This window comes from Jaculus jaculus, chromosome 17 (genome assembly GCF_020740685.1).
Source record: "Jaculus jaculus isolate mJacJac1 chromosome 17, mJacJac1.mat.Y.cur, whole genome shotgun sequence".
Taxonomy (NCBI): domain Eukaryota; kingdom Metazoa; phylum Chordata; class Mammalia; order Rodentia; family Dipodidae; genus Jaculus; species Jaculus jaculus.
The window spans coordinates 20,143,462-20,279,982 of NC_059118.1; the positions used below are offsets into that span (position 1 = coordinate 20,143,462).

Sequence of the window (136,521 nt, forward strand, 5' to 3'; positions counted from 1 at the left end):
GGCTTTTGTTTGTTTGTTTTTTCGAGGTAGGGGCTCATCCTAGCCCAGGCTGACCTGGAATTCACTATGTAGTCTCAGGCTGGCCTTGAGCTCACAAGTGATCCTTTTACCTCTGCCTCCCGAGTGCTGGGATTAAACGCATGTGCCACCACACCTGACAAGAACTCCTTGTGCTGGAGAGATGGTTTAGCCAAAGGACCCAAGTTTGATTCCCAGTACCCACATAAGCCAGATGCACAATGTGGCACATGCATCTGGAGTTTGTTTTGCAGTGGCGGGAGGCCCTGGCATGCCCATTCTTTCTCTCTTTCCATCCCTCTTCTCTTTCTCTAAAATAAATAAAAAGTAAAATAAAATATGCATTTTTAGCTGGGCGTGGGGGCGCACACCTTTAATCCCAGCACTCGGGAGGCAGAGGTAGGAGGATCACCGTGAGTTCGAGGCCACCGTGAGACTACAGAGTGAATTCCAGGTCAGCCTGAGCTAGAGTGAGACCCTACCTCGAAAAACCAAAAAATAAAAAATAAACAAAAATAAATAAATAAATCCTATTTCTTAATTTAAATTAAAAAAAAAAAATAAGTGACTTCTTTTGAAACACCTTGCAGGACCAGAACTGAAACAATGGCCAAGGAGACCATACCTGGATCAGGACTGCTTAGTTATGCATACCTCTTGCCTCTTTTCCTCTATTTAAACCTAAAGGCCATTGCAGTATCCCAAAGATAGACTTAGCGCCCCCACACTCCCTTTATTTGTTCATCTTCCCACTGTGGCCACATTAAGTAAATCTCTCTGGTTTTAGCCGCCGCTTATCTCTTTAATTGAATATTGTGAACGGGTGGCCAAGCTCAGCTCCTTAAAGTTGAGAGCCCCGGGCTTTTGCTCTAAACACTCCGGTTACATCACGAGTTTGCTTCACATCCAGTGGACTGAGAAAGGGCATCCGCGGCCCACAGCCAGAACTGGAGCAGTGGGGAGCAGTCACACGCATTTCCCGTCAGCTCAGGCTGCGGGGCGGGGCTCGACTGCCAATCAGCACAGGCCCCTCAAGGGGCAGGAGCCTGAGCTCGGTAGCCACGTGAAGGGTCCCTATCTGGGCCGGGAGAGAGACCAATAGCAACCACGGAAGACTAGTCCTGTACAGGGAGGATCCTATTTGTTATAGACACATGAAAACCAGGAGAGTCAGAGGGCTGGAGAGATGGCTCAGTAGTTAAGGTGCTTGCCTACAAAGCCTGAGGACCCATGTTCGACTCCCCAGATCCCACATAAGGTGGACACACAAGGTGACACGTGTTGGGAGTTAATTACAGTGGCTGGAGTGCTAATTCCCTCTCTCTCTCTCTCTCTCTCTTTTGCATAAGAAAAGGCCAGTCTGTTCTGCTTGCCTCAAAAAAAAAAAAAAAAATATATATATATATATATATATATATATAGGAGTGAGAAATGTGGGAAGGGGGGCTGGGGAGATGGCTCCGGGTTAAAGGCACTTAATTGCAAAACCTGTTGGCTGGGGCTGGAAAGATAGCTCAGCAGTTCAAGGTGCTTTCCTGCAAAGCCTGAAGACCCAGGTTCAATTTCCTAGAACCTATATAAAACCAGATGTACAAGGTGGTGCGTGCAACTGGAGTTCATTTGCAATGGCAGAAGGCCCTGGCACACGCGTTCTCTCTCTCTCTCTCTCTCTCTCTCACACACACACACACACACACACACACACACACACACAAATGAATAAATATATTTTTTGACATCTTGGGCATCCAAGGTGCTGTCTAGAAGGCCACTGACTTAACTGGGCCAGACTGGGCTCCATGGTTGTGAAATTAGAATACACCTACAAAGAGCTCTCTTGTCCCTCTTTGAGTTTTCTTTTTCTTTTTTGGATTTTTGAGGTAGGGTCTCTAGTCCAGGCTGATCCGGAATAGTCTCAGAGTGGCCTCCAACTCATGGTGATCCTCCTACCTCTGCCTCCCAAGTGCTGGGATTAAAGGTGTGTGCCACGACACCCAGCTCAAATAAATATTTCTAAACTTCGTTATTTGTTTACTTTATTTGGCATAGAGAGATAGAGAAACGGAGGTAGATAGAGAGAATGGGCACACCAGGGCATTTAGCCGCTGCAAAATTACTCCAGATGCATGTGCCACCTTGTGCATCCAGTTTATGTGGGTCCTGGGGAATAGAATCTGGGTCCTTTGGCTTTGCAGGCAAGCGCCTTAACCACCAAGCCATCTCTCCAGCCCAAATAAATATTTGGCCTGAGTTCTAGTCCCCAGTACCCACATTATAGCCAGACTCAAGATGGCACATGCATCTGTAATCACGGCACAACCAATGACAATGGGACGTAGAGCCAGGAAAACCGGATAAAGCTCTCAGGCTAGAAAACAGAAAGGCCGGATGTGGTGGCGCACACCTTTAATCCCAGCATTCAGGAGGCAGATACACAATAGCCTTGAGTTCAAGGCCAGCCGGAGAGTACAGAATGAATTCCAGGTCAGCCTGGGCTAGAGCGAGACCCTACCTTGAAAACCCACAAAGAAAAGAAAGAAAGGGGGCTGGAGAGATGGCTTAGTGGTTAATCACTTGCCTGTGAAGCCTAAGGACCCCGGTTCAAGGCTCGGTTCTCCAGGTCCCACGTTAGCCAGATGCACAAGGGGGCGCACGCGTCTGGAGTTCGTTTGCAGAGGCTGGAAGCCCTGGCGCGCCCATTCTCTCTCTCCCTCTATCTGTCTTTCTCTCTGTGTCTGTCACACTCAAATAAAAAAAAGAAAGAGAGAGAGAGGGAAAGAAAGAAAGAAAAAGATAGTCGAGCACAGGTGCCTCAGGGCTAAATCTCTGACCTCCACACGTGCACCTGTACACACAGATACATACATAAACATATGCAAGGAAATAAATTTTAAAAAATTAAAGGGATATAGAAAGTACTATGGAAACCGCTCAGTGGAAGTGTGGCAAGAAGTGCATGAGCGTGAACTCTGAGTTCGGGTTGGGATTGAAGGTCTCATACGAACTCCGATTCCAACGTAGATAAATATGGAAACAAACCCCTGAAACTGTGTTGCTAGTACATGTACGCAAGCATGTTCCCCAGCCCTGTCCACTGAAAGGGCCCTGACTCCTTGGCTCCCTCCAGTTGGTCAGAATTTGTTGCTTGTTTTCATGGCTGTCAGTATTTAAGTCTATCTCACTTTGTTGCTGATGAGAGTTGTTTTTTTTTTTTTTTAAGCTTTCTATTGAAGTATAATTGATAAAATATATGTTTAAGGTACACAGCTTGATTTTTTTTTTTTTTTCTGAGTTGTTGTTGTTCTTGCTTTTTTCAAAGTAGGGTCTCACTCCAGCCCATGTTGACCTGGAATGCATTCTGTAGTCCCAGGCTGGCCTTGAACTCACAATTATCCTCCTACCTCCATTCTTCCGCATGCTGGGATTAAGGCATGTGCCACCACACCTGACAACCTGACGTTTTAAAGATGCTAAACTTGGGAGCCGGAGAGATTGCTCAGTGGTTAAGGTGCTTGTCTGCAAAGCCTAATGACCCATGTTTGATTCCCCATTCCCCATGTAAAGCCAGATGCACAAAGTGGCAAATGTATCTGGAATGTGTTTGCAATGGTTGGAGGTCCTGGCATGCCTATGTGTCTGTTTCACTTCTTTCTGTCTCTCTGTGCTTACAAATAAATAAATAAGAGTATTTTTTAAGTTCTGGACATGGTGATTCACGCCTTTAATCGCAGCACTTGGGAGGCAGAAGTAGGAGGATCGCCTTGAGTTCAAGTCTACCCTGAGACGACACAGTGAATTCCAGGTCAGCCTGGGCCAGAGTGAGACCCTATTGTGGGTCCCTGGATCCTCGGGCCGTGGTTCTGTGTAGGTAACCGTGGAGAGCAGGGTCTTGAGCGGCCATGAGCTCGACGAAAGAACCACTTTCCGGAGGCAGTCTCAGTGAACAGCTGGTATATTTGTCAGGGAAATGGATCTATAAGCAGCTGAGAGCGGGAAGAGGCTCCTAGGGGGATTGGTGGCTTCAAAGGTTGCTAGCTAATGCCTAGGGACGTTCATTCCAGCACGTAGGGAGAGAGTCGGGTGATCTACATAGTGGCGGGAAGAGGGCCACGGGGGGGGGGGGGGGGGGGGGGCGGAGGGTGTGTGAAGGCTGCTGGCTGATGAGTTTCCTAGGCAACTGGCCAAAGGCCACAGGGCTATGGGTAAAGCCTAAGTTCAGGTGTGCAGGGCTTGGAGAGGGAGTGGCCTCCTGTAGCCCAGGGATCCTTAGCCGTGCCCAGGTCCATCTCCTGAAGGCTCTAGCCTGTGCCTGGTAGTGCCCGACACTCTACCTCGAAAAACCAAAAGAAAACTTTTTTTAAGATACTAAGCCAGGCATGGTGGCGCACGCCTTTAATCCCAGCACTTGGGAGGCAGAGGTAGAAGGATCGCTGTGAGTTCGAGGCCACCCTGAGACTACATAGAGAATTCCAGGTCAGCCTGAGCTAAAGTGAGACCCTACCTCATAAAACCAAAATAAATAAATAAATAAAGATACTAAAGGGCTGGAGAGATGGTCTAGTGGTTAAGACACTTGCCTACAAAGCCTAAGGACCCAGGTTTCATTTCCCAGTACACACATAAGCCAGCAGCACATGGTGGCAAATGCACCTGGAGTTCATTTGCAGTGGCCAGAGACCCTGGCATGCTCATTTTCTCTCTCTCTCTCTCTCTCTCATAAATAAATAAATATATATTTTAAAAGACACTAAAGGAGCTGGGGAAATGGCTTAGCAGTTAAAGCGCTTGCCTGGGAAGCCTAAGGACCCTGGTTCAATTCCCTAGGCCCCACATAAGCCAGATGCACAAGGTGGCACACGCCCCTGGAGTTCATCTGCAGTGGCTAGAGGCCCTGGTGTGCCCATTCTCTCTTTCTCTCTATCTGCCCCCCACCCTCTTAAATAAATAAATAAATAAAAGATGCTAAAGTTTTATGGTGCCCGATATTCAACCTTCAAATGTGGGAATCATAAGCTCTGCTTCCAAGCTCAGGAAACTGGGGCTCCAAAAGGGGAATTGCCAAGGATGTGACCCCAGGTTCTCCGGTCTTTGCCCTGAGACACTGAACACAAGGCCTAGAACAAGGAGGGAGACAGAAGTCCTTCAGAGTGGGAGGGAGACACCCAGGCTCCGAGACAGGCACCAGGGCAAGGACGAGGAGGGACGAAGAGAAACCACAGAGCTAATGCCTCTCCTGTATGTGAGACAGGGAGCTGGATCCCAAGGCCCTCGGGCAGCATCTCAAAGCCTCTGTGATCAGGGCAGGCAGTCGGCTGGGCATAGCAGACAGAGGGCTCGGAACTTGCAACTTGTGAGAGAAGGACTGAGACCTCAGGGCGTCACCCTTTCTGTAGGGACCTATTCAAACAGGGCCACTTATTGGCCATTTACCGCTACCTGACCCCAGTGTCAGTGGCAGGGGGCGGGAGGCAACGTGGCAGGAAGGGACTTTCAGAGAACCTACCTCTGCCCTTGAATATACAAAGGCTAGACATCCACAGCTCCTCGGTCTGACCCCCACCAGAGAGATGAGAGCTGACAACAGAATGCTGGAAAACCTTCCCATACTGGCCAGGTCTGAAGGAAAATGAGCTTGGCTTCCATTTGAGACTCAAGGGAGAAGTGAATAAGGTCTTGGCTTGGGCTCTCTAACAGCTTCCTGGTTGCAGGGGAAGGAGTGAAGGATTGCTGTGAGTTTGAAGCAACCTACAAAGTGAATTCCAGTTCAACTTGGGCTAAAGTGAGACCCTGCCTCAAAAAAAAAAAAACACGCTGGCTGTGGTGGTACACGCCTTTAATCCCAGCACTTGGGAGGCAGAGGTAGGAGGATTGCTGTGAATGAGTTAAAGGCCACCCTGAGACTACCTAGTGAATTCCAAGTCAGCCTAGGCTAGAGAAAGACCATACCTCAAAAAAAAGGGGGGGCGATGGAGAGATGGCTTAGCAGTTAAGCGCTTGCCTGTGAAGCCTAAGGACCCCTGTTAGAGGCTCGATTCCCCAGGACCCACGTTAGCCAGATGTACAAGGGGGTGCACATATCTGGAGTTCATTTGCAGTGGCTGGAGGCCCTGACGCACCCATTCTCTCTCTTTCTCTCACTCTTGCTCTCTTTCCCTCCCTCCCTCCCTCTTTCTCTCTCTGTCACTATTAAATAAATAAATAGAAATAAAACAAAAAAAAAATAGAAAAAGAGACAGGATCACGGGCTTACCAATTCCTCAGAGCTGGTGTACAAGATGCCAAGTATCTTCCTCCATCTTCCCTGCCCTGCCTGAGCCTATTAAACAAGAGACTGTGCAGATCATTGCTTTATTGGGAGGGGAATACACTCCGACACATAGCAAGGGCGTGAGCCTTGCAAGATCTCCAGCTCAAGATGTAGCTGGCCGGATGTGGCTTGGTATTGTCCCTTGATGAGGCCCTGCGAAACACAGGTGTGGCACCTCCAGTGGGCCTGGATCACTCGGACAGCGCTGAGCACCCGGCAGTAGCACCTGCGGACTCGCCACATGCGGACCCAGGACTGCAGCTTGACCGCCGCCCACTCCTCCTGTTGAAAGACGTCCAGCAGACCCTGCCTCCTCTTCTCGGCTGCCCTGGCCAGCATCAGCCGCCACCAGCCCTGGATGACCCAAGCGCTCAGAGCCGCGTGCAGCAGCGACCGGCGGACCAGCGTACCGCGCCACCACGCCTGGATCTTTACCACTGCGGTGTCCTTGTCGAAGAGCTTCGGGTTTTCTTGGGACTTGCGAGGAAAAGGGGGGGGGGGGGAAGGAGAGGTGAGGGGGGAATTCAGAGAATGTTGCCTACTAGGTGCCAGGAAAGGTCCTGTCCTGAAATTCACAACTCTGGGCTCTTGGCTGAAACCAGATCAGGCCTGTGTCCTAACCACTGCCACCTTCTGGTGAATGGCCACAGGCCGATCCTTGAGTCTCAGCATCTCCACCTGGAAAATGGGGGTCCAACTTCCCCTGGCATTCCAGCTTTCCCGTACATCACACGGTGAGCATGCTTAGAGCCAAACCTGGGGATCTATACACGGGTCAAAGGATCTCCATATCCTGGCTAGACCCATCCACCAGCCTCCCCTTCAGAGCCTCCCACCTGCCAGTGCCTCCCATCTCTCCTGTGATGCCTGACTCCTGACTCCACCTTAATCTATAACCTACTTTCTCTCTCACTGGAGTCCTCATTTTAAGAGTTTATCTGGCCAGATGTGGTGGCGCACACCTTTAATCCCAGCAGTCAGGAGGCAGAAGTAGGAGGATCGCCATGAGTTCTAGGCCACCCTGAGATGCCATAGTGAATTCCAGGTCAGCCTGGGCTAGAATGAAACCCTACCTTGAAAAACCAAAAAAAAAAAAAAAAAAATTAAAGGCTGGAGAGATGGCTAAGCAGTTGAGGCACTTGCCTGCAAAGCCTAAGGAGCCAGGTTTGATTCCCCAGAACCCATGCAAATCAGAGGCACAAGGTGGCACATGTCTGGAGTTCTTTTGCAGTAGCTAGAGGCTCTGAGCGCCCTTTCTCCCTCAATCTCTTTCTAAATAAATATTTTTTTGTTGTTGCTTTTTTTGAGGTAGGGTCTCACTCTAGCTCAAGCTGACCTGGGATTTACTATGTCAGGGTGGCCTCGAACTCATGGTGATTCTTCTACCTCAGTCTCCCGAATGCTGGGATTAAAAGAGTGCGCCACCACACCCAGCTACTAAAATTTTTTTTAACTTTAATAAAAGTTAATCCAGGCTGGAGAAATGGGTTAGAGGTTAAGGCACTTGCCTGCAAAGCCAAAGGACCGAGGTTCAACTCGCCAGGACCCGTGTAAGCCAGATACACAAGGGGACTCACACATCTGGAGTTCATTTGCAGTGGCTAGAGGCCCTGGTGCACCCCATTCTCTCTCTCTCTCTCGCTGTCTATTTACGTCTCTCTCTCTTAACTTAATAAATAAGAATAAAACATGAAAAAATGTTAATCCCGCTGGGCATGGTGGCACACAACTTTAATACCAGCACTGGGCGGGGAAAGGTAGAAGGACCTCTGTGAGTTCAAGGCCAGCCTAGGGCTATAGAGTGAGTTCCAGGTCAGACTGGGCTAGAGACCCTGCCTCAGAAACAAAGTTTATTCCAGTCTCTCTCTCTCTCTCAGACAGGCTCTTACTATGTAGTCCCGGCTGGCCTCAAACTTGTATTTCTCCTGCCTTGACTTTCCACATGCTGGAATTACAGGCATATAACCACACCAAGTTAATCTTCATTTCTCTTGACTCGCACTTTTGTATGCGCTTATGTGTGTACGGTGTGCATGTTTGTATGCCTGTGGGAATACTTGTGAGTGAGTGTGTGTGCATATACGTGCACACATGAGTGGAAGCTAGAAGTCGACATCGGGTGTTTTCCTCTATGGCTCGCTACTCATATTTATGAAGACAGGGTCTCTCACTTGAGCCCACAGGTTGCTGATTCAGCTTGCCCTGGGGAACTCCTGTCTCCATCTCCTGAGTGCTAGCATTATTTTATTTGCAAGCAGAGAGACAGAGAGAAGACAGAGAAGGGGGTAATGGGTACACCAGAGCCTTTAGCCACTGTAAATGAACACCAGGGGCTTGTGCCACCTTGTGTATCTGGCTTTACATGGGTAGTAAAACATTGAACCCAAGACATTAGGCTTTGCAGGCAAGTGCCTTAACACTGAGAAATCTCTCCAGCCCTCACACTTTTTTCTTTTTTTTTTTTTTAATTTGAGAGAGAGAGAGAATTGGCCCATGAGGACCTCAGTCACTGCAATCGAACTCCAGACACTTGGGCCACCTAGTGGGCATGTGTGACCTTGCACTTGCCTCACCTTTGTGCGTCTGGCTTAAGTGGGATCTGGAGAGACAAACGTGGGTCCTTAGGCTTCTCAGGCAAGTACTTTAACCACTAAACCATCTCTCCAGCCCTCTCACACTTTTAAAAAATTATTTTATTTATTTACTTGCAAGCAGAAAGAGATAGAAGAGAGGCAGACAGAGAGGGTGGGCACACCAGGGCCTCTAGTCACTGCAAATGAAATTCAGGTGCATGCACCACTTTGTGCATCTTGCTTTACATGGGTACTGGGAAATCAAACTTGGGTTGTTAGGCTTTGCAGGCAAGCATCTTAACTGCTGAGCCATCTCTTTAGCCCATAACATTCACATTTTTTAAAGAATTTTCATTGTTGAGTGTGGTTGTCCATACCTTTAATCCCAGCATTCAGAAGGCAGAGGTAGGAGGATCTCTGTGAGTTTGAGGCCAGCCTGAGAATACATAATGAATTCCAGGTCATCCTGAGCTAGAGTGAACCCTACCTCAAAAAAAAAAAGAAAGAAAGTTTTATTGAGAGTCTTAATTTATGAACATGCAGTAAATTGGTCATGTTGCCATTAGGTGATCATCTTTTAGGGAATGGGTGTCATATCCTCTCTCCTGCCCCCATGACACTGAGGGCCCTTCTCAGTGGAGTATCCATAATCACTGTGGGGTCACCTGTGTACACACACACACACACACACACACACACACACACTATTCTAACATAACACAGTATCCTAAGCTGAGTTTCCCATGTCTTGGCTATTCCATCCCACACACAAGGCCCCACAGTACAAGCCCTAATCCCTGTGGTCTGAGAGGTCAGAGTTTGCCCAATTTCACACTACTTTTTTCTTACATGTCTGAACCAGAGTTGTTTTTTTTCAGATTTTTTTTTTTGGCTTATTTCTATTTATTTATTTGTGAGCAACAGAGAAAGAGGCAGAGAGAGAGAGAGAGAGAGAGAGAGAGAGAGAGAGAGAGAGAGAGAGAGAATGGGCGCATCAGGTCCTCCAGCCACTGCAAACAAACTCCAGACCCTTGCGCCCCCTTGTGCATCTATCTGGCTTACGTGGGTCCTGGGGCATCAAACCGGGGTCCTTGGGCTTCGCAGGCAAGCATCTTAACCACTAAGCCATTTCCCCAGCCCTGAACCAGAGTTTTTAAAAGCCTGAAAAGGAACAAGAAAGAGGATAGACAGACTGAGTGTCTTCCTGTTCTTAGTTCAAGACCATGCAAAGGACACTAGTCACAAGCACTAGGACCTAAGGATCTGTGATGCCCAAGCCAATTCTCTTCCTACCTCTGCCTCCTTCCCAGGGGTCGTTGGTGCTGAGGATGGAGTTGTAGGCATTATCCCCTCCTGAGGGCCACTGTCATTGTTCGTGAGTGCACTGACATCTTTAGGCTGCTGCTCCTCCTCCTGCACTCAACAGGTAGGGAAAAGGTAAACAGAAGGCCACTGTCCCCGCTCTTATTAAACAGCCCCCACACACCCAGCTCCCAGCACTCCCCAGAGGGTTGAGATGTCACAGGCTCCTGTTATCCTGAGAAGCCTGTGGGGACAGACCCGCCAAGCCTGGTGCATCAGGCTCTTTCTTACTCACCATTGGTCACACATGGATTGGGTGTAGATGGTTCAAATCCCCTCAGGTCTGTGCCCCAGCCATGGACGGGCAAAGAGCAGAGGAGGGAGGCACATGATGTCACAAGGGTAGCTGTGACTTCAGCACCAGTTGGCTCTTAACAGTTGAGCCTTCTCCAAGGGAGGAAAAAAACACAAAAATGTTGCACTTTTTTGTCCCCCCTTCTAAACAGTCAAAGCCCTGGCTTCAAAACCAAGACACCAGAAATACTGGCCCGTTGACATTAAAGATGTATAACATATAATTGTAACAGTAACATATAATTGAAAACTTTAAGTAGCCATCTGTGGTGGTTTGATTCAGGTGTCTCCACCCCCTCCACCCATAAACTTGTGTTCTGAATGCTTGATCCCCATCTGGTGGCAATTTGGGAATTGGAACGGCCTGGAGGCAGTATATATTGTTGGGAGCGAGTTTATGGGTGTTACAGCCAGCTTTCCCTTGCCAGTGTCTGGCACACTCTCCTGCTGCTATTGTCCGCCTGATGTTGGCCAGGAGGTGATGTCCACCCTCTGCTCATGCCATTATTGTTTCCCCCTGCCATCATGGAGCTTCCCCTTGACTCTGGAAGCCAAAATGACCCTTTCTTTCCACAAGTTGCTCCTGGTCGGGTGTTTTCTGCCAGCAACATGAACCTGACTGCAACACCGTCAATGAAGAATCCATTTAATGATTTGGAGTCTCCTTTATCTTAGAATCCTAATTAATTGGGAGATGGCTCAGAGGTTAAAGGTGCTTGTTCACAACGCCTGCCAGCCTGGGGTTCAATTCACATAAAGCCGGATGGGTGTTCATTTGCAGTGGCACAAACAACCCTGGCCCATGCACACATTCATGCGGGCACACACATGTATATAATTAATTATTTTTAGTTTTTTGAAAAAGGATCTCATTCTAGTCCGTCTAACCTTGAACCCACTCTGTAGCATAATTTTTGGGGTTTGGGGGGCTGAGGTCTCACTCTAGCCCTGGCTGACCTGGAATTCACTGTGTAGTCTCAGAGTGGCCTCAAACTCCCAGTAATCCTCCTACCTCTGCCTCTTGAGTGCTGAGATTAAAGGCACACACCACCATGGCCAACTCAGTAAATTCTTTTTTAAGATTTTATTTTTATTTACTTATTTGAGTGATAGAGGCAGAAAGACAGAAACAGGGAAAGGGCGGGAGAGAGAGAATATATGAATATGGGTGTGCCTGGGCCTCCAGCCACTACAAATGAGCTCCAGATGCATGTGACACCTTGTGCATCTGGTTTACATGGGTCTTAGGGAATTGAACTTGGGTCCTTTGGCTTTGCAGACAAATGCCTTAACCTCTAACTCTCCAGCACTCAGTATTTTTTTTCTTTTTTTAATGTATACTTTTATTATTAATAAATTCTATACTTACAGACAATAAACCATGATAATTTCCTCCCCCACTTTCCCCTTCAGAACTCCACTTTCCATCATATCCCCTCCCTCTCTCCATTGCTCTCTCTTTTATTTTGATGTCATCATTGTTTTCTCCTATTCTGAGGGTCTTATGAAAGTATTGCTAGGCGCTACAAGGTCATAGATATCAAGGCCAATTTCTGTCTGGACAGTTACATTGTAAGGAGTCATACCCTTCCTTTGGCTCTTACATTCTTCCCACCACCTCTTCTGCAATGAACCCTGAGCTGTGGAGGGTGTGATAGAGATGTTTCAGTGCTGGACACTCCTCTGTCACCTTCTTCTCAGCACTATGTTGCCTTTTGGGTCATCCCAGTGGTCACTGCCCTCTGAAAAGAGAAGCTTCTCTAACCAAAAGTGAGAGTAGCATTAATATATGAATATTGAGTGTAGTGCTTACTGGGCAGTTTGGTGAGCATAATATATGCATTTAACCAGACCAGAGCAGGCTTTATACCCCTAAGGCTCATGACCTCCCCTGCCATATGTATTCCCTCCCATAGAGCGGGCCTTCAGTCCAGTTAGAGAGCAGCTGGTTTCCCCTAGAGCAGACACGCCACTGTTGCACTCGTTCAGTCATTTGGCCTGTCTGACCAAACTTGAGGCTTCCAGTGTCCACTGTTTTCACCACTGATGACTTCTGTCTCTCACAGGGCTGTATACAGTGCAGCTTTTTCCAGCTTTCAGTTGGCTGGTCTACAAAGAGAAGGCTTTCAGCTCAGCACCAGCTTGATTTCTCACTGACCTTGCTGCCCAGACATGTGAAGTCTTCAGCAATAGGGTCTTAACCATCTGTGGTTACTCATGGGAAACCAAGGGCCTTGGCAATAGCCTATAATGTTTCGGAGGCAACAGGGACCTCCCTGGCCAACAACTCACTGGAAGGTATACCTACTCTGGCACTGAAAATTTTCTAGTAACAATCTATGGCCTCTGGATGTACCATTCTCCAAAACAGTAGGATTTCATATGTCTTATTCAGAGTATCTTGAATTTTGATTGACCCTCCCCACCTCCTTTTACTCAATCTCTTCCCCTGACCTTGCTTAGACCATTCCACTCCCTGTAATCTATTCTACTTATATATATACAATACCATCACCTAAGTCCTTCCCTCTTCTCCCTCCCTTACAGCCTTTTTCTAGCTTACTGGCCTCTGCCACCAAGTTTTGGTTCCAGCTCACACACAAGTCTACATTTGTAGCTAGCATCTGCATATGAGAGAGAACATGTGATGTTTGGCTTTCTGGGCCTGGACTACCTCACTTAGTAAAATTCTTTCCAGATTTATCCATTTCCCTGCTTCCATTTTTCTTTGCCACTGAACCTCATTGTGTAAATGTATCCACCTTCATTATCCACTCATCAGAAGGACATCTAGGCTGGTTCCATTTCCTAGCTATTGTGAATAAAGCAGCAATAAACATGGTTATGCAAGTATCTCTAAGGTAGTGAGAAGAGTCCTTAGGATATATGCCTAGGAGTGCTATAGCTGGGTCATATGTTGAACCTATTTTTAACTGTCTCAAGAACCTCCACACTGATTTCCACAATGGCTGGACCAGTCTACATTCCCACCAACAGTGTAGAAAAGTTTCCCTTTTTCTGTATCCTTGCTAACATTTATCATTTGTTTTCTTGATGGTAGCTATTTGGACAGGAGTGAGATGGAATCTCAAAGTAATTTTAATTTGCATTTTCCTGATGGCTAAGGATATAAAACAGTTAGATGTTTGTGTGCCATCTGTATTTCTTCTTTTGAAAACTCTTATTTAGATCCATAGCCCGTTTTTTAATTGGGTTGTTTAATTTCTTACTGTTTTGATTTTTGAGTTCTTTGTACATTCTGGATATTAATCCTCTGTCAGATTTATAGCTGGCAATGATTTTCTCCCATTCTGTAGGTCGTCTCTTTGCTCTATTCAGTGTCCTTTGCTGAACAAAAGCTTTATAATTTCATGAGATCCCAGTGGTTGATAGTGGTTTATTTCCTGAGCAATTGGAATTATATTCAGAAAGTCGTTGCCCGTGCCAGTATGTTGAAGGGTTTCCCCTTTTTCCCCTAGCAGTTTCAAAGTTTGTCTGATGTTAAAGTCCCTGACCCATTTGGACTTTATTTGTGTACGTGGAGAAAGATCTATTTTCGTCCTTCTACACATGGATACCCAGTTTTCCCATCACCACTTGTTGAAGAGTCTTTTCTCTAATGAATATTTTTGGCATTTTTATCAAAAATCAGATAGATGGCTATAGCTGCCTGGATTAACATCTGGCTCCTCTATTCTGTTCCACTGATCTACATGTCCATCTTTGTGTCAGTGCCATGCTGTTTTTGTTACTATGGCTTTGTAATATAGCATAAAATCAGGTATGGTGATACCACCAGCCTTATTTTTGTTGCTCAAAATTGTTTGGTTATTTAAGGTTTTGTTTTTTGTTTTTTGTTTTTTTTTTTTGTGCTTCCAAATGAATTATAGCATTTTTTTTATGTCCATGAAGAATGCCATTGGATTTTTTTTTTTTTGAGGTGGGGGGTCTCACTCTAGCCTAGGCTGACCTGGAATTCACTATGTAGTCTCAGGATGACCTTGAACTCATGGTAATCCTCCTACCTCTGCCTCCCGATTGCTGGGATTAAAGGCATACAACACCATGCCCGGCTCACAAATAAATTAATTTTTTTTAAAATGAGACTTTGGCTCAAAAACAAGACCAGGCAGAAAGGTGATAGAGGGGGACACCCCGATGTTCCCCATCACAGGCTAGAGGCAAGCATATGAGGCACATACATGTGTATTCACCATACACACACACACACACACACACACACACACACACAGTCACCTGAAAAGTGACATCAAAGGTTGTCTTATGGCATACATATTTACATACATGCATACATACATATACACACTCACACCTGCATACATGCACACCCATATGTAAAAATGCAGGGATAATATACAAAATGTAACTTTATTTCAATATATCAATGAATTGTTGAGAAATTCTTGATAAAGTAGTATAAAAGTGAAATATGGGCTGGAGAGATGGCTTAGTGGTTAAAAGGCTTGCCTGCAAAGCCTAAGGACCCAGGTTCAATTCCCCACTACCCATGTAAGCCAGATGTGTCTGAATTCGTTTGCAGTGGCTAGAGGACCTGGCACACCCATTCTCTCTCTATCTGCCTCTCTATCTCTCTCTCAAAATAAAATGAGACAATGTGATATAAGAGCAAACAAACGGGGGGGGGGAGGGAATTACCATGGAATTTTTTTTATAATCATGGAAAATGTTAATAAAAATTTAAAAATTGGGCTGGAGAGATGGCTTAGCGGTTAAGCGCTTGCCTGTGAAGCCTAAGGACCCCGGTTCGAGGCTCGGTCCCCCAGGTCCCACGTTAGCCAGATGCACAAGGGGGCGCACGCGTCTGGAGTTCGTTTGCAGAGGCTGAAGCCCTGGCGCGCCCATTCTCTCTCTCCCTCTGTCTTTCTCTCTGTGTCTGTCGCTCTCAAATAAATAATTTTTTAAAAATTTAAAAATTAAAAAAAAAGAAATAAAAGTGGCTCAAACCAAGAAAAAAAAAAGAGCAAACAAACAGATTAATGAAATGGATTAGAGAAGCCAGAAATACTCACATTCACATAGTCTATTGATTTTTTTTTTTTAAGTGTATGAAGACAATTCAGTGCAAGAAAGAAATACAGGGGGGTAGGTATTACCATGGAATATTTTTTATAATTATGGAAAATGTTAATAAAAATTTTGAAAATAAAAAATATATTTTTTTCAAATTTTTATTAACAACTTCCATGATTATAAAAAATATCCCAGGGTAATACCCTCCCTCCCATTTTCCCCTTTGAAACTCCATTCTCCATCATATCTCCTCCCCATCTCAATCAGTGTCTCTTTTGATGTCATGATCTTTTCCTCCTATTATGATGGTCTTGTGTAGGTAGTGTCAGGCACTGTGGCGTCATGGATATCCAGGCCATTTTGTGTCTGGAGGAGCATGTTGTAAGGGGTCCTACCCTTCCTTTGGCTCTTACGTTCTTTCTGCCATCTCTTCCGCATTAGACCCTGAGCCTTAGAAGGTGTGAAGAAATAAATTTTTATCGAAAAACATAATCTTGGGCTAGAGGGATGGCTTAGCGGTTAAGGTGTTTGCCTGCAAAGACAAAGGATGCAGATTTGATTCCCCAGGACCCACATTAGCCAGATGCACAAGGTGGCACATGCAGCTGGAGTTCATTTGCAGTGGCTTGAGGCCCTGGCACACCCATTCTGTCTTTCCCTCTCCCTTTTTCTCTGTCAAATACAGAATTTTTTTTTAAGTTTTAAAAATTCATAATCTTGGTCCCTGTTTAACATAATAGACACCAAGATTGATTGAAGTTGGACCCTATACCTAAGTAAAAACTAAAACTATAGAAGCCTCTAGGATAAATTCTGATAATTATATTGTGCCAAATGACACAAAATGACAAAGATTTATTAGACAAGACACTGGAAGGCCAGGTGTGGTAGAACATGCCTTTAATCCCAACACTTGGAAGGCAGGGGTAGAAGGATTGCTGTGAGTTTGAAGCCAGCCTGGGCTGGAGTAAGGCCCTACCCCAAAAATAACCAAAAGAGGCTGGACATGGAGGCACATGCCTTTAATCCCAGCACTCTGGAGGCAGAGGAAGGAGAATCACTGTGAGTTCAAGGCCATCCTGAGAGTACATAGTGAATTCCATGTTAGCCTGGGCTACAGTGAGACCCTTCCTTGAAAAACAAAAAAAAAGTAATAATAATAATAACCCAAAGATAATAAGATGACACTGGAAATCTGAATTCTAAAATAAAAATGATACAATCTTGTCCAAATTAAAATCTTTTGTTCATCAAACAATAGCACTTAAGTGGATAAGAACAGAATATATTTATAGACCAATCTCCTGTATGAACATAAATACAGTATCTTCAATAAGATACTTGCAAACTGATGGAACACTCAGGAGCCAGATGTTGCTAGAAAATTTTCAGTGCCAGAGATGGAATACCTTCCAGTGAGTTGTTGGCCAGGGAGGTCCCTGATGTCCCCAAAACATTATAGGCCATTGCCGAGGCCCTTGGTTTCCTGCCAGGAATAGATGGTAAGAACCTATTGCTGAAAACTCCACATACTTGGGCTGCAAGGTCACTGAGGAATCTGCTGGAACTGAGCTAAAAACCTCCTCCATGTAGACCAGCTGACAGAAAGCTGGAAGAAGCCATTCTGCATGCAGTTCAGTGGGAGAGAGAGAAATCACCAGTGAAGATACTCAACAGTGGACACTGCAAGCCTTATATTTGGCCAGCCAAGCCAAATGAGCCAGCGGGTCCAACAGTGGTACATCTGTCATGGTGGAAAACAACTGCTCTCTAATTGGACTAAAGTCCCACTCCATGGGAGGAAATACAGCCCTGATACTGAAAACTTAAAACAGGGGTGTCATGAGCTCTAGGGGTATAACATCTTCTGCTGTCTAGCTAAATGTATATACTATGCTTATCAAACTGCCCAGTAAGCACTTCTCCTAATGTTCATACCCTTATATTAATGCTACTCTCACTTTTGGTAGAGAATCTTCTCTTTTTCAGATGACAGTGACCTTGGGATGACTCAGAAGGCATCATGGTGCTCAGCACTGCAATTATCTTTATCACACCTTCCAAGGCTCAGGGTCTATGCGGAAGAGGTAGCAGAAAGAATGTAAGAGCCAAAGGAAGGGTAGGACTCTTTACAACATGCTCCCTCCAGACAGAAAATGGCCTGGATATCCATAACTTCACAGTGCCTGACACTTCCTACATAAGACCATCATAATAGGAGGAAAAGATCACGATATCAGAATAAAAAAGAGACTGACTGAGATGGGGAAGGGATATGATGGAGAGGGGAATTTCAAAGGGGAAAGTGGAGGAGGGAGGGAGGGAATTACCATGGGCTATTGTCTACAATTATGGGAGTTAATAAAAAAAATAGAAAAAAAGAAAAACAGCCCTTAAGGCTGGCCAGATTCTGGACACACACACAAATAAATAAATAAAAATAAATTTGTTTCAATAAATTTAAAAAGTAAAAAAAGGAAAAAATACTTGCAAACTTAATTCAACTACACATCAAAAAGATATTCAAACTGAGCGTGGAGGTGTGTATCTTTAATTCCAGCACTTTGCAGGGAGGGGGGTGGCGGAGGTAAGAAGATCACTGAGTTTGAGGACAACCTGGCATGACAGAGTGAGTTTCAGGTCAGCCTAGGCTAGATGCACAAGGTGGCACATGCATCTGCAGTCTGTGTGCAGCAGCTGAAGGCTCTGACATGCCCATTCATTTCCTCTCTCCTTGCAAATAAATATATATATAAAAGAGCCAGAGGAGAAATGATTTTTCCTTGCAGTTCTAAGGGGATTTCTTCTTGAACTTTAATTCCTTCCTGGGTATGTACTAACAGGATTCTACCAATAACTTCTGGTCCCTACCAAGATTCACAAGGGGTTCAGTGTGAACCTGACTCCTCTGAAGACAAATGCAGGCAGGAGCAGGTCAGTGAGGGGAAGTCTCATGAGGCCAGAGCAGGAACAAACCTGGTGGCTTCCTCTGGGAGGAGGGGGTGCTTCGCCCTTTGAGGGGCTCAGCTACCGAGTCCAAAGGGTTAATGGTTTTTCCTGTTGTCCACTTCTTCCACTGAGGGGTGGGGGGACCTGCGGTATTCTTCGACCTCCTTGGCCTCTCCTCCACTGCTTCACCCCAAAACAGGAGTGAAATCTAACCAATGGGTGGAATCAAGAAAAGCAAGCATCTTTTTGGTACTTTCCCCCAGCAGGATCACTACCTGGCTCGGCTGTTCAGGCCAAGCACAGTGTGTCTCTAAGCCTGCTAGACCATCACGTGGGGCTTCCTGACCCGGCCTGCATGGGGAACCAGGGTCAGGCCGACTTGCAGACCCCACTGTCTTCAGTTTGGTCCTCAGACCCCAGCACCTGCCCTTACACAGGAGAGGAAGCTGTCGTTTCTCGTCTGAGGGGTCAACAGCTTCTGATCCCTGCCAGCCCAGAGTGGTACACGGAGCTCTCCTTCAGGTGGTATAGGACACTCAGGGACGAGAAGCCAGGAGCCAGCTGAAGCTTCCCCCCCACAGGGTCCCCTAAAGAAAAATAAAATACAAACCAGGCATGGTGGCGCATGCTTTTAATCCCAATACTCAGGAGGCAGGGGGAGGAGGATCATGAGCTCAAGGCCACCATGAGATTACACCGTGAATTCCAGGTCAGCCTGAGCTAGAGTGAGACCCTACATTGAAAAGCCAAAATAAAAAACCCAAAGCAAAAAGAACAAGTGGATATTGCCAGAGTGCTGGTGCACACCTTTAATCCCAGCACTCAGGAGGCAGAGGGAGGATCACCATGAGTTTGAGGCCATCCTGAGAATACATAATGAATTCCAGGGCAGCCTGGGTTAGAGTGAGACCCGACCTTGAAAAACCAAAATAAATTAAGTTAAAATAAAATACAAAACCGGGCATAGTGGCACATGCCTTTAATCCCAGCACTCAGGAGGCAGAGGGAGGAGGATTGCCATGAGTTCGAGGCCACCCAGTGAATTCCAGATCAGCCTGGGCTAGAGTGAGAACATGCCTCAAAAAACCAAAAAAAATTAAAATAAAATAAAATACAAATAAAATCCCTCAGGTCAACAGAGAAGAAGAGCTGAGAGCCTGCTGGAGTCCTGTCCCTTCTCAGGCCTCTGCCAATTCCTGCTCTGCCCTCTCCCTCCCAGAAGCCATGAGACGTGGTCCAAAATGGAAGACTTTAATACAAAGATGGGGGCAGGGCCTGGGAAGTACTTAAATAAGGAGGGTGAATGTCAGGAGCCAGCAGCTGGGGGCGCGGGGCTTCTGTGGAGGGGGATGATGCACACTGAGTTCCGGGCCTCTTTGATCCGCCACCACCGGCCAAGCCTGCGGGGGAGGAGAGAACAGCTGAGGCAGCCAAGCCCGCCACTGCCCGCACCCACTCCGGTTCCTGCCAGCTGCCCCGCAGCCTCGCCTCTCGGAGGGCATCACGTACCTGTGCTCCTGCCCTACTCCAGCCACCAAGAAGTCCCCAGCACTGGAGAATTTAAGGCTGTTGACAAAACCTACCTGAGAAGAGAAAAGGACAAAGTTGTAAAACACCCTTCCCCGCCCCCAGCATCACAGTCAAGGGCTTGGGGGAAAATCCTTGCTAATTCCTGTACCTGGTTACCGGGACCAACCCTTACCCTGGCCCTGGCCTCAGTCTCCTTATCTGTCAGATGGGGCAGTGGAGCACCAGCCTGGCAGTGGGCACATCAGGGGTGGCATGGGCCTCACTCCCGTCAGCCCCACACTCTGCACATCACTGACATGCTGCCGCTCTCGCCCAGGGCACCCCAGCGTAGACGGTCAACTCTACAGGCTGGTTCTCAGGCTGGCACGGGCTCTGAAGGACCAGTCCCAGTGCAAGCCTCCACCCTCTGCCCACAGAGTCGTCCCTGGCAGGCTCCGTGCCAGAACAGAAGCGGCCCCGTCGCTAAGGAGGAGGAGCAGGAAGCACGCGTGCAGGGAACCGGAGCAAAACCAGGCTGAACGTGCGGGCCACTCACCAGGGGGATGTCGCAGAGGTGGTCAAGCTGCCGGAAGCCCTCCCCACACTGCCAAAGCCGCACACAGGAGTTGTGGGAGCCTTGGGGGACAAGGAGGCAATGAGCAACCCCCTTTGGCAGCCACCCCGGGACCTCCTCCTCCCCACCTCAGAGCACCCACCTGTGGCCACGAGGTCTGTGTTCAGTAGGGCTGCAACCGACGACACCCAGTAGGGCTGCTCCAGGCCTGGCTCCCCCTGCAGCCCATGGGCGTCACGCTGCAGGGCAAGTGGCCGCTTCCTGGAGAGGCCCCACAAGGCCACCGAGCTGGGGGTGGGGAGGGCTGTTAGTGTGGGGCAGGGGCAGCCCAGAAGGCTCATGGTGGTGAAGACCAAGTGCACAGACACCAACTGAGGTATGTGGACAGAGTCATCAATCTACAATGACCCCAAGTGGGACTCCATGAGGGAGGTTCAGGGCCTGGTAGGCAGCCAGCAAGTACTCAGAGGTGGTGGCAGTAGCCAGAGACATCAAAAGGTCAGCTTTTGAGATGGGATGGCTTAGTGGTTAAGGCACTTGCCTGCAAAGCCAAAAGACCCAGGTTTGATTACCCAGGAACCACATAAGCCAGATGCCCAAGGGGGCACATGCACCTGGAGTTTGTTTGCAGTGGCTGGAGGCCCTGGTGCACCCATTCTCTCTCTCTCTCTCTCTCTCTCTCTCTCTCTCTCTCTCTCTGTCTCAAATAAAAATATTTTTTTTAAAGGTCAGCTCCTGGGGCTGGAGAGTTCGCTCAGTGGTTAAGGCACTTGTCTGTAAAGCCTAAGGACCCAGGTTCAATTCTCCAGATGCCTAAAGTGGCACATCTATCTGGAGTTCATTTGCAGTAGCCAGAGGCCTTGGCATGCCCATTCTCCCCTCCTCACCCCAATCATACAAATATTTTTTAAAAGATGCATTTTAAAATACATATATATATATATATATATGTATGTATGTATGTATGTATGTATATATTTTGGTTTTTTTGTTTTTTGTTTTCGAGGTAGGGTCTCACTCTGGCTCAGGCTGACCTGGAATTCACTATGTAGTCTCAGGGTGGCCTCGAACTCACAGCGATCCTCCTACCTCTGCCTCCCGAGTGCTGGGATTAAAAGCGTGTGCCACCACGCCTGGCTAAAATATATTTTCATTTAGCTGAGCATGGTGGTGCACGCCTTTAATCCGAGTACTCAGGAGACAGAGGTAGGAGGATCACCATGAGTTCCAGGCCACCCTAAGTCTGCACCGACATCAGTCTCTGGCCTCCACATGAACACACATGCACACACATCTGCATACACGTGTGCTCACATGTATGTCAACACACATACACACACATACACATGCAAAAAAAGCTGGAAGCAGATAAACACAGCTGCACACACAGTAATCCTGGCACTTGGGAGCACTTGAGGCAGGAGAACTGTGAATTCAAGGTTAGCCTTGGCTACCTAGGAAAACCTATCTTAAAAACAAATAGGAGGGCCAGGTGTGGTGGCGCACGCCTTTAATCCCAGCACTCGAGAGGTAAAAGGAGGAGGATCACTGTGAATTGAGGCCACCCTGAGACTACAGAGTGAATTCCAAGTTAGCCTGATATGAGTGAGAGCCTACCTCCAAAATCCAAAGTTTATTTATGAGAGCGAGAGAATGGGTGCACTAGGGCCTCCAGCCACTGCAAATGAACTCCAAATGCATGCGCCACCACTTGCATCTGGCTTACGAGGGTCTTGGGGAACTGAACCTGGGTCATCCTTAGGCTTCACAGGCAAGTGCCTTAACAGCTAAGCCATATCTCTAGGCCCCGCCAAAAAAAAAATATTTTTTTAAGTCGGCTCTTGGAACGAGGATGTTGGGACAGTGCTTGCCTAGAATGCACAAAGCCCTGGATTCAATACCCAGGACTGCATAAAGATGCGGGAGCCGTGCCTATAGTCCCAGCACTGGGGAGGTGGGAGCAAGAGGACTGAGTTCAAGAACAGCCTCAGGCACCTAAAGAGCTTGACGGCTTTTCAGGGCTGGGCTACCTTTGTTTTTGAGATTGTCTCCAAACAACAAAAAACACAGTTCTCACCCATCATCTGCGCCTGACACCATGTGCTCCTCGTTGATAAGATGGATACAGTCGATGGAACCCCTGGAGAGAAGGGCTGTGAGGGGTGTGGCCCCGGCCCCCCAGCCCCCCACCTGCCCCCAGCAGGCAGCCTTACTGGTGGCCATAGAAGACGAGCTGAGACTCCTCAGGGATCTTCCACACGCGCACGGTGCCATCCCGGCCCCCAGCAGTCACGCAGCACTCCCGGGACAGGGCGTCCAGGGCGGCCACGGCATCCTGGTGCCCGAACCTGTGGGCAGGGCAGAGAAAGATGAGGGCGGGATGGGTGAGCCCACACCCACCCAGCTTAGCCGCTCCGAGCTCACTCACAGTGTCTCCACATACGAGTTCTCTGCCACGTTCCACACCTTCACGGAGCGGTCGTGGGACGTACTGTAGAGCTGGTGGGTGCCTCTGCGGAACGCCAACCCCTAGAATGCCCAGAGAGAGTTGAAAGGGGTGCCTGAACTATAGCCGGCAATACAGGCAGGGGCTAGGCCCCGGGGCGGGGTGGGGGGGTATTCCAGAAAGCCAGTCACATGGCCCAGCAAGGCTAGAGCACTCTGAGCACCAGGAGTGGAGCCAGGGGCATGTCTGCCTGTCCTCACACAGGAAAATACCCTCAGGCCCTTTCCAGCTACACCTGGTTTCTCTTGACTTCTCCCCATCTCTTGGGCCCACCTGTCTTTTATGCACCACTCACTACCACGAGAGAGCAAGTTCCCCGAGGGCGCAGGCCCAGGGACCTGGCACCAAGCCTGGCCCACTCTGCAGTGCCCGGTAAGTTTCCACCAAGCCTCACCGACACGGCGTCCCGGTGTCCCGTGAAGGTGTACAGGTGCTGGCAACTCTGGGCCTCCCAGATCAGAATGAGCTTGCTACGGTCACCCGAGGCCTGTGCACAAGAGGACAATGGCCACAAGGCACAAGCTACACACCCAGGCCTTCCCACCTACCTGCCAGGGGCCAAGCGCGCCTTACAAGGTACTTGCCATCCGAGGAGATGGCCATGCAGAGGACGTGGCTGCTGTGGCCACGAGGCTGCCCCTCGGCACCCTTCTTGACTCGAGGGATCACGTGCAGCTTCCGCCCGCTCTCCACGCTCCCTGCCAGCAGAAGGAGAAGCTGCTGCGATGACGGGCTGGCGCCCTCCCTCAGCACGGAAAAAAGGCCATGGGAAATGTTCTGGACTTGGGTTAGGGGACTGGATTCAGGGACTGTAAGCCTCTGAGCTGGTTACCTCAATCCCCTCATCTGTCAAATGGAGCAGGAGTCCCATAGGCAGCCATAAACCCCCCAAAAGAGAAAACGGATATGTAATTGTCTTCAGGCTGGGGGTGGTGGCACACGCATTTAATCTCAGCACTCGGGAAACAGTGGCAGGATGGCCACTGTGAGACTACATAGTGAATTCCAGAGAGAAACCCCACCTCGGAAGACCAGGGAGAAAAAAACAACAACAAAAAAAAAAACCCAAGGAGGATGGCTTAGTGGTTAAGGCGCTTACCTACGAAGCCTAATGACCCAGGTTTGATTCCCCAGGACCCACATAAGCCAGATGCACAAGGTGGCGCATGCATCTGAAGTTCATTTGCAGAGGCTGGGGGCCCTAGCGTGCCCATTCTCTATCTCTGTCTCTATCTGCCTTTCTCTCTCTCAAATAAATAAATAAAAATTATCTATGGGACTTGAAATATAATTCAGTGGTAGAGCACTTGCCTAGCATAGACATGGTCCTGAGTTCTACCTACAGCAATCTGCCCCAGAACTCATCCCTTGTGGGACTAATCCTCCTGTTTACAGATGAGGACTGTCCAGATGTCGAGGACTGGAAACTCAGAAGAACCAAGGACGCAACCCCAGGTCTGCGCAGAGCCTCAAACACCTCCTCGTCCCCCTCCGGTTTCCATCCTTGTCAAGTCATCCTGCCCTTGACCCATGGTCAACATTTACACAATGCCAGAGCTCAGAAACCCACTGCGGGACAGACGCTTCCACGCTTACCCAGACAGCTTGGTAGCAAACCTGCCTTCCGAGGCTTCCGCCATGGGGGCTGTTTGCCAAGATCTCTCCCTCTCCCAGATCAGCCCTTCAAAAATCTCCCAGGCTGCACCCTAGACACACACACACACACACACACACACACACACACACACACACCCGAAGCTCTCACTCACATTTAATGATGGTGCAGTCTTTGGCAGCAGAGAAGATGGCCTTGTCATCAGGGGTGATGACCAGACACGTGATAGACAGCTGATGGCCCCGGAGAACTCGAATGTCGGTGGGGGCTGGCGCCTGGATCTGGATAGGAAGGGGCTGGGTCACTGCAACGGGAGTGGGGGGCGGCCTGGAGGCACTCACACCCCACAGCCTGCGCCCCAGATGGGCCATCTGCCCTGTAATCCAGGCTACCGAGTCCCTTGAATCTTATGACAAAATGTCTTGCCCACTCACCTCCTTTGCCACGGACCTCTGCAGCCTGCCCTTCTGCTCGAGCTGCGCGGAGAGGGGAGGAGTGAGGGCCTGACAGTGGGGGCAGGCCCCCCATCACCCACACCTTCCCTCAGCACTCACCACGTCCTCCTTCAGACGCCCTGCCACCTGGTCCTCCTCAAATGCACGGGCCTCAGCCTTTTCCTCCTCTGCATGGGACAGACCAGAGCGTGTAAACCTCCTTCCCCCTACCCGCATCCCATCTGAGGTGCTCTGATTCAGGTGTCCCCCATGAACTCATGTGTTCTGAATGCTAGGTCCCCAGCTGGTGGCAATTTGGGAATTGGAGCCTCCTGGAGGTGGTGTACTGTTGGGGGCGGGCTGATGGGTGTTAGAGCCAGCTTCCCCTTGCCAGTGTCTGGCATACTCTCCTGCTGCTGTTGTCCACGTGTGGCTCATGCCACATTTTGCCCTGCCATCATAGAGCTTCTCTTTGGGTCTGCGAAACAAAATAAACCCTTTCCTCCCACAAGCCGCTCTTGGTCAGGTTTTCTCTGCCAGCAACGTGAAGAGACTGCAACACCATCTGATGGCAACTGCTCCACCCCAAGCTGGGCCAGGTGACTAAATACAGGAAGCTCAGGCTGCCTCAGCAGGCGGGAGGGAAGGATGCATGGACAGCCTCCTGTCTCCGCTTATTAGATTGGGACCTGTAGGTCTGGCCTATCCTGCTGCCTCCCCCATGGGGCAGCCAGTACTAGCAGACACTGGTCACCTGGGCGAGTGACTCAGGAGACGGCCGGGGCTGCAGTAAGGATACTCGGCAGAGGACGTGGCCCTTGTCAGGCTGCCCCACAGCTCACCTTGCTGCCTGAGCTGCTCAAGGTAGAGCTTGGCCAAGCGCAGCTTCTTCTCCTGTGCAGTCTCCTCCAGCTCTTCCTCCTCCTCCTCCTCCTTCCTTGGAGCCACGCTGAAAGCAAGAAGGGAGGCAGGTTTCAAGGGCTCACTCATTTGGCCAACTAGGATCACACCTCACCAATGCTTTCCCATCCAACCCCAGAGATGTGACTTGCCAAGTGGAAAGATCTCACTCAGTGCCTGGCATACGGGTGAGAACAGAACCAAAACCGAAGGCAAGTGCTGTGAAATCTCAAAGCTGAGGGAAAGAAAAGGGTCCACAGGCTTCCAGAAGAAACCAGTTTGTGGGGCTGAGAAGATGGCTTGGCAGTTAAAGGTGCTAGCTTGCAAAGCCTGCCAGATCAGGTTCAATTTTCAAACCACATCTTAAGCCAGATGCAAGAACAGTTAGGACAAACATCTGGTGTTTGCTTACAACAGCAAGAGGCCTTGGCATACCCATACACACACACACACACACACACAGAGAGAGAGAGAGAGAGAGAGAGAGAGAAGGGGGGAGGGAGGGAAATTCATAATTAAAAATAAAAATAGGAACTGGAGAGATGGCTCAGCAGTTAAAGGTATTTGCATGCAAACCCTGATGACCTAGGCATGATTCCCCAGTATCCACATAAATCTAGAAGCACAAAGTGGTACATGCATCTGGAGTTTGTTTGCAATGGCAGGAAGCCCTGGCATGCCCATACCCACTCACCATCTGCCTCTCCAATATAAATAAATAATAAAATCTTAAAAAGAGACAGGTACACAAAGGATCAAAAACTGCAGGGCTGGAGAGATGGCATAGTGGTCTTTGTGGTTAAGGCGCTTGCCTGCAAAGCCTAAGGACCCACGTTGGACTCTCCAGATCCCACCTTAGCCAGATGCATAAAGGTGAGGCAAGCACAAGGTCACATGTGCCCACTAGGTGACGCAAGTGTCTGGCGTTCAATACAGTGGCTGAGGCCCTGGTGTGGCAATTCTCTCTCTCTCCTCTCTCCCTCCCTCCCTATCCCCCCCCCCAAAATAAAAATTAGAAGGGCTGAGGACCAAAGTCAGTAGCAAAGTGCTAACCTAAGCTGCTCAAGTACCTGGGTTCAATACCCAGCAGAGGAAGAAAAGAAGGAGGGAAGAAGTAGAAAGAGATGAGAAGAGAAAGAAAAGGAGGTTTCAGATATCTCAATAGCAACACTATGAAGGCAATGAACTTTCACACACAAGACTGATGGACGTCATTCTCTGGAAAGCCCCGCCCAGTGAAAGCATCAGTGACAAGGGATGGGTATGTCAGGGGTATGCCCTGGTGGCAAAGCATGGGCTTAGCATGTGTAAGGTCTTGGGTTCGATGACCCAGCAATGAAAGAAATCAAAATCAAAAATGGAAACGACACTGGCAAACCAGGAAGAGTAGCGTATGCCTACAGCTTGGGAGGAAAGACTGCCAGTAGTTTGAGGTCACCTAGAGTGAGACCTTGTCTCACTCAAAAACTCAAAGAAAAAAGATATAAATTAAATAAATCTCAAAGAAAAAAAAAAGAGTCATTTTCTTATATGCACGGTAATAAAGAATGGATCTGAGCCAGGTATGGTGGTGCACGCCTTTAATCCCAGCACTTGGGAGGCAGAGGTAGGAGGATCGCTGTGAGTTCAAGGCCACCCTGAGACTCCATAGTGAATTCCAGGTCAGCCTGGACCAGAGTGAAACCCTACCTCCAAAAAAAAAAAGAATGGATCCTTTCTCCTTTTATAGCACTTCCCAGAAAAGAGAATCAACAAAAGGAGAAAGGCACGGGGTATCAAAAACACAGAGTTCAACACAGAAAGCAGAAAGGACAAATGACGTGGAGCAGTCAGTCCCCCATCAGATCCCAGGGCCCAAGGCAGCCATGTTGGCCCTGGTCTAGACTCACAATCCCAGCACCCCCTTGTACCCTGAGGTCAAGGTTCCAGGTAAACCCTAACTGATGTTGGCATGGGCTTGTGCTTGATGTCCCTTCTAAGCCTCCATCCTGAGGACACTCACTTCACTCAGACAGGTCCTTCTTTGACCTATGCCTGGGTGCTAGAGGTAGGTCCCAGGAACTCACAAGGAGAATGCCCAGAACAGCCCATCCACTCTGATCAGGCTCCTGCAGACATCCAGTGGGCCAGGTGCTCCAGTACTCACTCATGCCCTTGTCCACAACTGAAAACCTCTCAGGAAGGCCAAGGCAAGACCATGCTCCACAGTTCTGCCCTTCCCTCAACTAGCCACACACAGGCAGGCAGAACTCTCAAGAAAAGTAAAGGAAGCACGCCTTTAATCCCAGCACTAGGGAGGCAGAGGTAGGAGGATCGCCATGAGTTTGAGTCCACCCTGAGACTACACAGTGAATTCCAGGTCTGCTTGGGCTAGAGCGAGACCTTACCTCAAAAACCAAAAAGAGAAAAAATGAGAAACTATTGCTGGGAGTGCTGGTGCACACCTTTAGTCCCGGCACTCAGGAGGCAGAGGGAAGATCACCATCAGTTTGATGCCAGCCTGAGGATACACAGGACAGCCTGGGCTGGAGTGAGACCCTACCTCAAAAAAAAAAAAAAAAACCACAAAAAAGTGCCGGGTGTGGTGGCGCACACCTTTAATCCCAGCACTCGGGAGGCAGAGATAGGAGGATCGTCGAGAGTTCAAGGCTACTCTGAGATTACAGAGTAAATTCCAGGTCAGCCTGAGCTAGAGTGAGACCCTACCTTAAAAAAACCAAAAAAAAAAGGCTGGAGAGATGGCTTAGTAGCTAAGGCATTTTCCTGCAAGGCCAAAGGGCCCAGATTCGATTCCCCAGGATTCACAAAAGCCAGAGGTACAGGGGGGCACATGCATCTGGAGTTTGTTTGCAGTGGCTGGAGGCCCTGGCGCACCCATTCTCTCTCTGTCTCTCTTCACTCTCTCTCCTTGCTTGTAATGGAAAAAAAAAAAAAAAACAATCTGGGCATGGTGGCACACACCTATAATCCCAGCACTCTAGGAGCTGAGCTAGGAGGATCACCATGAGTTTGGGGACAGCCTCAGACAACAGAGTGAGTTCCAGGTCAGGCTGGTCTTAAAGGAAAAAAAAAGGGTGAATGTTATTTATTTAAGTTGTAACTGAGAATCTTTGTTTTTAGCATTTCAAAGAAATGACAAATTCTGCAAATGACCTAGTTTTTGTTGGTTTGGTGTTTATGTTCACTCGTTTTACAGTTTAAGGATTAAGCATAGATCTCCCACGGGCTAAACACTCTACCACTGAGGTATATCCTAGTAGAGTTTGTTTTGTTTTCTTTTTGTTTGGTTGGCTTCTTTGATTTGGTTTTTTGAGCCAGGATCTGGCTAAATTACTCAGGCTGGCCTTAAGTCTTAAACTCATGGTGTAGCCAAGACAGGTCTTAAACTCACAATGCTGCTTCAGCCTCCTGAGCAGCTGGAATGCCAGGCCTTTGCCACCAAGCCCAGCTGTGGTCTAATTGTTAACTTGAGTGGCAGGTGCCGGGGAGCGCTATTTTATCACTGCCCTCTGCAAACACCATAGGTGTTCTTCATTCTTTTGTAGTGAACACTCTTTGTGATACATTTTAACAACACTGAAAAGGGGGCTGGAGAGATAGATGGCTCAGTAGTTAAGGTGCTAGCCTGCAAAGCCTAACAACCTGAGTTTGATTCCCCAATACTCATGTAAAGCTAGATGCACCCAGTGGCACATGCATCTGGAGTCTGTGTGCAGCAGCTGGAGACACTGGCTCAGTCTGGAGAGGGCTTGCCTCACAAGCATGAGGACCTCAGTTCAGATCCCCAGCACGAGGCATAGCCCAACATCTACCTCTGGCTTTCATATACATATACACTCATCACATACACACTAATACAAAAGGGTGGGGAGTGGTAGCCCACGCCTTTAATCCCAGCACTCAGGAAGCCAAGGTCGAAGGATCACTGAGAATAATCAGTGAATTCCAGGTCCTCCTGGAATTCTCTACCTCAGAAAAAATAAATAAATACAGAAAAGTGCTTAGTTCAGTGTGATTGTGAACACTCACTAAGGCTAATATTTTAAGTCTTTCTGTGGGTGTGGTAATCTCGGCAGCTGGGAGGCAGAGGTAGGAGAATTGCTGTGAGTTCAAAGGCAGCCTGGATTACAGAGTGAATTCCAGGTCAGCCTGGGCTACATTGAGAACCTGCCTTGAAATCAACAACAACAAAAGTCTTTCTATGAGCATTCATACTCACTTTTAATATTTTGATTTATTTGCAAGCAGAGAGAGAAAGACAAGAGAATGGGTGCGCCAAGGCCTCCAGCCACTGTAGATGGACACCAGGCACATGTCCCGTTTTGTGCATCTGACTTTACGTGGGTACTGAGGAATCAAACCTGGGTCGTTAGGCTTTGCAGGCAAGCACCTTAACCGCTGAGCCGTCTTTCCAGCCCCATACTCACTTTTAGAAACACAATCCAACCTGTAAGGAAGGTACCAGGATCCAGCGATTGAGAGCCTCCACCCCCACAGGATAGCACCATGCACAGTCCTTTGAAACCTTGCAGCCACCCATATCACCAACAGACCTGAGGCCAAGTGTTCAAGGCCCTCCACCTCTTGAATGCACCCACCACTCCGTCCGCCCATTCCGACACACACCCCAAACATCTTTTTTTTAAATATTTTATTTTCATTTATTTATTTGAGAGTGACAGAGAGAGAAAGAGGGAGAGTGAGAGAGAGAGAGAGAATGGGCACACCAGGGCCTCCAGCCACTGCAAACGAACTCCAGATGCATGTGCCCCCTTGTGCATCTGGCTAACGTGGGTCCTGGGGAGCCAAGCCTCGAACCGAGGTCCTTAGGCTTCACAGGCAAGCGCTTAACCCCTAAGCCATCTCTCCAGCCCAACATCTCTTTGATCCCTAAATACCTTCCCTACCCTTCCATGAGACTCCTTCTCAACTCTCCAAGCCCTACCGAACTGTGCTTCTTCTGTTCTCAGAACACATTGCCATTAGACACACCTCTCTCTACAGCACATTTTCCCTCCACCTGCCTGCACATCTCTGCGTCCGCAACAGTGAAGCTAGCCCCTAATGTTAGAGTCTAGGGAAGCATCCTGTGGTCCCAGCTACTTGAAAGCCTGAGACAGGAGAATCGCTTGCACCCAGAGGTCCAGGACACCTTGGGCAACATAGCAGAAACCCCATCTCAAAAAAAAAAAAAACAAGGCCGGGCGTGGTAGTATACGCCCTTTTAAGCCCAGCACTCCGGAGGCTAGAGGTAGGAGGATTGCTATGAGTTGGAGGGCAGCTTAGCTTACACAGTGAATTCCAAGTCAGTCTGAGCTATAGCAAGACCCTACCTTAAAAAGAAAAAAAAAAAGAGGAAGGAAGGAAGGAAGGAAAAGAAAACCTGAATGAGAGACCAATATTTTGCGATACTGTAGGAAAACAGCATGAAAGAACATGCACGTCTTGCATCCGTCTCTCTCTGCCCGTCGGTAAAGCCCTGGGCTGAACGCCCCGTCATTAAGCCAAGGTCTCAAGGTCTCAACGGTCCTGCCCAAAGAGGCATCACAAATGACAAGAGACTTCTCCAGCCCACAGGTTGAAAGAGCGAACCTTGGATCCCTGAACTAGATCAGACAGCCCCGGGTCTTCTCCCCTCCTCCTCACCAGGGGCCTCAGTTTCCCCCTTTCCAGCCGACGCTCACCTTTCGCTCTCAGAGTCGCTGGAGATCTCCTCATTCATCTTGCCGCCACCCTTGGGCTTGCCCCTGTCTCCAGCGGAGTCGGCCTGCGAATGGCATACACGATCCCTTCTTTACTGAGTGCCCCTCCGGTCCCTGGAGGGTCCCAGGCCTGGGGAAGGGATGAAGTGGATCCCCTATCCCGGGGTCAAGCGCAAGGCTTTCCAGCATTTGGCCAGCGCAAAGGGATGGAGCTGTCTGGAAGGGCTGAGGCCCGGATTCGGGGCTCGCCCAGGAGCGAGATCGGAAGCAGCCCCGGAAACGCCTCGCTCACCTTTCGCCGCCGCTTGCCCGGCCCTGCGGCGGCCCCGGGCCCCGAGGCCGGCTTTCCCCGCTTACGAGCGGCCGCCGTGGACGACATGCTTGCTCCTCCTAAGCGCCGCGGAGGCTGAATTCACATGGCAGCCGCATGGCAAGACCTCGGGCCCTGATAGGCTAACACCTCCCAGCGAGCCACGCCTCCCGCAGTCCCATTGGGCCCTCTGGAAAGTTCTGCCACGCCTCCCAGGCGCCCATAGGACAGACACTGTTGGCCACGCCCTCCAGAGCTCCTATTGGCTCCGGCGCCAGGCTCCCAGTAGGAAGCGAGTCTCTCCCCGGCATTTCCGGCCTAGGGCTGTAGCGCGTGCGCTCTGCTGCGGCTTGACGTTCAGGGAGGGGTGGGGCCAAGAGGGCATTCTATGCGTTTGCGCCTCCTGGCCGCTAGGGGGCACGAGAGATGCAGAATTCTGAGTTCCAGAGTATATGAGTCCCCTTCCCCCTCTCTGGGGCAGGGGATGAGACTAAATAAACTAGCCTGGCTCTAAAAAACCAACGGGATCCCAGGCAGCTCTGGAGTGATGCAACAAGAACCCAGGGCCAAGGTGCACCCCAAAAACCGCGGCGACGTGCTGCATGCTCCAGGCCAGACGAGCTACATTAAGGACCTGTCAGTCCCTTGGGTTTTGAATGTGTCCGGATTAATGTCGTCCTCATCCTTGGAACAGGCCTCCGACCTCAGCCTGCCCAACCTTTGATTCACCCCACTAGTGGTCAAATGGGATGTCCGGCAATTGAGGGCCACTTATCTGGAACTTTGGCTGGCACCCCAGAACTCTGGAGCGTTAAGGATAGGCCTCTGCACCACTTGGTCCCCAGCTCCGGAGGGATCGAATGGCTCCGAGAGGACTGCCCCTAAAGCCACTGTCCTCCCTCCTCCATAGCTCCGATGACTCAGGCCAGCAACCCTGCCAGGTCCGAGCCCGCGGACAGGAGAAGGAAAAAGTGTTCTGGCCAGGGTGGGGCCAGGAATGGAAGGGCGTTTCTCCTTTCACTTTCCCTACTAAGTCAGGGCACAGGGGACAGCCGAAGTCAGTAAGCAGGGAGCCAGCTTCTCTGTCCAGAGTGGATAGATTGGACAGATCCTGACCTTGCACTTCAGACTTGGAGAAGGGCCATCTCTGAGGTAAGGAGAGCCAATCCTGGTCCTGGGCTGGAAGTAGAGTGGTATAGTGGGAGAGGGGAGGTAGTAAGACACCCCTAAAAGGCGGGCCAAGGGCAGGCCAAGTTGGTGCTGTGAGTCTGGGTGGGTTACAAAGGCCACGGAGGCCTGAGATGCCTCTGTACCCAGGGACGGCCATGGCTCCCAAACGAAAGGCTTCAGGAGGGACTGAGGGTCCCAAGAAGAAGAAAGGGCAGAAGGGGACAGGGGAGGAGGACAGCTTCCGCTCCACGGCTGAGGCTCTCAGGGCTGCACCTACAGATCAACGTAAATTCCATGTGGACGCCACATGTCCCCTCAGCCAAAAACCCGGCACCCAGGTGAGCCACAGCCCTGTTCAATCCACAGCCTCCACCCTCTTGAGTCCTCGGTAATCTGGCCAGATAACTCAAGGTCCCCAGGAAAACTCTAAAGAATGACCATGTCTCCCAAAACCACAAAAGTCAGGGGCCTATACCTATATCAGGTGAAGGTGGGTCATGTCTGCCCACCAGGCCCAAAGTAGGCTTCCCCCACCACAGTCATAGAAGGGCTCATGACTCTATGATTTCCCAGCACTTGTGCAGAACCCCCCCCCCCACCAAGCCATGTCCCACCCAGAGCACTAATGTGTCTTCCCAGAGTCCTCAACTCCCACAGCAGTGCTCAGTCGCATCCTGGCAGACTACATCCTCTCAAGTGCCATGCTCTCTGATGTCCTGGGGCAGTGCGACTCCTCTGTCCCCTTAGTGTGTAGCCAGGCACCCCATCTCACCCCAGCCAGGCTGCCCTCCCCCATCCAGGTCCACAAGGACTACGACTGCACCCTGAACCAGACCAACGTCGTCAGTAACAACAACAAGTTTTACATCATCCAGCTGCTGGAAGATGGGGGCCGCTTCGCCTGCTGGAACCGCTGGGGCCGGGTGGTGAGCACCCCCTCCCTCCATCTCTCTACGTTGCCTCTCCCACACCTCCATCTGCTTCGAACATGGACCCCAGGGTCCCTAAAAGCCTACTGTCGCTGACCAGCCCCCTTCACCTTCAGCTGTTCAGTGGGGAGGCAATTGGCCCAGCAGAAGTTTGGGTGCGGGAGGGGATCGTGGGTGCGCGGGGGGTGCGTTCACGTGAGTGAGCGCAGGTGTGCGATACATGCATGTGGAGGCCAGAAGACAGCTATGGATGGCGGTCCTTGCCTTACACGTCCCTTGAGGTGTGGTCTGTCACTGTTCACGGCACATGGGCCAGGCTAGCTGGCCCATGAGCATTTGGGAGATCCTCTTGATCCCATCTCCCTTCTTGCTGTGGGCGTGGTGCGATAGCAGGTTGCCCACTCTCCGGCTCTTTGACGCACATTCTGGGCATCCAAACTCGGGGAGCCATGCTTGCGTGGCAAGCGCTTTATCCAGTGAGCCATCTCCTTGGCACTGCGCCCCCCCCCCCGCCCCCCAGCTGACTGACATCTCTCACGGGGAAACCCCTGAAGGCTATTGCTTGCAGGGAGAGGTGGGTATGTCCAAGTTGAGCTACTTCACCTGCCTGGATGATGCAAAGAAGGACTTTGAGAAGAAATTTCGGGATAAGACCAAGAACAACTGGGCGGAGAGGGAGCACTTTGTGGCTCGCCCTGGGAAGTACACACTTATTGACGTACAAGGAAAAGCCACCGAGGCCCAGGAAGCCCTGCAGGTGAGGGGGTCAGCAAGGAGGGGGAGGTGCAGTGAGGAGGGAGGGGCCCCGGCTGGAGAAACATGCCCACAGTGCAACTTCAAATACCAGCTGCGCCCTCCGGCCTCAACCAGGCAGCCTCTATCAAGTGCCATGCCTTTACTCCTCCTGTGGGCACCCTGCCCAGCTGCTCCCCTCCACAGAGGCCTCTTTCCTCAGGTGGATGGAGGCTCGGCGAGGACCGTGGTGAAGCCCTGTTCCCTCGATCCTGCCACCCAAAAGCTCATCACGAACATCTTCAGCAAGGATATGTTCAAGGACACCATGGCCCTCATGAAACTGGGTGAGGTCGAGGGCCGGGCAGCATGGCAGGGCCCCTGAGTTGCAGGGCGACAGGGCCAACCGTCCTCCCATTCCCTCACCCCCCAGATGTGAAGAAGATGCCCCTGGGGAAGTTGAGCAAGCAGCAGATTGCGCGGGGCTTCGAGGCCTTAGAGGCGCTGGAGGGCGCGCTGAAAGCGCCCCCGGGGGCTGGCCAGAGCCTGGAGGAGCTGTCCTCCCACTTCTACACGGTCATCCCGCACGACTTCGGCCGCAGCCGGCCCCCACCCATCAACTCCCTGGACATTTTACAGGCCAAGAAGGACATGTTGCTGGTGAGGAGAGGATGAGGGGTGGGCTGCCATGAGCAGGCCAAGGGGCAGAGAGGGGAAGGCTGGGCATACACGAGGTGGACATAGATGGGCAGGAGGCTGAGTACCTGGGAGAGTGGAGGGCAGGGGGCGGTGGGCAGAGAAAAGAACTGATCCCAGTTCATCGAAGACACAGGCGAAAAGCCGGCTAGGGAGAGGACATTATGCAAGTAACACCTCTGCCTCTCAGCGCCAGCATGGTGCTTTCATTAAGACTTTATAGCCAGGCGTGGTGGCTCTCGCTTTTAATCCCAGCACCCAGGAGGCAGAGATGGGAGGATCGCCATGAGTTCAAGACCACCATGAAACTACAAAGTTTGGTTTATTTTTTTTTTAATTTATTTGAGATGAGAGAGAGAGAATGAATGCTCCAGGGCCTCTAGCCACTGCAAACGAACTCCAGATGCATGCGCCACTTTGTTCACGTGGTTTATGTGGGTACCAGGAAATCAAACCTGGATCCTTAGGTTTCACAGGAAAGCACCTTAACCACTAAGCCATTTCTCCAGCCCAATTTTTTTTCACAATTTTTATTAACATTTTCCATAATTATAAAAAATATCCCATGGTAATACCTTACCCCCCCCCCGCTGCACTTTCCCCTTTGAAATTCCATGCTTCATCATATTACCTCCCCATCTCAATCATTGTACTTACATATATATAATACCAACCTATTAAGTACCCTTCTCCCTTCCTTTCTCTTCCCTTTATATCTCCTTTTTAACTTACTGGCCTCTGCTAAGTATTTTCCTTCTCACGCAGAAACCCAATCATCTGTAGCTAGGATCCACATATGAGAGAGAACATGTGGTGCTTGGCTTTCTGCAGCCCAATTTTTTTGTTTGTTTGTTTTTTTTGAGGTAGTGTCTCACTCTAGCCCAGGCTGACCTGGAGTACTCTATGTAGTCTCAGAGTGGCCTTGAACTCATGTTGATCCTCCTACCTCTGCCTCCAGCTCAGCCCAATATTTTATTGCATGTTATTTTATTTTATTTGCAAGCAGAGAGAGAGAAGAGAGACAGTGAGTAAGAGAGAGAATGGGCTCACCAGGGTCTCTAGCCAGTGCAAACAAACTCCAGATGCATGTGCCACCTTGTGCATCTGCTTTTACATGGGGACTGGAGAATCAAGCCCAGGTCATTAGGCTTTGCAGGCAAACACCTTGACAGCCGAGCCATCTCTCCAACCCATGGTGCTTTTCATTATGAGGCACGTAAGGAAATGATTAACAAGCTTACATGTGAAAGGTACATTAAAATACAATAACTTCCTTACCTCTGTCTCATGTTAGCATGTATTTGGGGATTTAGTAAGAACTTAAACAAGAGCATTGTGACTTAAACTTAGCCAACAGAAAACGGTGTGGAAAACAGGGTGACTTGTATGGGGAAACTTGGGCTTCATCCACCGCATAGGGTCAGCAGTCCACCTGAGTATACTTGGGACGTGTTTGCTTGTGAAGTTTGCCCCTTCCTCCTGCCATGCAGGACACAGGGTGTGTTTGCCAGATGGCCGCTGGCCTCCTGCTGTGGAATGGGTCCTCAACAGTAGAAGCCAGAGGTCGGGTGTCCATCATCTTAGGTGCTGGCAGACATCGAGCTGGCTCAGACCCTGCAGGCAGCCTCTCAGGAGGAAGAGAGAGTGGAGGAGGTACCGCACCCACTGGATCGGGACTATCAGCTCCTCAAGTGCCAACTTCAGCTGCTGGACTCCGGGACAGATGAGTACAAGGTGGGCTGGGCCCCGTAGCTCACCACTCCTCTGCCTACAAAGTACCACAAGAGCCCCGGTCTAGACTCTGGACCAGGGGGACCACAGAGCACTGGCCCACGAGTCTCCCACCCTTGGGCCTGAGCTTCCGTTCTCTCTCAGGTAATCCAGATCTACCTGAAACAGACTGGCCACAACTACAGATGCCCGGCTCTGCAGCATGTTTGGAAAGTGAACAGAGAAGGGGAGGTGAGAGAGGTGCCCCTTCTCCCATCTCCATCCTTATCTGTCCCTTTGACCAGCTGGTTCAGCAACTCTGACCGGTTTCTGTCAGGCTGAGTGTATGTGAATGACCGGAGAGGCTCTAAGGCTTGGTCAATGCCGTCTGAGAGAAGCAGAGGTGACCAGGCATGCCTCTACCATTTCCAACCCTATGCCTCACTCAGGGAGACCGATTCCAGGCTCACTCCAAGCTGGGCAATCGGAAGCTGCTGTGGCACGGCACCAATGTGGCTGTGGTGGCTGCCATCCTCACCAGCGGGCTCCGCATCATGCCACATTCTGGTGGCCGTGCTGGCAAGGGCATCTACTTTGCCTCAGAGAACAGCAAGTCAGCAAACTATGGTAAGGAACCCTTGGGGTCCAACCCTGGGTGGGGGATGGGGGTACCAAGTTGAACTGGGCCCCGTCCTGATAGGAGAACTCCGAAAGCATCATGGGACCAGAGTGCCCAGTGAGACATCTAGGGGCTTGATGGGGCTCATCCATGGCAGACAGGCAGGGTCTCCCGAAGGAGGTGAAGCAGATAGGATGAGAGCACATGCCCAAATATGAGCAGTGAGAGACAAGGCCTTCAATGAGAAGGACTGGCATAGAGGCTGGAGGCAGCGCAGCGTGTCCTGGCACAGAAGCTCACAGAAGTGCCCTGTAGGGAGGGGTGGACACCTGAGACGCTCAAAGGTGGGGCATGGGGGGCTTCTCTAGAGAGTCACAGAGAGCTCACAGGGGTTAAGATCGGGGCTCAGGGATATGGACTTCTGGAGAGAAAGACCCCACAATAGGACACGTAGAAGAGGGTCAAAGGGGCCTCCAGTGACTTCCGAGTTCGTGGTCAAGGTGCTTTCACCTTAGTGAGCTCCTCGGTTGGCTTTTCAGCCCAGGCTGACCCCACCCCTGGAGACTCTCACCACCCCACTGTTCCAAGACAGCAAGGATGAATGGAGCAGAAGTTCCTGGTGGACCAAAGAGTACCAAGAGGGTAGAGGAGCCTAAGAAAGACTGGCTGGGAGCCTCAGGAGAGCTAAGGGCCTGGGGTGGGGAGGGAGCAGAGAGTTGTCTCATGAAGGGGCCTAAGGGGTGCTTATAACAAAGTAGAAGAGCAGGCTGGGCAGAGAGGCCCCCTCCCCAGGCTTGGTCGCTGGGAAGCCATCACTGATCTACTTGGTGAGGACCTCGGGGAGCGAGGAGAAAGAAGCAGTTGGCATGGGAAAGAGCCTGCCAGGATGAGGGAGGCCAGGATAAACGGGGTGAGCCCTTTGCTGGTCTAGGGCATTGAAGCCAGAGGAGAGACCACGGCCACCCAGCAGGGACACCCCCCCACACACCCAGCTGCCTCCTCTGCCTACTGAATCTCCATGGCCTGCAGTTACTACCATGCGTTGCGGAGGCCACCAAGTGGGCTACATGTTCCTGAGTGAGGTGGCCCTGGGCAGAGAGTATCATATCTCCAGCGATGATCCCAGCTTGAAGAGTCCACCCGCTGGTTTCAACTGCGTCATCGCCAGAGGCCGAACAGAGCCCGGTGAGCTACAGGAAACTGGGTAGACTAAGGCTTTAATTGATTTTATTTGTTTATTTATTTATTTTTGGTTTTTCAAGGTAGGGTCTCATTCTAGCCCAGGCTGACCTGAAATTCACTATGGAGTCTCAGGGTGGCCTCGAACTCACGGCAATCCTCCTACCTCTGCCCCCTCCCCCCGAGTGCTGGGATGAAAGGTGTGCGCCACCATACCCGGCTAAGGCTTTAATTAATTTATTTAATTTTATTGGAAGGGAGGGAGGGAGAAAGGAAGGAAGGAAAGAAGGAAGGAAGGGAGAGAGGGAGGGAGGGAGGGACCAGGCACTAGTGACCCTGGCTGTGTCCTTGCAGATCCAACACAGGACATTGAACTAGAGCTGGACGGGCAGCAAGTGGTGGTGCCCCAGGGCCAGCCTGTGCCATGCAGAGAGTTCGTGAGCTCCAGCTTCTCCCAGAGCGAATACCTCATCTACCAGGAGAGCCAGTGTCGCCTGCGCTACCTGCTGGAGATTCACCTCTGAGCGGTCTGCTCCCCGCTGCTCCTGCCAGCCTGGGCATGATCTTCCCTCCCCTTCTCTATCTCCAGTACTCTCATATTGCACTTAAGACTATAATACATGCCAGGCATATTGGTGGCATACTCAGGAGAGTGAGACAGAAGGATTACTTGAGCCTGGGAGTTTGAGGCCAACCTATCCATACATACACGCACACATACATGCTGGGGAAATGGCTCAGTATCTGTAAAGTGTTTGCCTCACAAGCATAAGGTCCTCAGTTCAAATCCCCAGCACCCATGTAAAATACAGGCATAGCCCAACCTGGCCTCCACATACATAAAAAAGTAATAAAGGGGCTGTAGAGGTATCTTAGCAGTTAAGGCACTTGACTGCAAAATCTAGGGACCCAGATTCGATTCCCCAGTACCCACGTGAGCCAGATGCACAAGGTGGCACATCCACCTGGAGTTCTTTTGCAGTGGCTAGAGCCCCTGGTGTGCCCATTCTCTCTCTCTCTCTCTCTCTCTCAAATCAATAAATAAAAATTAAATGTTTTTATAAAAGTAATAAGAAATAATTTTTACAAAATATAGTCAACTGGGCATAGTGGCACATGCTCTTGGGAAGCTGAGGTAGGAGGATTGTCATGAGCCAGCCTTGGGCTACAGAGTGCATTTCCTGTCGGCCTGGGCTCAATAAAAAGAAAAAGAGGAAGCCGGGTGTGGTGGCGCATGCCTTTCATCCCAGCACTCGGGAGGCAGAGGTAGGAAGATTGCCGTGAGTTCGAGGCCACCCTGAGACTACATAGTGAATTCCAGGTCAGCCTGGGCTAGAGCGACACCCTACCTCGAGAAACCAAAAACAGAAGAGGAAGAAAAAAAAGAAAAAGTGGGCTGGGAAGATGGCTCAGGCATTAAAAGCACTTGCTTGTAAAACCTGCTGGTTTGAGTTAAATTCCTCAGTACCAATGTAAAGCCAAACACGAGGCACATGCATCTGGCACACCCATTCTCTCTCTCTTTCATATAAATAAATAGAGATTTTGGCCAAGGATGGATTATATCACCTAGTGACATTGTTGCCTCTTAGTCCACGTAAGCACATTCAGTGCTCACACAATGACAAAAATCACCCAGTGGCCTGTTTCTGAGAGGTATTACTATTATGGACAAGTGACATTACCATTATCTACAGTCACCATGTTGTACAATAGCTCTCTCTTGAACTTATGTCTCCCGCTCACTGAATTTTGTATCCACATCTTCCTGATCCCCTCCTCTCTAGCCCACCCCTCCTCCACTCTGCTTCGATGAGTTCCGTGTTTTCAGATGCTACATGAATGCCATCATTTGGCCCTTGGCTTTCTGTACCTGTTCTGCTGTGATGCTGCAAATGGCAGCATTACTTTCTTTTCCGAGATCTGTTATGTGTTCACACCACATTTTCTTTGCCCGTTCATCCACCCGAGTCTACTTAGGCTGGTTCTCTTTTCTGGCTGCTGTGAACAGCGCTGCAGCAAACATCAGCGCCGTGGCTTTGGTTCCTGGGTAGTAGTGGGATTTCTGGATCTGTATCACCCCATTTTGCCTGGCGCTCCTGTTTCCCAAGGTGAGCCCAGGCCTCTCCAGTCCTGGTCATCCCTGGCATGGCTTTGGCCCCAGAATATGACCTACTAAGGTGATAGGGGTGATCCTTCCTGGAATCCAGGCTAAAACAGAATGGATCCCACAACCACCCAGCCTGTCCACTCTGGCCTAGGTTATACATCCGAAAGGTATTCTCACCTCCATATACTAAACTTCATGTGTGAACAGGCAGGATTTGGGAGAGGGTGTTGTTTGTTTGCTTGTTGCTTAGTTGGTTTTTCAAGGTAGGGTCTTGCACTAGTCCAGGATGACCTGAAATTCATTATGTAGTCTTCTTTCTCCTTAATGATTTTTTAGGATATTTTATTTTTGTTTACTTAATTTGAGAGAAAGAAAGAGGCACGCCAGGGCCTCCAGCCACCGCAAACAAACTCCAGATGCGTGTGCCACCTTGTGCATCTGGCTTACTTGGGTCCTGGGAAATTGAACCTGAGTCCTTTGGCTTTGCAGACCAGTGCCTTAACTCCCAAGCCATTTCTCCAGTCCCAATATGTAGTTTTGGGTTTTTTTGTTGTTGTTTCTTTTTTCTTTTCACAATTTTTATTAACATTTTCCATGATTAAAATAGCCCATGGTAATACCCTCCCTCCACCCCCACACTTTCCCCTTTGAAATTCCATTCTCCATCATATTACCTCCCCATCTCAATCATTGTAGTTACATATATATAATACCAACCTACTAAGTACCCTCCTCCCTTCCTTTCTCTTCCCTTTATGTCTCCTTTTTAACTTACTGGCCTCTGCTACTAAGAATTTTCCTTCTCATGCAGAAGCCCAATCATCTGTAGCTAGGATCCACATATGTTGTTTTATTTTTAATATTTTATGTTTATTTATTTATTTAGACAGAGAATGGGCACACCAGGAACTCCAGCCACTGCAAATGAACTCCAGACATGTGTGCCCCCTTGTGCGTCTGGCTAACATGGGTCCTGGGGAATTGAACCTGGGTCCTTTGGCTTTTCAGGCAAACACCTTAACTGCTAAACCATCCCTCCAGCTCCACTATGTAGTTTTAAGGTATGGCCTCACCCTAGTCCAGGATGACCTGAAACTCATACTGTGGTAACAAGCTGGCCTCGAACTCACAATGATCCTTCTCGCTCTGCCTTCTATGTGCTGGGATTAAAGGCATGTGCCACCACAACCAGCTTTTATTTATTTATTTATTTTGTTTTTGATTTTGTTTGTTCAAGGTAGGGTTTCACTCTAGCTCAGGCTGACCTGAAATTTACTACATAGTCTCAGGGTGGCCTCGAACTCATGGTAATCCTCCTCCCTCTGCCTCCCGAGTGCTGGGATTAAAGGCGTACACCACCACACCCAGCTCTATTTATTTATCTTTAATCATTCAATTAATTAGTTAATTAATTTTTTTGAGGTAGGGTCTCACTCTAGCCCAGGCTGACCTGGAATTCACTCTGTAGTCTCAGGATGGCCTCGAACTCACGGCGATCCTCCTACCTCTGCCTCCTGAGTGCTGGGATTAAAGGCGTGCGCCACCACGCCCTGCATTCCTTTGCCAATTTTACATGAGCACATACACACCCACTCACACACTACAGTGTCCCATGTTTGACTTAGTAATTTGGGGGAAAGTATGCCCTCTCTAACCCACCACAATCCCCCTCCTTCCATCACCCCCTCCCACAAGCTCTTTCTCATTTGCTGCTCCCAAGGGTCCCTGCTGAGCTCTACCCAGGCCTGCAGGCTTGGCTGGGCAGAGAAAGGAGGACGGTGGGGGCTGACTTTCCCTATCCTCTCAATAGAAAATAAATAAATAAAAATCCACTTTCATCTAGAAGCAAATGCTCATGTCCAAGTTGTGACCAAGTACAGAAAAGAGGTGACTGTGCGGACTGAGCCCTAGAAAGCCCTTAGAGGCAGTTGACCAGGGTCCCGGCTGTGGGATTGGGAGGACACCCCCTCCATCTCTGGGTCTGTCTGTCGTCTCATCTAAATAATGGAAAATTGGACTGAAGCCTGTCAAATTCCAGCTCAGAATGAGTCATACCAAGAGCCCAGTGCCCAGCCTCTAGAATTTATTTTCTTTCTTTTGTTTGCTTGTTTTGTTTTTGTGTTTTTAAGACAGCGTCTCATGTAGCCCAGGCTGGCCTTGAACATGCTACGTAGCTGAGGATGACCTTGTGAGATGGTTTAGGGACAAGAGCCCAGAAGGCCACTGACTCTGTAAGAGTTTTGTGAGCCCATTGCTCTTCCAGGGCCCTAGCTCCCGAGTTATTAGCCCACCCAGGAGCCGAGAGAAGGCTCAATGCTATCAACTCCACCTCAGGTTCCCGTATCATGTGTCTTCTTCCGACCCTTCTGTCTCTACCATCTTAAAGTGCTGGGATTACAGACGTGAGCCACCATGGCTGGTTTTGTGCAGTGCTCAAGATTGAACCCGGGGCTTTATGCATGCTAGGTGCACTCTGCCAACTGAGAGCCTCATGCCCAGCCTGGTCTTTAGATCTGAAGTGACGCTGGCCTTGGCACCTGGAATGGCGTTGGTGGGCACAGGCCTGAGCAAGACACAGGTCACCTGCTCACAACCTACAAAAACAGGTTCTATGGGCTGGAGAGAGGGTTTAGCAGTTAAGACGCTTGCCTGCAAAGCCTAAGGACCTAGGGTTCAATTTCCCAGTACACATGTAAAGCCAGATATGCAAAGTGACACATGCATCTGGAGTTTGCAGCAGCTGGAGACCCTGGCATGCCTGTTCTTTCTGTCTCTCTTCTTTTCTCTGTTTTTTCTCTCTCTCTCTACTTGCAAACAGATGAATAAAAATATTTAAAAAAAAAAAAAAACAAGCTCAGGCTGGAGAAATGGCTTAGCACTTAAGGCACTTCTCTGTGAACCCTAAGAAGCCATGTTCCATTCCCCTGCACCCATGTAGGCCAGATGCACAAGGTGGCATATGTGTCTGAAGTTTGCTTGCAGTGGCTGGAAGCCCCAGAGTGCCTATTTTCACTTTCTACCTGCCTCTTTTTCTCCCTTTCTTAATTAATAAATAAATGACAGGCTCCAAGCCAGGCATAGTGGTACGTGCCTTTAATCCCAGAATTTGGGAGGCAGAGGTAGAAGGAGTGCTGTGAGTTCGAGGCCACTCTGAATCTACATAGTGAATTCCCAGTCACCCTGAGCTAGAGTAAGACCCTACCGTGAAAAACCAATTGGGGTTGGGGGGGGGGAGGAAATGCTAGCTGAGCATCGGCATTCATGACTCTGTTCTGACTCCTCACTGTTGGACTGAATGTGACCAGCTCCTGTTGCCATGCCTTTCCCACCACGATGGACTGTAACCTGCTGAAATAAACCCCTCCTCCTTCAAACTGATGTTTATCAGGTCCCAGCAACGAAAAGTTGACTGGTTCAGAGGAGGGGGGAAGCTGAGAAGTGGGAAGAAGACAGACAATGGAGGCCACCTCAATTCCTAGATTCCATTAGTGATGGGCATCTATTAGAAGGGACAGGAACAAGGTCAGATGACCCCATCTGATTGATTTGGAGGCGGATCGACTTTAGCTGTTGTTGAGAGTGGACTGTAGGGTATCTGTCAATCAAAATCCAGCCAGCAAAACAGGAATTACACTAAGTATCTCAGACCAGAGGAATTGGATGCAGGGGAAGAACTGAAACTCCCAAACAGAAGATAGTGAGGCCATCCGGAGATGAGCAACAGCAAGAAGTCACCACCACCCCAAGGCTGGAGGGATAACAGGAGGAAACAATGTTCTGGTGCCAAGGCCAAGGTCACCCTGCAGGAACCAGAATGCAGAAGCAGCTGACTGAAAGGAGCCAGGCCTACGGGGGGGGGTGGGGGGGGGATTGTCTTCCACAGAGGGCTCCAGAGCCCCAGGCTGGCACTAGGAGAAAACCATCCTGGCTTCCTCTTCCTTCCCACCTTCCAGTCTTGCATTGGTAACTTGCCCTGGCTGAACATCCCCGGAAGAAGTCAAAGGACAACTGCCAGGAAGGTAGACGGTGCAGGGAGAGGGTCTGAGGAGCAAACAGGAAGTCAAGCTGGAGGTACAGGAGCAGAAGCCGAGAGACCCGAGAAAGATGCATGGAGCTGGTGGGGCTGTAGCTCAGTCGGGAGGGTACCTGCCCAGCAGGCAAGTCTTGAGTTCTATCCCCAGCGCCGCATAAAACAGGAGGTAGACGAAGGAAAATCAGAAGTTCAAGGACATTCTTGAGTTTGAAGTCAACCTAGGATACACAAGATCCTGTCTCAAATCAAAGCCAAGTGTGGTGGTGCACATCTTTAATCCCAGCATCGTGGAGGCAGAAGGAGGAGGATCGCTGTGAGTTCGAGGCCACCCTGAGACTACATAGTGACTTCCAGGTCAGCCTGGGCTAGAGTGAGACCCTACCTTGGGAAAAAAAAAAAAAATCAAGGTATGGAGAGATGGCTTAGCAGTTAAGGCACTTGTCTGCAAAGCCAAAGGATCCAGGTTTGACTTCCCAGTACCCACATAAAGCACAAGGTGGTGCATGAGTCTGGAGTTCATTTTCAGTGGCGAGAGGCCCTGCGCACCCATTCTCTCTCTAATAAATAAATAACGTAAAGTTAATGAATAAGCAAACAAGCAACGGTCTAGGTGAACAGGGATGGGGCAGTGATGGTGGTGAGAGATGGCTAGATTTCAGAAACCTTCATGGATTCCATGTGGATGTAGGGAGAGGGAGGCTCTGGCCTGAGAAAGGAGTTTGCCATTGAAAAAACTTGGAAGGAGCTGCTGGTTCAGGCATGGTGGAAAGTCCTCTTTCTCTTCCGGACGTAGGAAATTTGAGACGCCCATTAATTAACGTCCTAGGAAGATGCTGAAGAGACACTTGAACACTCAAGTCTGTGGTGCAAAAGCCAGAATTACCTTCAGATCCACACGCAAGCTCTGTGCGGCGCACTGGGTTCTGTCATGGGGCTGGGTGGGTGCCCCGCTAGAGTTACAAAGCTTTCCCTGAGCCAACCAACGGTGGGCAGGGGGTGCCACACACGGATTGGCCAGGACTGAATTTTGTGCCTCCTTGGGAAAACACAGAGTGGGTATCTTGTTCATCCATCCAAGTTGTATATCTTGGAAGTCAGGAAAGGATGGTTTCCCAAAATAAATAAATACAAACAAACCAAGTAGCAATTTCTAGCTAAGCCTTCCTCAAATTTATTCCATTTGCCTATTGTGCCAAGCTAATGCTGGCTGAGCACCCACTCTGCGCCATGCCCTGAGATCTTACCTACCTCCCCTCCCCCAGCCCTCCAGGGGTGTCAGAGCATATCCAAGGATCTCCCTGTTCCAGCTCTTCTGACTCAGTTTCCTTTGGAAAAGGGCCAACTGACTGGATTATGTCCATTTCCCACTCCTGGGCAAGACAAGAGCGGGGAGGGTCTCTAACCTCCTCAAGTCTGTCCCGTGGCCAGCGGCACCCTCAGGCCACTTTCACATCACAGCCTCCAGCCTCCAGCTGGCAGCTGCTAGGACCCAGGGGGTGGGGAGTGGGGAGCTGGCACCAGGCCCTGCCCCTCCCTGACTAGCTGTGTGTCTCCAAAGGACAGCATCAGAGTGACAGCCAGTACCATCTCCGCAGAGGCTGAGTTGCTGGAGCCAGGCTGGGGACCCGGGGGAAAGGAAAATCGACAGGCTCGGCCTGGCATCCGTCTATGGGGTCCGCCAACCCCCCAGCAGGAAGATGGCAACCTGGACGTCAGGAGGCACCTCCTGAGGGGCAGCCTATGAGGTGAGGGGCCGGAGGAGCGTGGGACAGGTGAATGGGAATCTTGGAGGCGGACGATTCTCTTTTGCTCTCCGCGTAGCGGCGCAGGAGGAAGCCTGGGCGCTCGGATGGCCAACGCCACGGGGATGCACGCCACGGAATGGGCCAGCTCGCTGAGCTTGGTGCTGGCGGTTCTCGTGGAGGTCGGGGCGCTGCTGGGCAACGGAGCCCTGCTGGCGGTGGTGCTGCGCACGCCGGGCCTGCAGGACGCGCTCTACCTGGCGCATTTGTGCGTCGTGGACCTGCTGGCGGCCGCCTCCATCGTGCCTCTGGGCCTGGTGGCCGCGCCTCCTCCCGGGCTGGGCCTCGTGCGCCTGGGCCCCGCGCCGTGCCGCGCCGCGCGCTTCCTGTCGGCGGCGCTGCTGCCGGCCTGCACGCTGGCGGTGGCGGCGCTCGGCCTGGCTCGGTACCGACTCATCGTGCACCCGCTGCGGCCCGGCGCGCGCCCACCGCCCGCGCTGGTGCTCACGGCCGTGTGGGCGGCCGCCGCGCTCCTGGGCGCGCTCTCCTTGCTCGGGCCGCCGCCCGCACCGCCTCCGGCCCCGGCTCGCTGCTCCGTCCTGGCTGGAGGCCTCGGACCCTTCCGGCCGCTCTGGGCGCTGCTGGCCTTCGCGCTGCCCGCCCTGCTGCTGCTCGTGGCCTACGGCACCATCTTCTTCGTGGCGCGCCGCGCCGCCCTGCGGCCCCCGCGCGGCAACCGGCTCCGCTCCGACTCGCTGGACAGTCGCCTCTCCAGGCTCCGCTCCGACTCGCTGGACAGTCGCCTCTCCTTTCTGACACCCCTCCGGCCTCCCCGTCTGCCCGGGGGCAAGGCGGCCCTGGCCCCGGCCCTGGCCATTGGCCAGTTTGCAGCCTGCTGGTTGCCTTATGGCTGTGCGTGCCTGGCGCCGGCGGCGCGCGCCGCAGCGGCCGAGGCGGCGGTCACCTGGGTCGCCTACACGGCCTTCGCCGTGCACCCCTTCCTCTACGGCCTCATGCAGCGCCCCGTGCGCCTGGCGCTGGGCCGGCTCACCCGCCGGGTGCTGCCTCGGCCCCTTCGCGTTTGCCTGCCTCAGGCCTGGCACCCGCGCGAACTCCTGAAGCGCCTCCAGGGACCCTCCAAGGATCCTGCCCTAGGCGCAGCCGACGCACCAGAACAGGCCCAAGGGTTGGCAGGAGGATTGGGTGCACCAGAGGCCACCTGAGTTTCCTTCTGAGCTGGATGGAGAATGGAGGGGGATGGGGGGCGGTACGATCAGAGGAGGGCTCATCCGTCCTCCTGCACAGATGGCAGCAGGTGCCCTGCCTGGTGTTAGCTCTAGATAGAACGAGAGAGGGGGTTTTCTAGTCTGGTGTAGCTCTGAGGTGTCTCAGGATTGCCAGGTTCTGAGCCCAGCACTACCTGTATGGCCTGGTAATACACAAGCCTACTCTTCCAGAGGCCTCCGTTTCCCATCTGTCCGCTGCACCATCTCTTAAGAGGCTCTCCAGTGTAGGTTTTTTAAACTCACAGATGGTCCCCAGCCCCGGGTGAAGGTGGCCTTGGCCACAGAGCAGAGAGGACCCTAAGGTCTCAAAGTCACAACGATGAGCCCAGCAAGGCAGGACCCAGCCACAGCAGGAGGCGCCAGTGGGGAGGCTGCACAAAGCTACCGAAACTTCCATCTTGCCCAGAAAACTACCGGACTGGTTTGTCTAGGAGCAGGAAACCAGACGACACAACCCCACAATGAGCCCTGGACTTTCACCCCAGAACTGACATGCAGATGGGGCTGTAATCGACCGGTGGGCTGGTCAGAGTCACAGAGTGGGGTACCTGGGGGCTTCGGCCGCTCTCATTCTCTGGAAGTTTCTGCCACCCCAACATAAGTATATTTCACAGCCTTCTGGTCGCTGAGAATGTTTATTCAAAAACAGGGATTGAAAAAACTGTACAGAGTGTCTGCTGCTGAGAACTGGGCCCCTGCCCCCAGGCCACGGCCCCTGCTACTGGCAGAGCCCCCTCTTTGGGTTGCCCCCTGACAAGCCCAGCCAGTCCGTTCCAGTCAGAAGGGTATCAGTGGAAACAGCAGGATCTGCAGGGAGTGGAGAGAAGCCTGGGCCCAGCCACCCCTGGGCCCTCCTCCAATTCCCACGGGGGCAACAGGCCAAACACCCTAAAGGGATGCAGAGTACATAAGTAGCTTCCCATGGCAGGACAACAGGGAGCCCCCCCCCAAGTTCCCTGCATCCAAGCACAGGGCTGAAAGGTGGGGTCCCAGCCCTGGGGCTGCTGCAGCTCCCAAAACCCTGGGCCAGAAACTTCCCCCTCTCTGAGGAGGATCTCCAAAGACCAGGGCAGGGTGGGGGTGGGGGTGCATCCATGCGTCTGGCGTTAGCGGCGCTTGGGACCCCAGGGTGGAGTCTCCTCGGGCGGGGAGGATGCGAAGGCAGCCCCTGCCGGTGGTCCTGCCTGGCCCAGCCTGTGCCTCAGCCGGCCTCAGTAGGGGGAGAATTTCTGCCGCTCAGCTTTCTTGCTCCCATTGGCCGCTGCCATCTTGGCAGTGTAGGCCGCCAAGCCCGGCGGTGGCCCTGGGGAAGCAGGTGGTAGAGCCAAGAAGGGCACTGGCTTGAGGCCGATGAAGTTGGAGAGGGAGATGGCATAGGGTGTGCCCAGCAGGCCTGGGGGAGCCGTGGGCAGGGCCGTCAGGGGCGGCGAGAAGGGAGTGGGCAGGTCTGCGGGGGCTGAGCCAGGCGTCCCCCCAGAGGTAGACTTGGCCGTCTCTAGACTGGAGAGAGGGACACAGAGGGGAGATGAAGGGGAAGGTGGGAGTGAGACAGGGGCCACTGAGGGCAGATACAAGCCATCACGCTGAGCCAAAAGACAGGGGTGGGTGTGTTTGGAGGAAAGAGAGAAGCAAGAGGGCAGAAAGGACAGGCAAACGTAGCATGGGATAAAAGGAGCAACGTGGGGAGGAGAACCAGGGAAAAGGGGCGACGGGTTAGGGTTAGGACGTGAGGGACAGGCGCAGGGAGAAGACAGGGCAACGATGGTTGCCAGGGGAAGAGGAGAGGAGGCTGAAAAAGTGAGAGGAATGTCTGGAGAGAGAGATCAGCCCTTCCTTCCCACCTATGACCCTTGGCCAGCACCCCATGCTCACCAGGCAGTGATGAGGTACTGGGCCAGGGCGATGGAGACGGGTGAGCCAGTGATGGTCACATGTCGCTCGCCAGCACCCTCTGCTTGGTTCCCAATCTTGATGTGTGCCCCTGACATCTGCCGGATCTCGCTGATCTTGCTGCCCTGGCGCCCGATCACGCAGCCAATCAGCTAAGGGTAAGGCAGAATTTAACCCTTTAACCAGGGCTTAGGTCTGTAGATTCCCCTCCCCAACCCCTTAAATTAACCCTTTGCTCACATCATTGGGAACCAGGAACTCCTGTGAGCTTGTCTGTGTGCCAGGATCCAGTCCTAAAGTGGAGAGGAGGACTCAGTGTTGCTCTGGGTCTCTGTGGCCCCGCGTGCCCACTTCAGGGAGCTGCCCAGCCTCTGCCCTCCTGCAAGAATAGCTTACCTGGCACCACACTGGGTGAGGCAAAGGGAACTGCATGGCCTGAGAGCTGCTGGAGCTTGGTGACCTGGGCCAAAGAAGCAGGGTCAGAAGGGGCAGTTCAAGAAGGGGTTCCCGGGGCTGTGGGTCACTCACCTCAGCAGGGGTCACTGCTCCATACTGACCCTGGACAGAGAAGCCCTGGGGGGGGGGGTGGGCAAAGCAGGTGAAAGGTCAGGGCATTATTTGTTCAGATCACTTTCTGCCCCCTCATCAGACTCCCAATTCCCTCTTCTTCCCCATCCCAGCCCCCCCACACCCCCACACCTTGCCCTCTTAATAATGTTTCCCACTCCTGCCACTGTCCCCCTCACCTGGTTAGCGGAGAGAAGGACAGTACCTAGGGAGAGGCTTGGATGATACGGGATAGTGGCTCCTTTGGGTGGGGACTGGAAGGCAATGAGGGAGGCTTTGTCAGAACCTTCTCAGGTCCCCCCTTGTTTTTCCAAACATCCCCGGGGCTCCCCAGGGAAATGTTATCAGCGAGTGCCCGAGACAGCCAGTAGCCCACAGCTACAGCCCTGTCCCACTTGGTATCACAGGCACAAGGGTCTGGGCATTTTGAGAGTCAGTCGAGGGCCCCTCCCTTGCCCTCTCCCCAACTCCATGCAGCACCTCCAGGATGACGGCGCAGATCTGGCGCACACACAGGATGATGGCATCAGGCACCCCAGACACGGTGACAGCACGCTCTGTGGAATTGGGGAGCAGATCCCCTGCCACCTGCACTTGGGCTCCTGTAGTCTGCAAGTAGAACATAATGACTGGGGTCGGAGAGATGGCTCAGTGGTTAAGACGCATGCCTGCAGAGTCAAAGGACCCAGGTTCGATTCCCCAGCACCCACCTACAGCCAGATGCACAAGGTGGCGCACTCGTCTGGAGTTCGTTCGCAGTGGCTGGGGGCCACTCTCTCTCTCTTTCTCTCTCTCTCAATAAATAAACCCTGCAGTCCCGACTCACAGTGATCCTTCTGCCTCTGCCTCCCAAGTGCCAGGATCAAAGGTGTGGTCAGAAAAGGGCTGGCCTGGCTAAGAGCTTCCCCTTTCCCAAGTTAGAGGGCGGGAGCTACCTGTGAGCGGGGTATCCCTCTCCCCTCACCTCTCGGATCTCCTTGATCTTGGTGCCCGCCTTCCCAATGAGCGAGCCACACTGGCTGGCAGGGATGACAAGGCGCAGGGTCACAGGAGGCCTGGAGACATTGCCACCATTTGCAGGAGCAGCACAAAGGTCCTAGAGCAAGGGAACAGTGGGTTGGCGCCCTTTCTACTCTCCTATAAAGGAATCAAGAGGCTGCTCCCTCCCCAGACTCCCTCCCAGGGAACACAACCTTGAACTTTGCTTCCCTCCAGCAGAGCCAGGCTCTTCCCAGGCAACCACCCTTGGACTCCCACCCTGGGTGGCCACAGACCTCATCCAGCTTAAAGGCGATCATGGAGACTGCATGGAAGACAGCTGCGGTAGACCCAGTGATGGTAGTGATGCGCTCAGGGCATGAGCCCTCAGAGATGGTTATCCGGGCACTGCTCTGTAAGTGCGAGATGAGCACTGGGCAGCAGGGCGTCTTACTCCCCTCTGGTGCCAGACATGGGTCTGCCTGCCCCACTCACCAGGCCCCAGCCAAAGCTGGAGACCACCACCTCTCAGACAGGCACTCAAGCGATCATCGGTCATCATCTCAGTTCAAAGGGAAAGACAGGCCCTGGGCCCCTCCCCTGAGCCCATCCTCACCTGCTCCCGGATTCGCTTTACAGTCTCTCCCTTCTGCAGGAGACAAAACGGAGAACCAACGTCAGCCCGAGGGGTCATCGCCTCCCTACCCTAGGCTGAGGCTCAGGTTGGTGGGAACGTGCACATCAGAACTGGGCACCTACCTTCCCAATGATGCTGCCTACTTCCTGCAAAGACAAGAGTGGAGTCAGAGGAACACAAGTATCCCACGCCCAGCCCCTCCTGGACCCCAAGCAGGGGGACCCCAGGGATACAGCACTGACACCACATTTGCCTGAATTCACCGCGTCTTAAGCCGGGGCAGCCCCCCTCCTCACTCACCTTGCCGTGCATCAGCATCCGCAGCGTGAGGGTGATGCTGAGCTCTGGCTCCTCCTCCAGCCCCGCATCTGAGCTGCTCATCCTGTGAGGCGGGGCTGGGGCCACAGTGGCCTGGGATTGTGTCCACGCTGTGGCCTGGCTGGCTCTGGCAAGGGCAGTGGAAAAAGTCAGAGAGCCGCCCTGCTCACCTCGTGGCCGCTCTTACATAGGGACCCCAGAGCCAGAGAAGGGAGACAGCATGGACCTTGAGGTCCAAAATAAGTAAATAGACTAAAGAGTAGGCCTGTGTATATGTCCCTGGCTGTGTAACCCTGGACAGGTCATTTAACCCTCCTGGGCCTCAGCTTTTCCCCATCTATGAAAGAGGTGCCAAACCCTATCCTCAATATTATGAGTTGAGAGCCCGGTGTGGTGACGCACGCCTTTAATCCCAGCACTCGGGTGGCAGGGGTAGGAGGATCGCCATGAGTTTGAGGCCACCCTGAGACTATGTGGCGAATTCCAGGCCAGCCTGAGCTAGAGTGAGACCCTACCTCAAAAAAAAAAAAAAAAAAGTTAAGTAGGCGAGATGCCTCAGTGGTTAAGGCACTTGCTTGCAAACCCCAAGGACCTGGGTTCAGTTCCCCAGGACTCACATAAAGCCAGATGCACAAAGTGGTGCATGCATCTCAAGTCTGTTTGCAAAGACTAGAGGACCTGGCACTCCCATATTCATACCTCCCCTTGCCTCTTTGTGTCAAATAAATAAATAAAATATTTATTATTGTTTTCTTAAGTTATGAGAGTTAAAGGGACAAACAGGCTGGTGAGATAGCTCAGTCAGTAAAGTGCTTGCCTCACAACCATGAAGACCTGAGTTCAATCCCCAGTACCCACATTAAAAAAACAATGCGGGGCTGGAGAAATGGTTTAGCGGTTAAGCGCTTACCTGTGAAGCCTAAGGACCCCAGTTCAAGGCTCAATTCCCCAGAACCCACGTTAGCCACATGCACAAGGGGGCGCACGCGTCTGGAGTTCGTTTGCAGTGGCTGGAAGCCCTGGCGCGCCCACTCTCTTCTCTCTCTCTCTCTCTGCCTCTTTCTCTCTGTCACTCTCAAATAAATAAATAAAATTAAAAAAAAAGCAATGCAGCCAAACATAGTGACACATGCCTTTAATCCCGGCACTTGAGAGGCACAAGTAGGAGGAATGCCACAAGTTCAAGGCCACCCTGAGACTACACAGTGAAGTCCAGGTCAGTTGAATTAGAGTGAGACCCTACCTGGGGTGGGTGTGGTGGAAGGCACCTATAATCTCAGTGCTGGGGACAAGGACACAGAAGGATCCTCTGGGCTCACTGGCTAGCTAGTCTAACCTAATTAATGAACTCTGGGTCCATAAGAGACTCTGTCTCAAAGGAAACAGATGGTCTTTCTGAAGAGAAAGAATGACAATCAAAGCTGTCCTCTGGTCTCTACATGCACATGTGTATAACACACACACACATACACACACACACACACACACAGAGAGACAGGGAGGGAGGGAGGAGCACCCTTCCCTTCCTCACAGATAGAAAGACGGTCCAGCAGCTGAATGCTTGCTTAGAACGCACCATGCTCTGGGTTCAAGCTCTAGCATCACACAAAAAGAATTGAAGAGAGCCATGATTTGGAAGGTAGGATCCCTGTGGACTGGGACTCCAAGTTAAAGTTAAGGTTGAAAGTTTGCTCCAACCCAGGCACAGTAATGTGTGTCTATAACTCCAGCAGCCCAGCCCAGGGGCTGAAGCAGAGGGTTGTGAGTTCAAGGCCAACCTGGGCTACAGAGTAAGACCCCCATCTAAAATAAATAAGTAAAAAAGAAAAGGGGCTGGAGAGATGGCTCAGCAGTTTAGGTGCTTGCACACAAAGCCAAAGGACCTGGGTTCGATTGTCCAGTACCCACACAAAGCCACATTCACAAAGTGATGCATGTGTCAGGAGTTCATTTGCAATGGCAGGAGGCCCTGGTGTGCCCATTCCCCCACCTCTTTCTATCTCTGTCAGATAAATAAATATTTTAAAAGGGAGAGATGGCTTAGTGGTTAAGGCACTTGCCTGCAAAGCCTAAGGACCCAGGTTCAAATCTTCAGGTCTCACGTAAGCCAGATGCCCAAGATAGCGCATGTGTCTAGAGTTCGTTTGCAGTGGCTAGAGGCCCTGATGTGCCCCTTCTCCCCTCCCCTCTCTCCCTCCCTCCCTCTTTCTCTCCTCTCTCTCTCATTTATTTATTTATTTATTAGAATCAGAAAGAGAGCAAGAGTGAGAATGGGCGCACCAGGGGTTCCAACCACTGCAAATGAACTCCACATTCGTGCGCCCCTTGTACATCTGACTGACGTGGGTCCTGGGGAATCGAACCTGGCTCCTCTAACTTTGCAAGCAAGCGTCTTAACCGCTAAGCCATCCCTTCAGCCTTCTCTTTTTTAAAAAAGAGTTTTTTAAAAAATTGTTTTCATTTATTTATTAAATACAGGGAGAGAGAGTGAGAATGGGCATGCCAGGGCCTCTAGCTACTGCAAACAAACTCCAGACGCATGTGCCACCATGTGCATCTGGCTGACATGGGACCTGGAGATTTAAACCTAGGTCCTTATGGCTTCACAGGCGTGCATCTTAACAGCTAAGCCATCTTGCCAGCCTCCTCTCTCTGTTCCTAATAAATAAATATATTTAAAAATAAAAGATGATGTTAATGAAAGGCAAGAGCTTCCAAAGGCCAGGGCCTGGCTGGCTTGAGTTGGAGTGGCTAGCTCAACCATGGCGATTTGGAAGGGAAGGTGGCTATGTTCTTGGAGGGACCCTCTAGCCCCTGCCTCTCATCAGGCAAAGGCTTGAGGCAGGAGCCCTGTGAGGTGATTTGATTCCCACCCACTAGAGCAGAGGTTCTCTGCTGTGGGTGAGATGCCCTCAGCACTGGGCTGAGGCAAGGGAACAGTCTAACAGCAGCATTTTCAACCTCTTTGCCATGAACTGGGCATGGCCCTGGCCACATTCCTGCCCAGAATACTCCACTGGACCAGAAACATGTCACTTGGTCTCATTTTCCTCACTCCTAAAGCAGATAGGCTCCGTCTCCTTAGGACTGGGTGGGTAGTGGGTAAAGAGGGATTTGGTGGGTTGCAGGAATGTCAAGGCCATGAACTGATGGAGGAAGGCCGAGCCTGAGATTAGCTGCTGGGATTAGCTCAGTTGCCAACCCTCCCACGCGACCCCTTTGCATGCCCCAACTTAATCCTGAACCTTAATCCTCCTTAGAAACCCTTCTTCAGCAGCGGTTGTCTCCCTCCCCAAGGCTGAGCCTCTGTGGTGAGCTCACTGGGGATCTGAACTCAAGGAAGGACCAACTGGTGCCCTGCCCTGGCCCAGAAAACCCTAGCCATACAAATTCCTTCTCTCCAGAAAGATGTGGGGACATGGGACAGGAAGATGGCTTAGTGGTTAAGGTAATTGCCTGCCAAACCAAAGGACCCAGATTTGATTCCCCCAGGACCCACATAAGCCAGTTGCGCAAAGCGGTACATGCATCTGGAGTTTGTTTGCAGTGGCTGCAGGCCCTGGAATACCCGTCCTCATTCTCTCGCTTTCAAAAATAAATAAAAAAAAATGTAATCAAAAGATGTGAGGGCACACAAGATAAGTGTGCCAGGATGAGAGCACTTTGGAGGACTCCAGGACACGTTCCTGGCTCAGCCCCTCGTCCATCTTGTCGCGAGGGGCAAAGGGCACGGCACTCTCTCCAAAGCCCCCTTCTGGGTCTCCCTGACAAGCAGTTTAGGTGTGGGGATGGGTAGTGGGCTTCTGGTCTGGCTTTGTCTCAGGAAACCCTTTCCTCGTGGTGGGGATAATCGCCACATTTCTAGGCGCACTGCCCCCCCGGCGCCCACTCCTCCTTCCATCTGACTAACCGCCACAGGCTCGCCGCAGGGTGGAGACCAGCCGCACATTCAGAGCCTGTGCCCTCCGGGCATCCTGGCCAACCTCGCGCTGGCTGCCCTTGCTAGACATTCCCCTGGCTGCCTGCACTTCCCCCATCAAAGCACTTGTGATGACGTGCTTGGTTTTGGTCTCCCTGGACAGCCAAGCCTGGGAGCCCCTTAGGGCAGGAGCCAAAGCTGCCACCTTCTCCTTGTGTCCCCAGGGCTCGGTTCCCAGCCGGGCGGAGAAGGTGCCCATAACATGCCGGGGAGCTGCACAGACTGGGAGCTAATGTACAGAGGCTCTGTAACCTGCCTAAGGTCACAGAGACAGGGGCAGAGTCTGGCCCACAAGTCAGCGTTGTCTGAGGCCTCATCATGTGAGGTCTAGGCTTTGCTTGTCTTGTCTGGGAGACCCCTGCGTGGGTAATGGATGCTTATCCTGTTTGTAAAGTTTATCCAGGACCATCGTCTTAAGTTCCAGAATTTCGTGGGGGTACAAAGGTCACCTATAAGGTGACAAGCAGTGGGAGAACTGACAATGTCATCATACCATCTTCTCACTTCTTTTGGCTCCCTGGGGCAAAAAAGGGGGGGGGCAAGAGGGCTGGAGAGACTGCGCAGCAGTTGAGGCGCTTGTCTGCTAAGCCTAAGGATCCAGGTTCGATTCTCCAGGTGCCATGTAAGCCAGATGTACAAGGGGGCATATGCATCTGGAGTTCACCTGCAGTGGCTAGAGGCCCTGACGTGCCCATTCTCTCCCTCTCTGTCTGTCTCAAATAAATAAAAATAAATATTAAAAATTAAATTAATTAATTTAAAAAAATTAAGGGGGGCAGGAGGGCTGGAATACAGCCGGAGCTGGAATTCCTTCCACGAAGACCCCCAAGGTCTGCAGCAGAGACCTACGGCCCCAAACTCAATAGGTGGCCTTGGCCTAACCCTCTCAGACCAGTCCTGGCCCTTACCCACCTGCACTGCTGGGGACCAAGGGTTAGAGAGTCGCTGGTCTCTGTGCCTTTCCTGGTCTAAGGCACCCTCACATCTTTCTTGTCTTATTTTAAAATTTATTTTGGTTTATTTATTTGAGAGAGAGAGAAAGAGGCAGAGAGAGGGAGAGAAAGAATGGGCGCACTAGGGCCTCCAGCCACCACAAACAAACTCCAGACACGTGCACCTCCTTGTGCATCTGGCTTACGTGGGTTCTGGGGAATCCATCTGAGGTCCTTCGGCTTTGCAGGCAAACGCCTTAACCGCTAAGCCATCTCTTTCTTGTCTTTTAAGAGTAAATGAGGCTCTGGACCGGTCTCCAGATTGTTCTCCCACGTACACACAAGACACCCTAAGTATCAACAGCCTTGTGGGGCATCTCCCGAAGCCCTGCCCTCACTGGGGTTCTACGGCACTCCTTGCTACTCCAGCCTGGTGGGTCCCAGGTCTCTGCTGGGCCACCCACATGGCAGCCACACATCATGCCACACTGACCTCCAGCTCACCTCTGAGGGTGCCCAGCCTGTCCTGGTCAGCAGGGCTCCCCGGCAGATCACCCCACACTTAAGAGTAGGTCTCTGACCTCGAGCTCCCTAGACCCACCCCCTCCCCAGACCCAATGCCCACTCCTTCTGTCCCTGGCTTGCAGCCATTCAGGCAGGAGGGAGAGAAGGAGGGGGGGTGACAGCTGTGTAAGCGATGGTGGCTGCCCCCTTCCTGCCCCTCCCCCCCAGCTGTCTCTCTCCCATGACAGCTGCCCAATCAAAGGGCCGGGGGCTTAGCCAGCTCCCCCCACATGCAGGGATCAAGTGTCTACCCTGGCTTTGTTCTGGTATAAGAACAATCCAGGGGAGGGGAGGGCTCCAGGGGCCAGTTGACTCAAGTAGACTGGCCCGCCCCTTGGGGGATTCCCTTGGCTTGGCAGGCTAGAGTGTCTGGACCAGCTAGGGCCTCGTGGACCCACCTGGGTTAGGGAAGGTAGGGGATCCAGTCTATAGCTTCACCCCATCTCGTATCTCCCTACATCCCCCTGAGCATTTCCAGTTACCCACCTAGCAGCCTCCTCCTGTCTCTGCTCCAAAGGCAGCCATACTGGCCACACCCAGTGATGCTGAGAAACACTGAGCATCGGGCAACAGCAGGGTGTGGCATGAGGGTGACTGCTGGGCCTAGGAGGGGGGGAGGGGGCCAGCGCTGAGGGCTCCTGTGACTCCTGATGCCCATCCCCTACTCTAGGGATGATCAACCTGGTCTCCACGAAAGTGCCCAGCATGCCGGGCGTGGTGACGCAAACCGTTAACCCCAGAACTAGGGAGGCAGAAGTAGGAGGATCGCCGTGAGTTCAGCACCAGCTTGAGACTATCTAGTGAATTCTAGGTCAGCCTGGGCTAGAGCAAGACCCTACCTAGAAAAACCAAGGGGGGGGGGGGGAGGAGGATCTTCCCAGCATTCTCAGACTCATGGGTCCAGCGTCAGCCTCTCAAGAAAGCAGAAAGAGAAAGGATGGGAAAGTGGGCACTCGTGGGACAGCCTGGGGACTTTAAGCTCCACATTTGTTTCTTGATGCAGATCTGGCTCATAAAATGCCAGGGAAGAGGAGATGTAGGCGTCAGAAATGCTACCGTCCCTTCGAAGTTCTCCAAGGGTCGTCACAGGCAAGGGAAACCAAGGCAGGACCACACTGGTGTAAGCCTCACTCTCTGGTACCCATCCCCTCACTGTCTCCCCCAAGGTGAGAACGCCATTGTCCATGCTGAAGACTGCATGCTCACCTAGCTACTCAGCAGCTCTCCATGACTCCCTAGTGCCCAAGGAGTAAAGCCTGATCTCCAAGGGCAGGCAATGGAGGCCTTTCATGGTCCAGCCCTTGCCTTCTCCAGTCTCCTCTCCCCCGTTCCCCGTAAACATCGGGCCCCTAAATAGGCCTAGTACCTTCAGGCCTCTGAGCTTTTGCCCTGGCTGATGACCTAGCTTGAAATGCTCATCTGACAAGATCCCTCTCAAAGGCCTCCTCCTCTGGGGGTACCCTCCCCCAACCTTCTACATCAGATAAAAATCCCTCTGGCCTCTGGGCCTCCTGAAAAATATAGTTGCAAGTCAAAGCTTTGAGTCCCAGTTGGGCGCTTCTGAGCCTCTTTCTGCTACAGGAAGATAGGAAATTTGAGACTGGCCCTGTGTATTTGGGAGCAGAGAGAAGAGTCAGGGTTCTCAGAACTTGTATGGAGGGGGGAGATATTTGAGGCCCAGTGTCCTGGGACTAAGAGAACAGCCACATGAGCACAATCAGGACCTGCCTAGCCAGAATTTCCAATTTTCCTCCCAGCATCCAGCTCCTGTTGTTTTCCCACATCTAGGGGTTCTCAATGCAGGTTGCTGAGGTGAGGCACTTGAGGGTTCTAGGTGGGTGGGTGGGGGGGTCAGAGAAGGTTCCTCCCAAAAGGAAGGGGAGCCAGAAGTACTGGAGTGTGACACAGGTTTCACAGCGTTGAGGTGGACTCGGCCAATCACAACTAAAGAGGCAACACCAATCAAGAGAGGAAGGAACCTGAGGTCCAGAGGGAAAGTTGTTTATAAGGCTGCGTGAGTGGCAATGGGAGGACCGAAAAGAACGCACGGGTACACCTGCCCGTCCGTCTACGGCTCTTTCCTCAAGGGGTCAGCACCGCCGGGCAACGGTGATGGAGGCTGGAGCGAGCGAGAGCCGACACAGGGTGGGGCAGGCCGGTCTCCCTGCGGCCTGGGCCTGCCAGGGTGTGTGGGCCGCAGCCTGCTCCCAGCCCCCCACCCTGAGCATGCAAGAAGAACAATCTCCTTGTGTTTGGGCAGCCTGAGCCTGCATGTTGATGAAGGCGGCGGGTGGGGGCTGGGATGGGGACACTTTGGAAGTTAAGGAAAGGGGGGGGGTGGGGGTTCCAGGACCTGAAGGGGTGAGATCCTCAAATGGGGAATCATGAGGGCCCCCTAGGTGCCGGCCCTAAAGCCACCAGGATGAGCCCTGTTAACAGTGAGGTCCCGAGCTCAGCTCCCAGGGATTGTGTGGTGTGTAAGAGCTCTTTGTAAGGGAAGGAGGGCCTCTGGGGACACATGTCCTACTGGTTCATCGCGAAGGTGATCATCCTTGGGCTTCGTTGGGACCCAGTTCCCCAACACTCTTGGAGGAAGAGATGCAAGTGACTCAGGGGGGCATCCCCTTGAAGACCATTCCCCCTGGGTGCCAGGGTGGGGCGGGGCCCTGGGGGTGCCACAGGTCTCAAGATGGCGGGCCTGGGCTAGGGGAGTGAGGACGGCCGACACCTCCCTCTCTGGGCCAGATGTACATGAGGGCCAAGTGAATGTAAGTAGCCGGACCCCACCCCCACTCCGAACCCCCCAGGACCCTAGGCAAGAAACGAGGTCAGAGGAGCAGAAGAGCCACTGGCAAGGAGGTACCACTTTGCGCCCCCCCCCCCCAAGTACCATCTCCATCTCCCTTGGGCCTAGAGGTCTGTGTCTGGCTCCTGCAAAGACTGCAGAGAACGGGAAGGGGTGTGTGTGTGTGTGTGTGCGTGCGTGTGCACGCGAGCCAGGAGCTGCAGGAGAACGGCAAGAACAGAGAACAGAGGCTGGGCCAGAACCCGAATCCAAGGCAAGAGATCCAGAAAAGAGCAGCTCAAGAGGCCAGAAACAGCAGAGAAGATGGGGAAACTCAAACCTGGTAACCTCAGGTCTAGGAAACCCTTCCCTGAAGTGGGGGGGGGGGGGGACGACCGTGTTGCTCTAGCAGATCGGAGGGTGGGGGTGAGACGGTGAGACCCACCACCACCTGTGCAGGCCTCAGCCGTGTGGGACAGGGAACGCGTTCCTTGCAATCTCCCCAAGGGCCTAGTCCGTGCAACATGGGTGCAGACTCCCCGCCACCAGCCACCACCCCCACCCCAGCCGAAACCCACCCACCTCCCTCCCCCACCCCCCCGCTGTAAAACTTCACGTCCCGCCCGGCCCCCCGCGCCTTACCTCGCGGAGGCTGTCCTGCGGCGGCGGCGGCGGCGGCGCGGCGGCTGGGCCGCTCAGTCCCACATTGTCCCCGGGAAAGGCGGCCGCTCACAACTGCGAGTGACATCAGCTGCGAACAATGAGGGGTTTGACAGGCGCGGAGCCCGGCCGGCCCGGAGCCCGGCTCCGCGCCCCCCCCATCACCATCCTCCCCCCCCCCCCCCCAACAACCACCACCAACCACCACCACCCTCCTCCTCCTCCTCCCGACTCTCGGCCCGGCCCGCCCGGCCCGCCCCTCTCCCGGGATCCGATTACAGCGCGGCGGGCCCGCCCCAGTGCCGCAGCCGCCGCGCGCCCCGCCCCGCCGTGCCCCGCCCCGAGCTGCGCCCCGGGCGGCCAAGCGCTCCCGGAAGAGCTCCGGCGACCCCTTCCCAACCCCCCACCCCCCCAACCCCCCGCCCCGGCAGCTTCCACTGGCACCAGGCGTGGTGAGGGTGGGTGGGTTGGAGGGTGGTGGTAGGGGGCGACGGAAAGGCAGAGCCTGGAGCAACCCCCCCCCCCCTCCCCACCGCTCCCCCGCAAGCCCCGATCTCCGGGCAGCTGCGCCTGGCTCCCGGCTCGGGGGTCCCACCCTCGGACCCTCAGCCCTGGCCCCTGTGTCTTAAGCTTCTGCACCATCCTCCGCTCCGGCTTCGTTGCCCACCGAGACCTGCTTCTCCCCCGCCCCTCCGTCCCCCGACAGCTTCCGCACCGCACCGCGCGGCCCGGCCCTTGTCCGCGTAGGATGGGTTACTGGAGGAGGGGCCTGAGAACCGTGGTGGTGATTTTTTTTTTGGGGGGGGGGCCTTTATGCATCCTGCCCTGTGATCCCCTGAAATCTACAGCCAGAACGCATCTCTTGCAGCTAGGGGGTCGCAAGGGACAGAGAGTCATTCAGTCCTTTACTGGGAAAGGGGTGGATGGGGTGGGGAGGAGGAGAAGGGGGGTAGCTGAGTCTGCCCTTCCCCCACCGCAGACAGGCAATATTCCTCCCCCCCCCACACCCCTCCTCTGTAATCGGCTCAGCCTGGTCCTACTGACCTCCACCTCCCCCCGCAGTAGAGTTGCTTGGCACCTGGGTATGTGTGGGGGGGGGGGGGTTGGGGAGGGGAATCCAATCTCCCTTTCCCTCCATCTGGCCTGGTGGACAAAGGGCAGGGGGGGGGGACCATCTGGTCCCGTCGGGGTGGGGGAGGAGCCTACGGTGGCAGTCCCAGGGGGAGGGGGAGGGGCGGCGCTCAGGAGACAGCAAGAATGGCCTTGTGGGGTCTAATTGCATCACTTTTATTTCACGGACCTCGGCAGTCTTGTCTTCCCCCACCCCGGGGCAAACTTCAGAGCTGAAAACAAGCTTAGCTGAGAAGACATGGGCTTGACAGACAACCTGGGGAAGTTGTGCAGCGCCCAAAAGGAAAGGGGGGGGGGAGAAAAGCAGAGAGATGTGAGAGACAGGGGTGTTACCTTTCCTTCTGGGGTTGCGGGGGGGGGGGAGGGGAATGTATGGGGGGGAAGAAGGAAGGACAATTCAGGATTGGGACCAAGTGCAACCTGTGGGTGAGAGAGAGAGAAGTCTAGGGCAGGTTACATCCGAAGCCTGGCGAGAGAGGCTCTTACCCGTGAGGCGGCTGGGTCCCCACCTTCCCTAGCAGGAAGGGTCTGCATGGCTGGAAGTGTACATGTACTTGTGCAAACGCTTGTGCGCGCAGGCTGGGCAAAGTACATGAACGTGTGGGCTGCTCCCAAGTGAGGGGTCCCATACGCGAATAGGGATGGCTCTAACCATGCATACATGCATGCATGTATGTACTAGCTATGGCCTAAGAGGGATAGAGTGTGTGGGGTGGGGGGAAATAACTGACCTGCAGGGTAACTGAGGGGAAGATTACTAAGCAAGGAAGAAGTGAAAGCCAGACGGGAACGGCTATAGGAAAAGCTTCTGCATTATCCGCCACCAGATGGTGTCCCTTGAATCCTGAAAATGTTTCCTTTTGATTTTTTTTTTTTTTTTTTTTTTGGTTTTCTGAGGTAGGGTCTCACTGTAGCCCAGGCTGACCTGGAATTCACTATGGAGTCTCAGGGTGGCCTCGAACTCACGGTGATACTCCTACCTCTGCCTCCCGAGTGCTGGGATTAAAGGCGTGCGCCACCACACCCGGCTCCTTTTGATTTTTTTTATCTCCTCAGCCTGAAACTGCAAGAGAAAAGCAGAAAAGACAGACCCCCCCCACTCCAAAAGACAAGAACCCGGACAGACACAGACACACCTGCTGCATGTGGCTCCTGAGCCAGACAGAACCCGTGGAGGAAAAGAGAGCCCCAGGTCCCAAGGCAGGCAGCCCATCCCCAACAGCATGGCAGGGCCTCATGCCAAGCCCTGCAGGAAGTCCAACAGCCCTCTATGCCACTCCTCGGGTTTGTCCAGGTAACAGGGGTGCCCTGCCCCTTTCATGACCAGCACCCTGTGGTTAGGCAGCTTCTTCAGGTGTTCAAAGCTGGTGGAACCCATGGGATCCTGGTCTCCATAAACAATCAGAGATGGGGTCTATGAGAAAGGAAACGGCGTCAAGAGTGTGGAGGCTGACACACCAGCTGTCCCCACCACTTTAAGTCTCTTGCTGGGCTGCCCTGAAGAAGAGAGACAAGCTGGTCCAGTGAAAAGGGGCATGCATTTGCATCTCCCTTGGTTCAGTACAGGGCTTGGCATAGTAATCTACAAAAGGAGAAATTGGTGGGGGGGGAGCAGGTGCTGGAGAGGTAGCCTAGCAGTTAAGGCACTTGCCTGTGAAGCCTATGGACCCAGGTTCGATTCCCCAGTAGCCACGTTAGCAAGTGGCACATGTGTCTGGAGTTCGTTTGCAGAGGCTAGAGGCTCTGGGTGCCCATTTTCTCCCTCCCTCCCCCTTCAAATAGTACAAAAATTTTTTTAAAAAAAGGAGAATTTAAAATAAAATAGGAGAAGTAGGGGACTGGAGAGATGGCTTAGGAGTTAAGGCGTTTGCCTGCAAAGCCAAAGGATCCCTGTTCAACTCTCCAGGACCCACGTAAGCCAGATGCACAAGGGGGCGGCACATGCATCTGGAGTTAGTTTGCAGTGGCTGGAGGCCCTGGCACACCCATTCTTTCTCTCAAATAAATAAATTAATTAAATATTTTTTTAAAAAAAGGAGAAATAAGTAGCTCCTCCCAGAAGCCACCACAGGGTTACCTAGCCCCCAACTAAGGAAGGCCCAAGGATGGACCCTCCTTGGCTCCTGACGGGCATCTGTGCCTCGCGCACACACGCACGCAGTACCTTCACATTGGCATAGTCAGCAGCGGTGATTTTGTCTGTGCAGATGGGAGCCACTGGAACATAGCCCCGGAGCTGGGAGCCAGGCATCGTGAGGAAGGGCAGGGAATACATGCCACTTAATGATGGACTGATCACTACTGGGGAGCCCAACTCCAAGGCATCCACCACAGTTGCCAAGAAGCTGCCAGGGACCAGTTCCCCAACAGGAGCAGGGGCTGCTGCTTCCTTGGAGCGCCCAAGACCTGTAAGGATTTAGGTGAGGAGCAACAAGGGCCGTGAGTAGTTAAACAAGGGTTCCAGGAAGCCCTCCTAGGTCAGTTTCTCTGTGCCCAGGTTCCAATAGTATCCTGCAAAGAATTGAGCTCTGGGGCTGGTGAGAGGGCTCAGAGGGCACTTGCCTATGCCTAAGGACCTAGGTTTGATTCCATGGTACCCACAAAAAGCCAGATACACAAGGTGGTGCATGTGTCAAGTTCATTTGCAGTGGCTGGAAGCCCTGGCATGCCCATTCATTTCTTTTCTCTCTCTATATCACACATGCACAAATAAATGAATAATTATTAAAGCAAAAAAGAATTGAGCTCTGAAGTCTTAATAGGTCTAGATCTAAGTCCCAACTCTCCATTTACTGTTATTTGATATTGTTATTAAAAATTCAAGTTTCCTTTCTTTCCCTCTTTCTTTCTTTCTATTTTTAACAGCTATGACCTTAGGTAAGTCCCCTTAGCCCTCTCTCAGCTTCTGTTCCCCCCTTCTGTTAAAAGGAGACCTGGAAGATCACTCAGTTGCTAAAGCGCTTGCTTCACAGCATGAGAACCTGAGTTTGATTCCCAGCACCCGTGTAAAAATGCCAAGTGTGATGGTGCATGCCTTGTAATACAGACGAGGGTAAGGTGGAGGCAGGAAGATCCCTGGAGATCACTGGCTAGCCAGTCTAACCTCACTGGTGAGCTCCAGGCCATTGAGAGACTGTCTCAAAAAGAGGTGGATGGCTGGGCATGGTGGCACACACCTTTAATCCCAGCACTCAGGAGGCAGAGCTAGGAGGATCGCTGTGAGTTCCAGGCCAGCCTGGGTCTACACAGTAAATTCCAGGTCAGCCTGGGCTAGAGAGAGATCCTACCTTGGGGGGAAAAAAAATAAAAATAAAAACAGAGTTGACAGCATACCTAAGGATGACATCTGGGGTTGTGCTCTTGCCTATACACACACATGGGCGCACATCAGTACACAAACACGTAATGTGTGCGCCTCCCATACACACATGACACACACACCATACATAAAAAGGGGATAGCCAGCACTTGGAAGGCTGCAGTAGGATCGCCATCAGTTCGAGGCTAGAGTTAGACCCTGCTTTGAAGGAATTTTTTTTTTGTTTTCGAGGTAGGGTCTCACTATAGCCCAGGCTGACCTGGAATTCACTATGGAGTCTCAGGGTGGCCTTGAACTCATGGCGATCCTCCTACCTCTGCCTCCCATGGCTTTTTATTATTATTTATTTTTATTTTTTAGAGAGAGCAAGAGACAGAGAATGGCATACCAGGGCCTCCACCACTGCAATCAAACGCCAGACGCTTGCGCCACCTAGTGGACTTGTGCAGCCTTGCCCTGGCCTCACCTTTGTGCATCTGGTTTAGGTGGTACCTGAAGAGTCTTAACGTGGTCCGTAGGTTTCACAGGCCAGCGCCTTAACCACTAAGCCATCTCTTGAGCCCTTCAACGAAATTTTTAAATAAAGAGAGGAAAAGGAAGGAAGACTCAGTAAAGCACCTTTTCACTTAAGCTTGTGAAAACTAATTGCTTAAAAGGCACCTTAGGGCTGGAGAGATGGCTTAGCGGTTAAGCGCTTGCCTATGAAGAAGCCTAAGGACCCAGGTTCGAGGCTTGATTCTCCAGGACCCACGTTAGCCAGATGCACAAGGGGGGGCACGCGTCTGGAGTTCGTCTGCAGTGGCTGGAAGCCCTGGCGTGCCCATTCTCACTCACTCTCTCTCTATCTGCCTCTTTCTCTCTGTCACTCTCAAATAAAAAAATAAAAATGAACAAAAAAAAAAATTAAAAAATAAAAGGCACCTTAGCTGTGAACAGTTGACCCCAGATCAGGTTCCTGAGATCAGGAGCCAGGGTGTGCTTCTGCAGGGAGAGCTCCACCCTCAGCCAGGTCAGTCAGTTTCATAACAACTATTGCTCAGACCTTTGCCCCAAAGCTCAGCCCAGCCCACTGCTGGAAATAGTCCTGCTTAAGCTGGGGACCTGCTCTTGAGGCCTGAAACCATGCCAGATCAGGTTAGCCTTGCTGCCCCTTACACACTTGCCACCAAGAGGTGGGGCCTGGCGGTCCAGGTTATGAAAGGAAGTCGGGGGGGGGGTCCCCATCTCCGCCTGTACCTAGCCCAGGACTCTGCCTACAGGATGACTTAGGCATCTAGCTCCCCTTTTAAGTACCTGGCAGATCGATGGCCACAGCCCGGTAGCCAGCCTCGGCCAGCCTGCGCAGAGTACCCAGGTTCTGCCAGGTCTCGGAGGAGAATCGGATGCCATGCAGCAGCAACACAGAGAAGAGAGCGGTCTGCCCGCTGCCGGGCCTTGCCTCTCGGAAGAAGAGGCTCTGGCCCTGCACCTGGATGGTGGCCTCCCGCTGCTCCACGTGGGCCATGTCCACTGCAGCCGAGCTGATGAAAGGGGCCTGCGGTTCAAAGCCAGGCTGTTGAGGGGTGACAGATCATCTTGCCCAGGGGCAGCAGAGAACAGCAAAGAGACCACCCAAGGCTCCAAAGACCATGATTTAGGGTATTATTCCTGCCTGTCACTCAACTATGTGACCATAGGCCTCAGTTTACTTAACTGAAACATGGGGCAACAGTAAAGTGTGGCAAGGATCTGAAAGCTCATTTAGATCAAGAAAAACAACAGCGGCCACTTAATCCCAGCACTCGGGAGGCAGAGGTAGGAGGATCGCTGTGAGTTCGAGGCCACCCTGAGACTCCATAATGAATTCCAGGTCAGCCTGGGCTAGAGTGAGACCTTACCTCGAAAAAAACAAAAAAATCAAAAGAAAAGAAAAAAGAAAAACAACAGCGAAGCCAGGCGTGGTGGCTCACGCCTTTAATCCCAGCACCCGGGAGGCAGAGGTAGGAGGATCTCCGTGAGTTCAAGGCCACCCCCCTGGGACTGCACAGTGTATTCCAGGTCAGCCTGAGCTACAGCGAGACCCTGCCTTAAAAAACTAAGGGGAAAAAAAAGAAAGACAACAGCTAGGGTGCCTGCTGGCAGTCAGAACCGAAGAATATTTAGGGCTTCTGTTAATGATTATTGTTTTCATTGCTATCCTTTTACACAAAGAGGTGTAATTCAATAGTACTAGTTCATAGGAAGGGAGTGAGTGGGATTAAACGAGGCCACGGGTAATACTCAGTGTGCGGGAATGCCTCGCTGTCTTGTTTATCATCCGCGCTCTGTTACTGCGGGTGAGCTGGCACTGCCTGCAGGAGGGAACCCAAGTTTGTTTGAGGTACAGTTTCACTTTCCAGAGGCAAAAGACAAACAAAAATCAGCTGAAAACAACACCCTGGAGTTCCTGACTACTAAGGATGCGGGTCTCAGAGCGCGCTGGCCACCGCTGGAGCACAACCGGGTGATGCTACCTAAGGTCACCGGTGCGCCCCCCACCCACAGACACACCCCCCCATCCCCCAGCGGGGCTCGCTCGGCCCATTAGGCACACCACAGTTCCTGCTCTGGGGATCCGGAGGAAACACAGAAAGGTGGAGACAGAGGGAGGCGACCTAGAGAGCTGAGATGGGAAAACTTGGGGTAGGTGGGTTCTTACTGGAAAGTTGAAGATAGGGCCGGGAGTGGAGGGTGGGTACCTGGGGAGATATTCGAGGTCTTGCGCAGAAGGCGGGCGAGAACGGACTTGCCGGTGACTCGGGAGGGAAGGGGCTGGACCGGGGGTGGGGACACGGGGCGGGCCGTGCTCCGGTACTCCCTCTTGTGGCCACAAACTGCAGCTGGACGCTTGCGCGCTCTGGACCCCTGGGGTTCTTCTGTCGCCTGCCGGTTTCCCCAAACCCCTCAGTGCTTTCCGATCGTCACATATCTGCTGTCCCTTATAATCCTCACCACCACCCCGCACCCCAGCGCCAAGTCAAGCCTGTAGCTAAATGCCCAGAATGTTTGAGTGCAAGGTTGCGCCTCACAGTGCGCACCAGGTGGCCTCGATCGCTTCCTTGATGGCTCAGAGCCTGTTTCTGAACCTGTAGAATGAGTCCGAATAATGCCAGCTTCGGCGAGTACCACCGGTAAGTAGTGAATCCCACGCCATGCACTATTCAAGGCCTCTCTGGGCCCGGTTGCTGCCACACAGAGCCCTGAGCTAGGACAGACTAGGCGATGACTCTTCATCCAGTGTTGGGGGCCACGGAGCAGGAGCCACCTCGGACAGAGGGAGAGAGGAGAAGAGGAGGAGGGAAGGGGGCCGGGGAAATGCCTGGACGTGACAATAACCAATAATATCTTCGGCTGGAGCGATGGCTCAGCGGTGAAGGCGCTTGTCTGCAAAAGGCTTAAACGACCCTGGGTCGATTCCCCAGCACCCGCGGTAAAGCCAGATGCGCAAAGTGGCGGACACATCTGGAGTTCTTTTGCAGTGGCCAGAGGCCTTGGCGTACCTATTCTCTGTCTCTCTCTAGTTCTCTCCCTCTCTCTCTCCCTACTTGCAAATAAATGAATAATATCTAGCATTGTGCAAGTAAACAAGGTGGTCTCCGTGCCAGGCACTGTTTTGAGGCTTGACATACCCCTAAGTCCTGTGACATCCCCAACGTGGCCTCGGTGCACTTGAGTCCGCCTTACCCCAGTCCCCAACCTCTTCCGAGGTTATCGGATAACAGCCCAGGAGTGTGGACTGCGCAGGCGCACGTCGGTGGCCGCGCTTTCGCCTCCCGGTAACCGAGACCGGGTGGCGGACGCTGCGCTGGGTCCCGGCCGCGCTGCTCCGCTGCTTGGCCGCTTGGCCCTGCCTGGGCGGGGCCGGCCCCACGGCAGCCCATCCGGTCATCCCTGCCTGCAGCCGGGTGAGTGACCCCTGAGCGGGGAAGGAGGTCCGCAGAGTGGCCCGGGGTAGGTCATTCTGGTCCCCGCCGCCTGGGGAGGAGGCCCGGGGAAGGCAGCCTGCACCGCGCGGGGGCGTGTGTTTGTGCGGCGCCCGTGCGGCGTGCGCGGGTCCCCTGTCTGCCTGTACGTCACCCGTGTGTATTTCTCTGCGCGCGCCACGACGCCCGGCCCCATCGTGTTTTTAGCTTTTATTTAATTTACTTGAGAGAGAGAGAGAGAATGGGCACCCCAGGGCCTTCCAGCCACTGCAAACGAACTCCAGTCTCATGTGCCACCTTGTGCATCTGGCCTACATGGGTACTGGGGAATCAACCCTGGGTCCTTTTGGCGTTGCAGGTGAGCGACTTAACCACTAAGAAGCCATCTCTCCAGTCTCCAGTCCTCCATCCTTTTCTCTTTTCTTCGTTTCCTTTCCTTTCTTCTTTTCTTTTTTTTCTCTTTCCTCCTCCCTCCCTCCCTCTTTCCTTCCTTCCTCCCTCCCTCCTCCCCTCCCTCTTTCCTTCCTTCCTCTCTCCCTCTTTCCTTCCTTCCTTCTTCCCTCCCTCCCCTTTTCTTCCTTCCTTCCTCTCTCCCTCCCTCTTTCCTTCCTTCCTCCCTCCCTTTCTTCCTTTCGTGTGTGTATTATACTGGAGGGAATTGACACCAGGGCCTGCTCAATAGTCTAGATAGATAGAGAGTCTCTCTCACTAAGTTGCTCAAGTTAACCTTGAACTTTTGATAGTCCTGCCTCAGCTGCACCACCATGCTGTATATATTGTGTTTTTCCGTGTTTTATTATTTTATTAATTTTTTTTTGCAAGGAGGGAAAGAGAGAGGGATGGAGAGGGAATATGAGAATGGGCACACCAAGGTCTTCTTGCCGCTGCAAACAAACTCCAAATTGCAATCATCGCCTTGTGCGCCTGCCTTTACAAGGGTAGCGGAGAAGCGTCCCCAGGCCAGCAGGCTTTGTAGGCACTCACCACCTTTAACCACGGAGCCATTTCTCCAGCCCGCTTTCACTTTGCTCCTTCTTTATCCTCTCCCTCTTCCTCTCTCCTTCCCTCCCTCCCTCATTCCTTTCTGTTTTCTTGGCTTTTGGGTTTTGTTTTGCTTTGTTTTGTTTTGAGACAGAGTCTTGCTATGTAACCGTAGCTGGCGTTAGATGTGAAGTCATTCTCCTGCTTTATCTCCCCAGTGTTGGGCTATCAGGCCTGGCACCTAACACTGTGCTTCGTTCGTGTGAGTGTGTGTGTGTGTGTGTGTGTGTGTGTGTGTAAAGTTTTGTGGGGGGGGCAGTTGTGATTTGTTTTGAGATAAGGACTACATAGCCCAGATGACCCCAAGTCATCATCCTCCTGCCTCCGTCTTCCCAGTGCTGGGATGACACATGCGGGCTTCCATGCCTGGCCTGCATGTGGTTTCAAAGGATGTATATATGCTTCTGCCTGCCTGCCTGGCACCTGCCCACGTGCATGACTTTGAGGGTGCTTTTGTAAGGGTTTGCGCGCACAGGCCAGTGTGGGTGTGCAAGGAGGCTGCGGTGCATTCTGGGAACTGCTTGCTGAGAAGCAAAGCACGTGGCAGCAAGACCACATGTCTGTACACTGTCGACGCCTGGGTCTCCTTGTCGCTGCGTGTTCTAGCACACTGGGGCAGTCACAGTTCACTCCCCATCCTCCTCTTTAGGACAACTGCCTGTAAGGCCCTTAGAATTCTTTAATATCAACGCAAGCCCTGGGTTGCCAGGGCAACAAGTGACACCCCTTCTCCCCCATCCCCTGTCTGGGAGAAATGCAGGATAGCCCTGGACAGATCACTAAGAAAAGTCCCACATCAGAGCTAACGCCGCATGGAAGGCGTGCGTCCTAGGCTGCCCATGGTCAGGAAGAGGACGGAAAGCCGGGCGTAGTGGTGCACACCTTTGACCCCTGCACTGGCTGAGATAGGAGGATTGCTATAAGTACAAGGCTAGCCTGAGACTACATAGTGAATTCCATGTCAGCCTGGGCTAGAGTGAAAACCTACCTGGTGTGGGGGGCGGGGAGCCTCAGAGAGGTGAGTGTGGCCCAAGACAAAGTCCCAACTCCTGTCCCTACCCTGCACCCAGCTTGTACTCCATAAATGTATTTACTGGGCTCCTGGAACAAGGCAGGGAGGCTCGTCTTGGGTTCAGGAGGATGACAGGTATAGCCCACCCCCACCCACGCTGTTATTTAAATGCCGCAGAAAAGCAGGGTGCAGTGGCTTATGCCTCTAATCCTAACATTGGAGAAGCTGGGGCAGAAGGAGTGCTGTGAATTTGAGGCCTGCCTGGGCTATACATAGGGAGTTTGAGGACAGCCTGACCTATAAAGGCTGAGTGAGACTGGGCTGGAGAGATGGTTTAGCAGTTAAGCGCTTGCCTGTGAAGCCTAAGGACCCCGGTTTAAGGCTTGATTTCCCCAGGACTCACGTAAGCCAGATGCACATGGAGTTCGTTTGCAGTGGCTGGAGGCCCTGGTACACCCATTCTCTCTCTCTCTATCTGCCTGTTTCTCTCTCTGTCACTCTTTAAAAAAATTAATAAAAGAGTGAGACTCTATTTCCACCCCTGACATTCTCTTTAACTGCCTCTTGACAGCTCTTATGGCCATGACATATTCCCATCAATGCTGAAATGCATTCTGACTAGCAGCATTATATATTCAGCATGAGAAAAAGAACTGTTTCTTCCAAACATGCCTTCAAGTGGAGGTCTCTGCAGCCTTTCATCCCCCACCCCCCACCCCCGGTAGGGTCTCACTCTAGCCATGGCTGACCTGGCACTCACTCTGTAGTCCCAGACTGGCCTCGAACACATGGCAGTCCTCCTACCTCTGCCTCCTGAGTACTGGAATTAAAGGTGTGCACCATACGCCCCGCTGAGCCTTTCACCTTCGACAGTCCCCGCTCCCATCACCTGCCAGTTCCATGGTTTCTTTCTTCCAAACCAAGTGTGGCCTGATGCTTAGAAGCTCAGCCCTGGGTTCAAATCCCAGTTCCTCACCTGTTGCTTGGGCTGAGAATTCACCTCTGAGCTTGAAATTTTTTTTTTTAATTTATTTGAGAGAGAAAAACAGAATGGGTGTGTCAGGGCTTCCAACCACTGCAAACGAACTCCAGATGCAGACTGGCTTACGTGGGTGCTGGGGAATCAAACCTGGGTTCTTTGGCTTTGCAGGCAAGCACCTTAACTGCTAAGCCATCTCTCCAGCCCTTCAATTTTTCTCATATGTCAGAGACCTGTAACCTTATCTATTCCCCAGTGTTTTGTTTTGTTTTTCAAGGTAGGGTCTCACTCTAGCCCAGGCTGACCTGGAATTCGCTACGTAGTCTCACAGTGGCCTCAAACTCAGGGAAATCCTCTACCTCTGCCTCCCGAGTGCTGGGCTAAAAGGCGTGCGCCATCATGCCCTGCTCCTCCCATATTTTCTTGTGGACCCGTGAGTGCTTGACGTGGAGGGCCAAGCACAGGGCCTGCAGTCATATTTGCTTGACAGACAGAAGTAGTAGTTTAGGGCTGGGGAGATGGCTTAGCGGTTAAATGCTTGCCTGTGAAGCCTAAGGATCCCGGTTCGAGGCTCGATTCCCCAGGTCCCACGTTAGCCAGATGCACAAGAGGGGGGCACGCATCTGGAGTTCGTTTGCAGTGGCTGCAGGCCCTGGTGCGCCCATTCTCTCTTTCTCCCTATCTGCCTCTTTCTCTCTCTGTCTGTTGCTCTCAAATAAATAAAAATAAGTGAAAAAATTAAAAAAAAAAAAGAGTTGCCTGGAATATACTGGAGCCCCTTTGGTTTAAAAAAAAAAAAAAAAGAAGTAGTAGTTTAGCTGACACAGTGATGTTGGGGACCCTAAGCATACTGTATGCCAGACAGACATCATATACTTCCTCACGCTGTGAGCTATCTGGGCCTCATTATTATATTATATTATATTATATTATATTATATTATATTATATTATATTAATTTGTTATGTTATGTTATGTTATGTTATGTTATGTTATGTTATGTTATGTTATGTTATGTTATGTTATGTTATGTTATGTTATGTTATGTTATGTTAAGGAAAGGAATGAAAGTCGTCTTCATCCAGTGCAAGGGAAGGGGCGAGGGCTGCAGCTCTTCCTTAGCCTGCCTCTCCTCTCCTCCAGACTGCGCTCCTCTCCTCCATGAGCCGGTACCAGGCAGCCTTGCTGTGCCTAGGCCTGTTCATCCTACTACTGTATGTGGGGCGGCCGGGCCCCCTTGAGCAGACTTCCTGGCTCTGGGGAGGCCCCAATGTCACAGTCCTGGCTGGTCTCACCCAAGGCAACGCCCCCATCTTTTACCGCGAGGTGCCGCCACTGCACCGTGGGCGAAGGTGGGTCCCGTGAAACAATCCCAGCCCTGCTGAGCGGGTATGGTGGTGGGGGGCGCTCAGAGCTTGGGAGGACAGTGGAGAAGCCCAGGAAGAGAGAAGGGTGGCTCTTCGGGCCTGTGCCACATGTTTCCCCGTGTGCCCGCAGGGTGGAGGTGGTGCTACTCCATGGAAAGGCCTTTAACTCCCACACGTGGGTGCAGCTGGGCACACTGCAGCTGCTGTCGCAGAGGGGCTACAGGGCTGTGGCCCTTGACCTTCCAGGTGAGCACCCCAACTTTGTGTTTAAGAGGGGCCGGCTTCACGGGGGAAACACAGGAGCTGCTCCTCAAAAGGAGGAATTGGAAGGGGGAGAAGCCATGAGGTGTAGCTGGGTCCATGTGGACTCCAAGGTCCGCACAAACAGTGGCAGGTCGTGACACAAGAATACAGCATGAAGAAAGTCAGTTGTCATTTCCGCCGTTGAAAACTACAGTGTATTTTTTTTTTAATTTTTTATTTATTTATTTGAGAGCAACAGACACAGAGAGAAAGACGGAGGGAGAGAGAGAGAATGGGCGCGCAAGGGCTTCCAGCCTCTGCAAACGAACTCCAGACGTATGCGCCCCCTTGTGCATCTGGCTAACGTGGGACCTGGGGAACCGAGCCTCGAACCGGGGTCCTTAGGCTTCACAGGCAAGCGCTTAACCGCTAAGCCATCTCTCCAGCCCTACAGTGTATTTTTTTAAGGTAGGTTCTCTCTCTAGCCCCTGGCTGACCTGGAATTCACTCTGTGGTCTCAGGGAGGCCTTGAAGTCATAGCGATCCTCCTGCCTCTGCCTCCTGAGTGCTGGGATTAAAGGCGTGTGCCACCATACCTGGCTTGTATTTTTCTTAATATTTTTATTTTTGTTTATTTATTTGAGACCGAGAGAGGGAAAATGGGCATACCAGGGCCTCTAACCACAGCAAACGAACTCTAGTCCCATGTGCAACCATGTGCATCTGCATTATGTGTGTACTGGGGGATTGAACTTGGGTCATTACCCTTTGCAATAAAGCTCCTTAACCACTAAGCCCCCTTTATTTATTTATTTATTTTTAATTTTTATTAGCATTTTCCATGATTATATAGAAAAATATCCCATGGTCATTCCCTCCCTCCCCCCCACCACACTTTCCCCTCTGAAATTCCATTCTCCATCATATTACCTCCCCACCTCAATCATTGCTTTTTTAACTTTTTTTAAGTGATCGCTAGTTCTGATAGTTAAGATCTATAATCCTAGCTACTCTTGTTTATTTGTATTTTTTTACTTGAGAGCAACAGACAGAGAAAGAGGCAGATAGAGCAAATCGGCGCGCCAGGGCCTCCAACCACTGCAAATGAACTCCAGACGCATGGGTCCCCTTGTACATCTGGCTAAAATGGGTCCTGGGGAATCGAGCTTCAAACCAGGGTCCTTAGACTTCACAGGCAATCGCTTAGCTGCTAAGCCATTGCTCCAGCCCTGTTTTTGTTGTTTTTTGATTTTTTTTTTTTTTTACTGTAAAAATGATCTGTGCTGTCATTTGGGGCTGTTTTTCATGTGTGTGGAGTGGTGTGTGTGTATAGCATATGCATGTGTGTACAGCTGTGCTAGCCCCATACACGGGTGTGAAGGTCAGAAGCGAACACTTCTTCGTCGCTCTTCAACATATTCCCTTGAGTTGTGTCTCTCTCTCTCTCTGAACTTGGAACTGCTCTTTCACAGACTGTCTGACCAGCTAGTTCCAGTGAGCCTCCCGCCTCCGACCCCTCACAAGTCTGGGGTTACAAGCTGAATGCCATGTAAAGCTTTTGACGTGGGTGCGGAGGATCAAATCCAGGCTTCGTGCTTGCATAGCAAACACTCTTACCTATTGGACACGCCTTTAGTCCCAGCACTAAGAAGGTAGAGGTAAAAGGATCACTGTGAGTTCGAGGTCAGCCTGAGACTACATAGTGAATTCCAGGTCAGCCTGGGCTAGAGTAAAACCCTACCTCAAAAAAAAAAAAAAAAAAAAAAGTATAATTTGAGAGACCCTTTTGACAAGTATGGAAAGACTGAAACCATAGAAGTTATAGAAGAACATGGAAAAAAAAAACAGTGAAAAAGGGTTGTAGGGATGGCTTAGCGGTTAAGCTGTTTGCCTGCAAAGCCAAAAGATCCAGGTTCAATTCCCCAGGACCCACATAAGCCAGATGCACAAGGTGATGCATGCATCTGGAGTTCATTTGCAGAGGCTGGAGGCCCTGGCATCTCCCCATTCTTTCTTTCTATATGCTTCTTTCTCTCTCTTTCCCTCTCTCAAATAAAGAAATATTTAAGGGCTGGAGAGATGGCTTAGCGGTTAAGCGCTCGCCTATGAAGCCTATGGACCCTGGTTCGAGGCTCGGTTCCCCAGGTCCCACGTTAGCCAGATGCACAAGGGGGCGCACGCGTCTGGAGTTCGTTTGCAGTGGCTGGAAGCCCTGGTGCGCCCATTCTCTCTCTCTCCCTCTGTCTTTCTCTCTGTGTCTGTTGCTCTCAAATAAATAAATAAATAAATATTTTTTTTTAAAAAAGAAATATTTTAAAAAAAAAGTATAAAAGAGGACTTGCTTTTGTAACATTTTAAAACCTTTTGCAATAGCCAGAGGCCCTGGTGTGCCCATTCTCTCTCTCTCTCTCTCTCTCTCTCTAGTAAATAAATTAAATATTCAAAAAACTTTTTTGGGGGTGCTGGAGAGGTGGTTTAGTGATTAAGACACTTGCCTACAAAGCATATATATATATACAATTTTTTTTTTTGAGGTAGGGTCTCACTCTAGCCCAGGCTGACCTGGAAATCACTATGTACTCTCAGGATGGCCTCGAACTCATGGCGATCCTCCTACCTCTGCCTCCCAAATGCTGGGATTAAAGGCATGCACCACCATGCCCAGCTCAATATTTTTTTTTTTTTAAAGAATGGCATTTGAGCTGGAGAGATGGCTTACGGTTAAGGTGCTTGCCTGCAAAGCCTAAGGACTCATGTTAGATTCCCCAGGACCCAGGTAAACCATATACACAAGGTGGTGCATGCGTCTGGAGTTTGTTTGCAGCAGCTGGAGGTCCTGGCATGATCATTCTCTCTGTGTCTGTCTTTCTGTCTCTCTCTCTCTCTTCTTTCAAATAAATAAAATATTTTTAAAAGAATGGTATTTAAAAAAAAAAAAAACTTTTTTTCTATTTAGTTTTTTAAGGTAGGGCCTCGCTCTTGTCCAGGCTGACCTGGAATTCACTATGGAGTCTCAGGCTGGCCTGAAACTCACAGTGATCCTCCTACCTCAGCCTCCCAAGTGCTGGGATTAAAGGAGTGCACCACCATACTGGCTTTGTCCGACTTTTGATGATCATGATACAATTGGTAACATTGTTCAGAAACACGCTATTTTTTTAAATTTTTCTAATTTATTTTTATTTGAAACAGAGAGAGAGAGATAATGGGGATACCAAGGCCTCTAGCCACTGCAAATGAATTCCAGATGCATGTGCTACCATGTACATCTGGTTTATGGGACCTGGAGAATTGAACCTGGGTCCTTAGGCTTCACGGGCAAGTGCCTTAATGGTTAAGCCATCTCTCCAGCCCAAAGCACCATACTATTAAGGGACATAATTGTGAAATGGAAAAGGCCCTTTCTTTTTTAAAAATATTTTTATTTATTTATTCGCAAGCAGAGAGAAAAGAAACAGAATAGGTGTGCCTGGGCCTCTTTCTGTCTGTGTGCTTGCAAATAAAATAAAATATTTTATTTATTTATTTATTTGAGAGAGAAGCAGAGAGAGAGAGAATGGGTATGACAGGGCCTCCAGCCCCTGCAAATGAACTCTAGACGCATGTGTCACCTTGTGCATCTGGCTTACGTGAGTCCTGGGGGGGAATCAAACCTGGGTCCTTTGGCTTTGCAGGCAAACACCTTAACCGCTAAGCCATTTCTCCAGCCTGTTCTTTTCTTTTGGGGGGGGGCAGTGTGTGTGTGTGTGTGTGTGTGTGTGTGTGTGTGTGTACACACCAGGGCCTCTTGCCACTGCAAATAGAACACTAGGTACCTGGGCCACTTTTGAGATCTGGTTTTATATGGAAGGCTGGGGAATTAAATCCGGGTCAGTAGGCTTTGTAAATAAGCATCTTTAACTGATGACCCATCTCCCTAATCTCTGAAAAGTGTTTTCAGGCAGGCCAGTTGTATTACAAATAATTGCACCCAGGAATTGCCGGGTAGGCTGTACCATGTGCCACTGGGCCCCATCTCTTGTTCCCCACCGTGATGAGCAGGAAGTCCTGAGCACTTCCTAGCCCCTCTCGGGCTGCATCTGTTCCCAGGTTTTGGTAACTCGGCACCTTCCAAGGAGACAAGCACGGCGGCTGGGCGAGCCGAGCTGCTGGAGCGGGTGCTGCAGGACCTGGAGGTGCAGAAGGCCGTGTTAGTGAGCCCCTCTCTGAGTGGCCGCTATGCTCTGCCCTTCCTGATGCGAGCCCACCATCAGCTACGTGGATTTGTGCCCATTGCACCCACCTCCACCCAGGACTACACCCCAGAGCAGTTCTGGACTGTAAAGGTATTTAGAGAAGGACCTCCCAAGATCCTGCCACTTGATCCTGGCCCGTGTCACGCGGGAGCAGTCAGGGAGATGCCCCCCCCCAGATCGTGGATGGAAAGAAGGGAAGAGGTGGGGTGTTATGAGGAAGGCTCCCTATGGGAACAGCTTAGGTGGCAGAGCCTCACCAGGCCCCAGGATTAAAGTCTCTTGCCTTGCCCTGCAGACCCCAACTCTTATCCTTTATGGGGAACTGGACCACACCCTGGCACAGGAGTCGCTACGTCAGCTCCGCCACCTGCCCAACCACTCCGTGGTGAAACTACCAAATGCGGGCCATGCCTGCTACCTCCACAAGCCGCAGGACTTCCACCTCGCCCTGCTGGCCTTCCTTGACCATTTGCCTTGAACTAGCCCACTTCCCAGGTGGGAAGTGGCTTTGAAGGGTTTAACGGCACTCTCTAACCCTAACCCTCCCTGGCTGGGGTTGGAGGACTGAGGGCAGATAGGCCCAGCCAGGATTGCTCATTTCATTTCACAGGTGCAATAAATAAAAGTGTATTTGTCTTACCTGGAGTGTGACATATTGTATCTTCTCACCTGCTTTGGGAGAGGTAGGAAGCCAGAGCGAATCTGGGACTGCTTGGAGATTGAGGAGTCTGTGGGGAGGGGAGGTCCTTTAGCAGCCCAAGAGTCCAAGAGTGTACCACTTCCTCACTATCTGCCCTTGCTTCTCTTTGCCTTGGTTTCCTCATCTGTAAAATGGGTGTGATGGTAATGTCTAACTGGGAGAGGGCTTGTAAGACTGACTGGGTAAGTGAAGCTCTTGGTGGAGTGGGACTGGGAGACTTGGGGGCGTGGGTTATGGGTCTGCTGCGTTTCCACTGGGATTAGTGGGAGGCGGAGGGTCACATTGCAGCTGAACCGAGTAAAGAACACAGTGAATGTGTGCAGGTAGAGATGGCGCCAGGGTTTAAGAATTAAAGTAATATCGTTATTGAACCACCAGGCCTGTTTGCTTCTTTGTTATGGGTGGGTGAGCAGCCAGAGACTTCAACCCCAACGAGGGTGGGACAAACCCTTCCTAAGCTCTCCCTGTCTCTCTCCTTGGTCCAATGGTTGAAGTCAAGTTGTCAATGCCCTACCCACCATCCCCCAAGCTGGTTCAACCTTTGGCGCACAGGGTAGAAAGCTAGGTGGGTGTACAAGGAGCAGCCAGGTGCACAGATGGGCAGCTATAACTGTGTGTAGGGTGCTGCTGTTTCCTCACTTCTCACGAGGCACCCAGTCACTTTCGCCCTTCACCTCACACTCAATCCCCACACTATATGGTGAGGTCCACTGTTAATGCGGATTTCACCACACCTCGTAGCATGGTCAGAGTCACACGTTTTCTTTTTTCCAATATTTTATATGTTTATTTGAGAGACAGGCAGATACAGAGAATGGGCGTGCCAGGGCTTCTAGCCACCGCAAACAAACTCCAGACACATGCACCACCTTGTGCACCTGGTTAAGTGGGTACTGGGTCCTCAAGCTTCGCACGCAAGTGCCTTAACCACTTAAGCCATCTCTCCAGCCCCAGAGTCACACGTTTTCTATCATGTGGGCATTTCCTTCATTGCTGACATTGTCTGAAACGCCCACTCTGTGCCTGGCCAGAATCAGGCACGTGGACCAACCCCATCTCCCCCCCCCCCGCCCCCCTGCACGGAGTTCCCAGCGTGGGGAGGGCACACACTAACTCCAAACCTCTACAAGCGGAATGGGGCAGCCCGGGGAGAGCCTCCCTGGGCAGTGGAAGCAAGATTTACTGCTGGGCGTGGTGGCGCACGCCTTTAATGCCAGCAGAGGTGGGAGGGTCGCAGTGAGTTCGAAGCCAGCCTGAGACTCCATAGTGAATTCCAGGTCAGCCTCGGCTAGAGCAAGACCCTATCTCGAAAAACAAAAATCATAAAAGAAAAGAAAGGAAAGGGTAGACGGACGAGAGAGGATCGGATCAGAGAGGCACAGAAGGGTCAATGCAACCCAGGGAGCAGAGATTGCAGCGGCGCCTTTTAGCTCCTGGCCCGCCCTCTTTCCCTGTCGCGAGGCTAAAGGAGGAGGAGGAGAAGGAGGAGGAGGAGGAGGAGGGGCGATCGAGCTCCGGGACCAGGCTTGGGGGTGTGGCCTGGGGCAGGGCAGGGACAGCCCGGGAGCTCAGGGCGGAGCTGACCGCCTCGGGGGACACCCCCAGGGGCGGTGTCCGGGATCTCTACGTCCAGTAGAGCAGCGGAGGCCCCACGCAGAGCCAGGCGGGGACGTCCGCGCCGAGCGGGCTGCAGGAGCTGGGACGGCCCTGACTTGCATGCAGACTCCGGTTTCCGCCCCACGATCCCGCCACGTGGTGGGCGGATCCGGGCGGTTTTGAGCTTGCGACCTCGGTGAACCCTGGAGTCCCGGCCACAGCCCCGAGAGCGTGCGCTAAGAAGCGAGCACGGGCCCGGAGACCAAGGAGAGAGCCAGGTGGGGAGTGGGGAGGCTTGGGGAAGGGTTGAAGGATCTGAGGCTCCCAGATGGGGAAGGCAGGCATTTGGGGAAAATATTTTGAAGACGGCACCGATTCAGGGCGGTTATCAGCCACTTCCTAGCTGTCCCTGAGCCTCAACTTTCTTTTCTGCAAAGTGGGCACTCAGAGGCACAAACTTCCTGGAGCTTTTTTTGGGGGGGGGCGGTTAAATGAGAAAGTGGGTTGAAAACAGCCTGCACAGCGCCTGGCACGGGATAGGGACACCAAAGCAAGATGCCCTCTCCCTGTGGAACTGCACTGGGAAAGGCCGGTATGCAGGTGGAGCCCACCGGGCCCCAGCTGCTGGGTGGTGGGAGTTAGCCATTCGCTTTGTCCCAGCTCTACCCGCGCGCGCGCGGCACCATGTCCAGCAAGGGTCCGGAGGGCGAGCACCCGTCCGTGACGCTCTTCCGCCAGTACCTGCGAATCCGCACTGTGCAGCCCAAGCCCGATTACGGTGAGAACTCGGGGTCCCCAGGGCCAGTGATGGGTGGGCCTCAGGAATGGGGTAGAGGCACACACCTTTAATCCCAGCACTGTAAGGAATGCAGAATGTGTGCAGGCAGGTAGAGATGGCACTGGGGTTTAGGAATTAAAATAGCATTGTTATTGAACCACCAGGCCTGTTTGCTTCTTCGTGATGGGTGGGTGAGCGGGGCAGAGGCCGAGGTAGGAGGATGGCTGTGAGTTCGAAGCCATGCTGAGACTCCATAGTGAATTCCAGGTCAGCCTGGGCTAGGGCGAGACACTACCTTGAAAAAAACCGCAAATAAATAAATAAATAAAAACTCCCATTCTTTAAGGCAATCAGCTTGGTGGCTGGGAATCCAGATACATAGGTCCAAATTCCTGTTGTGAGTTTTAGCAGTTATGGCATGATGGGTGAGGCTCTATGGGACTCTAGGCCCTAACTTCACCATCTTTAAGAAAGATAACACCTGCTTTGGATCCTGGACTTTCCCCCTGAACTTGCACAGAAGGTCACTGGCTGGCCAAAGATTTCTTCTTGTTCCTTGGGGAACAAATGCAGGTGTCTCTGACGGGTGTGGACTCTTGTTAAGAGAGGTAGTAGCCCATCTCCAGGCTAGTGGGAGCACCACGGTCCTTTGTGCCTCCAGGGGCTGCTATAGCCTTCCTTGAGGAAAGAGCCCGCCAGCTGGATTTGAAATGTCAAAAAATAGAGGTGAGCCTGGGGCCCTGAGTAGTGAGAAGCAGTGGGCTTGAGGCACCTCATCGCTCAGTGCTAACCCCCTCCTGTCCAAACCCAATTCAGGTAGTACCTGGTTATGTGATCACTGTGCTGACCTGGCCAGGAACCAACCCTGCTCTCCCCTCCATCTTGCTCAACTCCCACACCGATGTGGTGCCTGTCTTTGAGGTATGTGGGGGGGGGGGGGTATGTGCAAGCCTGATGGACAGAGAGAACATAGATTTCAGAATCCAACTTCAGGCCCATGGTGCTGGTCCCAGCACTAACTCTTATTAAATTTAATATCTGATTTATTGGGTTTTTTTTAAAAGCTTCTCAATTTTAAAATATTTTATTTATTTATTTGAGAGAGAGAAAGAATGAATGGGTGTGCCAGGGCCTTCAGCCAATGCAAATGAATTCCAGATGCATGCACTACCTTGTGCATCTGGCTTGCATGGGTACTAGGGGAATCAAACAGGGTCCTTAGGCTTCACAGGCAAGTACCTTAACCACTAAGCCATCTCTCCAGCCCTATTATTTTATTTGTATTTATTTGAAAGAGAGAGACAGGCAGGTAGAAAGAGAGAATGGGCACACCAGGGCCACTAGCCACTGCAAACAAACTCCAGACGCATTGCGCCACCTTGTGCATCTGGTTTTACGTGGGTCCTGGGGAATCAAACCCAGGTAGGTCCCTAGGCTTTATCTCTCCAGCCCTCCAACACTAACTCTTGGCATCCATATGGCATGACTATGTCACGCAAGTGGCCTTTGTCCAGCAAGGGTTCAATGGCCAGGGCAGAGGTGGAGGCAGGGGACGGGAAGGCAATCAGCCACTCTCTTCAGCCCTCTCTTGCCTTTCTCACCACCCGGATTCTATGGTGGGCACCTCTTCCCATCCCTGCCCCCAGGAACATTGGAGTCATGACCCCTTTGAGGCCTTCAAGGATCCCGAGGGCTACATCTATGCCAGGGGCACCCAGGACATGAAGAGTGTCAGCATCCAGTGAGTGTCCTCCAGTCCCGGTGCCCCATTGTGGCCCCCTGGACTGGCCAGAAATGTGGGGATGTGATTGGGAAAACATAAGAGCAAGGATCATCTTGACCTTCTGCCTTAGGCAGGTGTTACTGTCATGACTGTTGCATGGATAGGGAGACTGAGGGGCAGAGAGGGGCAAGGATTTTTTTCTGGAGAGCCTGTCAGGCCATGGTAGGATAGGGTCCAGGACACAGGACTGTGTCCTACCACCCTACCTGCTGGGTCACCCTGAGTATCTGGTGGCTCCCTCAGCACTTGGTTTTTGCCCCCTCAGATACCTGGAGGCTGTGAGAAGGCTGAAGGAAGACGGCCACCATTTCCCTAGAACTATCCACATGACCTTTGTGCCTGGTAGGCGTGGCTTGGGGGAGATGCATTTTGGGAAGGCGGGGGGCAGGAGGGGGAGGATGTGTTCTGAGCTCCCGCTTCCCCATCTCACATCGCTGATGCTTTTACAGATGAGGAGGTCGGAGGCCACAAAGGCATGGAGCTGTTCGTGCACCGGCCTGAGTTCCAGGCTCTGCGGGCAGGCTTTGCCCTGGATGAGGGTGAGCAAGTTGGCAAGCCTCTAAGCAGCCACGCAGAGGGTAGAGAGGCCCCAGGGAGGAGCTGGATCCCTCTACCCTGTGAACCTTTCTCCCTCAGGTCTGGCCAACCCCACCGATGCTTTCACTGTCTTTTATAGCGAGCGGAGCCCTTGGTGTAAGTATGGGCTTAGAGGGAGGGGTTCACTGTACACGTGGGGACAGCGGCCTGCTCAGAGCTCTTACAGTTGAGTAGTTCCCCCAGATCTTTGTCTCCCTGGCCTCTGACTATGGCCAGGGAAAGACACTATGCCATGGGCTCAGAATGGAACTGAGCCCTGCCATAGGACCTTAGAATGAGAGGGCGACATCTTGGCCTACCCAAGGGCTGATTGTGTTTCTGGCCCTCTTCATGCCGACACTCTGTTCCCCTCCACTCCCTTGTAGGGGTGCGGGTCACGTGCACTGGGAAGCCAGGCCATGGCTCCCGCTTTATCGAGGACACCGCCTCAGAGAAGCTGGTGTGTGGCCCACAGGGAGCGTGGGCGTTTGTGAGGGGCGGGAGGGTCTGTCCTTGGGTCACTCTAGCATCTTATCTCATAACTCTCCTAGCACAAGGTCATGAGCTCCATCCTGGCATTCCGGGAGAAGGAAAAGCAGAGGTGAGGCAGCCCGGGTAGGGGGTGGCTCTGCAGGGAAGTTGTGCCAGGCGAGAGGAAAGCTGAGCTTTTCATCTGCCCCCTCCCCCCCCACCACCACCGCAGGCTGCAGTCTAACCCTGGCCTGAAGGAGGGGGCTGTGACCTCCGTGAACCTGACCAAGCTGGAGGGCGGTGTGGCCTACAACGTGGTACCTGCCACCATGAGCGCAGGCTTTGATTTCCGTGTGGCACCGGATGTGGACCTGAAGGTGCCACCTCCACCCGGGGTTTGGGGGAAGAGAGTCCAGGGTCTCAACCCTGCTCCGGGGACTCAGCTGGTGCCCCTTCTCTTAGGCCTTCGAGGAGCAGCTGCAGAGCTGGTGCCGGGCAGCTGGCGACGGGGTCACCTTCGAGTTTATTCAGGTGAGGCCTAAGGTGGGAGAGCCTGGGTGCCGGGGGAGATGGCTCGCCGAGTGTGTGAGAGCGTGGCAACATGCGCCTGGGTCTGTCTGAGCTTAGCTTTGACAGACGTTTCGCTTACCCAGTGAGCCTTAGCCGTAGAGGCCATTGTGGGTGTTGGGCAATACAGTGAGGGTAAATTAGTCTCAAGTTTCACCCCATGCTCCTTAGAGCATGAAGGGTAGGCATAAAATGTTTGCATTATGTACTCTGATATGAGTATGCACACAACGTCCAAGAAAAAAAATTAAGACCTCGCCAGGCATGGGGACACACGCCTTTGACCCCAGCACTCAGGGAGGTCAAGATAAGGGGATCACTGTGAGTTTGAGGCCACCCTGAGACTCCATAGTGAATCCCATGTCAGCCTGGACTAGAGCGAGACCCTACCTCAAAAAGAAAAACAAAAAAAAAAAGGGCTGGAGAGATGGCTTCATGGTTAAGGCGCATGCCTGTGAAGCCTAAGGACCCAGGTTCGATTCTCCAGGTCTCACATAAGCCACATGCATGCACATGGTGACGCATGTGTCTGGAGTTCATTTGTAGTGGCTAGAGACCCTGGCACACCCATTCTCACTTTTTGTCTGTCTCTGTCTCTAATAAGTAAATAAAAATAAATTAAAAAAAATTAAAACCTTAAAGTCTAAGAACATTCTACCAGTCTGAGGCCTGAGGCAGTTGACAATAGACAGGAAGAAAATAGCTGGGCGTGGGGTCTCATGCCTTTAATCCCAGCACATGGGAGACAGGGAGGATCGCTGTGAGTTCAGGGCTACCCTGAGTCTACATAGTGAGTTCCAGGTCAGCCTGGGCTAGAGTGAGACCCTACCTCAAAAAAAAAAAAAAAAAGGAGGGGCATGAAAGGTCCCAAGTCTGGGGCTGCACTGGCCATTTGGAAGTCTGGTAGGAAGGCAAGTGGGGGTGCGTATATCTTACGCTGGCCACTCTGTGAGAAAGAGAGCCAAATGTCCCAGCTGATCCTGCCGTCTCTCCCCCTCTTTAGAAGTGGACAGAGCCCCGAGTGACACGTACTGATGATGCAGACCCCTGGTGGGCGGCTTTCAGCAAAGTTTGCGAGGACATGTGAGCACTAATGAGCCTTCCTCCCCTAGCCTAGCTGCCTGCTCCTCTCCTCCCACCGTCCCCCATCCCTGCCTCTCTCGAATGTCCGCTTCTCCCCTCGTCTGCCTCCTGAGTCACCAGGCTCTTCCCCTTCAGGAACCTCACTCTGGAGCCAGAGATCTTCCCTGCTGCCACCGACAGTCGCTACATCCGTGCGGTGAGCTGTTCACGGGGCAGTGCGGGGCGTGGGGCTGTCCGGAAATGCTGGCTTGCCCCTAACAGCGCTCTCCCTCTCACCCCCGCAGGTGGGGGTCCCGGCTCTGGGCTTCTCCCCCATGAACCGCACGCCCGTGCTGCTGCATGACCACAACGAGCGGCTGCACGAGGCCGTGTTCCTGCGTGGGATTGACATATACACACGGCTACTGCCTGCCCTGGCCAGCGTGCCCGCCCTGCCTGCTGATAGCTGAGCCCTGTGTCCAGTCCCTGACGCTGCCAACCCATGTGGTCCCAAAGGCCTCTCTTCCCCTTGAGTAATAATAAAGGCAGTATGGACAGGGCCTCTCCTGAAGTACTTACGCTGTGGGCGGTCCTTCCCCACCACCAACACTACTGTCTGCCCCTTGCACAGCACGCCGGTGATCCAGTACCACCCAGCCACATCTGTGCCAAGCAGGTGGCCACCATATTTATAATCTGAGCTGCGAGGGTGGTATCACTCTCATCAAAAGCAGGTACTAGGGCTGGAGGGAGAGATGGTTGAGTGGTTAAGCGCATGCCTGTGAAGCCTAACAACCCCCTGGTTCGAGGCTCGATTCCCCAGGACCCACGTAAGACAGATGTGCAAGGGGGCGCACGTGTCTGGAGTTCATTTGCAGTGGCTGGAGGCCCTGGCATGCCCATTCTTTCTCTCTCTCTGCCGCTCTCAAATAAATAAATAAAAATAAGCAACAATTAAAAAGTAACTTTAAAAAAAAAAGCAGATACTAGGCTGGACGTGATGGTACATGCCGCTTTTAATCCCAGCACTCAGGAGGCAGAGGTAGGAAGACTGTCATGAGTTCCAGGCCACCCTGAGACTACACAGTGAATTCCAGGTCAGCATGGACTAGCAAGACCCTACCTTAAAAAAAAAAAAAAAAATTTAAAAAGCAGGGCTGGAGAGATGGCTTAGCAGTTAAGGCACTTGCCTGCAAAGCCAAAGGGATCCGGTTTGATTCCCATGTAAATCCGATGTACAAGGTGAGGCATGTCTGGAGTTTGTTTGCAGTGGCTGTTAGCCCTGATGTACCTATCTGCCTCTTCCTCTCTCTCAAATATATTTAATATATATATTTGCAAGCTATGACTGCCTTTTCAAATATATGTGTTACAAGGCAAGAGTGAGAATGGATGCACCAGAGCCTCTAGATGCATGCACCACTTTGTGCACCTGGCCTTCTTTGGGTACTGGGGAATCGAACCTGGGTCATTAGGCATTGCAAACAACTGCCTTAACCACCGAGCCATCTCTAGCCCACGACTGCCTTTTTTCACTAGCCTGTTTTGCCAACACCCATGGGCTGCGGTGGTGACAGGAGTCCTGGTAGACGAGCTCTTTCCTCTGAGACCCAACTTACTGGCCAGTGATCAGGACCAGCACATACAGACGGGGTCCAGGAGTTGGGGTACAAAATGTCAACTCTTATAGGGACCTGGCTTGACAATGACTAGAGCCATTTTTAGTTGTAACCAGCATTTTACCCACCAGATGGGCTTGATACACAGAAGAAACCCTACCATTAAGACTGCCAATCATTTGCTGCTTGACAGGACTATGTCTTTTTTTTTTTTTTTAAGAGAGGAGAGATAAGAGAACAGGCACACCAGGACCTCAGCAACTGATATCAAACTCGATGATAGCACTGCCTGGTGGGCATGTGCGGCCCTGTGCTTGCCTCACCTTCGTCCATCTGGCTAACGTGGGATCTGCAGAATAGAACATGGGTCCTTAGGCTTCACAGGCCAACACCTTGACCATTGAGCCATCTCTCCAGCCCTGGGAGGTTGTTTTTTGAGAAAGCCCAGTTGGCTTCAGGCCAGCTTTGTCTCGCTTAGCTTACCGACAAATCCTCCTGCACCAGGATGCCACACAGACTGCATTCGGTCCCTCATTAACACTGCCTTTTGATATAACCCGGGCTTTGCCCACCTTCTGCCTTTGGGGGTGTTTCTCTTCCCAGGTTTCCCTGAAACAGCCTTGGGCGGCCGGCAGCATCAAGTATCAGCTATGACCTCAGAAACTGAGCCACACGACCGGAGGCAGGAAGTTTTTAATGTACCTAGTTATAACAACCTGTTTACACTGACCCCACTGTCCACTTCTGCAGGGCAAGAATAGAAGCCTGACTTGGGGTCTCCTTAGACAGGATCCTTGCCTCCTGCAGACTAGAGCTCCCTAAGGGATTTCTCATAGCAACCTCCAACCCTTCCTATCCATGTAATCTAACACACTTCACAGGTGGGGAATACCATGTCCCAGGCTGCACTGGTGTAAGTACAGTCCTTTCTGAGAAGGCTGGACTGAGTAACCCTAGTTTTGAAGATTAAGTAACCAGGAAGGGCTCCAATACTGCATTCTACAGACAGCATCCAGGACACCTATTTGTTTGTTCCACATCTGTAGCTGGGAATGGGGGCTTGTGTATAATCCCAGCATTCAAATTCAGGGCCAGCCTGGGCTAGCATGTCTCAATATCTGGGCCCCCCATACACCCTCCCCAAAAGCCTGTCACGTAGAGGAACAGCAGGGCCACTTCCCAACCCAACTAGTGAAACCCCAACCACTTCATTTACTAAGACCTCGTGCACACCAGGGTTTCCTGACCAACCCACACCCTACCCGTGGGAAGCTGAAATCTTCCACTTTCAGAAGGTGGCATCAACTCCACCTCCAACCTCTGCTCAGGAAGACAGACACAGGCCAGTTAACAGATCCTGCCGTAAGTTTATTTGTAGAAATGGCCCAGGACACCTGCCATCTGCAAACAGCCCAGGGGACATGCCAGTCCATCTGTCTTTACATTGGTGGACGGAGAGCTTTACTGTGGGGCCTTGGCACCCTTGGGAGCCTGAGCTGGAGCGGAAGGTGCAGCCTGGGCCGGGGCCTTAGCTGGAGCTGCAGCCTGGGCCTTGGGTTTTGTTTGGCAGAGCCTGCGACTCTTGGCGATGTAGGTACGAACACGCTTGCCAAGCTTGGGGTGGGCAATGAAGGCGAGTCGGCTGAGCTTGCGGCCGGGGCCCTTGGGGAGCTTGGGCTTGGACTGCTTGGGCTTGACGAGGGCCTTGATGGCCTCGGCGCGCGCGCTCATTGCCTTCGCGTTGTTGGCCTGCATCTTCTTCAGGCCCTTCTTGTTGTGCTTCTTGGCAAAACGCATGTTCCTCAGGAACTTGGGGTCAACCTGCAAAGCAAGAAATGTGTCAGTAGCAAGCAGCACCCAAGGGTCTCCAAGTCATCTACTGGAATCCCTTTCCGCAAGTGCCTGATGCTGTAAAGACAGCAAGAGGCCAACCTTAAACATGGCAGGCTGCCCTCTGGTAAGGTTGTAGGACATGAACTTCCTAGAACAGTTAGCAGAAAAAGAAAAGGACTTAGCAGTTAAGGCATATGCCTGTAAAGCCTAAGGACCCAGGTTCTATTCTCCAGGTCCCACGTAAGCCAGATGCACATGGTGGTGCATGTGTCTGGAGTTCGTTTGCAGTGGCAGGAACCCCTGGCATGACCATTCTCACACTCTCTCCTTTTCCTCTGACTCTAAAGAAAGAAAAAAGCCGGAGATTGCCTAGTGGTTAAGGTGCTTGCCTGCAAAGCCTAAGGACCCAGGTTCGACTCCCCAGAACCCACATAAGCCAGATGCACATAGTAGTGTGTGTGTGTCTGGAGTGTTTGCAGTGGCTAGAGGCCCTGGCATGCCCATTCTCTCGCTCAAATTAATAAGCAATAATTTTTTTTAAGATAAACACTCCACCTAGAGTCACCTCCCCACACACATGCACAGGAAGGCAACACTTAAATATCAATAATATTTTATTTATTTGCAAGCAGAAGGAAAGATAAGAGAATGGGTGCACCAGGACATCTAACCACCACAAAGGAACTCCAGATGTGTGCACCACTTTGTGCATCTGGCTTTACGTGGGTAGTGGGTTATTGAACTCAGGTCATTCTAGGCTTTGCAGACAAACGCCTTAACCGCTGAGCCATCTCTCCAGCCCCTCGATACCAACCTTTCCCATCAGACTCACACCAAAGGAGGGTAAGAAGCTGTTCCCAGCCCACTTAACAGATCAGTTCGAGTTCATAATGCTGGTGAGTGAGGTTCAGAAAGATCGTAAGGTACTCAAACAAGACTGCACCTTCCCCTACAGTCTCTGGCCAAGCGAAGGAGATGGGTGGTCATTCTGTTCTCAACAGTTAAGTTGCACCAGGGACTGGAAAAGCCAAGGACAACTTTGCTATCGGTATGGCAGGGTGGAAAAAAGAACAGAGGGTTAGGAGGCCTGGTAAGTCCAAAGAACAGTTACCAGTGCTCAAAGGCTCAAACTTGCAAAGAAAAAAAGAATGGCTTAGCTGTTAAGGCACTTCCTTGCAAGGCCAAAGGACCCAGGTTTGATTCCCCAGGACCATCATGAGCCAGATGTAAAAGGTGGCCCATGTGCTGGAGTTCGTTTGCAGGGGCTGAAGGCCCTGGTGCACCCATTCTTTCTCTCTCAAAGAAACTAAAAAGTATATATTTGTTTGTTCTTTTTTAAAGAGAACTGGACATGGTGGCGCATGCCTTTAATCCCAGCACTTGGGAGGCAGAGGTAAGAGGATCGCATGAGTTCAAGGCCACCCTGAGACTACATAATGGACTCCAGGTCAGCCTGAGCTAGCATGAGACCCTACCTCAAAAAACTAAAAAACACTATACAAGAAGCCCTGGATTGTTCATGCCCAAAAGGGGACACGTTATGATTCTGTGTTTACACACTTACCCCCTTAAGAGACTCGTATCTTTGGGATCGGGGCTTCTTGATGCCATTTCTGTGCCATTTCCGGGCTGTAGGGGGAAATAGAGTTAAGACCGAAAAGTTGCTTTCCTCTACTAAGAGCACCTGATGCCACAGCGGGCAAGACTGGGAAACCATTACTTCCCACAGGTCTTACGATCTGTGTTAAGAAAACCCTTATCGGTGAATACAAACCATTGGAGGTTTCTCAACTGGACCTCCTGGTTCCCAAATCTGCAACAAACCATCAGCTCCTGGCTAATTGGAGGAAGCATGTTCCTACAACCAATCCTTGCCGGGACACGGGGTACTTACACTGGTTGTGCGTGGTGTGGTTCTTGGACTTGGCCATGTCTGCACCTGTGAGAGCGAGAGAGAGACTGAGGCTGAAGATCGCCAAGGCTGGGCCACGTCTGAGGCTGTGTGACCTGGCAGAACCACGAGGCAAGAAGCCTGGGTAAGACTGCGGCACACCCTGGACCTACGACCTCGGCTTAGTCCGCACGACACGGTCCTGCTTCCCAAACCCGAGTAACGATGCGTCGGGAAACGAACCGGAGCGTCCTCCCGGACTCCGCGTATCCCAGCCGTCCCCGCCGCCATCCCCTCTAGGAGGCCCGAGGAGCACCACTCCCGCCCCGCAGCTCCGCTCCCCACAGCCCCACGGCCGGTGCCCCTGTCCTGTCGGCAGCCGACGTCGCACGTCCCGCCACCCGCCGCCGCCCCCGAGTCGCAGATGGCATCGGATGCCTCAGCCAAAACTCACGGCAAGCCGCGGCTTCCGAAGCGCCAGGGACCGGAAGAAAAAGAGAAAGGCCGTAGCGCAACACGGGAAATAGGGTCGACGAAGCCGGAAGGTCCCACTGGAAAAGCTTCCCCCGGTACCGGGAAGAAAGGTTCCAGTGTCTGGAAGAAAAAGCGCAAACTGGACCCGGAGGCGGGGCTATGGGTCTGGGCCCGCCCCTTTCCTAATCGTGGGTTGTTGTTTTTTTTCCTCTCCTTCTCTTGGTCACTTCCCTTTCTCTCGATTTCTTATCCTTTTGTTTATTTTTTTAAATATTATTTATTCATTTATTTGCAAGCAGAGAGAGAGAATGGGCGTTCCAGCACCTCAAGCTACTGCAAACGAACTCCAGATGCATGTGCCACTGCGCAGGTGGCTTTGTGTGGGTACTGGGGAATTGAACTTGGGTCCTTAGGCTTTGCAGACAAGCGCCTTAACCACTAAGCCATCTCTCCAGCCTTTAATTTTTTTTTTTTGTTGTTCGTTTGTTTTTTGGTTTTTCAAGGTAGGGTCTCACTGTAGCCTAGGCTGACCTGGAATTCACTATGTTGTCTCAAGGCAATCCTCCTACTTCTACCTCCCAAGTGCTGGGATTAAAGGCGAGCGCCACCATGCCCAGCCCAGCTTTTAATTTTTTTAATATTGTTATTTATTTATTTGCAAGCAGAGAGATACAGAGCATGCACGCCAGGGCCTCTTGGCTCTTCAAACAAATACACCACTTTGTGCATCTGGCTTTATGTGGGTACTGGGGAATCCAACTGGGGTCCTAAGGTTTTGCAGGCAAATGCCTTAATGGCTGAGCCATCTCTCCAGCCCAGCTTTCTCTCTGCTTTTTTAATATTTTATTTTTAGTTATTTATTTGAGAGAGACGATGGGCATGCCAGGGCCTCTAGCCACTGCAATTGAACTCCAGACTCACGTGCCACCATATGCATCTAGCTTATGTGGTTATTGAGGAATTAAACCTGTATCCTTAGGCTTTGCAGACAAGCACCTTCGATGCTAAGCCATCTCTCTAGCCCCCTCTTTCTCGTTTTAAAAAAAGTCATTTATTTATTTGTTTATTTATTTGGGAGAATGAGAGAGAAAGAGGCAGATAGAAAAAGAATAGGCACTCCAGGACCTATAGCCACTGAAAATGAATTCCAGATACATGTGTCACCTTGTACTGTAGGAAAAAAAACCCCGCAGGGGGTCCCCACGCTCTGCCCGAATAAGGCGACACCCCAAATCACTCACTCACGAGAAGCGGTCTTGATGCAAACTGCAAGAGGATTTTATTCCAAGCGCGCTGGGGCCCACAGTCGTACACCGCACAGGGGTAGAGGACTGCAGAGCCCCGAATGCAGGAATGGGGTAGTTTTTATAGGGTTTCTAACAAAGCCTGTGTATTAGACCAATCATTATTTAATATCAGGAGCTCCTGCAGGGTGTTAGCCAGTCAGTTTGTGCCACGCCACAGTTTCTAAGCCAATTAGTTTACTTTGCTCAAGCCCCTCATGGACCAATCACTCTCTTATGACTATGACCTTGGTGGTCAGCGTTTGCGCAGGTCCTTGGGTGGGAGTAGCAGAGTGTGGTATCAGTCTCCTGTGACCTTGGAGGTCAGCACTTGTGCAATTCCTTAGGTGGGGGTAACAGAGTATGGTATCAGCCTCCTAAGACCTTGGTGGTCTGAGGCAGGCTGCTACAGCCTATGGTGCGAGTTACTAAGGCTTACAGTGTGGGCTATTAAGGCTTATGGTGCAGGCTATTTACAGAAACCAAATAAGTGGTTCACTTCATTACTCATTTCCCATCCTTGAGGGCTATCTCATGCCCTTTTACCTAGTTTTATATTAGGAGTGGGCTCTGATATAATGAGAAGAGGGATTCTTTACTTGCTTCCAACAGAGAGTAAAGCCTGGAGTTTGAGGTATGCAGGAGCCCGCTTAAGCTCCCCTTGGAGCGTGATAGTATTTCTGAGCTTCTGAATTCTTGGGCCTTTCAGTACATCTGGCATTACATGGGTACTGGGGAATGGAACTCTGGCCATTAGGCATTGCAGGTAAGCACCTTAACTGCTACATCCCCTCTTTCTCTCTCTCTCTCTCTCTCTCTCTCTTTTTCTTGAGGGTAGGTGTCACTCTTGCTCAGGCTGATCTGGAATTCACTATGTAGTCTCAGGGTGGCCTTGAACTCATGGTGATCCTCCTACCTCTGTCTCCCGAGTACTGGGATTAAAGGCGGGCGCCGCCACGCCTAGCCTCCTCTTTCTCATTTTTGACAGGATCTTGTTCTGTAGCCCATGCTAGACTGGAACTCATGACCCTAGGGCTACAACCTCTCAATTTCTAGGATTACAGGCACATACCCCCATGACTGGCTAGCCCTGCCTCTTTCATGACCTCCCCCCTTCTCCCTTGAATTACTCTAGTACCTGGCTTCACCTCATTATAGATCCTCAAGCCAGGTGTGGTGGCACGTGCCTTTAATCCCAGCCCTCTGGGAGGCCCAAGTAAGAGGATCACTGGAAGTTCAATACACGTGACCTAAGACACCTGACTCCTGCATTCAGAGAGTGGAGGGTAGGGGGCAGAGGGGAAGAGAAAAAGCTGAGAAGGCTGGTGCAGGACACCAGGCTAAGGTGATAGCTGCCTGAGGATGGAGGGAAATGGACAAGGCAAACAATAGACTGGATTTAGGGTGCTGGAGATGTAGAGAAAAAAGACAAAGATAGCCTAATGAGCCGTTTATAGAGATTAGGAAGATTGAGAAAGAATAGTTTTGTTTTGGATGAAGATCTGATTTTTTTGGGTGGGGGATTCAACGTAGGGTCTCCCCCTAGCCAAGGCTGACCTGGCACTTCTTCTGTAGTCACAGGCCTAGCCTTGAACTGATGATCCCTCCTACCTCCGCCTCCGGAGTGCTGAGATTAAAGCTGTGCACCAACACATCTGGCAGATGTGTCCACCAGATGTTTTTCCCCCTAAATGCATTAAATGTGAAGTGAGGTGCGGGAGAGATGGCTCAGTGGTTAAGGCACTTGCCTGCAAAGCCTAATGATGTGGGTTGGATTCCCCAGTACCCAAGTAAAGCCAGATGCACAAAGTGGCACATACATCTAGAGTTCATTTGCAGTGGCAAGAGGCCCTGGCACAACCATGTGTTCTCTTTCTCTCTCTCTTTCTCCTTGCAAATAAATGAATAACATATTTTTCTAAAATGTGAAATGAGCCAGGTGTGGTAGCACATGCCTTTATCCCAGCACCCAGGAGGCATAGGTAGGAGGATTGCCATGAATTTGAGGTTACCCTGAGACAAAGACCCTACCTTAAAAATAAAATAAAATAAAAATAAAAAGTGAAATGAGCTGGGCATGGTGGCACACACCTTTAATCCCAGCACTCGGGAGGCAGAGGTATCACCATGAGTTTGAGGCCAGTCTGAGACTACACAGTGAATTCCAGATCAGCCTGGACTAGAGTGAGACCCTACTTTGAAAAAAAGAAAGTAAAATGAAGCAGGGTATGGAGGTATAGGCCTGTACCTCCAGAGGCTGTGGCAGGAGACTCTCATGTTTGAAGTCTGCCTGGGTAATTCAGCTAGACCCTGTCTCAAAAAATGTTCTGGGAGGCTGGGAAGGTGGCTTAGCAGTTAAAGGTTCTTTCCTGCAAAGCCTGTTAGCCCAGGTTCAGTTCCCAAGCCACCCACCTATATAAACCAGAGCAAAAAGTGGCACAGCATCTGGTGTTCATTTGCAGTGGCAAGAGGGCCTGGACACCGACCCCAAACACATGCACACGCATACACACACGTGAATAAAAATGTTTTGCAGGCTGGAGAAATGGCTCAGCAGTAAAGTGCTTGCTTGCAATTCTCCAGTACTCACTTACTTAAAGTCATATGGGCCCTGGCATACCCATACTCACTCTCTGTCTCTTTCTCAGATAAATAAAATAAAAAGCTGGGTGTGGTGGCCCACGCCTTTAATCCCATCACTTGGGAGGCAGAAGTAGGAAGATTGCTATGAGTTTGAGGTCACCTGAGACTACATAGTGAATTCCAGGTCACCCTGGGCTAGAGCAAAACAACCAAAAACAAAAAACAACAGTTTTGGCCTGGTGTGGTGGCTCACCTATAATCACATCACTTGGAGGCAGAAGCAGGAGGATCACAGGTTCAATAACACCCTCAGCTACCTAACAAGTAGAAGCCAGCCTGAGAGACATGATACCCCATCCCCAAAACAATAAATGAACATATTAATTTTAATTAATTAGAAGGGATGAATGAATATGTTATGCCAATCAAACTGCCCTCCAAATACTTATATTTATGCCCACATATTAATCTCTCACTTTTGATTAGCGAAGGCTTCTCTTTTTAGATGGCAGTGACCAAAATGCTGAGAAGAAATGACAGTAGAGTGATCAGCACTAACTGAAACATCTCTCTCACATCCTGCAAGTTCCCTGAGGACCACTGCAGAAGAGGTGGTGGAAAGAATGTAAGAGCCAAAGGAAGGGGAGGAATGCTTTTTAGTAGGGTCTTCCAGACAAAAGTGGCTTTGATATTCATGACCTCACAGTGGCTGACACTAGCTACACAGACTTGCATAACAGTTGGGAAGAGGAAGGAGGAGAAATTTGGTAGGGAGAAAGGAAGGTCATGGGAGGAACTCATGATTCTGCATACATAAAAGTTGTCAATAACTTTTTAAAAATATTTATATATTTATTTGAAGCTGGGTGTGGTGGCGCACGCCACCTGGGAGGCAGAGGTAGGAGGATTGCTATGAGTTCGAGGCCACCCTGAGACTACATAGTGAATTTCAGGTCAGCCTGGACCAGAATGAGACCCTACCTCAAAAAATTTAAAAAAAAATATATACACACACACACACACGCACACACACACACACACACACACACACACTTGGAAGGAGAGAGATGTATGACAGGGCCCCTTGCCACTGTAAACAAACTCCAGATGCATGCACCATCTCTGTGCATCTGCCTTTATGTGGGTACTGGGGCATCAAATCTAGGCCATTAGGTTTTGCAAACAAGCATCTTTAACCACTGAGCAATTTCTCTAGTCCCAATAAAATTTTTAGTTTGTTTTTCTTTTGTAAATATTTTATTTTTATTTATTTATTATTTGAGAGAAAGAGAGAGAGAGAATGGGTCTGGCAGGGTCTCCAGCCACTGGGGACTTGAACTGGGATCCTTTGGCTTTGCAGGCAAATGCCTTAACCTCTAAGCCATCTCTCCAGCCCCTGTTTGTTTTTCTGACGTAAGGTCTCACTCTAGCCCAACCTGATCTGGAGCTCACTCTGTAGCACCAGTCTGGCCTCAAACTCATAGTGATCCTCCTACTTCTGCCTCCCAAGTTCTGGGATTAATGACATGCACCACCATGCTCAGCTGAGCAATAATCCCCCCCCCAAGACAGGGTCTCCAACTCATAGTGATCCTTCTACCTCAGCCTCCTAAGTGCACATGCAGCAAGAGAAGAATGAGCACCCCAGGGCCTCTAGTCACTGCAAATTAACTCCAGACACATGTGCCACTTTGTGCATCTGGCTTTACATGTGATCTGGGGAATCATATTTGGGTTGTTAGGCTTTCTAGGCAAGCACCTTAACCACTTAGCAATCTCTCCAACCCTCCCCAATAAAACTTAATTTTTATTTATTTATTTATTTATTTTGGTTTTTCAAGGTACGGTCTCACTCTATCTTAGGCTGATCTGGAATTCACTATGTAGTTTCAGGGTGGCCTTGAACTCACGGCAATCCTCCTACCTCTGCCTCCCGAGTGCTAGGATTAAAGGTGTGTGCCACCACACCCAGCTCAAAACTTAAATTTTTTTTAAAGGAATGGAGGAGGCTGGTGATGTAGCTGAGTGATTGCATACTTGCCTAGTATGAACAAGGCTCTAGGAACATTCCCCGGTATGGAGAGTCCAAATCAAGTCAGCGTTGCCTCGTGCCCTCTGTCTCTTTGCCCTGAAGATCATTCGCCATGTGGCAGTGGGGCTCAAGACCCCCTTGTAGGATATATACCAGATCTCATCCCTTAAAGTCTTCAAGCACAACCTCTTCCAGTATCCTTTACCGCCTCTAACTCTCCTTGTCATTTATTTGTCTCCAAAACATGACCTTTCTTTCCTGCCAAGCACAAATGCTGATTCTGCCTCCAGGTCTTTGCACTCTGTCCCTCTACCTCGCCTGCCCTTCGCCCCGCTCTTTGGAGGGCTTCTCTTATATTTATCATTATTATCATATGGTTTTATTTTTTAATATATTTCTCCATTTATTTACTTATTTGAGAGAGAAAGAGGCAGAGAGAGAGAGAATGAGAATGGGTGTGCTAGGGCCTTCAGCCACTGCAAACAAACTCCAGATGCATGTGCATCTGACTTTATGTAGGCACGGGGGGTTTTGAACCAGGGTCCTTTGGTCCTGCTGGCAAGCACCTTAACCGCTAAGCCATCTCTTCAGGCTTTTTGTTTCTTTTGTTTTGTTTTTTTTGAGGTAGGGTCCTGCTCTAACCCAAGTGAACTGGAATTCACTATTTGGTCTCAGGCTGGCCTTGAACTCACAGCAATTCTCCTACCTCTGCCTGCTGAGTGCAGGGATTAAAGGTGTGCGCCACCACACCCAGGAGTGTGCTCTTTGTGGTAGAGGTCTCCCTGCACTGTCTTGTGTAAATAAGAGATCCTTTGCCTTATCACCCCGGTTACTTCCGTGTCCTCTTGTTCCGATGTCTTCCTTCATAGAACTTTCCTTATATTGTTGATTCGTGTATGTGTTCTCTACCTCAGTGCCATGAATCTGGGACTGGTTTTGTCACCTTTCCCCACTGCCTGACAGCACTGACATGCAGCAGGAACCTAGCAAATGTCAGCTGAGAGTGAACAGTCCTAGGCAAGGTAGGTTCCCAGGGTGACGGAAGCAAGCTGAGGTCAGGGGCAGGGGAAGGGAGACTGTGGACGCAGGTCACACAGAGGACGGCTTAGCCAGCAATCCTGAGCAGGAGGAAGAACTACCAGGTGTGAGTTGAGAACGTGATCAGGCTTATGGGCTGAGGAATGACCTAATACCAAAAAGGACACAGAGCCAGGCGTGGTGGCGCGGACCTTTAATCCCAGCACTTGGGAGGCAGAGGTAGGAGGATCACTGTGAGTTCAAGGCCACCCTGACACTACATAGTGAATTCCAGGTCAGCCTGGGCTAAAGTAAGACCCTACCTCAAAAAACAAACAAAAAGGACACAGTTGAGGCCATACAGGAAGATCTCTACAGGAACAAAATCTTTGAAGAGTGCTCAGCACAGACGGAGAACCCAGGGATAGAGGTAGGGTTGTGGGATGGGGGAGCGGGGAAGGGCAAGGTGCCTTCCAGCAACTCAAGGACTCAATCTGAGGCCATGGGTTGGGACAGGGAAAAGCGGGTAACTAATGCGTCCTTGAGCAAGAGAAGCCAGCTGAGTGGGAGTGGCAGAGGGGCCTGTGATGACTTTAAAGAAACCAGGCTGTCCTGTCATGTGGTCTTCCAGCTGAGTGGTTGTTCCAATAACTCTTAAAAAGTGAGCAGCACGAAAAATAAATAAATTAAAAAAACCAAAAATGCCGGGCGTGGTGGCACACGCCTCTAATCCCAGCACTTGGGAGGTAGAGGTAGGAAGATCGCCGTGAGTTCAAGGCCACCCTGAGATGACAGAGTGAATTCCAGGTCAGCCTGGACTAGTGTGAGACCCTACCTCAAAAAACGAAAAATAAATAAATAAATAAAAAAGTGAGCAGCAACCTCCTCCATGTAGACCAGCTGACAGCTGGAAGAAGCCATTCTGCATGCAGTTCAATGGGAGAGAGAGAAATCACCAGTGAAGATACTCAACAGTGGACACTGCAAGCCTTATATTTGGCCATCCAGGCCAAATGAGCCAACAGGTACAATAGTGGCATATCTGTCATGGTGAAAACCAGCTGCCCTCTAACTGGACTAGCCCACTCCATGGGAAGGAATACGTTCCTGATACAGAAAACTTAAAACAGGGGTAGTCATGAGCTCTAGGGGTATAATATTTGCTGCTGTCTGGCTAAATGCATATACTATGCTTATCAAACAGCCCAGTAAGCACTTCTCTTAATGTTCATACCCTTATACTAATGCTACTCTCACTTTTGGTTAGAGAACCTTCCCTTTTCAGATGGCAGTGACCTTGGGATGATGCAGAAGGCATCATGGTGCTGGAAAGAAGTTACAGGAATGCTCAGTACTGTAATATCTCTTATCACACCTTCCAAGGCTCAGGGTCCATTGTGGAAGAGGCAAAGGAAAGAATGTAAGAGCCAAAGGAAGGATAGGACTCCTTACAACATGCCCCCCCAGACACAAAATGGCCTGGATATCCATGACCTCACAGTGCCTGACACTACCTACATAAGACCATCATAATAGGAAGAAAAGATCATGACATCAAAATGAAACAGAGGGGCTGGAGAGATGGCTTAGCAGTTAAGTGCTTGCCTGTGAAGTCCAAGGACCCGGGTTTGAAGCTCAATTCCCCAGGACCCACATTAGCCAGATGCACAAGGGGGCCACATGAGTCTGGAGTTCGTTTGCAGTGGCTGGAGCCCTGGCGTGCCCCTTCTCTCTGTGTGTCTTTCTGTGTGTCTGTGACTCTAAAATAAATAAATAAAAATAAACCAAAAAAATTTTTTAAAGAAAAAATGAAAGAGAGACTGATTGAGACGTGGAGGGGATATAGAATTGGAGTTTCAAAGGGGAATGTGGGGGGAGGGAGGGCATTACCATGAGATATTGTTTACAAACATGGAAGTTGTTAATAAAAAAAAAATTGAAAAGAAAAAAAAAGTGAGCAGTAAAGCCAGGCGTGGTGGTGCATGCCTTTAATCCCAGCACTTGGGAGGCAGAGGTAGGAGGATCAACGTGAGTTCAAGGCCACCCTGAGATGACATAATGAATTCGAGGTTAGCCTGGGCTAGAGTGAGACCCTACCATGAAAAACCAAACCAAAACAAACAAACAAAATGTCCAGTGGGCTAGAGAGATGCCACAGGGGTTGAAAGGCGCTTGCTTGCAAAGCCTTTCAGTCCAGATTCAAAGGTAGTGCGTGCAATTGGCATTCATTTGCCGTGGCAGGAGGCCCTGGCATGCCTATTCTCTCTTATCCTCTCTCTCTCTCTCTCTCTCTCTCTCTCTCTCTGTGTGTGTGTGTGTGTGTGTGTGTGTGTGTGTCTCTGCTTGCACTTAAATAAGACATTTTTAAAAAAGTGAGCATGGTGGCGCACATCTTTAATCCCAGCACTCAGGAGGCAGAGGTAGGAGGATCTCTGTGAGTTTGAGGCCACCCTGAAACTACATAGTGAATTCCAGGCCAGCCTGGACTAGAATGGGATCCTGGGGGGGAAAAAAATCAAAATAATAATGCTAATAATTATATCTTTAAAGCATTATCCTGAGGAGAAGTGAATGAACAATTCCAGATGCCAGAAAAGTTTCAGGCACAAATTAAGGTGAAGAGCTGGGTGTGGTGTTGTATGTTTTTAATCCCAGCCCTTGGGAGGTGGAGGTGGGAGGGTCGCAGTGAGTTCAAGGCCAGCCAGAGACTACACAGTGAGTGAATTCCCGGTCAGCCTGGGCTAGAGTGAGAACATACCTGGGGTGGGGGGAGAAGAAGAAGAGCTAGGCTCCTGTGATCAGCACGGCCCACGCTCCCTGAGTGACTACTGCTGTCCCGTGCACGTGGACAAAGGGGCCATCCTGTCTTCCTCCGGAGCATGGCCTTTGTATGTGCGCACTTATGTGGAGGCCACAGGGCAGCCTGGGGTGTCAATTTCTCAGGTGCTGTCTCCCTGTTTTATTTCATTTTGAGGTGGGATCTGGCATTTACCAATCAGAATAGACTAATAAACTTCAAAGAATCGCTAGTTTCGGCGTCCCCAGATTTGTGATTACAAGTGTACCAACTCACCCAGCTTGTTAAATGTGGGCTCTGGGGGTCGAATTTAGGTCCCTGTGTGCTTGCTTGCTAGGCAAATACTTAGCTGAATGAACCATTTCTCCAGCCTGAGGCGTAGCTTTTTTTAAGACTTTATTTTCATTTACTTATTTATTAGAGAGAGAGAGAGAATGAGAATGGGCATGCCACGGGCCTCTAGCCACTGTAAGCGAACTCCAGATGCACATGCCACCATGTGCAGCTGGCTTACTTGGGACCTGGAGAATCGAACCTGGGTCCTTAGGCTTCACAGGCAAGCACCTTAACAGCTAAGCCATGTCTCCAATCCCGCAGTAGCTTTTTTTTTTTTTGAACAAAGAATTGACCAGACTCCCGAGCAAGGGTTAACTAGTCCCATTTCAAATGTCTTGGGCCCAAAATGGAGGGAGATGAAAGCATGGATGGCAAGATAAGCTTGCGCCGCCAGGCCCCATGGGAGTCCTCTGAGCCATACCAGCCCTTCCCAGACCCACATATGTTATGCCCAGTCCTCGGCGCCCCCAGTGACCACCAAGGAGAACCAAACACATATGCAAAGGCAAGGAGCTTTATTTCGGGCTTAAGCTCGGACTCTTGACTTCACCAATGCAGTGGATCCATACAAGAGCCCTGAGCAGCAGCGGGGCAGGTTTTTTATAGGGATTTGAACAAAGAAGTAGGGGAATGGTTCCATGATTGGTAGATTTAAGTAGTAACTGCACTTGTATTTTTCTGATAGGCTTAGGATGCTGGGGGGCAGAGCTGGTGGGCAGGGGGCTAGGGGAATTTCAAGCAGATTAGGTAACCTTCATTGTGATTGGCTGTGTGTGTTTGAGGAACTTAAGCAACTTATCTTATGACTATGGAAATGCATGGCATAAGCAATTTGTGATCTTTTTCAGTAACTGTTAAATTCTTATTTAAGCCTTGCTGGGAAACAGCAATTTAGGCCTACTGGTGACTCTGAAGCCTGTCATGGCATCCCTCTGGTTCCTGAGTCCTTCATTCCCCCCTCTGCTTGTACCTTAAGAGGACCCAATCTTGGGTCTTTATTAGGAAGAGGTTGTAAAGGATGGTACTGGGTTCTTAGCACCATGCGTTAATTTATTCCCTGACAAAAGAGATTACTTTATTGATTATGCAGGGTCTAAGGGTTAGTAATAACAATAACAGAATCAGGGGTCCAGCTAGGGCTGAAAGCAAGGTCGTTAGTCATGGGGACCAATCAAACATGGATTTATACCAATTTTGATTCTGCTGTCTAGCTTTAGTCTTTTTTTTTTGTTTTTTTTCTAGTTTCTTGCAGACCATGGCCAAGCTATCTCTCACGATACCTGAATTTTTGATATAAAAGCAACATTGCTCTCCCAGGGCTTGGCATAGTCCTCCTTGTTGTAGGAAGAGTAGATTTAATCCCCTTTTATTTCTCCCTCTCATGAGAAGGCACTCCAACTGTTTTAGGGGACTGGGATGAAGACATCAGATCATTTGCTACTTCCTGCTGAATAGGACACGATGTGGGGATTTGTTGCAGTTAGAGAGTCTTTCCCAGAGAGGGGAACTATTTCAACGAACCCCAGAGTGTAGGAAGATAGTCTTGGAAGAGAACACTGGGGAGAAAGAATAAATGTAAAGAATCAATGAGAAGTGAGCACACAGCAAACTTTTCCTTTTTGAGGTCAAGGGAATATTCAGGTTGACAGGCTTGTATTGTCTCAGGACTATCTGAGGATGAGCTAGCTGAGATATTCTTCCAGAACTGTTCATAAAATGGTACAGTAGTATTTAACATGGCTTGTAAAACAGATGAAACATTAGCAGAGTTATCAGAAACTTATACTCAACATTTAACCTTGATAACCGAGAGCTACTGGGTGCCATTAAAGGCTGTACAAATATATATTTTTTAATCTTTGGTTATACATTTCTCTCTGAGTGTTTAAGACCATGCAGACAACCAAAATTAAATTAAAGATTGATTTTGGAGGTCATTAATGGCTCTCCAAAGAGACTTTAGGGACCCAGGAATAGCCCTGTAGCTTACCGGTATCTCTGTCTCTCAGGATAAGTGAGGACCATGCTGGTCAAGTAGTTTTCCCTTCTTTGGGAAGTCAGGAGGACTGATTGCTCCTCAATTGCAACTTTCCTATTTGAGACTGTACACCAATTTTGTTTGGGTCTCCATATCCTCCCTGCTCAGGAAGAGAGGTGACTTACCAGGGGGCCAGTGTAGAAGTGTCCCATCAGCTCCAGTGGCCTCATGACCTGCTAGCACAGGCCAAAATATTGGCGCCTCTTGCTCTGATAATTTCAATTGGCTTTGGCTTCTACATAGGCAATTAGCACACTCAGAAAGGAAGTTACACCAGCCTGGATGTATGTACGTATAGAGCACATTTGATTGCTGAAATAGACTTAGTTAAAGAATGGCACAGGGCTTCTAAATACATGTTGTCCTATCTTTAAATTTTTAGTTGTACTATGACAGCATAAGCCTTTTATACGAGGTATAGAAAGTAGGCACATCTTATATTTTAAATATCTAACATTTATAAATATAGGCAGAACCTGTTATCAGTCTTGAAAGCAGTACCAATTGATTTACAGACTAACTCATTTCACCTAGAAATTGTCAGAAAAGGACAGGTAAGACAGTATAAAGTCTTAGCACCTGTGTTTGAAAACATCTTTGATTAGTTCAGATACCTGTGTTGATACAAATTACCCAAAGAACACTGGAAACAGAACCACAGAGCTTGAAACTATTTTTTAAACCAAAACAGCTAACTATATTTTAATATAACCCTTGATAAATCTTTTTGAAAGAAAAAAACATTATTTGACAGCCCATGACTTTGCCTTAAACTTGATAGCTATTGATTTTATGTACCACAGAAATTTTTATTAACATAAAATAATTTTATGTTTTATCCATGACTTTTATTTGATAAAGCTTAAGCAAGCTATCCCAACATATCCCAGGAAGATGAAAGTTATCATTACTGAAATTAAATTATTTAAACCTAAGTGATTAAACCTAGTTATGACCATTCAATAGAATTAGCATAAGACAGAAGCTATTTTTAAAGTCACAATGTCTTTAGGTATGAGTACTTTACCTTTGGAAATTAACCATTTCTATGTGAGCCTTTTTCATTTACTTTACTGAGAGTATCTTAAAGCTAGTTTTATAACCCTTAAATCATAACAAGTTAGCATCAGTGACCTGTTAATGAGTGAGGCCTTATCATAAGACTCAGTTTCTCCACTGATTAAAATCTTGGCATCAGGTAAACATTAGATTTAATCCAATTAAATGTTTTAATAAAGGGGCCCTTACCCTGATATACACATTAGGTAAGCCTGATGTTTGTTTTATGTAAGGAGTTTGTAACCTGATCAAATACTTTGACTCAGTTTACCTACTTAACATTTTGTCTAGTGAGAAACTTTATCTAACAGACATGACTTTAGGTGTTCAAAAGAGAAGAACTAAAGAGAACCACAGTTATATGTTGTACACCTTTTTTCTTGTCAGAGACAATTGGCCATTTTTCTCTAGTCAGAGTCTGGGGGACACATGGCTTAAACTTGCATGGGGTCTGAGATAAAGGGGGTTCCATCTGTTTTTTTCAGAGTCCAGCTTTTTATGAATTTAAGTATGTTAAGTATGTTTTTATGAATTTAAGTATGTTGGAAAGCAACAGTAAAATGAAATTACAGAGCAGAGAGATAAGCATCTTGATATTTCTTATCCTATTTTGAAGTTGTTTGTTTTTACATAGTAAATTTACCTATTTGCAAAACACAAGGTGATAGACTCTTGTCTATGATTAACCTGGTTAAACCTCCAATTACATCTGTACTTAAGACTTTGTGACCCACCTAGCATAGGCATCATCTGTGTCTAATATAAGATGAATTTAGACTAAGACTATGTCCCTATATAAAAGTTTTATTTTTACGTTTTTTGTTACTTTTTTATTTATTTATTTGAGAGTGACAGACAGAGAAAGAGGCAGATAGAGAGAGAAAGAGAGGATGGGCGCACCAGGACCTCCAGCCACTGCAAAGGAACTCCAGATGCGTGCACCCCCTTGTGCATCCCGCTAACGTGGGTCCTGGGGAATCGAGCCTCAAACTGGGGTCCTTAGGCTTCTCAGGCAAGTGCTTAACTGCTAAGCCATCTCTCCAGCCCCCTATATAAAACTTTTAGAGTATCCTTAAGAGTTTATAAACCATTGGAAGATCTCTAACTTTAGGCACGGCATTTAGGTTTAGCTTGAAAATTCTTTTCTATATACGCACATCCTCATTTACATACTTTAACATTCTTATCTAAGTACCACTCAAAAAGCATTTTTAATGAGCACTCTATGTCCCAACATTGAAAATTTTTTTCCAGTTTTTTAATCAATTTATCTTATTATTAACCACCTTTTTAAATAAGGCTATTATGAAAAAACTACACCAAATTAATCAATCCTATTATTTATTAACAAGTGAGTAGTCTAAAGACAATTTTATGTCATTTATATCAATAAGACATTAAACTAAGGCAATTATTGTTGTTATCTTGGGGCAGGCTGGCCTAGGAGTCAGGTCAGTTGTCTCCTCCTTTTAAGGATATTACAAAAAAAATTTTTTTTTCCTCTTGCCACTTTTTGGAGTTCTGTTGTGGCTGGGTGGGGCTTGTATACCCCTTACATCAGCCCTACCTTGCTCCTGGCACTCCCCAGGGGTCTGGTCTAGTACACGTGGAGGTAATGGCCAAGGAAGACTGCCAGGAGGCCAAGGATTCTTACTACCTGAAGGGAAAAAGGGGGGGGGGGGCTCCAGGACTGCCAGGAGGCCTCTGAAGAAGGCGGCCCACTGGGAGACTGCTGAAGAAGGAGTGGTCCTGCTGGGGGCCACTGGGAGAGGAGGCAGAGACATGGCACCTGCATGGGCAGAGGCGCCATTGTCTGTCTGCCACCTGATTCTGACCCAAGCCACTTTGGAGCACTTGCAAAGCTGGCTTGTAGTTTTGTTGTTTAAAGGGAGTGAGGGCAAGTTTCCTTCTTGAACTTATTTCCCAGCCAGATAAGCTACGTGGGTCCACATGGATTCCTAGAAATCCAGAAATGACCTGGACAACTTTTTCCCAAAAGGAGCCTGTCTCCCTCTGGGAGAGCTAATTTCCTTAACTTTCAGAAGAGCTCTTATTCCACTGAATCCGAGATACATATATATATATTGGTGGGAGGCAATGTTACCCATGGCAGAGAAAGATTAGAAATGCCAAGACCAGAGGGCAACATTCCCGAGGGCTGATTAGCACCTGGGGGATTCCCCAGAGCTCCGGGTGTGAGCCTGTCCACAAGTTTAAGAGGCCAGCGACCTGCCCTACAGGCTTTTAAGAGGTCATTGTGTTACCGGGTTTTTGTGTCAGAGAGAAATAGATAGAGGGATTTTGCCAACACCCAACGGGCTGTCGGGGTCCAGGCAGAGGATGACTGGCCTTTAGTCAATACCGAAGAGTGGCCTTGGCCAAGAGACATCAGTTGCCAGTTTGTCGTGTCTGGTCCCACGCGATGGCGCGAACCAAAAATAGAGGAGAAAGAGAAACCTGCCAGCCCTCAAAACATGGAGGCAAGGCTGCATGGGCCAATGTCTCCCAGTCCCTCTGGCAGAGCACTCACCCACCCCATCCATTTCATCAGTGTCCCCTCAAGAATTGGGGCTGAGGCTACAGCAGTGGGCTTGGTGTCTCTTTTGGGTGTAACTGCCAGCACCTGTAAAAGAGGGGGCGAGGAAGGGAGGAAAGACTTCACCCAGGGGAGAGGCTCCTCTATCAGGTTCCTCCAGGTCACAATATAAGGGATTTGATCAGGGTGTCCACTCCTAGGGCGAAAAACAATTTTTTCCAACCTCAAGTATAGTATTTAGATGAAAGGTCCCCTCTGTGGCCATCCTACATTGAAGGTAGCCATTCAGAGGAACAAAATGTGATCCGTCTGTCATTTTTAAAGTTTACCCCGTTGTTATGGGCAACTGCTTTGACGTCCTTCCAGAGCCCTAAAGGGGAGGAAGGAATCTGTCCCATGTTATTGAGTCAGGGGAGGAATGTCCATAGGATTAGGGCAATGATAAGACACAAGACACAAAACACAGACACACAGGGCCCAAAAAACTCAGATGTGCGCTACAGATTCAGATCCGTGGTGGCCAGAAGAGTCTGAGTCCTTAGGGGACGGCTCAATAATGCCAAACACGGTACAGATGGGAGCAGGTCTTCCCAGCAGGTTTGCTCTGTCAGGGACAGAGCCCCCACTCAGATTAGCAGGTTTGCTCTGTCCCAGAGGACAGAGCCCCCACTCAGATGAGGGGGCAGGACATCTCGTGCCTCCTCCAGGTCTGTCCTTATGGTACATCCACCAGGACATATGACCTGATTAGAATAACAGAATTACAGATGCTGCAGATGCGGCTTGCTGGCAAACTGAAAGTTAAAAAAAAAAGGGGGGGGGAGAAAAAAGAAAAGGAACGAAAACAGAAACACACTTACCAGCTGGCAACCTGAGCCCCACGTGTTGGGGGTCCTCAGGATCTCTGGGGGGGGGGAGATCCCGGACGAGCCCCCAAATGTTATGCCCAGTTCTCGGCACCCCCAGTGACCACCAAGGAGAACCAAACATGTATGCAAAGGCAAGGAGCTTTATTTCAGGCTTAAGCTCGGACTCTTGACTTCACCAACGCAGTGGATCCGTACAAGAGCCCTGAGCAGCAGTGGGCAGGTTTTTTTTTTTATAGGGATTTGAACAAAGAAGTAGGGGAATGGTTACATGATTGGTAGATTTAAGCAGTAACTGCACTTGTGTTTTTTTGATAGGTTTAGGATGCTGGGGGGCAGAGCTGGTGGGCAGGGGGCTAGGGGAATGTCAAGCAGATTAGGCAACCTTCATTGTGATTGGCTGTGTGTGTTTGAGGAACTTAAACAGCTTGTCTTATGACTGTAGAAATGTATGGTATAAGCAATTTGTGATCTTTTTTCAGTAACTGTTAAAAATTCTTTTTATTTTATTATTTTTTTTTATTTATTAACAGACACAGAGAGAAAGACAGATAGAGGGAGAGAGAGAGAGAATGGGCGCGCCAGGACTTCCAGCCTCTGCAAACAAACTCCAGACGCGCGCGCTCCCTTGTGCATCTGGCTAACGTGGGACCTGGGGAACCGAGCCTCAAACCGGGGTCCTTAGGCTTCACAGGCAAGCGCTTAACCGCTAAGCCATCTCTCCAGCCCAACTGTTAAATTCTTATTTAAGCCTTGCTGGGAAACAGAAACTTAGGCCTACTGGTGACTCTGAAGCCTTCCTCTGGTTTCTGAGTCCTTCAATTCTCAGCCCCAATGAAGTCCCATGGCGCCTGCTTAGCAAAGTAACAAGATTGAAGACATCTGGGGTTAGTTTTTTTTTTTTTTTTTTTTTTCTGGCTTGTTTGTTTGCAGTCTCTTTCATAGTCCTGGGTGTATGTGTGGACCTGATAAATGTTTGAGGAATTAAATGTGCACATTTCACAAATCCAGGCAGATGACATGTTGAAGGGCAAGAGGCTGGCCGGCCTGGAGGGATTTCACAGAGCTGAGCGTCAGCTCTTCTCTTGCACGCAGAGCTCGGCCTGCTGAACCTCAGCTCTTAGTGGAATAGGGCTAAGAATAGTAGCCAGTGCACTAGGAATGAAGCTTAGTGGCAGAGCACTTGCTTGCTTAGTATGTACCATCCCCAGCAGAAAGAGAGAGAGAGAGAGACGGAGGAGGAGGAGACGGGAGATAGTTTAACCTGATAGGATTAAATAGTAACTTCAGCAAATTACCAAACTCTGTGGAGCACACGGTGGGTTTCTCGATCACTGCTATGTCTGTCCATGTTCCTTCCCCGCAGAACCTCAGGGTTTAGAGAAAGAAAATCAGCATCAGGTAGATACCCAAAATGAGAACCAAGCTGAGAATGGTGACCACGCCTTTAATTTCAGCACTCGGGAGGCAGAGGTGGGAGGACTGCCGTGAGTTCGAGGCCAACCTGGAACTACAGAGTGCGTTCCAGGGCAGCCTGGGCTAGAGTGAGACCCTACCTCGGGGGAAAAAAAAAAAGAGAGAGAGAGAGAGAGAGAACAGGACCCAGAGAAAAGGTGGGATGGATGAGACTGATAGCCTTCAGGAGGGTACTGGGTCCCCAGCCTCCCAGAGAGATGGAGACCACAGAAGGTTCAGTAGAGGGCCTATATTAATGATTTTTAGAATCAGAGAAGACTGGCAGAGTGGAGGAGGCCCCTGAGCACCCCATTGGGCTCTGGATCTGCCTCAAATCGTCCAGGCAAGGGGCAAAGGCAAAGTTTTGACTGAGAGAGCCAAATAGCAGCTCCATGGACAGGACACTTGGACCACCAGAATTCCCTCTAAAACCATGGTGTGCGCACAGAGGTAGTGAGCTTCCTGACTCAAGAAATATGCAAGGGCTGGAGAGATTGCTCAGTGGTAAAAGTATTTGCCTGCAAAGCCTAACGACCCAGGTTTGACTTCCCAGAACCCATGTAAGCCAGGTGCATATGGTGGTGTATGTGTCTGGAGTTCATTAGCAGTGACTGGAGGCCCTGGTGTGCCCATATTCTCTCTCTCTCTCTCAAATAAATAAGTAAAAATTGAAAGCCAGGCATGGTGGCATACGCCTTTAATCCCAGCACTGGGGAGGCAGAGGAAGGAGGATTGCTGTGAGTTCGAGGCCACCCTGAGACTACATAGTGAATTCCAGGTCAGCCTGGGCTAGAGTAGTGAGACCCTACCTCGAAAAACCACGTAAAAAAATAAAATAAATAAAAATTGAAAATTTGCCAGTAGTGGCACATGCCTTTAATCCTAACACCCAGGAAGCAGAGTCAGGAGGATTGCCATGAGTTCAAGGACACCCTGAGACTACATAGTGAATTCCAGGTCAGCTTGAGCTAGAGTGAGACCCTACCTCAAAAATACAACAACAACAAAAAAGTTGAAAATTTAAAAAGTAAGGACAGGCATGGTGGCACATGACTTTAATCCTAGTACTCAGGAGGCAGAGGTAGGAGGATCTCCATGAGTTCAAGGCCACCCTGAGACTACAAATAGTGAATTCCAAGTCATCCTGGGCTAGAGTGAGACCCTATCTCGAAAAACCAAAAAAAAAAAAAAAAAAAAAAAGATAGATAGATAGATAGATAGATAGATAGAAAAGAAAAGAAAAGAAAAGAAAAGAAAAGAAAAGAAAAGAAAAGGAAAGAAAAGGAAAAGAAAGAAAGAAAAATGGGGCTGGAGAGATGGCTTAGCAGTTAAGGCACTTGCCTGTGAAGCCAAAGACCCAGCTTCCACTTCCCAGGATCCACCTTAGCCAGATGCCCAAGATGGCACATGCATCTGGAGTTTGTTTTCAACTGCTGGAGCTGGAAGCCCTGGTGTGCCCATTTTCTCTCTCTCTCTCTGCCTCTTTCTCTCAAATAAATAAATTAATTAGAAACATAAGAAATATGCAAGCAGCAGCTAAATGATGGAATTCAACGCTCTTGGGAGAAGAAAGGGTGCTGTGGGCAGTGTGAAACATCAGTCTGGGTCTCAGCGTTGTCAGTTCCAGCAGAAGTTGGAAGCCCTATTGCTGTTTATCACCCAGACCCCTTCAGCCCCAGGCTTTGATTTTTTCCCCCTGTGGGAAGGCACCTGGCCAACCCAGCTCACAGGTCCTGGCTGCACCGCAAGCCCAGGACAGTGAGCTCGTCCACAGGGGGGCAGCGTGGGACCGCGGATGGAAGGCGGCGGCGGGAGGCGGGCTGCAGAGCCGGCACCGGCTCCGACGTCTCCCGTGGGAAGCCCCAGCAACCTCCAGACTGCTTCTCACCGCACTCCCCAACCCACTACCACCACCACCACCACCACCACCCACCCACCCACCCACACACACACACACACCCACCCACACACACACACACACACACAGAGCCAGTCTGCCTACTCTGGACTGGTTCTTTTACGCTGGAAATCCAAACCCCTGAAGTGTTGATGAGGGGTCCTCCCCTAGAGGGGGCTCAAGAAAAAGTCAATTGGGTTTGGTGGTGCAGGCCTTAAATCTCAAGGAGGCAAAGGTAGGAGTTTGAGTTTGAGGCCAGGCTGAGACCACATAGTGAATTCCAGGTTAGCCTGGGCTAGAGTGAGACCCCATCTCAAAAAAGTGAGGGGGGGGTTGACTGGAGAGATAGATGGCTTAAGGCACTTGCCTACAAAGCCAAAGGACCCAGATTTGATCCCCAGGACCCACATAAGCCAGATGCACAAGATGACACATGTGTCTGGAGTTTGCAGTGGCTAGATGCTCTGGTGCACCCATTCTCTCTCTCTCTTCCTCTCTCTGCCTCTTTCTCTCTCTCAAATAATAAATGCAAATAAAAATATTTTTTATAAAAGAGCTGGGAGTTTGAGCCTTTAATCCCAGCACTCAGGAGGCAGAGGTAGGAGGATTGCTGTGAGTTTGAGGCCACCCTCAGAGTACATAGTGAATTCCAGGTCAGCCTGAACTAGAGTGAAACCCTACGGGGGATGGGGGGGGGCAGGAACCTCCAAATAATCAGAAATACTTCTCCCAGTGCCTGGCTGTGTGTCCTGGAGGCTGGGGGCTCTACTCCTGAGGCCACATAGCCTGGGCCAAGGATGGGCCTATTGTGACCCATTTCACAACTTGCTAGAGTTTCCACATCCCCGGGGAGTCCTACTGCGGTCAAGGTTGCCCCCCAGGACCCAAAGGAGCACAGGATGGTTTGAATCCCATGAGACAGCACACGGGATTCAGTGACTTTGTCAGTGGTGTCCTGGTGACAAGTCATCCCTGACCTCTAAGGCCAACAGATGCCTGGAGTGAGGGGGCTCCTGAGTATTGGCTGTGCCTCCACTTAGGCCCTCTTGGGAGGGGGACAGGCTCCTGTCAGCTCAAATCAGCGCTGGTCACTAGCATTGGGAAGCAAGGACTGGCAGGTGAGAATTGAGCTCAGCAGGGAGGTGGGAGGGAGGGGATGGGATAGAGTAGGAGGGTGCTGTTGGGCAGAAAGGAACCCCCAAGTGGCTCCCTCACCTCCTGCTCCCACCCCCCAGTCACAATAGGAAGCTAAGTGGACTCCTTTTTAACAAAGAGCATCTGAACAGGAAGAATGAGGCTGAGGGCTGGGAGGGACACCCCTCTCCTTTCCCTCCCCAGCAGCCTCCACTGGCCCCAGCAATGTTGTTGCCCTGGCAACCACAGACCCCTTCTGGCCCCCCTTTTTTTTCTCTAGTAACCCGTTGCTGTCTGGATGCCTTCTAGTCTGTCTCCCCCCCCCCCCCCGCCCCCTCCAACCTCCCAGCTCAGGCTAAAGAGAGGCCTGGGGTAGGGGAGAGAGCTCTCTGCTCACCACCCGGCCCTGGGTTAAAAAGCCCTGGCTGCCTCCCAGGACCGCCCGCCCCTCCCTGGGGATCTTGGAGGGCCCTTGAAGGGGGAGAGAGGGCAGGATGACGTGACCTTTCAAAGAATTCCTTTGAAAGAACAAGGGGACTATCATCTCCCAAAGATGTCAGGCCCGAGGCTTCCCTTCCTCAGCAAAACTTAGCTGGAGCTTGAAAATCATCAACCTTAGGAGTGGGGAAACTGAGGTCAAGGAGAAGGGACTAGCCCGAGGGTATGCGGGGAATATGTGGCAGTCGGGCAGAGAGGGTTGAGCTAAGGAATGGCAGTGAGGGCCACAGGCGGGCTGCGGCTGGGGGACAGGCTGGAGTTCCTTGGAAAGTTTTTACCCTTGGTGTATGGAGCCTCGAATCCGGGTCCTTAGGCTCCACAGGCAAGCGCTTAACCACTAAGCCATCTCTCCAGCCCCCAAGCCCTTCTTAAGCCACAAGCAGCCCGCAGCTCCCTGAGCTATGCACTTCCTTTCGCCCACCCGGCAGATCGTGGTGGCATCTTGGGACCCATTCATTTCAAGGGGCCTGGCTCAGTTACCTACCCACCGTCCCAGTGAACTCCCAGACCGCCCTCCTGCCCCGCTGGCTTTGTGCTTTCACTGTCTCCATTCCCAAAGGCCAGTAGCAGTCAGAGGGATCAGGGTTGTCCCGACCCATGCAATAATTCTCCCAAAGGACAAAGAATGAATTGAGCTGAGCACGGTGGCAGGGGCTTGCAATGCCGAGGCAGGAGGTTCAAAAGTTCAAGGCCAGTCTCAGCTACGTAGCAAATTTAAGGCCAGCCTGGGCTACATAACTGTCTCCCCCCCACTCCCGCCAAAGAAAAGGGGGGCTGGAGAGATGGCTTAGCAGTTAGGGCGCTTGTTTGCCAAGCCTAAGGAAGCACGTTTGACTACAGTTCCCACCAGAGCCAGATGCACAAAGGTGAGGCAAGCGCAAGGTTGCACAGGCGCACAAGGTGGTGCATGTCGGGTCGATTTCCATGGCTGGAGGCCACGCCCATTCTTTCTCTTTCATTTAAAAAAAAAAAAGGCCCGAAGGCCGGGCATGGTGGCGCATGCCTTTAATCCCAGCCCTCGGGAGGCAGAGGTAGGAGGATCGCTGTGAATTCCAGGTCAGCCTGGGCTAGAGTAAGACCCTACCAAGGAAAACAAACAAACAAACAAAAGGCCAAAAAGAATGGAGGTGCGTAGCTGGGGGGGGGGGCTCCCGATTCAATGTGGGCAGAGGCAGTGGGTTGAGGTGACAGGGCATGTGAGGTTTCTCCCCTGGCCCCTACACCCCTACCCTGCCGCCCCCCAACAACCCCCCCCCCCCCACGCCGTTCCTAACAATGCAGACCAGCCCCGGAACCAGCCAGGGAGAGGCCTTGTCCTCGCTCTGCCTGTCTCAGCGCCTGCTGCCCGCCTGGCGCCCAGCCCACGTGGCACTGGTTTTAATCGATCGCTTTCCGCAAGCAGCTCCTGGAGGCGCGGGGGCGGCTTCCCCTTGACTTGAATCTCCTGGAGGATGCATGCAGCTTGGCTAAAAATAACTCGAATTGCTGCGGCTCCCACCCTGGCGCAGAGGAGGGGCCCGGGGGGGGGGGTGTTGCGGGGGTGGCACTGGAGGGAATGCGGTAGCAGCCAGGAGGGGGTTCCCTGAGAGGAAACAAGAGAAGGGCGAGTGCTGGCTCGTGGGGAGGGGATGCAATGTGGGGAAGGGAGTTGGTCCTTCCTCACCCATTTCTGTCCAGGCTTCAGGCCTACTGCTTGAGGGCCCCGGGTTCTGGAGTAGGGTTGTGGGGGAGGGGGGAGCAGCCTTGACCTCCAGTTCTTGAAGCACTGGGAGTGACCGGCGGCGAGGTGCTGTGGCGTGGGGTGGGGGCGTACGGAGAATCCTTCCAGCGAACACAGCCTGTGTTTGAATAAGATCTCTCCACATATACTGTATGCAGGGGGCTGGGCTCCCGGAAGCCCTGCGGCTGGCCCTCTGCCCAGGAATGCAGGCATCAGGCAGAGGCGTACATCTGGGCTCGTGTCCTTTTCCTTGTCTGTGACACTGAGTTCAATTTCCTCATCTGAAAGCTGGGTGCAGACCAAGTCTTGGACTGCATCCCCATCACATGGGCCACATGTCTTGTATCCACAGAGGGTATATCGGGTTTCAACTCACTGCCGACCCCTGGGTGCCTGCTGAGGACCCTATGCCTGTGTCTACCCTTCAGAACAGCCTTTGACACAACTGGGACCACTGGTCAGAGAACATGGGAGTTCTAGAGGTTCATAGAGGACTGTTGCATTCTGGGACGGTGATGCCACCAGCACTTCCCTCTCTGCCATCCGTACCAGGACAGAGTAGGGAGAAGGAGCACACGTGACCAGGGGGCATAGCAACCCCTGAGCACTCACAGGGAGAAGGGACAGACTGCGGTGGGACCCATTAGCCTCGGAGCAGAGAAGAGGACAGAAGTCTTCACACCTTGAGCCTTAGTTTCCTCATCTCCAAAGGGGACTGGGTCAGATGCCCTTAGATGCTTTCTGAAGAACCTGACAGCAGCTCTCTGGAGAGGTGGCTCAGTGATTAAGGCACTTGCCTGCAGAGCCTAATAACCAGAGCTCAATTCCCCAGCACTCACGTAGAGCCAGATGCACAAAGTGGCATATGCACCTTGGAGTCTGTCTGCAGCGTGCTCGAGGCCATTCTTTCTGTCTGTCTATTTTCTAACTCTGCTTGCAAATAAATAAATAAAAATATTTAAGTTGCTGGAGAGATGGCTTGGCGGTTTAGGTGCTTGCCTTTGAAGTCCCTGGTGCACCCATTCTCTCTTTTTTTTTTCCCCAATATTTTATTTTTACTTATTTATTTGAGAGCATGAAATAGGCAGAGAGAAAGGGAGACATAGTGAGAGAATGGGCGCACCAGGGCTTCCAGCCACTGCAAGGGAACTCCAGATGCATGTACCACCTTGTACATCTGGCTTACATGGGTCCTGGGGAATCCAGGTCCTTAGGCTTCAAAGGCAAGCACCTTAACTACTAAGCCGTCTCTCCAGCCCCCATTCTTTTTCTTTCTCTGCCTCTTTTCTCTCTCTCTCTCAAATACATAGTTAAATTAAACATTCTTTAAAGTATATAAAATAAAAGAAAAATAAAAAGAAGCAAGGAAGCTGGACATGGTGGTGCACGCCTTTAATCCCAGCACTCAGGAGGCAGAGGTAGGAGGATTGCCATGAGTTCAAGGCCACCCTGACACTACAAAGTTAATTCCAGGTCAGCCTGAGCTAAAATAAGATACTACCTCAAACAAAAAGGGTGGGGGGGAGCTGGAGAGATGGCTTAGCGGTTAAGGCACTTGCCTGCAAAGCCAAAGGACCTGGGTTCCCTAGGACCCATGTAAGCCAGATACGCAAGGTGGCACATGCATCTGGAGTTTGTTTGCAGTGGCTGGAAGCCTTGGTGCACCCATTCTTTCTCTCTGTCTCTCTCTCAGCCTCTTTTCCTCTCACAAATAAATAAAATAAATTAAGAAAAAAAGAAGATGCAAGGAAAACAGCAGTACCCCAACATCAGCTTCCTCTGCCTTCACTGAGCACCCTCTGCCACCCTGAAATACCCTGAAATGGAAGTCCTAAGGTTAATTGTCCCCACTTCATACTTGAGAAAACTGAATCTCAGAAGAGGAGCATGACTTGCCCAAGACATGTGATGGCTGGACGTTTGAACCCAGCACTAAGTGACTGTGCAGTCTTGTTCTTACCATTCCTTCCTGTTGTGAACCAAGGGTCTAGGGGATCAGAGGTGCCTATGGGAGACTTGGGACAGGGGTCCCTGAGTATGGATTCCAATATGAAAAGTCTTACAGCTGTGCCTCCACCTGGACCCCTTCCAGTCCCTAACCCAGGGTGAGCTGAAGGTCACAGAAGCCTCATTCTGGGGTGCCAGTAGACATGGCAGCAGATGCAAGGGTTCTGAGGAAAAGAAAAGGGGTGATCTACCCATCTGGATGGGAGCCAACCATGATAAATAACTCTGAGGACAGGATCCTCCACCCCAGCTTGGGGACTTTTTTTTTTTTTTTTTTTGGTTTTTCAAGGTAGGGTTTCACTCTAGCTCAGGCTGACCTGGAATTCACTATGTAGTCTCAGGGTGGCCTCTAACTCACAGTGATCCTTCTATCTCTGCCTCCCAAATCTGGGATTAAAAGTATGTGCCACCACGCCCAATTAACTTCGTTTTTAATATATGCTTTATTTATTTATTTTATTACCGCAAACGAGCTCTAGACACATGTGCCACCATGTACATCTGGCTTATGTGGGTTCTGGGGAGTCAAACCTGGGTCCCTAGGCTTCACAGGCAAGTGCCTTAACTGCTAAGCAATCTCTCCAGGTCCCCCTTTTTTTGAGATAGGGTCTCCCTCTAGCCCAGGCTGACCTGGAATTCATTATGTAGTCTCAGGGTAGCCAATCCTCCTCTGCCTTCTGAGTTCTGAGATTAAAAGTGTGTCACCATGCCAGGAATGGGAACATTTTAAAAATATTTTATTTATTTATTTACAAAGAGGGAGCGAAAGAGAGAGAGAGAATGAGTGTGAACACACCAGAACCTCTTGCCACTGTAAATGAACTCCAGGCACATGTGTGCCACTTTGTGCAGCTGGCTTTACATGGGTACTGGGGAATTGAACCCAGGCCATCAGGGTGTTCAAGGAAGTGCCTTAACCATGGAACCATCTCTCCAGCCCCTAGTTTTTGTTTTATAATTTGTATTTATTTATTTTGTGAGACAGTATGGGCATTTCAGGGCCTCTTGCTGCTGTAAAAGAACTCCAGATACATGTGCCACTTTGTGTAGCTGGCTTTGCATAGATACTGGGGAATTGAACCCAGGCTGTCAGGCTTTCCAAGTAGCATCTTTCACCACCAAGCTATCTCCCCAGCCCCTGAGGACTTTTTTTTTTTTTTTTTTTTTTTTTTTTTAGCCTCACTACTCAGAAAGGGAAACTAGGAACACCAGGAATATCCAGTGACAGAATTCAGAAATCAACTACCGCTCATATATCCATATACATGAATCCAAACCAAAATAACAGGATGTAGGCAGCAAAGGGAAAGAGGCCACATTTAGTTCAAAGCCCCAAAGCAAAAACTAAATATAGTTGGAGGGGTTCATAGGAATAGGCTGGCACTGTTTACAAAAGGCCAGGGAGTGACAAGACAAGAGTTGGAACACTGGAAGGGACAGGGAGCTGGGTGAAGGAGGCTCAGTGGGGATTTTCCTTCATGGACTCTTTTTTTTTTTTTTTCTCTCGAGTTAGGGTTTCACTCTAGCTCAGGCTGATCTGGAATTCACTTTTTAGTCTCAGTGTGGCCTTGAACTCACAGCGATCCTCCTACCTCTGCCTTCTGGAGTGCTGGGATTAAAGGCATGCCCCACCACACCCAGCCACATCCCCAGCTTTTGATCACATTATATTTATTTATTTATTATTTTTTAAAAAAAATTTTATTAGCATTTTCCATGATTATAAAAAAAAAATCCCATGGTAATTCCCTCTCCCCCCCACACACTTTCCCCTTTGAAATTCCATTCTCCATCATATTACCTCCCCATTTCAATCATTGTACTTACATATATATAATACCAACCTATTCAGTACTCTCCTCCCTTCCTTTCTCTTCCCTTTATGTCTCCTTTTTAACTTACTGGCCTCTGCTATTAAGTATTTTCATTCTCACGCAGAAGCCCAGTCATCTGTAGCGAGTTGATCGCATTATATTTAAACAGATAAACAAAGGATAGACATACAAGTCATTGACTAAGAGGTTCCACTCAAGTGAGTAGGTTCCAGGGCTGTGCTCGTCTCTCTCCCTACTCTGTAGAATTCCGCCCTAGGTGAAGGAAGGGCCAAACACTTAGCTTAAAGTGCCAAGTTGATAGGTGAGACAAAGGTGCCCACCTAGGAAAGTGCCAGAGTCAGTTGAAGAGATAAAATTCCATGAAAAGAAAAAAAAAAAAAATCCATGAATAGTCTCTCTCTATCAGCACCCCCCCTCCAATAAATAAATAAGATATTTAGAAGGAAAAAACTGTAGGGCTGGAGAGATTGCTTAATGGTTAAGGCACTTGCCTGCGAAGTCTAAAGACCCAGGTTCAATTCTCCAGGCCCCACATGAGCCAGATGCACATGGTGGTGCATATGTCTGGAGTTAGTTTGCAATGGCTAGAGGCCCTGCGGTGCCTATTTTTTCTCTCTCTGTCTCTAATAAATAAATAAAAGTAAAAACTCTTAACGAAAAAGAAACTTTAAAGGGGATAGAGAGATGGCTTAGTAGCTAAGGTGCTTTCCAGCAAAGCCAAAGGACCCACGTTCTATTCCACAGTACCCACATAAGCCAGATGTACAAGGTGACGCTTGAGTCAAGTTCTTTTGCAAGTGGTTAGAAGCCTTGGCTTGTCCATTCTCTCTCTGTCTCTCTAATAAATTAAAAAATATACATATATATTTTTAAATTCCAGGGCTGGCCAGGCATGGTGACACATGCCTTTAATCCCAGCACTTGGGAGGCAGAGGTAGGAGGATCACTGTGAGTTCAAGGCCACCCTGAGACTACGTAGTAAATTCCAGGTCAGTCTGGGCTACAGTAAAACCCTACCTCAAACCCCCCTACAAAAAAAAATCCAGGGCTGGAAAGGATGGCTTAGCAGTTAAGGCACTTGATTGCAAAGCTTAAGGACTGGGGTTCGATTCCCCAGTACCCATGTAAGCCAGATGCACAAGGTGGCACATACATCTGGAGTTCATTTACAGTGGCTAGAGGCTCTGGTGTGCCCATTCTCTCTCTCTGTCTCTCTCATAAATAAAATAAAATATTAGCAAAAAAAAAAAAAAAAAAAAACTTTCCATGAAAAGACATGCAGGAAAAAAAAAAGAAAGAAAGAAAGAAAGAAAGAAAAGACACTCAGGGCCTGGTGAAGCTTCCTCTTCGGGCCTGGGGCTCTTTTTTTTTTTTAAATTATTTATTTGAGAGCGACAGACACAGAGAGAAAGACAGATAGAGGGAGAGAGAGAGAATGGGCGCGCCAGGGCTTCCAGCCTCTGCAAACGAACTCCAGACGCGTACGCCCCCTTGTGCATCTGGCTAACGTGGGTCCTGGGGAACCGAGCCTCGAACCGGGGTCCTTAGGCTTCACAGGCAAGCACTTAACCGCTAAGCCATCTCTCCAGCCCGGGCCTGGGGCTCTTTATCTGCGTGAAGAGGAGGCAGTGCGGAAGACGGGCGGTAACAGGTTTGCTCTCAAGCTGTTCGTCCTCACTGTAGGCACTCAGCCTGTCTGCCATCCATCATGCCATCCACCCATTCACCAGCCAGCCATCCTCTTACCATCCAACCAATTAACCATCCATCTGTGATCAACAGAATAATAACTCCCCAAAGACGTCCTCCTCCCCAGAGCCCGTGATTATGTTTCTTAACATGGCAAAGGGTGATTCAGGTTGCAGATGGAGTTTAGGCTGCTAATTGTCTGGAGTTGGAATCAAAAGATGATTTTGGATTATCTGAGTTGACCCAATGCAATCGCAAGGGTCCTGGAGGAGGCGAGGGGAGGCTCAAAAGAGAGATGGCAGTGTGAGAAGGACTTGGCCCAACATAGATGGCCGTGAAGATAGAGAAAAGGCTGGAAGATAAGGAGAATGGGAATCCCATAGAAGCTGGAAAGTCATAGAAGTGGATTCTCCCTTCGAGCTTCCAGAAGGCAGCTCTAGGAGCTTTTAGCCCAGGGAGACCCCTCTCAGAATAAATTTGTGTGGCTTCAAGCCACTCACATTGTGGTAATCTATTACATACACCATCCAGTCATCGAACCTATCCCATGACCATCCGACCTGCTCCCTATGCATTGAACACGTATACATCCAATGTCTTCTTGTGTCAGCCGCCAAGCTATGCAAGAGAGCAAAGAAAGACCCAGGGTTTCCATTTGGGATCCTCGCTGCTCAGACGGTGGAAATGAGGCATTTGGAAAAGATTATGGGAACATCCATGGCTTGCTGGCTTTTCGTGACAGGAACTAGATATAGCCTTTCGCAAGACAATTGTGATGCGTTAGCCATCCCTTTGCTGGGCGGGGCGTGGGGGGGTCTTGTTTCCTCTTCCGTCACCCCAGAAGAACCTAGAGCTCTTAGCCCTGTCCATTGAGGAGGCAGAAGGACAGGTCCAGTTAGTATGATCTTTTTGTGGTGGCCTCTACTTCCTTCCCCATGGCGCAAGGAGGCCCTGGCTATCTTGAGGCACAGCCCCTGGCTTTCTGGCTTTGGATCCATCTCATGGTAGTGGCCACGCCTCCCACATCCTTGGTGGCAGTGAGAATACCTGTTAAAGGGGTCCCGTGAAGCCTCATTGGAGGAAATGTGGGATGGCAGGCTGTGGACTATGGAATGGGACCAATGACAACCCCTCTTCCCAGGGCCCTGGTCAACATAAATAGAAACTGCTACTAGCCCGAACCCTAACCCTAACCCTGTGATTCCGGTTGATCAGGCTGATGCAAGATAACACAGGCAGCATGTGGGAACTCAGGTTCAATTCCTGTATTGGCTAAGGGACCTTGCATAAGTCCCTTGTTTCCTATATATCCTCCAGCCCCCTTTGCTTTTTCTTTTTTTAATTTTTTTGAGGTAGGGTCTCACTCTAGCCGAGGCTGACCTGGAATTCACTATGTAATCTCAGGGCAGCTTCGAACTCATGGCGATCCTCCTACCTCTGCCACCCAACTGCTGGAACTAAAGGCGTGCGCCACCACGCCCGGCTCCAGCCCCCTTTTCTCTCTCTCCCTCTCTCTCTCTCCCTTTCTCCTCTCCATTTAATACAGGTACAGGGTCCCCTCTGTGTGTCACGTACCGAGTCCACCATCATGAGGGGCTGTCACAGAATAAGGCCTGGCCTGCCCTCAGACTTCAGTCGGCTGTAAGTACGTGGCCAACTGAATGAGACCACAGAGATGGAGAGCCCAGTGTCTGGAACCACCCTGCAGTTGTGAAGGCACAAGCTGTTCTAATGGGTATTGACAAGGCAATACAGTTGGGCCCAGAGGCTGCCAGGCAGCCAGGGCTACAGGCTGCGTGAACATTTATATATACACAAGTGTGCATGCGTCACATGGCTCTGACTCTGTGGGACTGGAGGCCCCACGTCTCTTTAGTAATCACCACGTGAGTTTAGCAGGAAATGCTTAGGTATCCACACAATTAGGTCTGTGGAGCATGGGACAGTTACCCCAGTGATTGTCAGCAAGCCTAGACCCGTGGAGAGGAGAGGAGAGGGGAGAGGAGAGAAGAGGAGAGGAGAGGAGAGGAGAGGAGGGGAGAGGGAAGGGAGTTCCGTGGCTGTACCTCCACCACCCAGACTCAGCTCCCAGCCTCTGGTCTTGGGCCACAGAGTATCAGGATCTGTATAAAGGCAGCCCAGGGAGGGTTCCTGGACTGCTTCACAGGGTGGAAGCAAGCAAGACCTGCAGAGGGCCCTCATGCAGTTGGACTTAGGGACAGGAATCTGTGACTTTTGTCAGCTCTCTTCCAAATGTCTGTATCCAGTGCAGGCCAGTCTTCTGCCTGGCTCTCTCCTACCTTGCTGCTGTGGCCCTGTCTATCTGGCGCCAGGATCACACCGGGAGGCCAGGGCACATGGGGCCCACTTCGGCCAGCTGGTTGGGCAACCTTAACATTTTTTTTTTTTTCTGCTTTTTCAAGGTAGGGTCTCACTCTAGCCCAGGCTGACCTGGAATTCATTCTGGAGTCTCAGGCTGGCCTCGAACCCATGGTGACCCTCCTACCACCTGCCTCTCGAGGGCTGAGTTTCAAGGTGTGCGCCACTATGCCTTTATTTTATTTTGTTGTTTTTTGAGACAGGGTCTCATGTAGCCCAGGCTGGCTTCAAACTCAAGAGCTGAGGATGATCTAGAACTTCGAGTCCTCCTGCCTCCAGCAACTAATTGCTAAGATTACAGGTGTGCATCACTATGCCGTTTATTCAGTGCTGGGGATTGACCCGAAGGCTATCTGTGTGCTAGGCAAGGGCTCTACCAACTGAGCTACGTGCCCAACACAATTCATTTACCTGCTGCTGCTGCTGCTTCTCCTCTTCCTCTTTTTTTTTTTTTTCCAGGTAGAGTGTCACTCTGGTCTCCAGGCTGACCTGGAATTCACTATGTAGTCTCAGGGTGGCCTCAAACTCACGGCGATCCTCCTACCTCTGCCTCCCAAGTGCTGGGATTAAAGGCATATGCCACCATACCTGGCTAGCTTCTTTTTATTTTATATTTTATTTTTTTAACAGATTTAATTCACTTTTTTTTTTTTTTTTTTTGTATAAAATCCCTATGTGGTAGCCACAGCTGCAGCCTGTGTCCTCTTCACTGAGACTCTGGCATGGGCTTTCACACGATGGTAGTGGATTCCTGGGTAGGGAGACTTGGTAAACACAATCTCTTTCCAGAAGTCAAGGGTCAGGGTAGCTGTAGGTCTTAGAGATGGCGTCAAAGATGGCCTTGGCGAAGTTGCCCAGGGTGGCAGTACAGCCCCTGGCTGAAGTGGAGCAGTGACCAATACCAGCCATCATCAGCAGCTTCTTGGGCACGGGGGCAGAGACAATGCCAGCGCCCCTGGGGGAAGGGATAAGACGCACCAGCACAGAGCCACAGTGGCCTGTAACTCTACAGGGGACTGTGTGGGGCTTGACCATCTTGCTCCCCCAGTAGCCTCTCCAGACAGGCACAATGGCGATCTTGGCCAAGATGCCAGCCCCTCGGATGGCAGTGGCTACCTCCTTGAAGCACTTAACATGGAGGTCGACATGACCGTTGTAGTCCCCAATGGTGACAAAAGCCTGAAACCTGGCCCGCAAGTCTGCTTCTGCATTGGCATGATCCTCAAAACCTCATCCTCAAGGGACGCCCCAAGAAAAAGTCGATAATCTTCTCCCTGATGGGCAGGGAGAGCAGATGGATCTTCTCCAGAGACTTGATCTTCATGTCCTAGACCAGGCGTTCCAGCTTGGTGACGGGGATCCACTCCTTGTCTTTGGCCTTGGCTCCATGAGCCCCGAAGCCCCAGCCCCCACCAAAGCCACCCCAAAGACTGCTGCCGAAACCCCCTTCATCCACGGAAGGCTGGGCCCCCCAGTCCTCTGGCCCCTCCCACTGCATTAGTACCATCCACCATTTGGGGTTTTCCTGAGGAAGAAGCTATTTTATTTTGAGGTAGGGTCTCACTCTAGCCCAGGCTGACCTGGAATTCACTATGTAGTCTCAGGGTGGCCTCAAACTCATGGCGATCTCCTATCTCTGCCTCCCCTGTGCTGGGATTAAAGGCGTGCGCCACCACGCCCAGCCATATTTTATTTTTATGTATGTATTTATGATATATAGAGAGAACAGGTGCGCCAGGGTCTCTAGCCACTGCAAACCAACTCCAGGCACATGCGCCACCTAGTGCATCTGGTTTATGTGGGTGCTGGGTAATCAAACCTGGGTTCTTAGGCTTTGCAGGCAAGTGCCTTCACTGCTAAGCCATCTCTCCAGCCCAAAGTTGCCTTCTTATTGCTGACAGAAAGTTCCTGACCAAAAGCAGGATCCCTGTGAGTTTGAGGCCACCCTGAGACTACATAGTGAATTCCAGGTCAGCCTGGGCTAGAGCGAGATCCTACCTCAAAAAACCACACACACACACACACACACACACACGGGACTGGAGAGATGGCACAGTGGTTAAGGTGCTTGCCGGCAAACCCAAAAGACCCAGGTTTGATTCCCCAGTACCCATGTAAAGCCAGATGCACAAAGTGGTGCATGCATCTGGGGCCCATTTTAGTGGCTGGAGACCCTGGAGCACCCATTCTATCTGTCTTTCTTCTCTGTATCTCTTTCTGCTTGCAAACAAATGAATAAAATATTTTTTTAAATAAATCCAGGCGGAGGGGAGCTTCAGCCCCTGTGTCACCCTCCCAATCCTCTTTTTATGTTGTTGTTATTTTTATTTATTTATTTGAGAGCGCCAGACAGACAGAGAAGGAAATAGATAGAGAGAGGGAGAGAGAATGGGCGCACCAGGGCCTCCAGCCACTGCAAGTGAACTCCAGACGCGTGCACCCCCTTGCGCATCTGGCTAACATGGGTCCTGGGGAACCGAGCCTCGAACCGGGGTCCTTGGGCTTCACAGGCAAGCGCTTAACCGCTAAGCCATCTCTCCACCCCACCCCTCCCAATCCCAATCCTCCTGGGCCTCTCCTTTCTGGCTCATCTTCCCACCTCTAGCAGCCCACATACTTCCTTAAGTGTCTCTAGAACCCAGTCCCTCTCTTCTCTCCCAGAGCTGCTTTGGCAGGAAAAGTAGTGCAGAGCGGGCAGGAAGGAGTCCAGGGCCAAGAAGGGAGCTGAGGTGGGGGGGTGGGCGAGGGCTGCAAGGGAGGGTCCCTGAAAGACACACCTCACCCCAGATCCCTGTCTGTGCTAGAGGCAGGAGCGGGGGACGGAGGAGACGGCAGGAGCCGGTCCTCAGTCCGAATCCAGGTCACTCCCAGCCCGCTCGGCAGCCGTTCAGTAATTAGGGGCCAGCAGGATGTGGGAAGGCGGGTGGCAGAAAGCCTAATTGTCTGATTTTTCAGGTAATTAACAGACTGCTGTCTGGCCAGTCCCCACGGGGCCCAGCATCCGCCACCCCATCCCCTGGGCAGTCCTAGCTACCTAATGAGGCCAATATTACTCAGTGGAGTCAGGGCCCTCATTAGCCACCTGGAAAGGTTGTGCGTGATTGGCACCAGGGGGCAGAGCTCAGCAAGGCATGGTGAAGGATGCCCCACCTCACCCCACATACCCACATAAATGGAGCCACAGGTCTCTGCTTCGGCCCCTGCTGCCATAGCCTTTTTTTTTTTTTAACCCTTCAAGGTAGGGTTTCACTCTAGCTCAGGCTGACCTGGAATTCACTATGGAGTCTCAGGCTGGCCTCGAACTCTCAGCAATCCTTCTACCTCTGCCTCCAGAGTGCTGGGATTAAAGGCGTTGCGCCACCACACCCGGCTGCCATAGCCTATTTAATAGATGGGTCCTGATTCCCTTCCTCTTCTCTCAGAAGTGCCAGCTTTTGGTCAGGTCTCCCCACTGCCACTTTTATAGCTGGGTGGCCTTCAGGTTGCTGGACTAGAGATGGTGTATAAGATCCTGGTACGGGGACTTGAGAGATGGCTCAGTGGTTAAGGCTTTTTTTTTTTTTTTTTTTTTTTTGGCTTGCAAAGTTTAAGGATTGGGGTTCGATTCCCCAGGACCCACATAAAGCCAGATGCACAAAGTGGTGCATGCATCTGGAGTTTGTTTGCAGTGGCTGGAGTCCCTGCCACACCTATCTATTCTCTCTCTCTTTCTCTCTCAGATAAATAAATTAAGAAGACCCTGGTACAAAAGAAGTGCCCAGCCCCCAACAGTGGGCGCTCACCTTCCTCACACAGGCCAATGCTTTATACACTTGTGAAGACAGACAGGACAGATCCTGAGGTCACCATTGTGTCAGGATGTCCTTCTGCAAGACCCTCCAAAGGCCAAGGACGGCAAAGACAGTCCCTAAAGGGTCACCTACCTGTGTGGGCTTCTTGGGAGGGTCAGCACATGGAGGCCAGGTTAAGTTGGGGTGCTTTAGGAGCGGGCGGACCTTCAGGGCACCTCACCTGGCAAAGGAGGGAAATCCCCACGATGGAGCCAGGGAGAAAGGCCAGGGCGTCCTGCCGCTGTGTGAAGCAGGAGCCCCTACTTTCCTTGGTCAGCCTGGGTCATCCTTGGCCTGGGACCGAGGAGCACTGCACCCTGGGATGCTGTGGGCGCCTGCAGTTAGTTCCTCTGTTTGAAGATTTCCCTGACCTACTTCCATGGTGACAAATTCCATGCTGTTCCAGCTCCTATAATCGTCAGCTCATGCTACATTTGCTTCTGCTGCTGGCCTAGAATCTAAGTCAAGGTTTCCTAGCGGCCTGGGCTCAGAGAGAAAGGAGGAGCACTCAGGACAGGGGTCCTGACCTCAAATTCAAAGCCACTTGACTTTCTTTTTGTTTTGGTTTTTCGAGGTAGGGTCTCACTCTAGCCCAGGCTGACCTGGAATTCATTCTGTATTCTCAGGGTGGCCTCGAACTCACGGCGATCCTCTTACCTCTGCCTCCCGAGTGCTGGGATTAAAGGCGTGTGCCACCATGCCCGGCACCATGGGATATTTTTTATAATCATGGAAGTTGTTAATAAAAATAAATTTTGGGAAAAATTTTTAAAAAGAAACAGAAAGAGCCAGGTGTGGTGACGCACGTCTTTAATTCCAGCACTCGGGAGGCAGAGGTAGGAGGATTGCCGTGAGTTCGAGGCCACCCTGAGAATGCAGAATGAATTCCAGGTCAGCCTGGGCTACAGTGAGACCCTACCTCAAAAAACAAAAAACAAAACAAAACAAAACAAAAAAATCCCATGGTAATGCCCTCCCTCCCTCCACTTTCTCCTTTGAAACTCCATTCTCCATCATAACCCTTCCCCCTCTCAATCAGTCTCTTTTATTTTGATATCATGATCTTTTCCTCCTCTTATGATGGTCTTGTGTAGGTAGTGTCAGGCACTGTGAGGTCAAGGATATCCAGGCCATTTTGTGTCTGGGGGGAGCACGTTGTAAGGAGTCCTACCCTTCCTTTGGCTCTTACATTCTTTCTGCCACCTCTTCCACAATGGACCCTGAGCCTTGGAAGTTGTAGTAAAGATATTGCAGTACTGTCCCTCCACTTTTTTAATATTTTATTTTATTTATTTATTTTTAGTTTTTTGAGGTAGGGTCTTGCTCTAGCCCAGCCTGACCCAGAATTCACTATGTAGTGTCAGGGTGGCTTCGATCTCACCGCGATCCTCCTGCCTCTGCCTCCCGAGTGCTGGGATTAAAGGCGTGCACCACCACCCAGCTTGGATATCTGTTTTGATGCCCCAAGCAAGTGTGGTGTCAGATCCAGGTTATTCAAGGGCCCCTGTCATGTAGCCCCTACCATGCAATTTCCTTGTGTTTGGAGGTCCGTCTGTCTTCTTCCCCTTCCTGCCCTCTGCTCTGAGCTCTGCTTTGCCCTTGGTTCAAACCACTAAGATCCATCCCAGAAATAGCATTTGTTTCTAACCTCTGCTCTTCCAAGTCACATATCATCCGGCATGATATGCCCCTAGCGTCACCTTGCTTCAGGGCTCCGGGCAAGCTGGCTATGAGGCACACACGGGGCCTCCTTCAGAGTGGAGAGCCTGACGAGCTCAGGGTGCAAGCTCAGGAAGGGAGGCTGGGACCACTCCGCCTAGGCCTGGGGCTGGGCTGGACCTCAGTTCTGGTGAAGGTCAGAGGTCAGTGGCCCAGTTTCCATCTGGCCCCAGAGTTGAGGACTTTGTCTTGCCTGGCAGCCAGAGCTTGTATTCGTTTCTCTTCTTGCTGTTGTGATCAAATACCCTGACCCCCCCCCAAAAAAAAAAAAACTTAAAGAAGGACAGGATTTATTTCAGTTTATAACTTGATTTTATAGCCCATCATGGTGGGAAGGTAAGACAGTGGGAGCATGAAGCAGAACTGGTCACATTGTGTCGTCAGTCAGGAGAACAACAAATGTTTGTGTTTATCTAGCTTTCTCCTTTCTTTATTTATTTGAAAGAGAGAGAGAGAGAATGGGAGCGCCAGGGCCTCCAGCCATTGCAAAAGAACTTGTTTTGCATGAGCCACCTTGTGCATCTGGCTTATGTGGGTACTGGGGAATAGAACCTGGGTCCTTAGGCTTCCCAGGCAAACATCTTAACCACAATACCATCTCTCCAGCCCCCCCCACACACCTTTTTTTTGAGATAGGATCTTGCTTCAGCTTAGGCTGATTCACTGTGTAGTCTCAGGCTGGTCTTGAACTCAGCAGTTCTCCTACCTCAGTCTAGAAAGAGAGAGAGAATAGGTGTGTCTGGTCCTCTAGCCACTGCAAATTAATTCCAGATGCAAACAGCACCTGTGTATCTGGCTTTACATAGGTACTAGGGAATTGAATTTGGATTGTTAGGCTTTGCAGGGAAATACCTTAGCTGTTGAGCCATCTTTCCAGCCCACCTTTCTCCTTTTTATAAAAAATATTTTTATTTATTTATTTGACAGAGAGAAAGAGGCAGATAGCTGTCACAGAAGTCCAGACTTGATACAGAGCTGGGGGTCAGAGAGCGAGGGGGGAATTGTTCAGAAAGGGTGAGGGTGGAGATCCGAACTCAGTCTGGGGCAGGGTCAGGACTTAGGCTGTGGCTAGGGTCAGAAGTGAAAGAACAAGATTAGGCTGCTGCTATTGAGGAGGAGGTCCCCCGGAGTCCAGAAGCCCAGGGGCCAAGAGCAGAGGTAAGCTACATGGAACCAACAAGGGTGGATGTGGCTGCAGAAAGGACTGAGGCTGTCACCAGCTCCCCAGCCTCCAGCCGCGGCTTCCTGCTCCCGGGCTGTCTTGCCTCGCAAGCCTCGGTTGCTGGTCTGTTAACCGTGGGCTACCTTAATACCAACCAAACTCGCTCAGTGTTGCCGCCTTCTGTTCCCGGAGACTGCAGGCTGGGACAGGTGAGCTCAGAGAGCCAGGAGGAGGTGTCTCCAGCCATAACCCAGAACCCCACCCCGTGTCAAGTTGCCCTGAGAGGTGGCCTACGTCAGCAGTATATAGGCAGCCCTCTCTGCGGCACCTGTCCCTCGTTCTTCTGCTACCCAGCATGGACAGTCATTTGGGGACAAGTCCCAGTGGAGGAACCAGGGGTGGAGTAGGCACACGGCAGGAGTGGCCAACCAGCGGGCAGAGGAGAAGGGTGCGGGAGGAAACCTTATCATAAGCGCCTCTGTTCTCCTCTCCCACGGGGCCTGGTCACAGACCGGCCTCAGGTCACCAACCCACCAGGGTTCCTGACCCAAGGGGCAGCCAGAGGCACATGTGAGGTCCCGAAGGGCGAGACAGTCACTGAGGGACACGCACGGTGATGTTTATAGCCAGCAGAAGAGGGTGGGGGACTAGAGGACCTCCTGCCCAGCCTGCCCAGGATGTGAGGCTTCCAGAGTTTGGCTGTGAAAGTCCTTGTCACCTCCTCCAGTTGAGCTATTAATACCCGCCCCGACCCACGCACCCTTGCTGGGAGAACGCCCAGTTCCCAGGGGGGCTAAAAACGGTCTGGGATGGGGGTGGCCAATTCTCCTCTGCCTCTTCACGTTGAAGGAGCTGAGGCCAAAGGCCAAGCTAGTCTGGAAGGGCCCCGAGGCACAGTAGAGATGCAGAGGGTGGCCAAGCGCCGGGCATGGCCTGCAACTTCCAGAACAGAGTAGAAGGTGTTCAGCCAGTGCAGTCCCCATTTCTCCGCAGCTGGAGGGGTGGGGGGGAGGGAAGGGATGATCATGTGTCCTTCAAGGAAGAGACCCTACTGGCTCTCAAGCTCTCTTTCCCTCCAAAGCTCAGTATGGTCCTTTCCTAGCCAGCTGCTTAAGCCAGAGGGGGCTGGAGGGAGAAAGAGGACTTCAGGGAGAGGTGGACAGTTTGTGGGTAGAATCTGGGTTGCCTAATGCATAGTTATTTATGTCTCAGTTTCTGGTACAAATCTTGTCCATTCTCAGTGCTTTCTGAAGAAGGGAATGTGGTAACCTATTGTACAGATCAAGAAATTGGGCTGAGGCCAGGGAGCTGGCTTAGTGGATAAGGTACTTGCCATCCAAACATGACCACATGAGTGCGGATCCCCGGGCCCCACATAAAAAAGCTGAAGCTGGCCAGGCATGGTGGGGCACGCCTTTAATCCAGCACTTGGGAGGCAGAGGTAGGAGGATTGCCGCGAGTTCGAGGCTACCCTGAGACTACATAGAGAATTCCAGGTTAGCCTGGGCTAGAGCGAGAGATCCTACCTTGAAAAACCAAAAAAAAAAAAAAAAAAAAAAAAGCTGAAGGGACTGGAGAGATGGCTTAGCGGTTAAGCACGCACCTGCGAAGCCTAAGGGCCCCAGTTCGAGGTTCGATTCCCCAGAACCCACGTTAGCCAGATGCACAAGGGAGTGCATACATCTGGAGTTTGCAGTGGCCAGAGGCCCTGGCGCCCCCATACTCTTTCTCCCTATCTTCCTCTGTCTCAGTCTGTCACTCTAAAGTAAGTAAATAAATAAAAATAACCAAAAAAGAAAAAAAAAGCTTAAAAAAAAAAGCTGAAGCTGGCCAGGCATGGTGGCGCATGCCTTTAATCCCAGAATGTGGGAGGCAGAGGTAAGAGGATCACTATGAGTGTGAGGTCAGCCTGGAACTACAGAGTGAATTCCATCCAGGTCAGCCTGGGCAAGAGTGAGACCCTACCTCAAAACAAACAACCAACAACAACAACAAAAAAAAAACAAAACAGGGGCTGGAGAGGTAGCTTAGCAGAGCAATTAAGGCACTTTCTTAAGAAGCCTAAGGACCTAGGTTCGATTCCTCAGAACCCACATAAGCCAGATGCACATGGCGGCGTACTTGTCCGGAGTTTGTTTGCAGTGGCTGGAGGCCCTGGCGTGTCCATTTTTAATTTTTTTCTCTCTCTCTATCTGCTTCTCTCTGAAATAAATAAATAACAAATAAAATATTTTAAGAAAACAGAACAAACAAACAACAACAAAAAGCACTGAATGTTGTAGCAGGCATCTGTAACCCCGACAGGGTATGAGGAGATAGGAAAATCCACCAGTTCAGCCAGCCTGGTGAATTGTGTGGTGGAAAGCTGAAACTGGAAAGTTGTCCTCTGACTTCTGTATGTGTGCCATGTCACACATGTGCCCAGACTCACACATTGTACACACATGCAGGCGCCAATGAATAAATAGATAAACCAACAAGGAACTGGAATACGTCACCTTGTCAGAGTCTGAGATGGATGGACCCAACCTTTATCTTGCGTTGCCTTTAGTTATGAGTCACTATGAAAGGAGGAGCTCTGCTTTGCTTGGTAGACCCATAAGACAGATGATTCCATCAAAAAATTCCTGGTCGGGCTGGAAGGATGGCTTAGTAGTTAAGGTGTCTGCCTGCAAAGCCAAAGGACCCAGGTTCAATTTCCCGGGATCCATGTTAGTCAGATGGACAAGTTGGGGCATGTGTTTGGAGTTTGTTTGCAGTTGCTGGAGGCCCTGGTGTACCCATTCTCTCTCTCTCTCTCTCCCCCACTCTTATCTCTGTCAAATAAATAAAAACAAAATATTAAAAAAAAATCTTCCTGGTCGCCATGTCAAAGGTCCACTGGGCTGCCTGGACTACCACTCAGGAGACTATGCAGGCCCCTAGTCTCCCTGACTGGCCAAGCCCTGCCCTGGGATTGATAGCTACTTTTCCCCTTGTTCCTGGGACTCATGCCCTCCTCCCCCATCATTTAAACTGCTCAGGCTGACCTGGGATTCACTATGTAGTCTCAGGTGGCCTTGAACTCATGACAATCCTTCTGCCTCTGCCTCCCGAGTGCTGGGATTAAAGGCGTGCGCCACCATGCCCAGCTTTATTTCATTATAAATACCTTTATTTATTTATTTGCAAGCAGAAAGAGATAGAAGAGAGACACACAGAGAAAATGGGCATGCCAAGGCCTCCAGCATTTGCAAACAAACTCCAGATGCATGCACCACTCTACAGCTGGCTTTTTATGGGTACTGGGGAACCAAACTCAGGTTGTTAGGTTTTGTAGGCAAGTGCCTAGACCACTTAGCCATCTCTCCAACCCCTAAACATTTTTATTCTTATTTATTTATTTGACAAAAAGAGGTAAAAAGACAGACAGACAGACACACACACACACACACATATGGAGAGAGAGAGAGAAAGACAGAGAGAGAGAGAGAGAGAGAATGGGGGTGCCAGGGCCTCCAGCTGTTACAAATGAATACCAGAAACACATGCCACCTTGTGTATCTGGCTTACGTGGGTCCTGGGGAATGGAACCTTGGGTCCTTTGGCTTTGCAGGCAAGTGCCTTAACTGCTAAGCCTCCTCTCCAGTCCTTCATGGGCCCCTTTTTAGGGCCTGTGTTGTCCTTCTGAGCTCAAGGCCACCTAAGGCCACCTGGTCCCTACTGTATGCCTCTCCTTCCTTTCCCATGACAGATGCTTCAAGGTCCAGACACAGACCCCAGAAGAGTACAGACTCGGCCAGGAGATTCCAGACAAGAAAGTGGCTGAGAGACTCCCCAGGACCGGAAATCCCGACAGCTGCCTAGCTAACAGGTCCCGGGCACTGGGCCCTGGTATCAGGTGTCCAGAGAAGTTGGGGGAGGTGGTAGCTGGAGCCAGAGGCGGTCTGCCTGTGGTTAGCAAGCTGTCAACGCCTCCCAGGCTGCCAAAGGAGCACAGGGCGAGGGGCTGGGGGACGTCGTGTCCTGGCGTACAGGGTCTGAAGGAAAACTGGGTCTGTTCTGAGGGGCTTGGGGGAGGGTGTCAGGCCCTATTCTGAAGTGTCTGAGGGGCCTGAGGTGGGCATGGTAGTGGGGCCTTTCTTGAGGGATCTGGGGGTAAAGCAGGGGTGACAGGGAAACAGGCTGTGTCCTGAGGCGTCTGGGTAGGCATCAGGCCCTGCTTGAAGGGTCTAAGGGGGAAACAGGCCTTGTCCTTTAGGGGCCCAGGAAAAGAAACCTAGTCCTATACTAGGCTAAAGAGACCTGGCCTGCCTGAGGAGTCTAAGGGAGAGATAGGATAAGCTTCTGACTTCAAGAGTCAGTAGAGGGGACTGGAAAGATGGGTCAGTGGTTAAGGCACTTGCTTGCGAAGCCTGATGGCCCAGGTTCAGTTCCCTAGGATCCATGTAAAACCAGATGTACAAAGTAGTCCATGCCTCTGGAGCTGTTTGAGGAGGCAGGAGGCCATGGCATGCCCATACTCTCTCTGTCTGCTTCTTTCTCTTTGTTTCTCTCTCTCTCTGTCTCTTCGGTAAATAAATACAATTTTGCTTTTGTTTTGTGAGGTAGGGTCTCATTCTAACCCAAGCTGACCTAGATCTCTCTCTCCGTATTCTTGGGGTGGCCTCAAACTCACAGTGATCCTCCTACCTCTGCCTCCTAAGTGCTGGGATTAAAGGCACGTGCCACCACACCTGGCTTATTTTTTGTTATTTTTGTTTTATTTATTTATTTAAGAGAGAGAGAAAAAATGGGATGGGCACACCAGGACCTCCTGCCACTGCAAATGAACTCCAGGTGCATGCACCACTTGAACCTGAGTCATTAGGCTTTGCCGGCAAGTGCCTTAACCACTGAGCAATCTCTACAGCCCATTATTATTGTTATTATTTATTATTATTATTGAGACAGGCTCTTCCTGTGTGAAGGGTTAATGAACCACTGACCTCGGTGGACTCTAAAACTTTCCTGGACATAACATGATAGGGACATCTGTTACAAAGCAAGTTCATAACTCAAAGATCAGCCTCAATAGCTATCCAGCCACCTGGGCAGACAATTAGACCTTACCCCCCCCAATTCCTCACTCCCAAAGACCCCCATCCCTGATCCTTTAAGTCTGTAGTCTCCCACATTCAAACAGATAGTTCCATCCTCTGAGAGCTACTGTCCCTCCAGTAAAAAATAGTTTGTGGGGACTGGAGAGATGGCTTAGCGGTTAAGGCATTTGCCTGCAAAGCCAAAGGGCCCAGGTTCAATCTCCCAGGACCCATGTAAGCCAGATGCACAAAGTGGTGCATGCATCTGGAGTTCATTTGTAGTGGCTGGAGGCCCTGGCATGCCCATTCTCTCTCTCTCTCTCTCTCTCTCTCTCTCTGCCTGACTATTTCTATATATCTCTATCAAATTTTAAAAAAAGTAATGTTTAAAAGAATAGTTTGGGACTGGGCGTGGTGGTGCACGCCTTTAATCCCAGCACTCGGGAGGCAGAGGTAGGAGGATCGCTGTGAGTTCAAGGCCACCCTGAGACTACAGAGTTAATTCCAGGTCAGCCTGGACCAGAGTGAGACCCTACCTCGAAAAAAAAAGAATAGTTTGGGGCTGGAGAGATGGCTTAGTGTTTAAGCACTTGCCTGTGAAGCCTGTGGACCCCGGTTTGAGGCTTGATTCCCTAGGACCCCCGTTAGCCAGATGCACAAGGGGGCGCACGCATCTGGAGTTCATTTGCAGTGGCTGGAGGCCCTGGCGCACCCATTCTCTCTCTCTCTGCCTCTTTCTCTGTGGCTCTCAAATAAATAAAAATAAACAAAAAAAATTAAAAAAAAAAGAGAATAGTTTGTTCTGGCTTGCTTCCTCTCACATGTTTCTCACATGTGTCCCAGGCTGATCTGGATCCTGCTATGTAGACCAGGATGCCCTGGAATTTCCCATCCTCTCACCTCAGCCTTGTCAAGCTCTGGGATTATAGGCCTCTCTGCCACAATGCCTGACTGAGAGAATATCTTTCTTAATAACTGAGGGGATGGGGAGGATGGGTTTGGAGGAATGTTTTTCAACATGGGCCCCAAGTTTACTGCCATCTCTCACCTGTTCCCTCGCCCCATCCACCTAAATCCAGAGAGGTGGAGAGGCACCATGTTTATAACCCCAAGCCCAGCCTCGAGTGCCATACCTACCCTGTCTCCCTGAACCTCCACCAGGAGGCCGAACCCCCTAAAGGCATTAGGCTTTCCTCTTTCTTCTCCACAATGTTCCTCCTTCCTGGGTTCTGTCCTGGACCCTGCCCCCAGCCCCATTACCACACATGGTGTGGACTCCCCTCCAATCTCAACGGTCTCTTCTGCTCAGAACAGGACCCCCAGCTGCCCTCTTTGTAAGGTCCCCCAACC

The 136,521-nt window shown here is 50.8% G+C and overlaps 9 protein-coding genes, 1 long non-coding RNA gene and 1 pseudogene across 21 annotated transcripts; 5 read left to right on the forward strand and 6 right to left on the reverse strand.

Moving 5' to 3' along the window:
• Window positions 1–6,358: 6,358 nt before the first annotated feature.
• LOC101602526 (IQ domain-containing protein F1) lies at window positions 6,359–11,608 on the reverse strand. The gene is made up of 3 exons (XM_012950094.2): window positions 11,603–11,608; window positions 10,192–10,311; window positions 6,359–6,802 (listed from the first exon to the last, which is right to left on the reverse strand). The coding sequence occupies exons 1-3, from the start codon at window positions 11,606–11,608 to the stop codon at window positions 6,359–6,361; spliced, it is 570 nt and encodes a 189-aa protein (XP_012805548.2).
• An 8,182-nt stretch (window positions 11,609–19,790) lies between these two features.
• Window positions 19,791–32,202, reverse strand: Rrp9 (ribosomal RNA processing 9, U3 small nucleolar RNA binding protein). The gene is made up of 15 exons (XM_012950088.2): window positions 32,088–32,202; window positions 31,778–31,860; window positions 26,036–26,142; window positions 25,314–25,381; window positions 25,194–25,235; window positions 24,914–25,040; window positions 23,718–23,842; window positions 23,539–23,631; window positions 23,067–23,167; window positions 22,852–22,986; window positions 22,716–22,778; window positions 20,781–20,926; window positions 20,621–20,700; window positions 20,065–20,138; window positions 19,791–19,955 (listed from the first exon to the last, which is right to left on the reverse strand). Exons 1-15 carry the CDS (start codon window positions 32,172–32,174, stop codon window positions 19,862–19,864), a joined length of 1,425 nt encoding a protein of 474 aa, XP_012805542.2. The 5' UTR covers window positions 32,175–32,202; the 3' UTR covers window positions 19,791–19,861.
• Window positions 32,203–32,567: 365 nt separating this feature from the next.
• On the forward strand, window positions 32,568–39,908 carry Parp3 (poly(ADP-ribose) polymerase family member 3). The gene is made up of 11 exons (XM_045136605.1): window positions 32,568–33,257; window positions 33,423–33,613; window positions 34,076–34,201; window positions 34,773–34,961; window positions 35,160–35,283; window positions 35,370–35,596; window positions 37,217–37,366; window positions 37,508–37,594; window positions 37,792–37,969; window positions 38,991–39,146; window positions 39,495–39,908. Exons 2-11 carry the CDS (start codon window positions 33,431–33,433, stop codon window positions 39,662–39,664), a joined length of 1,590 nt encoding a protein of 529 aa, XP_044992540.1. The 5' UTR covers window positions 32,568–33,257; window positions 33,423–33,430; the 3' UTR covers window positions 39,665–39,908.
• A 6,957-nt stretch (window positions 39,909–46,865) lies between these two features.
• Window positions 46,866–48,924, forward strand: Gpr62 (G protein-coupled receptor 62). Of its 2 annotated transcripts, XM_045136774.1 has the most exons (3): window positions 46,866–47,764; window positions 47,801–48,215; window positions 48,596–48,924. In XM_045136774.1, the coding sequence occupies exons 1-3, from the start codon at window positions 47,133–47,135 to the stop codon at window positions 48,632–48,634; spliced, it is 1,086 nt and encodes a 361-aa protein (XP_044992709.1). In that variant the 5' UTR covers window positions 46,866–47,132; the 3' UTR covers window positions 48,635–48,924. The 2 variants fall into 2 exon arrangements, with proteins under 2 accessions (XP_044992709.1, XP_044992708.1); XM_045136773.1 differs by having other exon boundaries at window positions 46,866–48,924.
• A 3-nt stretch (window positions 48,925–48,927) lies between these two features.
• Window positions 48,928–61,754, reverse strand: Pcbp4 (poly(rC) binding protein 4). Of its 2 annotated transcripts, none has more exons than XM_045136772.1 (13): window positions 61,604–61,754; window positions 52,684–52,828; window positions 52,506–52,529; window positions 52,363–52,395; window positions 52,043–52,159; window positions 51,733–51,864; window positions 51,249–51,377; window positions 50,948–51,022; window positions 50,730–50,774; window positions 50,598–50,661; window positions 50,442–50,494; window positions 50,184–50,353; window positions 48,928–49,614 (listed from the first exon to the last, which is right to left on the reverse strand). In XM_045136772.1, the coding sequence occupies exons 2-13, from the start codon at window positions 52,762–52,764 to the stop codon at window positions 49,548–49,550; spliced, it is 990 nt and encodes a 329-aa protein (XP_044992707.1). In that variant the 5' UTR covers window positions 52,765–52,828; window positions 61,604–61,754; the 3' UTR covers window positions 48,928–49,547. The 2 variants fall into 2 exon arrangements, with proteins under 2 accessions (XP_044992707.1, XP_004664358.1); XM_004664301.3 differs by having other exon boundaries at window positions 48,928–49,811; window positions 61,604–61,753.
• On the forward strand, window positions 61,171–65,638 carry LOC123455566. The gene is made up of 3 exons (XR_006633991.1): window positions 61,171–61,304; window positions 63,809–64,046; window positions 64,960–65,638. It is a non-coding gene; the product is annotated as an uncharacterized LOC123455566 (long non-coding RNA).
• Window positions 63,723–69,878, reverse strand: Abhd14b (abhydrolase domain containing 14B). 4 transcript variants are annotated; one of them, XM_045136784.1, is made up of 4 exons: window positions 69,774–69,878; window positions 67,365–67,605; window positions 64,917–65,158; window positions 63,723–64,166 (listed from the first exon to the last, which is right to left on the reverse strand). In XM_045136784.1, exons 2-4 carry the CDS (start codon window positions 67,573–67,575, stop codon window positions 63,987–63,989), a joined length of 633 nt encoding a protein of 210 aa, XP_044992719.1. In that variant the 5' UTR covers window positions 67,576–67,605; window positions 69,774–69,878; the 3' UTR covers window positions 63,723–63,986. The 4 variants fall into 4 exon arrangements, with proteins under 4 accessions (XP_044992719.1, XP_044992716.1, XP_044992717.1 ...); XM_045136781.1 differs by having other exon boundaries at window positions 69,719–69,844; XM_045136782.1 differs by lacking the exon at window positions 69,774–69,878 and adding an exon at window positions 68,789–68,856.
• Abhd14a (abhydrolase domain containing 14A) lies at window positions 68,714–79,528 on the forward strand. Of its 6 annotated transcripts, none has more exons than XM_045136775.1 (5): window positions 68,714–68,732; window positions 74,188–74,396; window positions 74,542–74,657; window positions 78,744–78,979; window positions 79,185–79,528. In XM_045136775.1, exons 1-5 carry the CDS (start codon window positions 68,718–68,720, stop codon window positions 79,365–79,367), a joined length of 759 nt encoding a protein of 252 aa, XP_044992710.1. In that variant the 5' UTR covers window positions 68,714–68,717; the 3' UTR covers window positions 79,368–79,528. The 6 variants fall into 6 exon arrangements, with proteins under 6 accessions (XP_044992710.1, XP_004664362.1, XP_044992713.1 ...); XM_004664305.2 differs by lacking the exon at window positions 68,714–68,732 and adding an exon at window positions 68,932–69,220; XM_045136778.1 differs by lacking the exon at window positions 68,714–68,732 and adding an exon at window positions 68,933–69,220 and having other exon boundaries at window positions 74,102–74,396.
• Window positions 79,529–81,229: 1,701 nt separating this feature from the next.
• On the forward strand, window positions 81,230–87,000 carry Acy1 (aminoacylase 1). Its single transcript, XM_004664306.3, has 15 exons — window positions 81,230–81,463; window positions 81,846–81,963; window positions 82,625–82,689; window positions 82,780–82,884; window positions 83,610–83,704; window positions 84,012–84,088; window positions 84,196–84,285; window positions 84,383–84,439; window positions 84,709–84,782; window positions 84,874–84,923; window positions 85,026–85,170; window positions 85,256–85,324; window positions 86,364–86,443; window positions 86,579–86,639; window positions 86,728–87,000. Exons 2-15 carry the CDS (start codon window positions 81,870–81,872, stop codon window positions 86,890–86,892), a joined length of 1,227 nt encoding a protein of 408 aa, XP_004664363.2. The 5' UTR covers window positions 81,230–81,463; window positions 81,846–81,869; the 3' UTR covers window positions 86,893–87,000.
• A 2,388-nt stretch (window positions 87,001–89,388) lies between these two features.
• On the reverse strand, window positions 89,389–92,312 carry Rpl29 (ribosomal protein L29). Of its 2 annotated transcripts, none has more exons than XM_004664183.2 (4): window positions 92,220–92,312; window positions 91,769–91,813; window positions 91,439–91,503; window positions 89,389–89,862 (listed from the first exon to the last, which is right to left on the reverse strand). In XM_004664183.2, the coding sequence occupies exons 2-4, from the start codon at window positions 91,803–91,805 to the stop codon at window positions 89,503–89,505; spliced, it is 462 nt and encodes a 153-aa protein (XP_004664240.1). In that variant the 5' UTR covers window positions 91,806–91,813; window positions 92,220–92,312; the 3' UTR covers window positions 89,389–89,502. The 2 variants fall into 2 exon arrangements, with proteins under 2 accessions (XP_004664240.1, XP_044993023.1); XM_045137088.1 differs by having other exon boundaries at window positions 91,769–91,881; window positions 92,220–92,253.
• A 31,759-nt stretch (window positions 92,313–124,071) lies between these two features.
• LOC101614895 lies at window positions 124,072–124,898 on the reverse strand (annotated as a pseudogene).
• Between the last annotated feature and the right edge of the window lie 11,623 nt (window positions 124,899–136,521).

What these genes read in the sequence shown, in the direction of transcription:
- Abhd14a (XM_045136775.1), top strand. An exon ending in CCACTGCACCGTGGGCGAAG is followed by an intron (nt 74,397 to 74,541) that starts GTGGGTCCCGTG and finishes GTGTGCCCGCAG; the next exon opens with GGTGGAGGTGGTGCTACTCC. An exon ending in TGTGGCCCTTGACCTTCCAG is followed by an intron (nt 74,658 to 78,743) that starts GTGAGCACCCCA and finishes ATCTGTTCCCAG; the next exon opens with GTTTTGGTAACTCGGCACCT.
- Acy1 (XM_004664306.3), top strand. Translation starts at nt 81,870, where the DNA reads ATGTCCAGCAAGGGTCCGGAGGGCGAGCACCCGTCCGTGACGCTCTTC. An exon ending in TGAAATGTCAAAAAATAGAG is followed by an intron (nt 82,690 to 82,779) that starts GTGAGCCTGGGG and finishes AACCCAATTCAG; the next exon opens with GTAGTACCTGGTTATGTGAT. An exon ending in CCACATGACCTTTGTGCCTG is followed by an intron (nt 84,089 to 84,195) that starts GTAGGCGTGGCT and finishes ATGCTTTTACAG; the next exon opens with ATGAGGAGGTCGGAGGCCAC.
- Abhd14b (XM_045136781.1), bottom strand. An exon ending in TGTGGCCATCGATCTGCCAG is followed by an intron (nt 65,159 to 67,364) that starts GTACTTAAAAGG and finishes AAATCCTTACAG; the next exon opens with GTCTTGGGCGCTCCAAGGAA. An exon ending in CTGACTATGCCAATGTGAAG is followed by an intron (nt 64,167 to 64,916) that starts GTACTGCGTGCG and finishes CCTTTCTCATAG; the next exon opens with ACCCCATCTCTGATTGTTTA.
- Parp3 (XM_045136605.1), top strand. Translation starts at nt 33,431, where the DNA reads ATGGCTCCCAAACGAAAGGCTTCAGGAGGGACTGAGGGTCCCAAGAAG. An exon ending in CAGCAAGTCAGCAAACTATG is followed by an intron (nt 37,970 to 38,990) that starts GTAAGGAACCCT and finishes CATGGCCTGCAG; the next exon opens with TTACTACCATGCGTTGCGGA. An exon ending in CAGAGGCCGAACAGAGCCCG is followed by an intron (nt 39,147 to 39,494) that starts GTGAGCTACAGG and finishes GTGTCCTTGCAG; the next exon opens with ATCCAACACAGGACATTGAA.
- Pcbp4 (XM_004664301.3), bottom strand. Translation starts at nt 52,764, where the DNA reads ATGAGCAGCTCAGATGCGGGGCTGGAGGAGGAGCCAGAGCTCAGCATC. An exon ending in TAAAGCGAATCCGGGAGCAG is followed by an intron (nt 52,160 to 52,362) that starts GTGAGGATGGGC and finishes TCGCACTTACAG; the next exon opens with AGCAGTGCCCGGATAACCAT. An exon ending in TCGCCTTTAAGCTGGATGAG is followed by an intron (nt 51,865 to 52,042) that starts GTCTGTGGCCAC and finishes CCCTTGCTCTAG; the next exon opens with GACCTTTGTGCTGCTCCTGC.
- LOC101602526 (XM_012950094.2), bottom strand. An exon ending in CCCCTGGGAAGGAGGCAGAG is followed by an intron (nt 6,803 to 10,191) that starts GTAGGAAGAGAA and finishes TTTCCTCGCAAG; the next exon opens with TCCCAAGAAAACCCGAAGCT.
- Rrp9 (XM_012950088.2), bottom strand. Translation starts at nt 32,174, where the DNA reads ATGTCGTCCACGGCGGCCGCTCGTAAGCGGGGAAAGCCGGCCTCGGGG. An exon ending in AGAGGTCCGTGGCAAAGGAG is followed by an intron (nt 25,041 to 25,193) that starts GTGAGTGGGCAA and finishes CTTCCTATCCAG; the next exon opens with ATCCAGGCGCCAGCCCCCAC. An exon ending in CCTCGGATGGCAAGTACCTT is followed by an intron (nt 23,632 to 23,717) that starts GTAAGGCGCGCT and finishes TCTTGTGCACAG; the next exon opens with GCCTCGGGTGACCGTAGCAA.
- Rpl29 (XM_004664183.2), bottom strand. Translation starts at nt 91,805, where the DNA reads ATGGCCAAGTCCAAGAACCACACCACGCACAACCAGT. An exon ending in CCACACCACGCACAACCAGT is followed by an intron (nt 91,504 to 91,768) that starts GTAAGTACCCCG and finishes TTCCCCCTACAG; the next exon opens with CCCGGAAATGGCACAGAAAT. An exon ending in GATACGAGTCTCTTAAGGGG is followed by an intron (nt 89,863 to 91,438) that starts GTAAGTGTGTAA and finishes CTTGCTTTGCAG; the next exon opens with GTTGACCCCAAGTTCCTGAG.
- Gpr62 (XM_045136773.1), top strand. Translation starts at nt 47,133, where the DNA reads ATGGCCAACGCCACGGGGATGCACGCCACGGAATGGGCCAGCTCGCTG.